The sequence below is a fragment of the Astatotilapia calliptera genome, chromosome 22, assembly GCF_964374335.1.
Source record: "Astatotilapia calliptera chromosome 22, fAstCal68.1, whole genome shotgun sequence".
Lineage (NCBI taxonomy): Eukaryota > Metazoa > Chordata > Actinopteri > Cichliformes > Cichlidae > Astatotilapia > Astatotilapia calliptera.
In genome coordinates this window covers 27,754,553-27,898,731 of record NC_137442.1, presented here as the reverse complement: position 1 = coordinate 27,898,731, position 144,179 = coordinate 27,754,553, and the positions used below count along the sequence as shown (strand labels likewise).

Sequence of the window (144,179 nt, the reverse complement as noted above, 5' to 3'; positions counted from 1 at the left end):
TAGTCAAACAGATATTCTCTTAAATTCATTTCCATTCATTATAATTGTTTACAAACTATAGTATGACAAACTCGCCTTTACGTTTATAGGCTACATGGAAGGTAGGTTTTTGCTAACTTTCCCACCACATCTAAACATGTCTGCCCTGAATATTTAATAGTACAGAAAATTCAGCAGCCCCACACCCCTCCAAAGCTTCAATTGTATGTCTGTGGAGCATTTTTACTATCTGACCCAGGCTGTTCTCCACACGAGGATGTTCCAGTTTACCGACCACCAGAATAACCAGTTCTACATCCTGTGCAGCCAGGTTTCTGGTGCTCTCAACACTGAGCTGAAGCTTGTCAAGTCGAGATAGAGGTCATAGTACAGCAACCGTTCCCTCCAACAGGCAGGCAGCTCATTAGCACCGACTGAAAATGACAAAAATAGCACTGAAAACGACACGTTTCACTGTCACACTTTGGCGGAATATATTTGGAGGACAACGTAAAAAATGATTACACTTCCCTTCTTCATTTTCCCACTTTTAAAAACAGTTTTTTGGAACAGATTAAAATCAAAATCCAGCCCGTGTTTTCCCGGAAGCCGGAGCCTCAATTTACTGTGTGTGCTTTCAGCGCCGCAGCACTCACTGGCAACCTTAACGATTCCTCCGCGGCTCACTTGTGTGTGCGTGTATGTGACTCTTGTTTTACAACACAAAACGACAGCGTTTTTACCCGGTACGTCACATAAAACAAAGTGCAATAGTTTCTCTGAATCGTCCGTTCACGGGATAGACAATATAATGCGTTTCAACGCCCGCAGAACAGGTTTAGGAAACTTGGCGCACTATTTCGCCCCACTGTCCTGTCTTTCTAACGCATACAATACATTCCTGTGTTGTTCCGCCGTGTGACAAGGCCCTGCCTGCTTGCCTGCTGTTCCTGTAAACTCCCGCCTTGACTCAATGAGCGAGAGAGGCAGAGAGACACAGAGAGAGAGCGGCGAGAGGGAGCGAGTAGAAAAGCCCTATAAAACAAGCAGGCCCGCAGCACTCACGCTGGAGTTCATATTCTATTATAGAGCACGCATCAAGTTTGCTGGGTGCAATGAACACAGTAATCACATAAGAAAATAATGACTCACACATAACTGTCGAGAAATATAAATTTATTCGCCATATCTGCCCGAGTAACAGCTTATTCAGCTCGCATTGTCCACCACACAAGCGAGAATAGCTTCAACGTCCAGAAGTGTGTTTGAAGAAAAACTTCATCAACGGTGTGAGCAAGTGGACAAACTCCTGTAATTACTGCACTTGTTGTATTATAGTTTTAAATGTAAGAAAGTATTCCAGTTATCATACAGTCAACATGTCCTTCAGCTGACATTAAACCTTAAACTGGAGCTATTTGGTATTTAAAGCATTTCATTTTGGATCATTGTTGTTATCTCAGCCGTGAATATCATAGGCAGGCTGTCTAGAATAAAAAAAACCCCAAAACTTTAGCCTGCTATGTTCCTGTGGGGACTATAAAAGTACATCTGTGCCATTCAAATATGGTGCCTTTTGTGCTGTCCCTTAACACTCCCCATAACACCAGGTTTCACAGCTAGTTTTGCTGAGGTGAGACCCTGAATTTGAGTTTTTACCCCTCCTCTCCACAGCTAGCCAAAAGGAGCAGCTCCCTTTATCGGCTTTGCATCTCAACTATCAATTAATTTCTGACCAGGTTCTGCAAGTAGCCCGATGTGGTCGAATGATGACTGATGCTTTCGCAGTCAGACCGCGTGCAGGACCAGACTCCACTTGCCCCTAAGTGACAGTTTATGGTCTTTGATTTGGTTTGGCTCGAGATTGCCAGGCAACAAAACTACCCCGAGTCCTGAATGAAACAGCCATCTGTTCCATAGCCCGGTAAAACTGAATTAATTTGACGCACAGGTCCTAATCCTGGAATTCAACTGCAGATTGATTTTTAAAAATGCATTTATTTATTTATTTTTAGATCAGAGCAACTAAAAAAAAACAAAAGTAGGTTAAATTAAAGAGCACGGTGACCACAGCGGGTTGTGGGGTGGATACAGACTGGGAGCACTGCTGCTGTCTTGTTGGGCATATAATGTGGGATCATACACGAAACTGTGAAAGGTGCAAAAAAAAAAAAAGAAAATGAAAAAAGAAAGAGATGAATATAAAACAAAGGAAAGGTTATTTTTTGTGTTGATTGCAAAGCAGGTCATAGCATGCTAATCCCCTCGCCTGGGCTGCTGCACACTGAATGCAGCCGTTCATTGCTACTGACTGCATAAAAGTGAAATGGAATCGAATATGAAAGGCAACAAATTCAAAAGGATGAGATAATAGCACGAGTCAGGTGAGCATGTCGGTGACCTTTAACCCTGCAAGACTCCCCTGCTGCCCTTGACCCGCAGCATGCCGAGGGCAGGGCCCTTTGGCTTCTGCGACGGCCTCTCTTTCCAGTGTCTACAAGGCTTTATCCTTTCTGCTTCATGCCTGTTAAACCTATATGGATTGTTTTACCCTCCGAACCACGGGCCCACACAATACCCATTGAGAAAGGAGAGGTCAGAGGCTCACCGCTGCGACCCCCTCGATGAGGGAGCTTCATGAATGGAGTTGAGCTTGTATCCCATTCTCCACCCTGGTTCAAATCATGTTGCCCGGCACAAGGCCACACTTCTGGGTCTGGGTAAATCAAAAGGGAGCGAAGACAATGCGGGAGAAGCTGAACATCATGGCTGCTGCTGCTGCTGCTGTTTTCCTTCCCACACAGCGGAGGGGTTAACTCAGATGGATCTCTATGATATTAAACCGATGCTAAGAGACCAGGGTCTGACACTGACAAATCTACTAATACTGCCACGGTGTCAGACGCACTTCCAGGCTATCGCTCTGTCACAGCTGGTCAAAGTGTCTGATAACCTACATGCTCTCTCCTAGTCTTCGATGTTGTCTCATGCTCATGTAGGTCATAAGGTGTAGCTGTGGCAGCGGCCGACTCCGCATGTTGATCGTGGCACCTTTTGGTTTCATGGCAAAATTAACAACAGTGCCGGCAGGAGATGTGTTTGATTCCCTTGTGCTCTTTCATTCTTCATAATCATCTCTCTTTGAAGGAGATTAAATGACACAGAGGGTCAGAGAAGGTAGGGTCAGCTGCTATTTTTAGTGTTGATTGTTCCTCTTTTTTTAATTATTCAGCCAGGCTACTCTTAATTTTGGAAACTGCTTTGACAGCAAAACAAGAAGAGCGTCTCTCTTAGTCTGAGCAATGCTGATAGTCCACGAGGAGCCAACAGGACAAACAGCTCCCTCTTTTATGCCAGTAATTAAAGCAGCAGTGGGTGGGAGAGTGTGGGAAAGAAGCAGGGAGGACATGCAAGAGAGAGCTGGTTCAGGACTGCCACCTGCTGGTAGTCTGTGTGCAGTGCAGGCAATGACATGGAAAGGGCTGCGTTTAAAGGGCTTTCTGTAGTGAGCGTCATTGTGCAGTGATATTGTGCACAGTGGAGATTTAGTTACCTTTCCTGAACCCTCGTGCTCGCTTCACCAGCATGTAAATGCTAGCATGGAAGTCCAGTATCTATCATCTCACATGCCATGAATGGCAAAAAATAATTGAATAGGGTGACCCACACTTGGCAGCTGAAGTGGGGGATGAATTCTGATCCCTGTAATAAGAAGGGCTCAGTGAGCGCTGCAGGAAGCCCCAGCTCGGCTCCAGCAGGAGAATGACTGGGTCAGATTAAGGTTGAGGAGTTTAATTATGAACAAGGAAATGAAGTTCTCAAAATCTCTGCGGCTCGCGGGATAATTTTAGCTGAGAGACAGCGGGCGGGTGTCTAGGCCCGTCTTTTTCTTCTCCGTCTGCGCGCTTCCAACTGAAGCATCTTCTGCCACTTCACAATCAGAAGCCTCCTGAGGGATGAGGAGGAGGAAGTGGTGGCGGTGGTGGAGGGGTGGGTAATAGAGGGAGGAGGGTGTAGAAGAAGGAGACAGGGATGAAGTGCCACTTAGGATATTGCTTCAAGGACTGCTCTCCTTGTTAAACTCATTGCTGTGGGCATAAATATAGCCAGGCGTCAGATGATTTATTGACACGCGTTCCCTCTCCTCCTTCTTCCTGCCTAACAAGCCTGTGGACAAATGAATTGTCGAACTGGAGGAATTTTGCCTTGATTTACACTCGGTCCCCGCTGCCTGTGGGAAATCGTAGAGGAAAGAGCTGAGCGTGTCTGAACGTCTGAGTGTGTGTGAGAGACACACACATAGACAAAGAGTTGGAGGGTGTAGATATTTTGTTAACCGAACCCAAAGCCCAAACGCTTCTTAGATTTACTAAATTTTTTTGTTTTGTCAAACTTTGTTCTGAACAAAAGGAGAAAAAAAACACTTCCTAAAGGGGGACTGCACTGACTTCACAGTTAGGGCAGATGATGCTAACACATAACATTTCAAATAGTTTTCTAATGTCTGTTGGGTCCCGAGGCTCGAGAGCATAACCGCCTTTGTGGTTATGTGAACCTGGGCCATAACAAAAAAGCTTAGGCAACAGTTTGAAAGAAGCGGATATTTAATCTGCCTCTTCTGAGAGCTTCGATTTAATAAAAGTGCTAAAACAAAAGTCTTTTCCTTTGCAGAAATGCTCTTCAGTAAATCCCAAATCTGATTCCTTAAGTGGCACCCATCAGCATTATACACTTTCAGTGGATTAGCTGACTGCCTGTAATGTGTAAGGTGTCACTCTCACACACATACACACAGAAACACGCACGATAATCTAATGCATGTTTGGGGTCAACTAGAAATGTCCTTGTTTTTGAAAGGAAAGGAGATGGAAATGTATTTAAAATGAAGTTGCTATAAATAATGATAAATGGAATGGATTTTAATCAGACTTCTTAGTAGAAACCCATTTTCAGCAACCATCACTCCTGGGTTCCTATGGCCTGTTGCAGCTAATGCAAATGTGTTCGTTTAAAGGCTGCGTTTAATGTTACACTGCTGAAGCGATAAAGTTGACTGGTTGTGTTTGGAGCCATTGCATTGTTGTTGTAAGAAATGTTCCACTGTGTGGTGCAGTGTGAACTATTCCCTTAACTGAAGAGTGCAAACTGGCTCTAACCAGAACAGTGGGAAACAGAAAAGTGGGAGTCCAAAGTGAGCGAAGGCGCGAGTACATCAGAGTCTGCAGTCTGAGGAACGGCTGCTTTATTAAATGGTAACAACAAAGCAACCAACTCACTGTCAGCGCTGAAAACTGCAACTCCAGGATGCTGATCTTCAAAGTAGCATTACATTTGAAAAGAAGGCATATCTGAGACTGGCTGTTAAGAGAGAAATATTAAGATGGGACAAAGGAATGAACTGAATTAAAGAACTGTTCCTAGTTACAAAATGCTGGACGTGTGCTTGATTTTATATTTAAACCATCACTCTAATAAGTGATGTTTTGAGGAACGAGGAAGGGTCCCTCTGTTCTGCAACATGTGAAGTAGCGTGTGGATACTGCTACATCAGGATAATGCCCAATGCTAAAGTGTGCAACCGACCAACTAGTCTAAGCCTGCCCATTATCTGCTGAATGCATCTTTAAAGCCTATTTAAAACATACACGAACACCTTCCAAGTTAGTGTGAACACTTCTGACTTTTACCTTCCGCTTTCGCCTTGTCTCAAAAACGGAAGTGAGAAAATAAGACGTAGAATCTGTACTTGAGGTGACTCATCTAAGTACATTTTAAATAAGTCCTTGTTCCAGGCCTTAATAAAAGCTACATATGGGCTGAGGAAAGCCCTTCTTTTATTTATGTTTACAATGTGATTGAAACGTAAGACGTAAGTGTTTGAGAAACCCTCTGTGAGAAAAAACAAGGGAAGCAAATGTTGAGGAAGTGCACTTAAAAGCCTGACTCAGAACTTCCTTAAATTTCTTCCTCTTGTGTCATGATTATCCAGCCTATAAGGCCGGAGTTTCATCTGCAGGTGGCTGCACACGCGGCCCTAAATAGATGGACATGAGAGCAGATGAAGAGGAATCATTGCCGACTGCTCTTTGCCACAACAATGTGCTTCACCAGTTGAAGATAATAATTGTACATCTCATAAGCTGTCAGCACCATGTGCTCACATGTAATTTCTTTGTCTGTCTTACCCCTCCCTCCCTGCCGGCTCTGTTTTTTCATCCTCCTCATCCTCCCTTCCTCACAGTGTCAGTCCCCACTGTGGGTCGAAGGGTGGCACATCAGGCCTGATTTGCTCTGACAATGAGCCACTTGCACTAATTTACTCATTTATGCTAATATGATTGACATTTCATTTCAGCACACTCCCCTCCCCTGCCACTGATAGGGCTGGTTGAGGCAGCCAGTAATCACTGACAGCCCCATTAAAGGGAGATTGCATGCAATTATCTCGCTAATTCAGAGGGTTCTTTTAATTTGACAGCATAAAATTGTCAATCTTGAACGAGGCCGATTGCACTTCCACGACTAGCTAGAAATAAATAAGAGAGGTGTGTGTTTCCCGTTTCAGTGCTCCAGTCACAAAAGAGATGCAGAGAGAGCAAATGGAGAGGAGAAGGATACTCTGCTGTTGTCTGTCCTGCTGACAGGAGTCAGGGTGATGCACAGAGGGCAGGAAATTAATATTATCCTAAGTGTCACATCACTTTCACTATTCTGAAGCCATCTTGATAATAGACTTCATTTATTTGATTTGGTGTTGTCTATTCATCATCATAGACACATCTATATGCCAACGCTAAGAGCTAACGGGGAAGCATGTTGTCAGAAGTAACTGGACGTGTGTGTATGTGTTTGAATCTGTCGTTGTTGAAGCCTGTCCTGTTCGGGGAAGGCTTCCCACAATGCTTTGGAATCTGGCATTCCAGATCACCCCCAAAGCCTTACGGTACGGGCTTGTATTTTTATGAAATACTTGTTTTGTGATAATTATGGGTACATTTTGATAGCAATACAAAGGCAGCGGACAAAGTCATGATGAGTATTAATAAACTTGGCAATTATGTAGTTCTAAATCCCTTTTATTTCCACCATACCATCATTCACATACTTTACCAGAGGAGTTCAGTTACTTACAATGTCTTTTTCTGTAGACATTGTAAGTTATTGGGAGTTATTATCGAGGCTGTATGGAACGATGGTGAAGCACTATTCTCAACTGTACTGAAAGGTGTTCGGTGAGTACATATTCCACGTTACCCATAACACAGATATTTAAAGTCATGTCATCTTCAAAGTTGACTGATACTTGGGTTATTAAGGTTTCCACCACAGTAGCAATAGCACAATACACAATAACATGCACGATAGTATAAAAATGGTATTGGACTCCTAATTGGTCACGGCAACGGCTGCCAATGTCTGAGACTGGTTTTGCTGGAGGGGTCTTCCTGTTTAAAGGGAGTTTCATCTTCCCACTGTCGCCAAGTACTTGGTGGTCTTATTGTTAAGGATTTTCGTTGTATTATTGTAGGGCCTTTACCTTATAATATAAAGCATCCTGAAGCAACTGTTATTGTGATTTGATGCTATATAAATACAATTGAACTCAGTTGAAGTGAATTGAACTGTATATTGAATATGGCTGCTATAGGCTTGCAACCATATTTTTACAGCGTTCTGTATTTTCAGATAAGAATATATACCATGGACTTTACCCAAATGGTGCCTGGATGTTGTAAAACACTATTGGCTGTACTGCTGTTTCATTTTATGCTGTATTGTAATAAGACGATTTTGATGTCTTCCAGTCAATATGCTGAAAAGTGGCCCCGGTCAAAGATATGAACATGTGTGTGTACTCGACCTTCACCTGCATTTTAACTCTTTGCTAACCTGCCAGTGAGGGTTTCTCTGTCGCTGACATTCAGTATCAGAAATGTAAAACATTAAAAAGCTCAAGTTATACTTTTTGACTTGAAATAATCAGTTAATTAAACTGTTGGTTGATCAACAGAAAATTAAATTACCTGAAATTATTTTTATATTTGCCTTTTTATTCCTTTTTAAATAACGCAATAACAATAGCGGATGCTTTCTTGTTGCTGCGAAGTGAATGGCATAGAAATTCTGACCTGCTGCTTGTAGAAAACATGAAGTTTGAAAACGTCACAGTGAGCTGACGGGAATTAAGCAGTACACTTTTGGATATTAAGGGAGGGCTTTCTTGGGCTCGATTAGGCCAGCTCTGTATGACTTTAAAATAGTCCTTATTTATATAACACTGGGGCTTAGTGCAGCCACATCGTTCTCTGTCTAGCTCCAAATTTGAGTCTCGAAGCCCCCTCCTTCCAAAAGCACACATTTCCCAAATTGACCAGATTGACAGAAAAACATAATGTGAAGCTGATGAGGCAGCACAAGAGTAGAAAAAAGTCATTGGAAAGCTTGACTTTTTAATCTACAGGCATTAAACATACACACAATATTTTAATTGAAACCTTTCTCATGTTTAAAATGAGACTGAATCAGCTGATGATAGGTGCCCTTTAATGACATCTCATCAACAAGACGAGTCTCTCATTAACGGGGAGAATAATCCCTTATGATGATAGCCGGCAATTATTTTTCTTTGTATGTTTTATTTGGGCAAAGATGTTGAATTTAGCTTCACAGTCTTATGTGTGTATAAAAAACAGGAAGTCCAGGCACTCAGCTAAAATTAATATTCAGATAGCAGGACTTCATGACTCCAGCTCCCATAAAACAAAAGGTCCTCTTTTATAAGTATCTGCTTGATCGTATTGTTAGGAAAGTGAACGGGTCAGGAAAAGTCTATAATCAGGTTTTAAATACATTCATTGGATTGTTTATACGTGCGGCAGAGTAATGTAGCTGCCACATTAACGGCGGAAGAAACTGTTGGTGTAATTGGTGATTATAATTTGGCTGTAGGTGTGCAGATGAGTGTAAAATTGGTCCGAGGTGCACACTGCCACCTGCTCTGCAAGAGGAAGTTAATCATTTTTTGGTAACCCAATTTGCCGTTTTTCTTTCTTTTTTTCTTTAAAAAAAAAAGTGTTATGATATGTTTTTCATATGTTGCCTGCTGTGGGACAAGACCGTGGCATCAGTATGAAAATACAAATGATCATAGTGGTAGGATGAGACAAAGGGGTGCCAAACATGCAAATAAGCAGCAAAATATCAACTGCTGCAGCAAGAAATAAGAAGAATCAAAATGTCAATAAAAAAGATAGGACTTTGGTGGGATGCTGGCGTGTGATTGTCACATTAACGGGGGAAATACAAATGTGTCTGAGTCTGAAGATGAATCCTCGCCTCATTCAATTTGCACATGTAGATAATGTATGACATGTACATCTCACGGCTGTCCCAGGGCATTTTTCAGAGACAATTGTAAAGCTACAGTTAATTCCAAATTCCACATCCACCTTATTCTCTCTTCCTCAGCGAAGGCTCTCAGGGTTTCCACACAAAGTAGGGATTGGTCATTTCCCCATAAATACAAGGGCCCCTGAGCCCCCCCCTCCACTACCTTTTCAACAGCCATCAGCCGGGCCTGGAGAAACTGGAGCTGGAGTGGATGGGAAAGGCTGCGAGAAGTGGACTCTACATGAATGAGAGAGCAAACCCTTGGCATTCAGCGCTTGAAAATAGCTTTTCACGCCACACACTCAGAGAAGCCAATTGGGCTGTAATGCGTAGCACGTCCTCTCTTTTCTCTCGCTGCAGGCGATTCAATTACCTCCCATGCAAATTGGCCAGGGCTTTCATTTCTAGGAGGCAACCCTGGTAACTCATAAGGCATCTCATTGGTAATACTCAGCAATTAGGGAGCTAATGCATCTGTTTGTCATGGTTTGGAGGCAGTGAAAGACACTGGCGCAAATGAAAGTGTCCAATTCAGAGATCGGGGGAAAGAGGGAAAGAGGTCCAACATGAATGCAAACTCACTTATCTAAATTCCATAAAGCCTGATGAGATGTGCTCAAAAAATGCTTCTCTCTGAAGTCGAAATCTTCAAAGCGGAGAGGGATATTCTGCTCTCTGCTGCTGACACCAGAATTCAAATTACATTCAAACTAGGGAAATTTATACATTTTCAAGTGATAAGGCTAAGAAAGAAAAGAACGATTATACAACAATCTAATGTGTTTGCTAGTCTCATGAATCTATTTGCCGTGTGGGTGTTCATGTTTCTGCCAGGATTTTATTGTTTATCTAACCCCTCATGAATAAAACATCCACTAGTCATTTTTACTGCATGCTGTTGCATTATATCAATCATTCACAAAGCCTGTACCCATAATTTGATTCTCAATGTAATATTCATGGCAACAAAAGCAGGTCCACAAAAGTGAAACTGTGGAGACACATGCATTTTTGTCACCTCTTTATAAGAGTGTGGTTTATTCATCATCAATCTTGCGCATGCTGTTGGAAAAATAACACATTGCACATTGTTTGTGGTTCACATTGGGCTCAGATTAAATTACTCTACCCGACGTAATGCACAGCAATAATAAAAGGCTGGTGTGTGAGAGCGCACCAAACTCGACACAGGGCACAGCGATATCTGCTGTGGCCACCAGAGGGTGGCCAAGCATTATTTAAGGACTGGCCATGAATGCAGGACCTCCTGACAGCTGTGCCTGAGCTGAGATCGAGCCAGCCCAAACCATTCATTTGTACAGATGTTTTGCTCCACTGTAATAAACACCAGGGGGCAATTTAACCAGAGCTCAACACAAGGATCAATGAAAATGTCACCAAACCTTGAAAGAGTATCAGCAGCTGTGTCTCTTTAAGGGGGCAGATTAGTGACATGAGAGTTGTAGGAGATACATGTGCACATTTCTGAGGTCCTGATGGTTATTATAAATCAGCCAGTTCATTTCTGGGGCATTACTTATGCCACGCCGATGCAATTAGTCATCACCACTGTCGTACTTCAGCCAGCATTGTGTCTTTTTCCAATTTGATTGTAATTATTTGAGCTCCCGACAAAGTCAACATCTGAATTAAATCAATCTGTGATGTTTTGGCAATGATGGATGAACGTTTTTTTTAATTATTCCCCGAAAGCATCATGAAGCTGCTATTAAGATGCAGAGGTGGTGCGATGCTGAGAAAACAGGGGTCACTCCATCAAACTGGTCATCTCCCTCAGCTCGTGCACGCTGGTGAATACAGTCTGAATACAAGTCATCTGTTGGGTTGTTGCTTTCTCAAGGGTGACAAACTGATGAAGATGATGATGCCCTAATGATGTCATCAGGTTTATGCCAGTTAGCATTCAAAGCTTAATATGTTTCTATCAGAAAGCATGGATTATATGGCTTATTACAGCTATAAAAACCAACAATTTCACAGTCAACAAGTCCAGGTCAGTAACTCAAATAAGATAAGATAAGATCGCAGCCAATCACAGAGTCAGCCGTTCTGATCAGTTTATTCAGTCTGATACTGCTCACCCAGCAGACCATACCAAAGTACACTGATCTTGTCATAACAGACTGATACAAAACCTCCCCTCATTTTCCTGCACAGTGTGCACTTATCTACTTATCTCCTTCTTTCATACAGCCTCTCTGTTCATCTCTGTTCACCTTCCACTTCGGCCTGTTGTTGATGTGGACGCCCAGGTACCAGTACTCCTACATCAAGTCGAAAGTTTGCCCCAGGATCTGACATTACAAATCCAGGGATGACAAATGACAAATAGTTTTTGTGTTGAGCTGTAAAATCTTATATCTTTGCTGTAAAGGTGGGCATTTTTAACATGTAGGTGAATAGAGATAGGCTCGCTTTAGATGGCTGCCTCAAGTGGTTGTTTGAGGAACTGCAATTTTTGCTATTTAGGGGAAGTTGTCTCTTGCTAACGTTGCCTCTGCTTTAGAGACTTTGACCACGTCTTTAAATGAAGGCATGCTCATTGCAGTAAGTCCAGTCAAGGATGGAAGAATCTAAGTTGCACAAGAATCACTTTAAGGTAACAGTGACAACAAAGATACCTCGTTTCACAAGCCTTTAACAGCTTGGCTGTAGTCTGGATTTGTACAGGAGTTTAAGCTGGTGATACTGTGATTGCAGACCCTAAGTATGAGCTTTTTAGGGGGATCAAGCTATCATCCTCTGCCGTAAAGACCCAAGAAACATCCTGTCCTTGTCACTTGTTGGGAGACATCCAAGGAAAGCCATCCTATAACCCCACATGACTGTCTTTCATTTAAAATACCTTTCAACACTTTCTCTTAGTACCTATAAAAACACAAGTATAAAACTATAAATAGTGAATATATAAAAGAAAGTTCCCAGATTTTTGAAGCTGGGACTGAAAAATATCCAAGCATTTTTACGTAACAAGTAACTACCTCTGAAGGTCATATAGCCCGTCACAGTTTATATCAGGTTATGTCATAATATATAGGTTTTTTTTTTAACACTGTCTGCTCAAATGTTGTATTTTATTTAAACATATAAATACATTTATGCAGTACATCTGCTACAGAAATATTAGTGCATCATAGAAGGAAATTATTTGTGCGTCCCTTCCATGAAAACAGCTGACAGCCGTTCTTCGTGGTTTGGTTAAAAAAACACAAAAAACTTACAGCACAGTAAATCACAGTGGGAATCTGTTACCTTTACTGTCACCTGGGATAAAACAGTTTCCAAAACAAATAAACAGGAGGCCTGCTGTGGTGACGGGCACAGCGGCTGAGCCTGCAGCCCTCTCCCAGCCTCCGTGGCTCTCCGTGAAACAAAAGAGCAGACGGTGATTCTGACCGGGCTCTTTTGTCAGGGCCTCCATGGGGGCTCTGATTAAAACAGTTCAACTCACAGAGGGGGTCTGGAGGCCCTCCCCCTTTCTTGAAGTCAGCTATACCTGCAGCCTTTCCATGGAAGACGTTCCCAAGGTGAACTTCTGCCTGGATTTAATTCTTATTAATGATACACAAGAGCTTCAAACAGATCAGTTTATATATAAAAAATGTAGAAGTGTGGAGATGATCCAGGTATCCCACTCCCTAAACGAGTGTGCAAAACAACATTTTTGACTTGTCACTGAAACACAGAAGTTATTGCTGCATTTACGTTTTATCACCTCAGAAGTTCAAAGTGAGCCATGGCTGACCCGTGATGGGGCACGGTGGGAGAAAATGTGTGAGGGAGTGTGTATATCCCCTCCCTTGTTTATGAAGTGTTGATGCCAGGCACACTTAAATGATTTCTATTTTACATGGTGTGTATTTACTCGCTCTGTAACAGCTGCGATAGACAGATTCCTCAAAACCCTCAGCAAAGTAAATGGTTGAGAAAAGTGATGGTGTGCATTACTTATGTGAATAGTCTAATGTGATAATATGTTTCTAATTCCTTTCAGTCCTTATTGGTGCTTTCATGACCTCTTCAAGTGTGTCTTTATCAAAACACCACGTTCATTTTCCCATTTTTATCCTTTACATGTGTAACCTTGAATAAAGTTAGCTGTGTTAGTCATGGAGTCTCAAAATACAAATTCATTGACATAAAAGTACTCGAGCGAAATAACCAGATACACAGAGCCTTTCTAACATGCAAAAATTATTATCCTTGCGGGGATTTAACCACTGCAGGGCCCACAGACATGCAGTGTTCCAAGACTTCAGCATCACTTAGGTCACAAACTGATTGGTAGAAAAGTTTGGGCAGTAAAGGTAAAGGCAGCAGAGTTCATCTGGTAAAAAAACATCAGAGGTAATAAAAACCTTTCACGAGAAGTTCAGACAGTGGCTGAGGTGGATGCTGTAGACTGTGTATAAAAGACAGACATAGCTACCATGATGTCACCCGCTGACTTAGGACCCCACATTGTATGGATAATAAGAGGTATGCGCTTGGCGTTTTCTTAGATCTAAAGAAGGCGTTTGATACTGTTAATCATGAAATTCTATTAAAAAAACTGGAAAAGTACAGGTTTAGGGGAGTGGTTTTGGACTGGTTAAAAAGCTATGTAGGGAATAGGCAACAATATGTACAAATAAACAAATATAAATCTAATTTGATGGATATAGCTTGTGGAGTACCTCAAGGTTCAGTACTGGGTCCAAAAATGTTTATTATGTACTTAAATGATATCTGCAGAGTATCGGAGATTTTAAAGTTTGTAATATTTGCAGATGACACAAATATACTGTGTTCGGGTGTGGAATTGCCACAGGTTTTGGAGATGATCACACAGGAATTAACGATATTAAAGAAGTGGTTTGATATAAAACAGAAAAACATAAAACAGTTTAAAGTAAAATATAAAAACCTCATTTTAAATAAGTATAAGAATGAAGAAAACGGGGTTAACCCAGGACGGTAATGTTGCTGGTAATGGTGTTGTGGTTCTTTTTTGGGGTTTTTTGTTTTGGTTTGTTTGTTTTTCCATAACTTGTGTATCTGCAAATATACACATTCTGTATTTTTCATATGAAAGAAACTATACTGTGGTGGGGCTTGCTAATTTCTTGTTTTTGATTTATGTATGTTTTGTTTTGTTTTGCTTTACTTTTATATGTTGTTTGTTTAATTTAAGACTAAAAAAAAAAAAAAGAAAAAAAAATTAAATGAATGAGAGGTAAAAACCTGTGGGGGTAGGGACAAATAAGTCCCTACCCCCTGCCTACTCCTTTTCAAACAAGTAATGGAATGATATTTTGTAATGATTGTGAAGGCACATGTTTGAAATGTTTGAAATAAAAATGAACTGAACTGAACATTTTTGTCACTATTTGTTTGTTTTTTGTCTTGTTCACATTTGGATCAGAGTGCTAAGTTATCAGCTAAGCCTAACAGGCTTGGTTAGCAAGCTGTACAGGTGCAAAGGACAGATATATACAGATATATATAGTTTTTGACCCAGCTTTGGTTTCAGAGGTTGTAATTGTATGTTTTGTTATTCCAGAAAGTTTTTACACTTCACTCAAAGCACTGAAATCTGTTTAAAATGAATTTAAGGCCGTGGCTCATCATGAAATTTCAGTAATTTTGGTCACTTAAGTCGATTTCCAGTCATAGCATGTCAGGTTTCCTCTGCACTTTTCAGTTGGGCCCCCATGTAGACGTGTCAGAGCTCAGTTCAAAGGTCAGGAAAATCTCAGGAACTCCACTTCAACTGCTGTGATGCTTACTTCTAAATGTTTGCAGTAGTTTGGGAAGCTGATGCTGCAAATATATTATTTAAGTGCACTCAGCCACATTAAATCAGTTCCTAAATTTGAAAATCATACTTGTAATGATGGAGAAAAGAAAAGGGTTTGTAAAGAAAATATTGGTTTTTACACCCTAAAAAGAATGAACATAGAAAAAAGCTTTTTTCCTGTGGGTTTCTCTGGACTTTACAGGGACAGAGAGCAGACTGATGGAGAGGGACTGAGTGAGAGAAGGAGGAGGGGGGCTAAAAAAAGTATAAGAAAAGAAAAGACACTCCAAGATGAAGGGCCAGCAGAAGAAAAGGGGCAATTACTGTTCCTTTCTTATGGAAATCGTAATGAAGTGGGACATGGGGCTCAGGACAATAGAGGCCACAGGCAGGTTGAGCGTCACCGTGTAAACTGCTTCCTGTTAGGGAGCCATTTAGCCCTCACTTTTACTGACTAACAAGCCATCTCCAGGCCAACTACAAAGAGGCTTCCCCATCAAAGCTGGAGGCTGTCTGTGGAGTCCAGATAGGCTTTTCCCAGGACAGCTCACATCTAACAGCACAGCGCCGGCCTTTAGGCTGCTGCTTTAAAACGTCTGTGTGTTTATTTATTTTGTTACAGGAATGACGTCTTCCCGCTGTGCACATCTCCTAGCTAGTGGTTGTGCAGCTTGATCCAAAAGGTTTTCCACCTTTGACTTTAGGGACTCAATTTAAAATTCAAGGTTCACGTCAGAGATGAAGAAGCTAATACCAGGAGGAGAAAAAGCATGATGGCGAAATCCTTTTTGCCCCCAGCGAGAAGCTGTTTTTGCTTATAACAAACATGGCTGCACAGAGAGATGTCCTGTTGATTAAAAAAATCTGTTTTAAAAATTTCATTGACTTCATGTAGCACTACTACCAACTGCACATTTGGCAGCACATTCTTCTGCTGTTCCAGGCAACCATTGATTTTCATTTATTTATTTATTTTCATTTATTTTATTCATTTATTTACACACACACATGCACAATTTGTGTTTTGTCCCATTTCTCATCCATCGTCTCTCCTGCTCCTTTTTCCTCATTTCTCCATCCAGCTGCTTGGGGCTCAGGACAGCCCCTCTCTGAGTCTTTTTCCCTATTAAATTGGAGTTCTTCTTCCCCACTGTCACCAGTAGGGCTCTTTCTCTAATATTCTTTACTATTTTTTCCCAACATAAATGCTTCTGTCACTATATCAGTAAGATAAAAACAACAGTTCATTGAAGATTTACTTGAGTAAAGCATGTCTTTAATTGATCACAGCAAGCTGTGATTCAAAGTATTTGCAATTTTTTTTACAAATAGGCCCAAAAAGTCACCGCTTCAATAACGATACCATTCTTCCTAATTCAAATGTAATCTGAATTTGATTAATCAACAGTGTCTGCTATAGTGAGAGGGGTTTTTTTGCACCAGGAAGAGCGTCTGATGTAAAAATCTACCACATCAAGTATTCGGATCAATCTGCTGTGTGAATAAGTGAGCAGCTAAAAGAAAGCTCAGTCAAAGTACTTTGTGTAGCTGTGTGTATGTGTGTGTGTACTTGAGCACACGTGTGTGTGTGTTTGGGGAGGTGAAGGAAGATATCAGTCCAGTGTTTTTAAAGTTTCTTTTTCAAAGCTGGATTTATATGGGACATAAATGTTGACTGATGCATGGAGTGAACTTGAAAGTGGTGCTTGAAACATGAGAGCTCACACAAAACAGATTTGCATCTATTAAGTGATAAAAAAAATGCAAATGACAAAATATTTGCAGAGATATTTTCTATACGTTGCACTGAGCGGCTCTGCAGCAGTTCACCACAGGACTCACTGAGGAGGGCGGTGTGCTCAGCGGGGATAGGGTGGATCTGGAAGGCCCGTGCTCTGTGGTAAAAAGCACTGGCAGGGCTTGAAGGGGGAGATCTGCTTCTATTGTCTTTTAATGAGAGCCTTTGATGTGGCCCTACTGTTTGCTGTTTGTACACCTGGGTCACTAGGCCTGCATTCAGATGAGCTGTCTGCTGGTGAAGGGGAGGCGGGGGGGGGGGGGGGGGGGGGGGGCGATTAGGCATATTCCAGGTAACACTTTCCAGTCAGCTGCTGCTGCTCTGCCTGGCGTGGGAAGGCAATAAAAGCAGCTCAACCCCCTTTGTTTACCCCCCTACTTCTGTTTACGGTGCAGGGAAGCTTCCCTAACACCACCTCTCACCTATGACGCTGCCTGTCCTGCAGACTCCATGGACACTCAGAGAGGTTGAGGCAGCCTGCCGCGGCTCACAGGCTGTCATGCTTCCTTGCAGCCGAGAACGCAACGCCTGTTGGAAACAGGATGTATAAGACTGAGGAGCAAGGCATCAGTAAAGCTACGATACAGAATCAAAGAAGAGCTTTGTGACAGCAGCAGACGACAACAACAGTGGGGAAACCATAGACAGGTCATCCCAGTGTTAGGAACACATTACAGTTACATCTGAACCTATAAGATTATAATAAAATATATTCTTCATCTCAGGAGCGTCACTTGGTGGTAACATTAAAAAAAGATTAGTAAGACTTTTTCAGGGAGTTATAGAAAACATTCCAGAAACTGGCCCAGATGGAGTAACTCTGGTGGCTGGTTAACTTATAAAATAGCATAACTGATAACTGAACTGAATATTTACTGATCAGCTAGTTACTTGAGTCATTATTAAAGTTTAATTACCAACAAAAGTAGCTACACAACTAGTTCATCTGTCCCCAACACCAGATGACACATCTTATAAAGGTGAAGGTCTCTCTTTCTCCAACTATGGAGTTTTTAAAAGAATGAAGTAAAAAAAAATATTTCTCAGCAATGTGAGACACAACATTGTGTTTTGGAAACAATATGTCAGTTACTGTGGACGGTCCACAGACCTATCTCTAACCCATTTTTGTAAGCACAACTGTTGAGAAACATGTTAGCTTGTGAAATTCTGCGCGTGCTTTCGACTTGCGCTAATGTCAGTAATGCAAGTGATCAGTTTTGTTTTATCCTCTCTTCTTTTGAAGGGCATTTATTTTTCATATTTGTCACATAACTGTTTAAAATGAAGACAGATTCTGAGATCTGAAAGTTGCAATTCATTGAAAAATCCCTAAAAAAAGTCGCCCGCTAACCCAGAGAGGAAACACTAGAATATTAATATATGTAAAGTTTAGATCGTGGCCTTTCAAAACAGTGTGATTTATCAAAGTTATGTCACTGAAACCAATGTAAGGAAACACAAACATTGCACAAATAAGTTTAAATATTTTTTTCTTTCTTACTTCAGTCAGGAGATTAGGAGAAGGAGCAAGGGAGGGGTAGTATATGAACATGATGCTACGTGCTTTCAAATTATAGCTGAAGTTCAAAGGGAATTTAACAGAAAATCACAACAACGATGAAACTCATCTTTCTGTTTGTATTTCACCTTTTACCTTGTTTTGTTAGACACACACACACACACACACACACACACACACACACACACACACACACACACACACAAGGAAAATCCATATCGTGTAGCGCTTGACTAGAACTCATAGGTTAAAGAAACTGTATGCATTACAGGATCCGAGTCATTTGACTTTACTTATTTTCTCTTTCATGTCTTTTTCATTTCATTTCACTGGCATTTCCAGGTTGGCTGCATATATAATGTCCTGTTACCAATCCTCTGTATAAGATGCTGACAGCTCATTGGTCATGCGCCAGAAGGTGACGCCGTCGTGTGTGAACATCTCATTTTAATTGTGCATTTATAGAGAGAGAGGAAGTGCTGGCAGAGGAAGAGGGTGATGAGCTCTGAAGTCACACGTCCTCTGACTCTGGGTAAATAATGTTCCCGGCTTGCACCTATCATTATTCCTCTCTCTCTTTAACACTTACTGTTTGTCAGTGGAAACTGGCCTCGCTCCTTTTGATCTCTCGCTCCTCTGCCCATTCAGCCTGCTCACTAAAAAACAAAACAAAACAATAAAACTTTCCCTTCCTTCAGGTCTGTACAGAGAGACAGAGAAAGCGCTCTGCATCAGGAACTGAGGTTATAACATACCCAGCAGACAGTGGGGCCCGGTTCAGGTAATCCACCCGGAAATATCTGTTGATATTTACTAATGTCTTTCAAGGCCTCTCAGCACAGCCGAAGTCCATCCCTCTTCATGTCAGACGGAGATAAGCTACAGCGTAACCTCACACAGAGTCTGCTGGTATTATGTGTTTGTGTGCCCGTGGGTGCATGTGCACACAGCTGGGGGCTGCAGCAAGGAGATTTAACTGTGTTTTTTCACACATTGGTGTCTGCTGAACTCAGCTGCCCATATTTGCATCAAGCAACCCCGATCACGCTGGAGAAAAGAAACCTTCGAGAACCTTCAAGAAAATCTGCTTGCTTGTCAGCTGGAGCTGAAAAATACACTTGATAACTCGACAGAGTAGAGCTGGAAACAAGCCAAATCACTGAGCGCATTTAAATGTTAACAAGATTTATTTCTAGAAAGTTAATGAAAGGGCAAAAAACTCTGTGTGATTGCTAAATTTTACTCTGTTGTTTGTTAATCCTGGATGAGGGGCCCCAAATTTCTGATTTTGAATGAATGAATGAAGTTTCTCCTTTGGATGGCAGATTCATGACAGCGTAAACAGCTGTGTCAATGCTCCAGTAAAGATTCAAATCAAACTAGCCATTGAGACTTTACAAATAGTCTGTTTGCTAAATCATTAAATAGAAAAATGTATGTGTGCTCTTTTTCCTTGCTGCTGTAAGTTGAAGGACTCGTCCTGCAGATATTTTTTATGTAATGTGTCCTAAAGAAACGTAATCCCAAATGAAATCACGTCTAGTTGTTTGTGTTTTCATTATATAAAAGAAGGATTAATCTGGGAAAAGGCAAGAAAGTATTTTATTAAGAAATACTTCAGGCTTTATCAGTTATTAGTTTATCAGATATGTAAAAGCTCAGTATGTAGCCATAAGAAACTGTGATTCCTGTGGTCAGCACTTCTCCTTCAAATTCGGTTGGGTCAGTTCCTGTAGTGTCAAAGCTCAGTCGCTTATCATTAGCATGCCAAAGGTCTCAAGATCTACTTTGGGGCACCTAGATGAAGGCTGGCTAGGCTGGGGGTGGAGGGTAGTGGGGTAGGGGGACATTTACTGTCCCCACTAATTCTTTTTATCCCCTTCAAAGGGACGGGTGATTAGGAGAGGAAAGTTTAGATTTCCTGAACTTGAAGTGGAAACGCAAAAGTGACAGACGGAGCTCAGGGCTCAATCCACATCTAGATAGCAGGGGACTAGTGTGTGTGTGTGTGTGTGTGTGTGGGGGGGGGGTTGTGTGCTGGGGGGTTGCTCACTCTTTGCTGGTTTGAGGTTTAAGGAAACAGCAGTTGGAAGTTGTCTTACTTGCAGCTTTTTCTTCTGTCTTTGTAACGCTACAGTGGAAATCAAAGAGAGACGTGAATATAATAAAGTTCACAGAGTTTCAGTCTACTCCACCAATGTAGGATGTTCAGTTGTACTGTACTGTATCAGTGGATTGTATTGTATCGTAGGTATTGTATTATGCCATATCGTATAGTTGCATTCATCACATTGAATGTATCGTTTTGTAAATATAGTATCATGCTGCATTGAATTGTGTTGTAAACCTCTAGATAAAAAAAACAAAACGGATAATTCATCCCAAGTTAATAAACTCTCACTGAGGACTGAAACACATTTCATTCTGTGTCTCTGTTCAGTTAGATCTACTAAAGGCCCAGTTTTTATGATTTGTAGCTTTAATTACTTCCTTTTAATCTTATTATTGATCATTTTAGTTGCTGCCATTAAATTATTGTCTGTGCACGCTGTGCTGTGTTGGTTATCAGAGTAAGAATTTATTTTGCTGTGCACCAAAAAAAATGCATCACACTTAGGTTTTGTAGTATAGATGCACTGCACTTTACTTAGGTACAGTATCGACAGTCTGTACTACTTTATACTATTAAAATTTTCCAAAAAGAAAATCAAATATATTTGTTTTCACTTTATTTATTTATATATTGAGCAGCATTGTGCTTTCAGTTTTACACAGAAAGGACACGTTACTCAAACAGTTACTCAAACAAATTGATTAAACTAGTTTGTTCCAGCTTTTTACAGCTTTATGCATCTGGACCAGCTTTAAGTATGTGACTATATTTTCCACATGTGGAAAAACTTTATCAGTTAAGTTAATATAATAAGACGTTTTGCTGCCTCAACCTCATGGCTGGTTTAGACTTGATGAATCTTTCTAAAGGCTGTGACATGACTACATAAGTAGCTGATGCTGTTGCCATAGTGCCAGTCACAATAGAAACAGGTAAAATCTTGGAAGATTTTTCCCAGAACATGGCACATAACCCACCATCATGTCAAATACTCACACTAATCCAGAAGCAAAAGGACAATTTAACAGTGTTCACAATTAAGAACAATTCTGCTTGTTTTAAGCAATCTATCTATGGTAGATATACATGTATACTGCTCACTGCCCCCTGGGAGTGGTATATGTGTTTTTATCAAGTTCAGGTCGTCTGCCAGAGGCCTGAGAGTTTGAGGGTTCTGTGCAGTATCTCAGCTGTTCCTGGGATTGCGCTCTTCTGGACAGAGACCTTTGAGGTTGTGCCTGAGTCCTACAGACCACGTTGGTTCTTACCTTCCACATCTGGCTCAGTTGTGCCTTCAGCCTGTGGTACATCTTAATTATCTTGTGCTCATTCTTTCTAATGTTGCTGTTTGTTGGGATTACAACATCTATCACAGCTGCACTCTTTTGCCCTCTGACCAGTCACAGAACACCCCACCCCCATAACAAACAAACAAAAAACATTTTATGTATTTGTATATGAGAGAGACAAAGAGAGATAAAGAAGGACACTGTATGTTTTCTCTTCCCAGAGCTGACTCATATGCCTGCCTGTGTTTACTTCTTTAGGCCAGTGCAGTCCTCTGGAAAATATGCATCCATATAACTGTCTCTTTGTGAAGCACCAGACCTCTGTAATATTTCTCACCTAGGTGAGTGTGTGCTGATGCCAGAGCAAGGCCTGAATCAGTTAACCCTCAGCTGTCTGCGCTGCACAGTGTGTGTGTGTGTGTGTGTGTGTGTGTGTGTGTGTGTGTGTGTGTGTGTGTGTGTGTGTGTGTGTGTGTGTGTGTGTGTGTTTAGAGAGAGAAAAGCGGTGAGAAACCTCAGGTAACTTTTCAAGCAAACTTCATATCTTGGAGCAGACGTTTGCTCACCTGCTCCTCATCCACACTCTGCCCGTCACCCGGGGAGGATGTTTTCGTCTTGTTTTATGTATCCACCTTCTCACTGGGCAACACATGACAACTGCATGTTCTGGTGCTGCTACAGAACGCTCACACACGACGCTTGTCAAATGAAATCTTAATTAGGCGGCTCCCTGTGACGTGTGTGTGTCTGAAGGGGGTTAGCGGAGCCCGAAGGCCCGGTCGGTGGGGGATCTGTTCTGTATGCAGCCTCTTTTTAACGCTCTCTGTGTCTTTCTATCAGCCTTCTGAAATAAAAAGAAAGCGACTGTTGAATGATACGGGATGGAAAGGTGTGAGAGAACCCCTTTACATTTATGGCCTCTGTAGAACTGGAGGAAGTGGTGTAGTAAAGTGGAGTCACACTCCAAAGCCCTCACTCAATTCCAAGTACATCACAGACTGAGGACTCAGAGGCAATGAAGAAACAAACGAAAAGAAAAACCCCAAAAGGCTGAGCTCTACAGCAATCAACTGTGTTTTATTATTTTATATGTTAGAAACTGTTACCATAGGTTTTTCCTCACACCTCAAATACTAAAGATAAAACACTTTTTTTTGTTTCGCTTCAGTTGCTTTTGGATCTTTATGCAAATTATTGTTTTTTTTAAATTAGCTAATATATCATTTGTATGCTTAGCTGCAAATGCAATTGAAAAAATAATGTCAGTGTAAGTTTATGGGAATATCGATCCAAGCTGACAGTACAGTAAAAAACATTTTCTTAAAATGTGTTTTTAAAAACAAAACATCAAACGTTCCAGTTTTGTTCTTGCCTCTTCACTGAGGTCATTTATTTGATTCACCTGTGATCCTTACAGCACTGAGACAGTCAGCTTTATCTGTCTGTTGATGTTATTTTCTAAATGTAAAGCTGTCCTAAACACACCTGTAAAACCCTTTGAGACTAGTGTGTCAACAAAATGAAACAAACATTTTGAACCTGACCTTAACGACATTGTTCACTGTTTAATTTCAAGCTTCTGTTCTGTAAACGTGAATTGTTGCATTTTTACAGAGAAAATACCTCATTTAGTACTAAAGTACCTCAGATCATGCATTGAGTAATCTGTTTCACTTTCCCACCATTGAAAGCCACAGACACAGACACAGAAAAGTGGCAAAAATAAACCAGTATAAGTACGGCTTTTTCGTATTATATTATTACACAGCAGAGATTATAATACTTTACCTCTTAATGCCCAGTTCATCATATTTGGTTTGTACAGTTTTTGTGAGTTTTTTTTTAGATTTCTCTATTCTCTCTAATTCCCCCCCCCCCCAAATACTAAACAAATTGCATGAATAAATAAATAATAAAACGTGAATAAAAAATAAATAAAATATGATACAAATCAAAACGCATGCAAATTAATATTAATTTTTAAAAACATGTGTCAGAAGTTTAATAAATCATTTTCCAGCTGTAATGTTTATTATTTCATGGTTCAGGCATTAGAGGGTTAACAATGTGCATGTAGTACAACTGCGTGGTGCATCTTTTTATGTCGTATAACTAAAATATTATTTTGATTCTCATTAAAACGATTGTTAATTTTTTTCTGATTTAACTGTATTTAGTGTAAAAAAAAATCAGAACGATGTCTTGTTGTTTAACAATTTTATGGCACCCATTGCATCATAGCAGCACACGTATAATTTTGCTATAATGCTATAATATTAATACTGAGTTTAAAAAAACTTTCTAATTAACAGAAATACAATTAGAATGAAAATAGTGGCGACCATCTATAATTATTTCCTGTTTTTTTGTTTGTTTGTTGTTATCTCGCGCTCACTCTCTCTCTCTTCCATGCACAGTTTGACTCCATGTATGTCAGAACAGAAAAACAAAAGTAAAGGAGCAATTCTAAAACTGCACTAACTTAATTACCTTTTCCCCATTTTTGTGCTCAAATTTTGCGTTGGGTGTAAATCTCGTGGTTTAAAATACATTACACAGTGTTTATTAAATAAGTATTTAACATCTAGGCCTTCTGAAATATTTAATATCACTGCCATGAAAAGAGTTTCCACGGCCCATTATGCAAATTCAGGCATCACTTGTTGGGACATCCACACTTTTGCACGACAGCAGCGCAGAGTCTCCCCTAATGGTCCTCACTCAGTAAACACCGGTCCCCATGTGGATTTGAGACAACAAAAGATTAGCACTATTTGCAAATATGCAACTGAGTTCAAAGGCACGGCTCCCTCTCCTCGCTTCCCTTCTTTTGTTTTGCATGCACAGCTTTGAATGTGTAAGGCTTCAGCTGCAACAAGCTGCAAGATATTTTTGGGGGTTAAAGTAAAAATACCAAACTTTACCCATTAAGTTTTTCTTTTCTGACAGCGGAGTTATTTCGTTGAATTCGATGATCCAATAAATTTAATAAATAGATTTTTTACGTGGACTTTGGTTGAAAGAAACATGTGTTTCACGTGTTTCTCTTTCACAAGAAAGAAAAGAAACTGATAAATTATAAAGAAGTTCGGTGTGAAGTGGGGCGGCGTTTAGAGACGGAGAAGTCCGCTAATAAACCACGCCCCACATCCCCATGAGGTCCCTGAGGGCCCTTAAATGAGGAGGCCTGGAGGTATAGAAACCAATATCTACTCGGGCCTGTCTCGCAGTCTTTGAGACCCTTCCCTTCGGATTTAGGTCTGTTGACACACCTTGGAAATATGACTTCTTCCAACCCTGACCAGCGTCTGGAACATCTCCTCAGCGCCGTGGAGAGCGAGTTCCAGAAGGGCAGCGAGAAGGGAGACGCGTCCGAGAGGGATATTAAACTGACGCTGGAGGACGCAGACTTATGGAACAAGTTTAAAGAATTGACCAACGAGATGATTGTCACCAAGACGGGAAGGTAGGCCCAGCGTGTGGGGAGACCTGGTGGTGTTCTGTGGGAACGGGGCCGGGCGCATTTTACGCGCGGCGTTTTAAATGTGTTTGCAAATTTGAAATTAAATTGAAAATGTATAAAAACACGATTTTAAATCTGACACGTCAGCACGGGAGCGCTGTTTGTGTTGTTTCGGAGGCCTTTGCAGGTTTAAAATATGTTAATTAAACTTGTGTTTCTGTAAACTGTAAATTCACAAACCACATAAATTCTTATTTTTCTTTTTTCAGGAGAATGTTTCCGGTTCTGAGGGCCAGCGTAACAGGTCTGGACCCAAACGCCATGTACTCGGTACTGCTGGATTTCGTCGCCGCAGACAATAACCGCTGGAAGTACGTGAACGGGGAGTGGGTTCCCGGAGGCAAACCGGAACCCCAGAGCCCGAGCTGCGTCTACATCCATCCGGATTCCCCAAACTTCGGAGCGCACTGGATGAAAGCGCCGGTGTCCTTCAGCAAAGTCAAACTCTCCAATAAACTTAACGGCGGCGGTCAGGTGAGAGAGAAACGCACAGTTAAAATTATTAGTTACAATAACAGTAACTTAAAAAAAAACAACTTTTCTTTTAAGAAACAATCATAGGATATGTTTAAAGATTTAATGATGTTCTGGTTTAGACACACCAAAATGGAGTTTAGTGCTTTTGTCAGAATGTTGGATTACTCTGGAGTTATTTCATGGCATCATAATGTAGATGATTTGTTTTAATATACGTAATTCAGTGAATGTTATTACTTTCACTTGACATCATTTGTTGTCTTCTCTTGAGTGCAAAAAAGATGAAATAGTGACATCAGTTCCTTTACAGATCATGCTGAATTCTCTGCACAAATATGAGCCGAGGATACACATCGTGAAGGTGGGAGGCATCCAGAAGATGATCAGCAGCCAGTCCTTCCCAGAAACACAGTTCATTGCAGTCACTGCTTATCAAAATGAGGAGGTCAGTGGTGTTAGAGTAGCCTGAGGATAAATCTCCATCTGAAACTGTTATCAGTGCTTACGTGTTTTACATATTGACTGAAATGCTAACAGCCGTTTGCTTCTTTCAGATCACAGCTCTGAAGATAAAGCACAATCCCTTTGCTAAAGCCTTCCTGGATGCCAAGGAGAGGTTAAGGCCGAGAACTCAGCTTACTCCTCAATGAGTCAAGTTAGCATGCTCTCATGTAGCATCTAATCCTGTCTTTTTGATTGCAGGAGTGACCATAAAGAAGTGTCCGATCATAGCACGGACAGTCAACAGTCTGGATATTCTCAACGTGAGTACTGGATGGCATCTTTGCATCAAGGCTGATGCTGGTTGTTACATGTATATATTTTAATTCTGACAGCTTCCATGCGTGACTCAGTTGTACACGTTTTTCCTCCACAGTTGGAGGTTGGTTCATTCCAGGCCAGAGTCCCATCTGCCCCAGCAGTAGCCCCCCTCAGTTCAGCAGCACAACAGGCCACTCTTCTGGATCCTACTGCGAGCGCTACTCCAGCCTGAGGAGCCACAGAGCGGCCCCGTACCCCAGCCACTACCCCCACCGCACCACCAGTACAAGTAAGACTCCTAGTCAACGTACTATATTGATGAAATAAATAAATGGAAGAACTGGAATTTGATTTGTGGTGCATTAATTTTAATTTCAGATAACTACATGGACAACACTTCAGGGACTCTGCCAACTCATGACAGCTGGTCTGCTCTTCAGATCCCCAACTCCACAGGCATGGGCACTCTGTCCCACACCACCAACTCCACATCCAATTCTAGGTGAGCTTATTTGGTTTTATGCTGCACTTTAGGCTGGGAAATTAGCACTGAAGCAATAAGTCACTCCAACCCTCTTCTTTCTCTGGTCCACAGTCAGTACCCTAGCCTCTGGTCAGTAGCTGGCACCACGCTCACCCCTTCAGGCTCGGCTTCGGGCTCCATACCTGGAGGTCTGACCTCCCAGTTCCTTAGGGGCTCTTCATACACAGGCCTGACCTCCTCGCTGCCTGTCTCCTCACCTTCCCCAATGTACGACCCCAGCCTGGGTGAGGTTGGGGTCGGGGAAGCCCAGTTTGAGAGTTCCATTGCCAGGCTGACTGCTAGCTGGACGCCTGTAGCTCAGACCTACTGAGCAGCTGAAGCTACCTGGCCATCGTCTACAGGGGTCGGAGGGATTTGGAGTAGGACCACAGACATGAACGCAGCTCCTGGAGAATATGTGGAAATTTCACCACGTCTAAAAGGATTTTGTGAAACAGCTTAGAGCAGAGGAGGGCATATAATTTCCCCAAGGAGCCACATGAGAAACTGGGACTGTTGTGGAGAGCCACACCGATTTGCGTATAGAGTGCGGCTCTCCACAACAGTCCCAGTTTCTAATCCAGCTCATTGGGAAATAATAATTGCCCACCCCTAGAGATATTTGAACAAGATGACTTGAATAAAGCTGAGAGAACTTTGAAATTGAAGACAATCAGTTTCCCTCTAAGAGATAAGCTTTAGAATAGCTGCACAGACAGAAATTATTGCTCTTAGTAAATCCTCTATGCTTATTTCATATTTGTTACATGGTTGTGCTGCATCACCACCTTGCTGACATCACACAGCTAAAGTGAACTGAAGAGTATCTTGATGCACGCTAATCATCCAGGTAAGGAAATCTCCCAAACTTGTATCCCTTCATCTGGATGGAGCGTTGCAAAGGTTTCGTCACTCATCCCAGTGACTTCTTCAGTCGTTTCACTTTTATTATTAACTGTATAAGAGGAAAGGTTCTGCTAATATTAATGTGTATATGAGTGTATATAGAATAAATTAATGTCCTGTGTTTTTTCATATAAATGTGCCTTTTGTGAGTCCAATATAAATGTTCTGTGTTCAGACTGAGCGACATGTGCCTTCTCTTCTACATCTTGTAAGGGAATAAAAAGATGCCCCCTACACAAGAGTCTGTATATATAAATCTATCTTATTTGTATCTGGTGAACTCTCTTGAGTTTTATTTATGTCATTTAATAATAAATTATAAATGTTTGTTTTCTCAAATATTTCTTCCTTTTGTATTCTTGGCACCTCATGTTAATGTAAAACAATATAATATATATATTCAGATTCACATTTCAGCACAGAGAGAAGACTATGAACAAATCCTAAGATGCAAACTCTTTCAATGGCTGCATTTTTAATTTCTCTTGGCTATTTGGGCTGATTGGGACCTAATGAATGTAAAAACAAAGAATTACATGAATTTTTTCATGTATTTATTTATTTTTTTACCTGATTTTTGTTTCTGAGAAAAATGAGATCCACATATGAGGACATTCGCTTTAAATTTCAATAGACCAGTGGCAATATAATGTCCTTGTAAGTGGATATCAGGCCCTTGTAGAGCAAAATTTAGTATTTTGGTCTAGACAACCCAAAATGTGATGTCCACATATGTGGACGTCAGGTCCTAGGAGGCTTATGTAAACCATAAACCAAACATAAACCAGGCTTATGTTTGGTTTATGTAAACTACATAAACCAAACAAGTGCCATTGGCTGAATTGCTTTTTTATTGTTCATTACAGTGATTGATTAAAACACTGGTTTAATTAACAGAAACACTTTCCTAATGTACCAAACACCTGTTCTTATTTTAGACCCTACAGGTTTTGTTCTTAAGGTGTAACTTTGTGTCGCTTTGCCCTCAACTTTAAACCTTTGGCCCTGCAACACAACCTCTCTTTAAATATCACCGACCACATGCTTGTACTAAAAGTGAATGTGGCTTCTCTGGCGTGACTGAAATGATGACTTGATGGTCCAATTTCAGAAATTTATAAGGGGTATTTACCATCACTGGCACCCTTTTGTCATAATCTGCATCAATGTGCGACGTACAGTTAGCACGTTCAGAACTGCATGCGAGGAAAGTCAAAGAACATGGACCCAATATGCTAACACCTGAATGAAATACACTGGGATATGCTAATTAATGGAACCATTCATTCAAAGTTAGCTATGTAATACTAGCAGGGACACGGTGGAACAAAACCAGAATCTATTCACTGTACCAAGCTTTTCATTTGGCAGCATAATCTGAACCATCATGTTATAATAATGTGCATTGTGCACTATCGTCAGTTGATCCCACAAAGGTGGGTAACTGTAAATGAAAAAACGGCTTTCATAGTTTATAAATTATTCACATAGTGAATGAATTTGTGTTTATAAACAATAAGCAGTTTGTTAAATTTCCATAATTGAGTAAATACTCAAAAGTATTTTATGTATAAAATTATATACAGAGAGTCTCAAAATTAACAATAACTGGAAAACTGGATCTGAATAACAGCTGGGACCACAGCTTACATCAGAGTGTAAATTAAAAAAGAAGAAGAAGAACAGAAAGAAGAAAAACAATTACAGCTTCAGTGAACTCACACAAGAAAGCCAATTATGATTCAGGTTTCTGGTTGAATCAACCCAATTCCAGGTTCGAGGGGCTTGCACACTCATGTCAGTGGTGTGTGTGTGTGCGTGTGTGTGTGTGTGTGTGCGTGCGTGTGTGTGTCAGGCCCATGGAGGTTTTGGCCACAGTACAGTGATGGAGTGGTCCTCACCGAGGTGCAAATGAAGGCTGGCGGGTCACGGGGCCACAGGCAAACAGCAATGAAGCAGCAATGTGACCCACAGCTGGTGGGGCAGATCGCAGCAGCAAAGGTCCTGTCATAAAATGTTGATGTCTCCCAACCCTCCACTTTACTGCTGTTCCAAATCCAGGGCCATACGGGCTTACTGCATGCAACAAATGGACACAGATGGACTTTTTCCAATTTTATTATTTATACTTGAATTCAATTCAATTCAATTTTATTTATATAGCGCCAAATCACAACAAAAGTCGCCTCAAGGCGCTTCATAGAGACAGAGAAAAACCCAACAATCATATGACCCCCTATGAGCAAGCACTTTGGCGACGGTGGGAAGGAAAAACTCCCTTTTAACAGGAAGAAACCTCCGGCAGAACCAGGCTCAGGGAGGGGCGGGGCCATCTGCTGCGACCGGTTGGGGTGAGAGAAGGAAAACAGGATAAAAGACATGCTGTGGAAGAGAGACAGAGGTTAATAACAGATATGATTCAGTGCAGAGAGGTCTATTAACACATAGTGAGTGAGAAAGGTGACTGGAAAGGAAAAACTCAATGCATCATGGGAATCCCCCGGCAGCCTATGTCTATTGCAGCATAACTAAGGGAGGATTCAGGGTCACCTGGTCCAGCCCTAACTATATGCTTTAGCAAAAAGGAAAGTTTTAAGCTTAATCTTGAAAGTAGAGATAGTGTCTGTCTCCCGAATCCAAACTGGAAGCTGGTTCCCCAGAAGAGGGGCCTGAAAACTGAAGGTTCTCCCTCCCATTCTACTTTTAAATACTCTAGGAACAACAAGTAGGCCTGCAGAGCGAGAGCGAAGTGCTCTAATAGGGTGATATGGTACTACAAGGTCATTAAGATAAGATGGGCCCTGATTATTTAAGACCTTGTATGTGAGGAGCAGGATTTTGAATTCAATTCTGGATTCAGCAGGAAGCCAATGAAGGGAATCCAAAACAGGAGAAATCTGCTCTCTCTTTCTAGTCCCTGTCAGCACTCTTGCTGCAGCATTTTGGATTAGCTGAAGGCTTTTCAGTGAGTTTTTTGGACATCCTGATAATAATGAATTACAGTAGTCCAGCCTGGAAGTAATAAATGCATGAACTAGTTTTTCAGCGTCACTCTGAGACAGGATATTTCTAACTTTAGAGATGTTGCGCAAATGGAAGAAAGCAGTCTTACATATTTGTTTAATATGTGCATTGAAGGACATGTCCTGGTCAAAAATGACTCCAAGGTTCCTCACAGCGTTAGTGGGGGCCAAGGTAACGCCACCCAGAGTAAGAATCTGGTTAGATAACATATTTCTAAGATTTTCAGGGCCGAGTACAATAACCTCAGTTTTATCTGAATTAAGAAGCAGAAAGTTAGCGGCCATCCAGGTCTTTATGTCTTTAAGACATTCCTGCAGTTTAACTAATTGGTGTGTGTTATCTGGCTTCATGGACAGATAGAGCTGGGTGTCATCAGCATAGCAGTGAAAATGTATACTTTGTCTTCTAATGATACTGCCCAAGGGAAGCATGTATAATGTAAACAGAATTGGTCCTAGCGTTGAACCCTGTGGAACTCCATAATTAACCTCAGTGTGTGAAGAGGACTCTCCATTTACATAAACAAATTGGAGTCTATTAGATAGATATGATACAAACCACTGCAGTGCAGTACCTGTAATACCTACAGCATGTTCTAATCGCTCTAATAGGATATTATGGTCGACAGTATCGAATGCTGCACTGAGGTCTAGCAGGACAAGCACAGAGATGAGTCCACTGTCAGAGGCCATAAGAAGATCATTTGTAACCTTCACTAAAGCTGTTTCTGTGCTGTGATGAACTCTGAAACCTGACTGAAACTCTTCAAATAAACCATTCCTCTGCAGATGATCTGTTAGCTGTTTGACAACTACTCTTTCAAGGATTTTTGATATGAAAGGAAGGTTGGAGATTGGCCTATAATTAGCTAAGACTGCTGGGTCTAGAGATGGCTTTTTAAGTAAAGGTTTAACTACAGCTAGGCCTTCAAGCCTGTGGTACATAGCTGATCATTAGAGATAGGTTGATCATATTTAAGATCGAAGAATTAATTAATGGCAGGACTTCTTTGAGCAGTTTTGTAGGAATGGGGTCTAAAAGACACGTTGATGGTTTGGAGGAAGTAATTATTGAAGTTAACTCAGGAAGATCAATTAGAGAAAAAGAGTCTAACTTAACATCAATGGTACTAAGAGTAGCTGTAGATAATATTACATCTGTGGGATGATTACTGGTAATTTTTTCTCTAATGATTAAAATTGTATTGGTTGGCTCAATAGAGCTCTGACTTTTTGTCAGCCTGGCTACAGTGCTGAAGAGAAATCTGGGGTTGTTCTTATTTTCTTCAATCAGTGACGAATAGTAAGATGTTCTGGCTTTGTGGAGGGCTTTCTTATAAAGCAATACATAAATAATACCCAATAATGTATAGACGGTTTTTGGTACATACCATAAATGTCACCTTTGCTTTTTTAAAGACAAGATAGATAATTTTTTTGTTTGTAGAAGTCAATATCATTTAGATGTAACGGCATGAATGCTATTTAGAAATGATCCAGCTTTCCGTCCATATTCAAATGCTTCAAGGTCACAGAACTTAAGTTGTGTATCTGAAATACCTGATGCCAGACTCAGAATCAGAGAGACTTTATTCATCGCAGAGGGAAATTGAGTTGTCATAGCAGCAGCTCTCATATAATATGAAGTGTGGAAATAAATCCAGATCAAATTTGACTTCTGTATACGTACGCATAAAACTGTTACAAAGTTTACTGTCTGCAGTAGATTATTTACGTTCATGCATCTTCATCTCTTGGCTATATTTCATAAATGCCCACTTAATCCTGCTCTCTTATTTTATTTAAACACACACTCTCACATTAGCTGCACTTCTCATTTACACTGAACTTAGAGGAACTGAGTTCAGTGATTCTGCTGCCTACAAATTTAACAAGCTACAAACATATAAAGCTGTTTTCTCTTATTTCATTATAGTATTTAAAGGGTTATGTTTATGATCACAAATACTTCTTGAACATTTCCTTAATACTGAAAATCTATTGTGTATTTATTGTATTATCTATTTTAAAGCTGTATTTGTTGTACACAGAGCTCTCTTGAAAGAAAATACAGATTTCATTTCATTGACTGATTTTTAAATGAAGGATTTAATACTACGACTAATACTAATTTTACTACCACTACAACTATTACTAATAAAATTAATAATAATAACAGTCCTCCAAGCCTTTGCACATCCTCCTACGCTGTGTCCATGAATACACAATATCTGTGTTTCTGTGTGTTTGTTTGTTTCTTTGACCGTGAACTTTCAGGAACGATCAGGAACTGAGCAACCAAACTTAGCACATCTTAGGTCTCTGAAGGTTCTCATCTGTATCAAATCTCATTATGTTGCCTTGCAATTACCGAGCAACGTGCTAAAATTAGATGTTTCATACCTTTATGCACCTATAACATCTAAGAAAGGCATTGTATAATTTTTATTTGACAGTTTATAGTTATGCACAATATATTATGACATCATCAAGTTGCCTATCAGCCACATTGGAATGGGCTAAAAGTGTAAAGTAAGCTCCTAGAGGAGACAAGAACTTTACTGGTCTTATAAATATGTTATATTCCAGCAGCAGGTGATCAGACATCTGGAGAAGCTGAGCTGGTGGAGTCGGAAAACCAAAGAAAGAAGGTAAAAAACATTAAAAGACTGTAGCGCTACAGGATCAGGTGATAATTCTCTTCAGGTGAGACACAACGAGCCACTTCCTGGACAGAATGCATACATGTTTAAGCCGACTTTAGTATATGCAACAGATCATATTGATTTATAAAGCTGTAAATTAGCTTTGTCAAAATGTCATTTGACACTTTGACATGTTTTTAGACATTTTTCTCACTGGAGCAGTAAAAAACAGACATTTTGTGAGGATTTATGGTTATATTTGGCAACACTAGCATGAAACACACTCTGACTCTTATCTGTGTACAGTATTTATATATTTTCAAACAAAACAAATTAAACAAACAAATAAAAAAATAGCAAAAATTCACTGGACCCTTATTTTCATCTTCAGTGTGTGTGTGTCTGTGTGTTTATGAGCAGTTGGAGGATGTTTGCTGTTGGTCTTTGCTCAGTCTGAGTGGTAAACAGGTCCTGCTGGGCTCAGTGGCCCTCTCTGCCATCTCAGTTAAGGTGTGTGTGTTTGTGTGTGTGTGTTGGCCAGAGGACCCTCTGCTGACTGAAGCCTTTGTCCTCCACGATGGCTGATCTGCTCTGTACACCCGAGCCTGCAGCCTGTGTTGGCCTTTGCTAATTGACAATTGGAGTTTGACTTTGCACATCAGCCTCCTCGCCGTCCCTGGAAGTGTGTGCTCCAAATACGCTTTACAGAGTGTGCTCAGCACCCAGGTGTGGAGGATGGAGAACTCTAAGTAACACATCCACATGCTGGATTGGCTCGGAGAGGTCTAATTATAAAGTTTTATCCGTGTAGAGTCTGATCCAACTAAGATTTATCAGAAAGAAGCTGGATGCAGACAAGAGGCAAAGTCAAACTTGTTTTTATCATCTATGAATGCACCATGAGCATCAAAATCTGACAGCCTCTCCTAATCCCATCCCATCTTTGTCCTGGTGTACCCTCACGTATCCATCCTCCACTTCCAGGAATAATTCCACCAATTAGCCTTACGGAAGAAGGTGAAACAGTGCTCACAAACACCATGACTACAACGGTGAGTCACATTGTGCTACGGGCCTTGTGGGTGATTTACGAGAGGCTGCTGCCAAAAAAACAAGTCGCCAAGTCTGGAACAGCGAGTCAGTGCAGCGGTGAGGAGGTGTGTTTGCAGAACGCCCGCCTCGCCCACCCCAGAACCCCAACCCCGTCCCTCTGATGTCTGTGTGTCTTTGTTAATGAAGAAATTCTGGTACCTTGGTGAGACATTGCTGTCAGCTGAGCAGATTCTGGCTCCTCCGTGCCCTCAGCCCCTGCACAGTCATACCGCCGCCCCACCCAACCACAATCCCATCAGGCTTCAGGGTGACTTTCTTTGACCAGGATGGAGCTACTTAAAAAACTAAAATGCTAATATTTAATATATATTTATATAAATATTGAATATACAAAGACAAGCAGAGGCAAAAATATGTAAATGAATCAGGATAATAATAATTTTCATACAATTATGAGCTCTGGCAGCTGATTAATAGACCGCACTGTATTATATAGGCTCCATTTTTAAAAATTTGATTGGTGAATGCAGTGCAAATAGGTGTAATACAAATTTTCAATAATAAAAACTGGGACCTGGCCAGCGACCAAAGTGACCTGAAGCTTTGTGAATCCCACACTTCACTGGTCACAGTGAGCTTTCCAGATTAATTATGTTTCTTCTTCTTCGTCTATAGTTTGACTGAGCTCAGACGTCACTTGGCTTAGATAGAAAGAAGAAGAGAGACATTTCTCACTAAAATATATGGCATCAATCGAATTCAACCTGCTACTATGTCAGGGTGTAAACTAACAATGGAGAGAGTGGAGACATAAAGCTGGGAACAGAATAAAAATGGCATTTAAAGCACAAATGAATATTTGACTGTTATTAATAATGAGGAGGGTCTAGTTACCAAAAACTATTTAACTTGTCTAAAGTTCTCTTCAATCAGCCTCAAAGCTGAAAAGGTTATCACAGTTGGTGTAAGTGTTAAACAAGCCTGGTGCTTTGTAATTCAAGCTGGCCACTTTGTGATTTTGTGATTGCTACTTTAACACCATCCAGTCAACCATTGGACAGCCGTGACAGAATAAATGAAAGCCCAGCGCCCTGTAATTTTCCTACAGGGCACCGAGCTTGCAGGAAAAATACTGACAAAAATGTAAGCTCCGACATAGTTACCTGTGGTCCGCAGACAGCAGGCCTGATGAGGCTGCTGACTGCACAGTGTTTTTGAACTACATGAGCTATTTCACACATTAGGAGGAGCTGCTAACCAGCATAAGCTAATGTATGTTCCCTCTGGTAGCTGTAGTGATATTGACAGCCTCTCACCATCCTGACAGCCCAGTCCAGTTAGCTGTGGACAGTCACACAAGCTGAAGAGTCTTGTAAGCAAACTGGTCCTGAGGGAAGGAACATTTAGCAGAGGCGCATGATATCCAGCGTGGTCTCAGTAAGACAGCCTGCCTTTGACTTGTTGGTTATAGCCTGGCTAATAGTCCTCAGAGAGCAATGTGGTTTAATGAATGCATTTAATATGTTTAATTATTGCTCACTGCTATCAGCAGCACCGTTTGCATCCCAACAACTTCAGAAGTGCAACTTGGCAGATTGGTTAGATGATGGATTGCTGCAGTTCAGAGACACAAGAGTGGAAACTTTTTTTTAGCTGCTCTGTAACATCTGTAACTGATCAGAACTTGCAAACACAATCACTCAGAATATAATTAGGGTGGCTGTAGCTCAGCAGAGAGCAGGTCATCTAATACTCAGGGAGTTTAGTTAGAATAATTATATGTATATATGGCTGCTCCAGTCTGCATGCCGAATACCCGTGGGTAAGATACTGACCCCAAGTTGCTCTCTGATGCATCCATCCGAGTGTGAACGTGAGAATGTTAGACAGCACGTCAGCACAGAAAAAAAGTTGCTTGTGTGAGTGAGGCATCGTGAATAAAATGCAATATAAGAGCCAGTCCAATTATTTTATCTTACAAGATGAAAGAGTTGATTTTTAAACATTTTTTAGCTCAAGCACACAGACGCTTATTTTTGCACCGGCTGCAAACAACAAACAAATATGAGCATTGACTGAATCATTTATTTAAAGAATTCTCTACCTTTTCATCACAGTGTGAATTCCCGGTTCATTAATCAGTATGTGGTCACAGATATAGTCGATATTTATGTGTCATTTACTACAAGTATAATGGGGTAGAATAAAGCTAACTTTAAAACATTTTATTATTAAAAAACCTTGCATGTAATTGGCTACACCTGCCCTTATTCACCGTTACCTCAGAATTAAGATTTTAACTATTTAGTGACTCTGTTGTAACAGTTAAAGCTAAAATCTAACGTGCCATCTTCTTCTGTTTCCTATCAGATTGATAGGATTTGTCCTCTATTCAAAAACTACCTAACACTCTTAACGCCTTTGATAGCGCTCCTGATGTTTCAGGAAGACACTGCCCTCTTGTGGCTGAAAATGAAACATCTTATTCAACCTTTGCATGATGTCGCTGCATTTCACTAGCTGGGACCACATCCTCATTTTAGGTTCATTTTAGAGAAGTGAATGAATTGAAAGAGGGGGTGAGGGTGGGGTACGAAGCAAAACGAACGGCTTGTAGCGCTTGGGGTTCCGAGATGTGGTCCCGCCCCTTAAATTCAGATAAATTAGCTCCAATAATTCATGCACTGGAACTGCAGCGTTACGTTTGGCTTTTCCAAGCTCACGAGCTTCTGCAAGCTCGTGAGCGTCCAAAATCTACACAGCAGGAGGAGGAAAAGGCTTCCTGGCTTTATGATTGCACTTCTTCAGACTGATGGTTCAGAACTCAATTACATTTTAAATCCATTTATTAAAAAAAAAAAATCCAGACACATCTTTAAATATGGAAACAACATGCAAAGGAAGAACACTGCTGTTACATTTATCAAACTCTTGGATTTAAACATGAATCTATGCACTTCAGACATGCACGTCAGCACAAGCATGTCCAGCAGAGAGATGAAGGGGGAGTTGGTTGGTGCCTGATGTCAGCTCTGGTGTCATTTACATGAACCGTGAATCTAAAACCTCTGACAACAGAAAGCCTCAGCTGAATTTGGCTTTAGAGAAATCCATCTCTGGGTGCTGAGCCATGAACCTGCAGAGACAGAAGGTGTCAGAGTCAGAAACAAAGGGAAGGTGAGAAGGCGAGGTGCAGTCAGCCTGTGAAGTCAGTGAATGGGAGATTCGTTCATTTATGGATCATGACGGTTGGTTAAACTTTCTGGGAAGGAACAGAGCAGGTTACATCTGTTTTCTCACATTTCTATGAAGTGAAATTATTCTAAAAACCTTCTGTATTCCAGGCTGGTCAGAGGAAAAGCCTTTGTTTTCTGCTGCAAAGCGAATGTTTATTTTAATTCTGCTAAGAATGAAAAGCTGTACGCTTCGTCTGAGATGACACCTTCACACAACATGTTTGATTGGACAGACACAATTTGACCTTTGTGTCACTAAAGAAACTCTGAGACCAATTACCTCCACAGCGCTCCCTATGGTAGTATTGTTTAACCTTTATAAAATTAAACAAGATCCTCAGAGGCAGCTTTAACAAGCTAGAAGAGGAAGTGGGCTCCAGCAGACAGCAGAGGAGCGAAAGGGGTCATTCCCAACAAACAGTAATAAGCTGCACATGAACCACTGACTCATACAGTCATTGAAACATCAGTCTGAAGTTTGTTTGTTTCCCCCCCACTCAGGAAAATTCCTACATATAATTTTTATAAGAGGAAAATTAGCAGTACACAATCTATTTCTTTTAAGTTAATTTTAAACAGAGTAACAGGAAATTGTGTCATGTTAATTGTTACCATCCACTGTTTGCCTAAAACAAAGTTTCCATTTATTAAACCGATTGCTGTGAAATTTAAAGCTTCATATATCATTATTATTTGTGTACAAAAACAAAACTGGGTTCATGCACTCATAAATCAATGAGCTCTTTGTGGTTAATCATCATGACACAATGACAAAAATCAACACAACTGAATTCATTTTATATTCAAAATGAGCCGAAATGTGTGACAGAGCACATAAAGATCAAGCCTGGGGGCCATATTTCCATAGACAAGTATCGCCCTCTGGTGGCCATTAGAAAGATTGCAGGTTTAAGGCTTAATTTTTAAGATCCAGAAGCTAAGTCTATCTTTTATAGTGTCTGCGGCTTAAGTTTTGTTTTTCCTCTAAATACAGCAAGTGCAACTTCATGGATTGTCTCTCTCACCAGCAGAAGTAAGGCTGTGCCATTTTTTTGTGTTGGAGAGTGGAGGTGGATAAAGCTCCAAGTGCATGTTAACTTCCCTAATGTACGGATTCAAACGTGATAGACTCTTCATCTTTACCATACCACACATGGACCTGCAGCCTACTGGGATACATACTGTTTAAATATTACTGCCTCAAGAAAGACACCGTGTTACTTCAGCTCTCCATTTGTAACATTGTTTCTAGGCAATTTCACTGACTATACTTACTTATATTTTATTGCTAATTTCCAAAGTATACTACAAACTTTTTTACTCAGTGGTATCAGTTCATTTCACTACATTATCAAAACATGCCTGCAGGAGAAACATCTTTGCAATTTCACATGAAGGCAACCGATTCTTTTCCCATCTTTTTTCCAATTTTTTCGCCATCTTTAAAATGTGATTAACTTAGTTTCATGATATTTCATTTTTTATCATCTCTCCTGCAGCTTTGTTTGGATTCTTCTTTAATTTTAAAAACTGGTGCCCATTTTACCCACAGTGTGGTCAAAGTAGACGGCTCCATTATTCAGGTGTTTATTAGCGTCTACTGTAGCCTTCAGACACAAAATCTGCACCAACACTGAAACCTACTTTTTAAGAATATCTTGTTTCTTCTGCTCTTCAGATGTAGGTAGGCCCATTGATTTTTGCCTTTGGTCGTACATCATCTTCTCCACCATACCACGCGTCTCTCCATCCAGATCTGACAGCTGTTCAACAGGAAGCGCGCACAGTGAGGAAGGAGCAGAAAGATCCACACGTGTCAGTAATCTTTTAGTTCCTTCTACAATAAACAGTTCGTGTGAATGTTTACCTTTGAGTTCTCAGGACAGACTTTCTTGGTGTTAATTTCAGGATCTGTAGTGACGATCTTGCTCCACCACTCCATTTTGTTAATCTGAAATCAAAATACGATTTGACGCACTCTCTCTCTCTCTCTCCAGTTGACTGAGTAATTCCACAGTGTGCCACACATCTACATGTCTTCTTACCTTCTCCAAGTGGACAGTAACCACCTTGCCATCATCGATGAGCCAGGAGCTCTCCTCTACCTTCACCTCGTTGTAGAGCTGGCCATCAATAACTGGAGGATGTCCTTTCAGGCCCACTTTGATGGAGCGCCGCTGGATGTCCACCACCACATCTTTGCCCTTAATGCGGAAGTTCACGCTAAAGGGCACTGCCACCTGTGGGAGGAGTTTAATTATTAATATTTTAATTATACACGCGCACATGTGTTCTTATAAGCTTATAAAACTCTCGTCTGCACAGAAAAAAAAGAAAAGAAATTCCACTGCTCTCCAATAAAACCTTTTTCCACTCAAAACTGTCAGGCTCAACTTGAATTTTAGGCTTTTCCAATAAGTGGTAGTACCTGGTAACAAGCACTTTTTTTAGTACCTAATGAGCTGGAGTGATCTCGGTAGATCTGATAATGTGATTTCAACAGATTGCATGCCACTGATTGGCTAGTCAGTGGTACCGCACGATCACTTATGACAGTGTCGCCTTATGAAAATTAAAACTGCCCTTGAAACCCAGCAACGAGGAATATGGCCACACAAGAAACAACACCGTGCTGTCTGAGTCACGCACCGAGCAGGAAGTATAAGATTACGTCGACGCCCTCCATTTCTGCGCTTGTGTCGCGTACAAATAATGCCCCAGAACTTTCTCGCATGTTGCTATAACAACCCCAAACACATTAGGTGGTACTCAAATGTAATGGCAATGTTAAAAGATATTTAAGACAACTTCCAGCACTTTTATTTATCCAGTGTTCTGTATGCATTCTGACTCTTTCCACAACACTCTTGGCATATCTGAATAAAGCTGGAAGGAATAATAATGTAGAATTCACATAAGTGTCATGATCTTCCCCTTCTGCAAAGGCCGATGAAAAACAAATACAAATGTGTTCTGGCGCATGCTGTTTAAGGAAACACATCGCCTGAAAGAAAGAGGCGCAGGGCAATGCACAGGAAACATTAAGAGGGTTTTAATATGCATCGTATTGTGCTATCCAACTGGCAAACTCAGGCAAAGGTGACATTATGACGGAGCTGTACGTATGGTGAGAATACAACTGAAAGCTGAGAGATGCTCAAAGAACCATTCAGATGTTCAGTAAACACAAGCTGAGAAGAGGTGAAGTCCAGCATGATGCTGAAACCAGAAAGAACTCACATCGACTTCAGACAGGGACTGCGTCCACTTGTAGTTGGGCAGGTCAGCTCCATTTCCCGAATTAGGCTTCAGTTTATCTTTGTCCTTCTCATCCTCCTCTCCTTCAGAGTCAGACTGAAGGAAAAGAAAATGAACATGAATAAGAGTTAATTAAACAAAACATTAAGCGCACCCCATTTTACTGCTCAGTCAACACTAAGTAATGAAGTACATGTCAAACTCCTCACTCACGCCTTTCTCTTTCTCGGCTTTGTCAGATGACATCTCTGCTGCTGCTGCTGTATTCTCTTCTTCCTTCTTTTTCTAGCATAAAAAATCCGGACATAAATTAACAGACATAACAGTTCAGAGTGTAATTGACCGTTTCAGAGACACACTGATGACAGAAAATTTTGAAATCAGCATTTCACCTTGTCAAGCTCAGTCTGAAGCTTCTCTGCTTCCTCGTCTGTCAGCTCCTGGATTCTTGGACCGTCGTCATTCTTCTTTTTCTTCTCCTCCTCTGCAAGCTTGGCCGCTCTTTCAGCTTTCTCTCTCTTTTCTTTCTCTTGTTTCATCTGCTTCTCTTTCTGGGCCTTCAGCGCTAGCTTGCTGTGGTGAGCAAAGGCATCCTTGACGAGCTGAAGAACATAAGGGATTTCATTTAAAACTGAGGGACGGGTGGAGTTGTGTGTTTATCACTGAACTCTTGAATGTGACACGAGGTATAGATCACAGCAATGCTCACCTTCTCTGCTGCACCTGAATCTCCACCAGTGAAGAAATCAGTTTTGCGGCGGAGGAAGCTGAAAAATGTGTTTACTAACTGTTGATAGAAAATAGGTCAAGAATAAGTTACAAAATCCATATAACAGATTACAGCTTTATTATGGACTTTGTGTCTGAAATAAATTACTGCTTGGATGGGAGAGCCTTCCTTTTCTGTGCTGGGTGTCTGCCTGTTCACGACTCTTAAAATACACCATTGTTACCAAACATTCGTTGCGCTTTAGCTTATGCATCTGTTTCCAGATCACATCCTTCACCTTTTCCTCATAACAGCAGATCTCTTTTAGCAAATACATTTTCTTCCAGAACCTTCATTCATCCGGGACACAACGTCACATTACTACAGTAAGAACATTACTTGTAACGAACATTACTTTTAACAGCTTCTATCAGGACCATGGAGCATCTAATAGACATGCTCAAACAGAACTAAGTTCATTTTTTGCTAAGTTGTGCTGTCTCCTTAGTCACATGTATGCCAAATTCACCAGAACACTCCGCAGGCAGTAGCTAAGATAGTCCACGAAAGCCATGATTATTAATAACAAAATCATTTTCTAAACTTTGCAAAACAGTTTAAAACATTATTCTTTGTTCGTGTTTGTGACTGCTCATAGGCATGGTGTACATACTAGCTTACAGGCTAACCACGTTAGCGTTAGTACAATAGCTTTAGCATGTTAGCACGGCGATGCACTGCTTTACCTCTTGCACCCCTCCTTCGTGTTGCTGCGCCATAACAAGCAACATGCCGTCATATTTTTCTTCATCTTCACCCATGCTGACTGACTGAGAAACGGAATCAGGACCGACGCAAAAATCAAGCAAAGCAAGTTCTGTTAGAAAGAAAGCAAAGCTGTTCTGTGAGAGTCACGCTGAACACTTCCTGGAAACAACCCCCTTCTTGCTCTTGTTTCGACCAATTGGAGCAATACACTGTTACTGATAGCTAAAACAGCCAATAAATGGAAGGCGCTGTTTTAGGGCGGGACTCGGGCTTATTTGAAGAATAAGAATATTCTAGAGAAGAGAACGGAGCCATGATTGAAACTTTAAATTTATGCAGTTGAATGCTAATCGTCATGTTCATTCAACATATTGGATTAAAATAATAATAAAATCTAGCCTGCTGCCGTGTTATAGCGGATAGATAGAAATAATAGGTGCAATTTGCTGGAAAATGGAGGTTTAAGCAGGTACTTGTTCTTCTTTTTTTAAAAACAATCACAGACATAAACAAGTATGAAATATCCCATAAAAAGCAAGATGAAAATATAAAAAGTCAAATTTCCAACCTTAGTTGTTAAGACAAAGTTACACTGTGATTTTGGTTATACAACCTGCTCTATGATAAAGAACCACCTCATCACTAACATTCCATAAACGCTATTATTTTTCTGGACAGTGTAGTTAATAATCCAGCCATCCATACACCCATTTACTTTCTTCCACTTATTCTTGGCTGGGTCATGAGGGCAAAAGCCTGAGCAGAGAAGCCCAGATTTCCCTCTCCGGGGCCACCCCCTCCACCTTATCCAGGGGCATTCCCAGGCGAGCTGAAAAAATAATCTCTCTAGGGTGTCTTGGGTCTACTGGGGCCTGCTCCTGGTAGGATATGCTTGCCTGTAACACTACCCAGGCACCCTCGGCACACTGGAGTATCAGCTCTACTGTGAAGCCTGCTTGAATAACCAAACTCCTTATCCTATCTCTAAGGAAGAAGTCAGACAACTTTTTAAGAAAGCTTACTTGTGTCACTTGTATCTGCGATCTCATTCTTTCTGTCACTACCCAAAGCTTGTAATCTTAGGTAAGAGTAAATGGTAAATGGCCTGTATTTATATAGCGCTTTTACTAGTCCCTAAGGACCCCAAAGCACTTTACATATCCAGTCATCCACCCATTCACACACACATTCACACACTGGTGATGGCAAGCTACATTGTAGCCACAGCCACCCTGGGGCGCACTGACAGAGGCGAGGCTGCCGGACACTGGCGCCACCGGGCCCTCTGACCACCACCAGTAGGCAACGGGTGAAGTGTCTTGCCCAAGGACACAACGACCGAGACTGTCCGAGCCGGGGCTCGAACCGGCAACCTTCCGATTACAAGGCGAACTCCTAACTCTTGAGCCACGATCGCCACGATGTAGATCCCCTGTTAATCAACAGCTTTGCCTGTTGCCTTATCACAACAGACCAGTTTACATCACTGCACCTGCACTACTCATCTTACTCATGAAAAAGATCCTGATATACTTAAACCCCTCCACTTGGGGCAGAATCTTGTCCCTCACCTGGAGTGGGCACTCCACCCTTTTCCAGCTGAGGAGAATGGCAAACTTGCCCCAGTGATGGATCAATCATCCCGCTCGACTTTACTTCCTCTACAGAAAATGTGTAAATGGTATTAAGGAGGTCCTTAATACCTATATCAGTTGAAGTCGGCACCACTCCACTTGCATTATTCACATGTGAGCAGAGTAATGATTTCCCCTCCTGAATGTTTGTCAGAATCACTTTACCGCAGACTGAAAGTCTTTTTCCATGGCCTCACTGAACTCCTTCCACACGGCGTCAAGGTGTGGTTAGCTCACTAATGTGTTGACGCCGTGCAGCCCCACGCATGGGCCGATCTGCGTTAATCGCTAACGGAGATTTGCCACGTTAATGCGGTTATGATGTTAACGTCATTTTAACGAGATTAATGCTGACAGCACTAGTGTAGACACAGCAGTGGTTTCCAATAGTGGTTCATCTCTTAAATGCCTTTTTCTATGCTAGAATGATTCATAGGTTAGCCTTAAGTAACTTAACAAAAACAAAACAAACAAACAAAGAAACAAAAAAAACCCACTGAATGAAACAATGAAAAACTAGAACTATAGCTCAGGACCACTTTAAAAGTTTGCAGCAAAGGCTGGCATAGCAAAAACAGCATCAGTAGTGCTAAGATAGGTCAATATAATATAATATAATATAATATAATATAATATAATATATTTATAGGCTCATGTGATTATTGGTTGAATAATTTTATGAATTCCCCTCTTGTATATTCAGTAGCTTTTCAATACATATAGAAGAACATAGCACATAGCCGACAGTGCATACTGTCATTTTGTCTTGTTTCAGTGTTTTCCATAGGTTTTCTTTTTTCTGTAGGTAAGCACCATACAGCACACCTCATCTTCAAAGTATAGTAGGTAGCTAAAAAGTGGTGCATAGACTACATAACGGTGTCTTGGCAGCGATAATTTCGCCTTAATGGAGACATAAGTCCAGACATACTTGACAGCTAATGAGGTTGATCCCCGGTTGTTTGCTTCATATTGCTAGGTGACTGTGATCTCAAGAGCAATCCATTATTTGAAGACAACAGAGGAGGAAATGTTACAGATGGGGGAGTAGGACCACAGCACATTAGATTCAAAATATAGAGTGTGCCTATTCCCGTTAATCATAGCTTTTAGCATAGTCAGATGTCACATTTAATGTTAAATGCACATATCCTATTAGAGACTATTTGTTTTGTTTTCTGTCTTTTCACTACCTAAGCAATTACCTGGTTGCCAAGAAGGGGGCTCTTGGCAACCATGTGTACTCACCTTCCCCTAGCTGTGCTTACATCACTCCTTCCTTTCGTAAGTTAGCTGTGTTTTCCTGTCAATTTCTTGTATGAAATTGTTATTATTTTTAGTTTCTCTCTACTTTGATTTTCTTGTGTCTGATATCTGTTAGATCTGTTTTATGTTGCTCCCTTTTGGATTTATTTGATATGATTAGTGAACATCTGTGCATGATCTTAGGGCTTAAAGATACAGTGTGTAAAATACCACTGCTAGATGTCAGTAGGTTGCAGATTGCAGTCAAGTGAATTTTAACTTCTTACCCTTCGCAATGTAAGTGCATAATCCTTGCTACAGTGTAGGGGAAACAACTGCTGTTCATCTGTGGTCAGCGTAGGCTGTCTGTCTGCTGTTTACCTCAGCTGTCAGTATGCTGACTGTCCACACCTATTTATTGTGGTGGAGGCTGTAAAACATTCTGAAAGGAATCTAAAAGGAGTTGATGAGTCAGTGAAGCTCATTTCTGTCTGATGACAGCGATACAAGCAATGTTACTTTTGCTGCTATTCACTGGCGTTACTGAGACTTTCTCTGAAGTGGATATAACATTAATGTACACTTAATGAATAAACTCTCATAATATGTGTAAATGTTATCAAACTGTTAACTTGAGGGAAAGTGTGATTTTTAGGACACTCGAGCCTAACATTAGGTGGCATAGTGTTAGCTTATAACCAGCTGTGGTTATTGTTTAGACAACCTTTTTATTAGCTGTCTGGAGATGGGAGTGTCACATGCCTAAATGAGTTGGCAAGAAGTTTTATTACCTGCGCCAATATCAGGATAATGCATGTTTTCATGTGCTGGTGCCCTGACTTTAGTTCTGGAGATGAGGCTTGAGGTAAGGATTAAGAGGATGAGGTTGAAATGAGGAAGGAAAGAGAGCAGTGGTGGAGAAGGAAAAAAGACCTAAAGAGAAAGAGATGATGAAAATATACACGCACAAATGTTAAAGGGTCATACGGAGTTTTAAAGCGTTATTTGTGATCTTTAGATTACAAGTAACTTATGGCATAGTACTTATGTGGCTGGTGTCTAGTTACATAAAACGCGATTAGATGGAAATGCTAAGTCTCATCCACTGTTTTTATGAGGGTGGTGAACAATTTGTTGGAAGACATAATTATACACTAATCATTGTATATTTATGAGTACAACATTTTTTTTTCTACGAAATAAGCAAATCTTGTAAGCAATACAAAAATGTTACATTTATTAAGAGAGCTGCTTTTTGTCCACAAAGACTGTTCCTGAATGTAGTGTTCATCCAAGTGTCACGAAAATCACAAAAAATAAACCCATTATTACTGTCAATGGCTGCTTATGTCAATATTATACTTAAACAAATAAACAACAAATGTGAAAACACATGATCTTATTCTTAGCTAGGATTATGCAGGAACTCCAGCAGAAAAAGAAAGAGAGGAAATACTGTCAAAAATAATGCATGCTCTGACGCCCTCATGTGGCCATACTCTCAGTGACAAACAAAACGTCTGTTTTTGTTCCACTTCATAATCTTTATTGGTTTAAAAAAAGCCACATCTGATATCAGAGATTAGTTCCTGATACAACATATTTCTGCTGAAAAAAAAGAAAAACAAAGAGAAACACCTAAACATTCGATCTGCTACAGCTATAATGTGTCATTAGCAACAAAATGCAAAAGACTTCACCAAACAATTCAACCCTTTCAGTAAAGTAAGAAGTATAGTTTGATAGATATAGTCAGCAATTCATTACTTCTTTTAAATTTTGGTCTTCGTGGTCCAAACCAGAACAAGTTTCCCATCATTCCATTCTAACCATGCTGGGGTTGGGCACTACAAAAACCTCAAGTATTCTGGAAGATTTTACAGAAAGATTACAAAAAAACTTTATTCTTTACACATGTAAGTAAAACAGATCGTGGGTGACGCATTGCAGAATACGTGAACTAGTTTACCATTTGTATTAAGTTACTACAGTTATGTTCCTTAACAACTGTAACCATAAACTGATAATGCTAAAGGGCAAAAAAAAAAAAATGGATTGAGTGACTCAGCTGGGAAAATCCCCGTCAGGACCCGAGGGTAAATACAGCAAGTACATTTGTTGTCATGAAAACACACCTTCACTTCATGAGTCAGCTTGAGATAAACATCGCTAATAAGTTACAGCGCACGATACAACCTACAGTGTCGCTGCAGATCACGCTGGCTCACATAATATTTGAGAATTGAAAGCAAACGGTAAAACAGTCACAATCAAAATGTATCCAGCACACAGTTAAGATACGAGCTTAAGAGTTATCAGCTTTGTATGAACTTCATGTTTTGAAACAAATAATAAACTGATTTGAAAAAACACATTCCATGTTGTCTGAATATTAACTAATGATATGAAATATTTAAAAAAACAACACCTGAAGGCTTTTTTTGCAGCCTTCAACTTGTATTTCCAATTGGACGTAACGAAACACAATACAATTACAATGAAAACTCTACTTTTCCTCTACATAGAAAGTATGCAGTGACACCAACCAGGTGCTTCACTTAGAAAATTATTCAAATTCCGGAAACTATCAGAACTTTATGTAGACTCATTAACTAAATATTTGCGACATAGCCACAAAACTGAAAGCAAACACATACTCATCAAATCAACAATAATGAAGGCATTTGAAATGTGCAAAACAACAGAAACAACACCAACGACAAACTTTAAATCTAAGAGTAAAATCAGAGCAAGCTCTTAGGATCCTAACTCCTTCAAGGACGAGGGGACGGTTATACAACATGTATGATACAACACCTAAGAGCTGCTGATGACGTCTGCCTGCAGGACAAGCTCCCCATTAAGCAATCCTTCAAACACAAACATAACATTTATGAACCAGAAATATCTACACACAGAGCCCTGAGTTCACTGAAGTCCTTCAGACAATGTGAAATTTCACATTTTCCTTTTGCCACAGCAAAGCCACGGTCTCTGCAAACAGCTTGGCTCAGCAAGGCACTCGTGTGCAAGTAGGGTCTCCTTTCGACGTCCCGTATGTCACCGTTTGGACACAGTTTGACAAATAAAGAAAAATGTGGTGAGTGAATCATGTTCTCACATAGGTGCGGATCAGCGGGACACCTGAAGAATTTGTCTCTGTGTGTGAAGTGGAGTATGATGTCGGGGAACTAGAAGTGTGACCTGCAAGAACACAGAAAGAAAAGCTATCATGAGCATGAACATGCAAACGTGGCAGACTCATTTTGCTTCCTTGCATATCATACAGACAATACACATAATGTTTGTGTGGCAGTAAGAGTAAAGTCACCAAAGCTGATACTTTCAATACCGATCCAAGCAAACAACAGTACTTGTTTTTTGACACACAAGAGTAAAGTTCGCTGTGTGGTTTCCTGTTGTTTGTTTTGCTTCACATACAAATGGAAGAGGATGCACTTAAACCAGTGTACGGGTTATGCAAAACACAAACCTGACTATGTTTCATACTGTTCCACTCATCTACAGGCAGCACTCACACTGCAGGGAAGGACACAATCAAATAACAACACTGGCAACCACCAGTGCTACCCTTCAGCTTCCTAGTAGACATACCAATTTCAAAATGCTACGTCACCTTGTTTGTTAGTTATTGCATTCGCAAGGTTTTCAGAAAATTGGACCTCCGACCTTGAGCTCAAGGTTGCTGAGATTCAAACTCATCCAAGATTTTTAATAGATGCACCTATTGTATCAATTTGAAGGTCCTACATCGCTTGTTTTCAGGTTATTGCATTCACGAACGTAGGTGTCCACGCCACCTGCTCACCCAGAGCGGTGCCTTTCACAGGTTAAAGACCACTTGCTGTTAAAGGTCTTAATAACTGCTTAGTTTTGTAGATTGTTGTTAGTTCCTTTTCTCATTTCTCAGATCAGGTGTGAATCACCATCTACTTAGAAACATGAGTTCTTGGTGTCAAAAGGCCTGTGTTCACTTTATGGCTATAGAAATCTCTAAAATTTCACAGAAGTCATATTTTCAATAAACTACTCTGCTACTGTTGGTGTAGTGGTGTAAGCTTTCTACACAGGAGTGGAAATATATGTATGTGAATGTTTCAATATCTCAGCAAGTGCTACTACTGCTTAGTTCCACATGTGACGGTGTCGGACCCTTCCATGGTTCTGTCATCTGTACATTGTAACGCACTTTTGTTAAAATTTTGTTGAAATTTTTAGATGGATGGTCCTTTAAAAATTTCGACCGTGGTTCAGGGGGTTGGGAAGCTCATCTTGTAACCGGAAGGTTGCCGGTTCGATCCCCAGCTCTGTCTGTCCTGGTCGTTGTGTTCTTGGGCAGGACACTTCACCTACTGCCTACTGGTGATGGCCAGAGGGGCCGATGGCGCGATATGGCAGGCGCGCTTCTGTCAGTCTGCCCCAGGGCAGCTGTGGCTACAACCACCAGTGTGTGAATGTGAGAGTGAATGAAAAGCGCTATATAAATGCAATCCATTATTATTATTAAATGTGAACCTCTTCCAAATGTTCTTGAACTGTGTTTCTTACCTACTTAATACTTGTATGTATATTTTTTTATATAAAAGATGAAAATTGCTTGCTATTGTTATACAGATAAGCATAACTTCATGATATGTTTTGTAGTTTTGCTTCCGGCTCAAACAACCAAGATATGATTGAAGTGCAAACTTTCAGTTTTAATTCAAAAGGTTTAACAGAAGTGCTGAATTAACAGTTCAGAATTTACAGCTATTTTTATAGGACCTCATTTTTAGAAGCATGAAAATAACTGCAATTGACTAACAGTCAGTTTCATCGTCATGTGAAGCCTGTTTTCTTGTTGTTTCATGATCAATCACACAGATAAAAGACTGGATCTTTTTCACTGGATCTGTCAATATGACATCCAAAGAGCTTCGGAAGACCACAGAATATATGTGATTTCAGAACAAGTAACCAAGTCAAAAACACTCAAGGTCTTACAAACGAGAGATGTCTTCATGAATGGAAATGCAGATAATTTACAATAAGGTGCAAACCACTGGTTACATTCAAGAACAGAAGTGCTAATTAGACATTAAAAACCTAATAAAAATTTAAAAAAGGACAGACGAAACCAAGATTAACTTGCACCAGAATGATGAGGAAAGTATTAAAAAGGAGAGAATCGACTCATGATCTAGTGATCCAAGGTATACCACATTATCTAACATTGTGGAGGCAACATTTTGCCATTGCCATGAATGGCTGCCAGTGGAACCAGAGTTTATTGATGATGTGAGTACTGATAGAAGTAGCAGGACGAATTCTTAATTGTACAGGGCTATGCTCTCTGCGCAGATTCAAATTCTGCAAAACATACACACACTCTGTGTTGCTTAATAAACTTTATTTAAATGTTTCAGATGAAGCCAGCTAAAAGATCTAAAAAATCAAAAACAAAACAACACATCATGCCACGATCTGAAGTTACTTTAAGAACAGATAAGAAACACAGTCATGGACATTTATCATCTATCAGTCTGGAAAGGGTGACAAAGGCCTTTTTAAGACTTTGATACTCCAAGTTCCACAAAAGGAGAAAAATTGCAAAAGTGGTGATCCTTCCCAGGAGTGGCCAGCCAATCAAAATTACTCCAAGATTGCACCGATGACTCACAAAAGAAAAAAGTTTAAAAAACTGAAAGTCAGTGTTCATGATTCCACAATATAAAAAAGAGAAAGGACATCAAGTTTTGGTCTGCAGACTGAAAAGAACACAAAGGCTTGTTTCACATTTACTAAAAAAAATATCCCAATGATCCCTAAGACCACCACCAGGCCCTGGCTAGGTGGTGGAATCGAGCTCAGGCCCTTCTTGCTGTGAGGCAACAGTGCTAATAACCGTGCTACACCTTTTAAACCAAAATCTGTTAAAACCAGCGCCGCTCAACAAAAAGTAGACCATGACTACAGAAGAGCCGTACAACATTTCATGATCATACCCATATTTAAAGTCAAAATATATTTTTGTGCAATTTTTCCAACATTACTATTATTAAGAATTAATTTGTAAAACACAATGGAGGCTCTGTCATGGTATGGGACTGCATTTAAACCTGTGGTGCTAAGAATTTTATCAAAATTGTAGGAATTATGAACACTTAAAAGTATCTAAGATACCGCCATGTAAAACCATCTGAAAATCATCAAACAGGTCATGACTTTATTTTTTTTTAGCACACCAACAATCACAAACCCACTGCTAATGCAGTAAAAGCATTAATGGAGTCACTGTCAGTCATGGATTGGCCTCCTCAGAATTCAACATTATTAAAGCAGCGTGAGATCAAGTTGATAAGAAAAAATTGAATAACCAATAATAATCCAAATATGAGCTTTGGAATGTTTTTCAAGAATCCTGTAGATTAAAAATGACAAGAACAGAGTTTAGGCTGTTTTAAAGAATAAAGACAGTCATTCCAAACTTGTTAGAAGTGTACACTCTGCTTTTGCTTTCCATATGGTATTTGCATTTACCCATGTTTCAATAAATCGCTGCACCTATTTTCCTCAAAAATATAAAGAAATATGTGAAAAGCTAAAGCAGTGCTACACAGTACTGCAGTTCAGATTTTAATTATTTTTAACTGTGTTTTAATTGTTTTTAAATATTCTTTTGTAAGTATAAGTGACATGATGCATCATAAACCGCTTTTCGGGGCATTCATACGGTAATTTAAATCCCATACATCAAACAGGAACTTTTGGCTGTAACGAACCAAGTTGGTTGAAATGTTTGTTGTGAGTATACCATGATTATAAGTTAGTTATTTGTTATCAGTTATTAGCTAGTTATTTGAATTAAAGGAAATTAAGGGAATCACAATCACAATCTGCTGCAAATCTCATTCCACCTAATCAATGTACAGCACAAAGCTACTGTATTATGTGCAATTTTATCTTCTTTGTAAGAAAAAAACAAGACTATTAAAATACTGAAATAAGTTCAGTCCAGAACCACTTTTGCCATTTATCTCCATTCACTCCAATCAGTTCATAGTGGATAGTCTGAGCCAATAGCGTGAACCCCTTGTTGGTAAACTGTGGTCATTTTGGGCAAAAGATTATTAGAACTCTTTAGGATCCATATTATTTTATGTTCTCATCACACTCATTGCTGATGCCAGCAAATTTGCCACTCTGGCTAGAGCTACAAAAAACAAACAAGCATAGGTGGAGTAATGTTTATCAATGGCAGCCATCTGGAAATGTTTCCAACAGCCCAGCACCAAACACAAACAGTTCCACAATATGTAGTACAGCGGCTATATTTTCAAGGATACAAATATGCAATAAGCTCACTCTCAAAGATGGAAAGAATGGTAAGAAAGAGAAGACAGGAGAGGAATATAAGGGAACATTTTCAAAGTGCTCAGTGACATCTAATAAATCTGAAATGTAATGTTTAGGTATGGTTCTGAAGTATGCTGGAGTTTTAAAATTAGATATTGGATCAAACATGATGTATAGCTGTAGCATACATTTTTATTATAAGGCTGGATGAAAATATAGACCGTTCAGTGCAGTTCAGTGCAGGCTAAAGTAGCTAGTTTGCAGTGTTGTGGTAAAGTTTACAGTAATGCATGTTGTACTGGTGCAGGGCAAGCTATGGTTTTGATGGTCAATGTTACACCAAGCCAAGTGAAACTGTGCTTATCTCTTTAAGCTTATCTGTGCGATTATGTTACTGAATTCAGTTAACACTACAGAGAGCAATAAAGCTTAGAGCTTACAGCACAGCTCAGGTGATCACAGCCTGTATGCAAAAAGAACAAATCTACTGTAGCTTACAAAACAAATTTTTTTACACGTCTTCTTTCTAGTGAATTCCCCCCATGCTTCATTTTTACACTGTACCCCGCACGTAGAATCTCACATTAACCCATGAATAAAGCAATTAGTACAACTTTGATACAATTTAGGATGTTTTATTTAGCTATTGACTATGTGCACGTTAGCATATGCTACTTCCGGTGCAGAAACTCCTGTGGGGAGCTTTGTTTCCGGTGTCCTATTCGCGCCTGGTTTACGGTCCAAAACAAGTTAAGCAAATGAATGAATCAAGCGGCGATTTACATTTCTATAGATGTCTTGGGCATTTACCCAATATATCTGTAAATGATGTTCATCGACTTGTCGACATTTTTCCCCCGCGCCTCAGAGCAAAAGAGAAAAGGGATTCAAATGTTATATTTCTCAGCTGTCCCTCGTTTATCGCGGGTGTTATGTTCTAAAAATAACCAGCGATAGGTGAAATCAAGTAGCCAATTTTATTTTTTGACGGTGCAAAACGTTTCGTGGACATCCAGTACTGCACTTCAGAGTCACACTGCTAGCGATCGATGCAGTGATTCTGTACTGTACAGGAGAGACGTCACGGAGGAGATCGTCTGCAGCGATCAGGACGCAGGACACAATGCGACGTAAAAAAAATAAGCATGCAAACTTGCACTAAAAAATCTGCGAAACAGCAAGGTGAAAGGTGAACGTTATAGCGAGGGACCACTGTAATTTTTAAGGTAAGTCACAACATACCCTTCGTACATACTAATGTATAGAAACCCTTACCAGCAATCATTCATTTTTTGTGTGGCTTTTTTCACGGTTTGTTAACATGCTGTGTAGGTGTGTACTTGACTAGCTGATCTCGACATAATGGGGGAAACATCTGGTTTGACTATTGTTCACCTGCAGTTTGAATGCTGAACATTTGCCTGTTTAAATCATAAGACCAGTCACTATACAGAGATGTGCTTCTGAAAGTGGACGATGTGTCTTCTGCTGCAGTGATGCAGTTCTGCTTGTGTTGAGTGATGTAAACAACTGATCGATCAAAACTCATTAAACGTCAAAATTGATCATTAGATTTTTTATGACACAACAGTGGTGAGTGTTCCCACCTTCTCCTCTTTGTAACTTAACGCGATCTTTCCGTTTTTGAGTTTTGGACATGATTTTGGAGTATATCTTCGCAGTAGCGATTGACCTCAAAGTAAAGCTACCGGAAATGTACAACCCCACATCCGGTCTCAAACCAGGAAGTTAGCATTTTCTCGTGCACAGGGTCAATTGTAATTCCCACTGATTCCCTTTTATTTGATTTGTGATAACAAACTTAATTACATATGAATTAGGTCGTGAAAAAAAGAGAATGAAAGGAAACAAAGGTGTGAGAAAATGTCAATCTTAGTTTTGCCAATTGCTAAATGCTTTTAGAAAAAAAAACCCAAAAAACAACGTATTCCTTAGTCTTCGTAAATATTTAACTTAGTGCTAACCTATTTCTAAACAAATCTTTTCTATTGCCTGAACTCAGTTATCAGTTAATGACAAAAACACATAATTGTGAAAGACAGATCATGAAAAACATTGATTAGTCAAAAATCACAAATGTTAGCTTTCTTTTTTTTGGTTATCTAAATAATCCAACCACACTGCCAGTGTAATTTATGTTTGGTAGCTTGTAGTTTGATATGATTTGTTTTTAAATTTACTTCAGTCATAAAGTGCACAGATGAACTGTTAGTGTGAAGCAGTGGTTCTCAAACCTGTTCTGGCATGTCCTGCTTCAAAACATTCATGCCCCAATAATATTTTTTATGAATCATTAACAATAAAAACGGTTCAAAATGAATTGTAAAATCACTTAAATACTGACCTAATTTCACTTCATACTGTTTACCTAGCTGTCAGTGCCCCACCTGCAGGGGCTCCACGCTCACTGAAATTGAGTGAAGCAACTCAATAGAAATGACGCAACTGCTCCAAAAGCTACTTTTTGACTGGTGCAAAACAGCAGATGTCTGTTCCTGACTTACTGAGAGATGAAACTGCACAGCTGCTCACACATATGTGACAAAGTGTGACTGTAACATTCACTGATGCACATTATTTTTTTAATCCATAAAGGCTCTAAAACAGAAAAGTTACAGAAAGTATAAATGTAAAGAAAACTTGAATGGTTGAATTGAATCCTGTGCCCCTCCCACATCCCACTTCTAGTATATAGTAAGTAGTACATAGAAGAGCCTTAGCAGGCCTCATCTATGTAACCTCATGGTGACTGAAGCATCTATAATCAGTCTTGAAAATGAATAAACCACTCTGAATGTTATGTAACACCATGACTGCAATGTCTGTCAGCAGAGTGGCGGATTTTACTTGCAGTTTCTATTTACTGGCACTGAATGGCTTATATCGTCTATTGTACAGTGGAGCTAGTCTAATAAATTGACTTTATCAGAATAGCTCGTTTAGGACAGACTTTCAACAAAGCAGAATAGTGCAGATTTCTTACCTCCATTGTTCCTCCAAATCTCCCTGGCACACTGATCAGAGGAGGTCAAATCTGATATTTGGATATTGGGATTTGATTTGTAGTCATCTTAGATAAACAGAGAAAAATGAGATTGTTACTTGATGGCACTGAAGCATTTCCTAGATGCCGGCAGGAACACAGATATTTCTGTAGTAAAGGAGTCGGTCAGGACTTACTGTTGTTGCTCAATGAAAAGGACTCGCTCTCCCTCATCGTCTCGTTTCCGCTGTCCGACAGTGTCCTCTCATTCCTGGAGATGTGCGGCCTCTTCTTCGTACTCTTCCGAGTGCTAATGCGGATGATTCCACGCACTAGCCGACACTCGGCCTCCTGCTCATCCATTTTATGTTCCTCAGCCAGTGAGTTGATGAGCTGGTTGATGGCCTTGCTCTTTTTCAGGAACACCGAGTCTGAGGTGCACCGGGCCAGTTCTTCAATCTGATATTCAGAGTAGAGCTCCAGCAGCTTCTTAGTAATCAGGGAGTCCACATTCTCCTCCCCATCCTCCCAGTCATCAATCCTTATAGACTCATGCAGCGACTGGTGGCTCGGCAGTGTCTGAACACCAGGAGGTGGCACGTATGGCAAAGTGGGAGGATTGGTTTTAGCACCTAAATACTCTATTGTGCTGTCCACTTTGACTCCAGCAATGTGGAGATCCTCCAACCAGGGTTCTTCTGCAGTGTACTCTTCTTTGTTGTCTCTTGAGTTCATAGCTTGGAGACTCAACCTCTCTGGTTCATCTGGTGAACTCTCCTTTGGTGCCAGGCATGGAGCAAGGATGGAGTTCTGGCAGACCCTGTACAGGCCGCAAGTAAGTATGCTACATATAAAAGTCCTACAGCTTCTCGGAGAAGCGCATGGATTGCAGGTTTGGGTTGCAGTGGATGGTTCAGCTGAGCCAGGAATGAAGCCAATGGTCTCATACTGTCTGCCATTAGCATCCTTCAGGTCAGCTTTGTGGACTCCTTTCGGCTCTGGGTTTTGTGCTCTGTCTTCAACTGGGTCCACACAACGTTCTTCATAGGACGACCCCTGGCTGTTGCTCCGGCTGGACCGAAGCCTGTGGCCTGCGCCACGTCCTGAACCATGCGTAAGGCTGCTGGAGGTGCCAGCAGACATGATTGACTGCATCAGAAAATCCAAGAACAAAAATGAGAAAAACATTGAGGTCATCTGAGGTTCAATTAAATGATGAGACAGGGTTGAAATAGTACAGCTAAACAAAACGCTTCTTATAAATCCACATTGTCAAGCAGGAAATAAGTGTGCTCCTAAGCACCTGAGGGCATTTCTCGTCAAAACAATCGTGAAACTAATATCCGCAGGTGGCAGGTAATGCAGCCCAACAGGTTTTACGGAGTATGTGTACACACAGTCAAACACAATTACCCGTTCTTATATCAAATATACTGCATGACATCATGGAGATCACAAAATACTCATTGAAACTCCAATGAGTACACTTTCTGGTGATTCACACCTATGTTCATTTCAGAATTATATAGTTTTATTTCCTTTTACTCATTAAGAACACATAACAATGATGAAGGCTACTCTGTGGATATGGATATGGATCATTAAAATTAATTTAACGACAAGTGTGGCTAACCTGAGTAAAGACGAATGAATGCCGAATTTAAAAAAAAAAAGTGTAATTATAAATTATAATTATTTTACATTTGTATTTATTTATTTATTACATGAATCTTATTAGAAAACGACAATGTTGCAATTATTCAGTAGTGTTTGGCAACCTGTGTTGTGACGATATACGCCTGGACATTTATCAACAGTATGACTTAGCTTTTAAAAAAACAAGTCAAACGGGACTATAGTATTGCGGTTTTGTCTTTATCTAATCACAAACTCGATTTGACGGTAACTTTAGGAACATATGAGCTCGAATTTCGTCTCAAATACAAATATTATTTTCACTTTCATGGCGACTTGTCATTGCGGCAGTTTCCTCCATTTGAGGACTTTCTCACCTAACATTACTCACAGTTTACACGGTGCGTCCACCGGCCGTCTCCCGAATTAATGCTAGATTCTCCACTTTATGGTACGCATTTATTTATTGTAATCCATTTCGAACGTTTCGTGTATGAATTTCGCCCCAAAACGCCAGTTTCAACAAAGTTTTCGACCAAATCTGTGTACCTGAGCGTCAAGGTAGAAGAGGCGCACCAGGTAGCTACAGCCAGAGGTTGGCCTTCCGGTTGTAAGTGACTCACAAAATAAAATGTACATCAAATTGCCAATGTAATTTTGCATATTGCACGATAATAGCGCATCACGGGCGTCTTAACTTTTCTCAGGAAGGCAATGATAAAAAAAACAAACAACAACCGTTAAAACACAGTTATGCCCAGCCTACCATTATAAAAGGTAATTTTTACAGTTTTATTTTTTTAACAGATTTCCGGTGGTTATTGTCGTTATCTGTGAACCAGCGTCAAGTCAACTACACTGGTCATTGAATTACCGGATATTCCACATGAAAGTATACTGATATTTTTTTTTTTTACATATATTTGAGAGAACAATTTAGTAACAACAGTGCGAGTAAATAAAGTACATCTTTAACCAATATTTTCGTATGACTTTTATTATTATGGTACATAAAATATAATATTGAATGTTGTAGTTTATTTAGAAAGAAAACCAACCGGAAATACTACATTTCTTTGCGTTTACTTTGACAACACGGCTCGTTTTATGGCAACGTAGCTAAACAGCAGGTAGTCACGAATGTGTCAGGACTCCTCCTAGTAGAGCGATATGCATTAAAAATAACAAAGTTTTTGTGTTACATGTCATTTACTCATAAAGGACCGCCGGAGCTTAGCATAAAGGCCGGCAATAATCTATAAGTCGAGGAAGCTAACAAGCTAGCAGTGGTAATAGCACTTTGGATTTACTGTTGTTAAATAACTCCGCAGCTGGATGAGCTTGCTAGGATGAATGGGAAAGCTAAGAAGCTAACGATGGTCATTGTGTTATAGGTTGGATTTGTGCTGTCTTTTTGGAGATAAACTTTTATAAATAATAAATTAGGAGTTATGAGAATAAACAGATATGTAATTTCGAGCACGGGGTCTCGTGGTTATTTACAGCTGGATATCCTCGGTGTGGGATTAGCTTATTTTCTCCTTGGAAAGACGACATTCGCTCCTTTCAGCTACCTCAAAATACACGGGAGTCGGTGATGCTGTCGGTCGCTGGACAAATGCACCGGGTGTCCGAACTAGGACAGAGCGGCCAGACTCCGTTATAAACAATGAAAAACTGCGAGTATCAACAAATAGACCCGCAAGCACTTCCGACGCCCACCCCGACCCCTCAGCCTCATCATGGGAATGACACGGAGAAGAAGAAGGAGCCGAGAAGACCCAGGAGAAAGTGGGAAGTTTTCCCCGGAAAGAATCGCTTCTACTGCGATGGACGGATCATAGTGGCCCGACAGAGTGGGGTCCTTCCCCTTACCCTGGGTCTCATCCTCGTCACAAGTGGTTTATTTTTTATATTTGAGTGAGTTCGTCTTATATTATATGGTTCTGTAATACTGATTGCGAGTTCCGTTCAAAAGTTGTCCACAGATGATACAAAGCTGCTTTTTAAGCGATATTTTAATGAACTGATCCCTGTCTGGCGCATCAAATCTGTTTTATTCATTTATATTGTTTGTCTGTTTGTTTGTTTTTTCCAAAAGCAAGAGACTCGCTAACATACAGTTGGACTTAACAGGGTGATATTTAATGATGCAGATTGCTCAAAAAAACAAAGCAAAACAAAAAAAAAAATACTGACCAAAGCGCATTTTTGACCCTGCACTGTATCGATATTTGTTTTAACCTGTGTGTTGCAATTATGTTTATTTTTAATGTTTTTTTTCTTAATATTTGAAGCTAAGTGCACATTTTTAAGAAGTAGTGCTTAATAATAGAAACAGGATTCTTTCTGCCACAGTAGAGTGAAAATGTGTTCAGTCTTCTGGGAGTTTTATGGCAATTAAAGAGTTGAATGTTAATTAAAATTAGATCCATCAGTGAGTTAAAGAAAAGAAGAAGGTAGGCTCAGTTATATGTGACAGAACATTGTCTGCATCTTTTCCCAGTGTGCCTTGGTAATTACCCCTGCCTGTGTTTGTTTCTCAGTTGTCCATTCCTGGTCAAACACCTGACCAGCTGCATACCTGTTATTGGAGGAGTCCTCTTTGTGTTTGTGCTCATCACCTTGCTCCAGACCAGCTTCACCGACCCCGGCATCCTGCCCAGAGCAACACCAGATGAGGCTGCAGACATTGAGAAACAGATTGGTAATGTCTAACAGCTGCACTAGTAACTATGAGGTTGTCTGCAAGGCCTTTGAATTTGACGTCCCGAATTGTTTCCTACAGACTGACATTCTGTTGGAAACACTGCTGGATAATAGGAGGAGTGGGGCTATATGCACTTGAGTGTACTGTGCGCTAAGCATCAGTCTCTGGGGCTGAAAAGGCTTAAATGCCCAATATCTGCAGTTCCTCAAATAGCCACTGGAGGCAAACTCCAAAAACAAGCCAACCCAATGGTGGCACTGAGAGGTCAAATGGACTGCAACTCAAGAAAAAGCCTGCATATAGAAAAATGCAGTAAAAGCACTCAAAATAAAACACAAGTGTTTCTGAGAAGGTGATAACGTGACAGACTAGCTGTGGCTGTAACGAAAACCAAAACATGCGATTTATACACATGAATCATGTGATTAGATAGCAAGATACATTTAAAATTGCCTCTATAGTTCCCCCCCCTCATAATAACTCCATGGTGGATGGTTTTTTGTATACAGTGCTTAACAAATGTATTAGACCAGCTGTCATAAAAACAGAAAACACAAATATTTTAGAAATTTGTCAAAAACTTGTTAAAAAAAGTAAAAACATAATATTATTTATTATCCATATTTTTATATCCAAATCAGAGAAGAAGTCAGAAGTGAATCAAACATTAGATTCAACCATTAAAACAATTTTTTTTTCTGTTCAGGAATTCAACTAAATAGCTAATTTGGCATCTCAATAAAAAAGAATAAAGGTGGATTAACATTGCAGAAATACAAAAAGGGATTTTGGTAAGCAGCTGTGAGGCATCTGTAGCATAAACCTTACACTGGGTGGTGTAAGGCTTTCTAATTATCAGCATACTGGTGGTAGGGACATGACCCTCTTGATTGATATGTCTTCTGATACAGAGTCGATACATCTCGCCTTCACTACCTTTTGGTGTGTTTTCTGGTTGTTTCATATGATTGTTTGATAAATAATGTGCCTTCTTGTAAAGTACAGCCCGTCTAAGAAGTTTGTGCTTCGGATTTGGTGAGTAATATTTTAGTCTGTGCTGTGCTAGCAGATATAAGTGTGTTTGTTGTACGCGTGCAGTTTATGTAAGTAGCCTGCTAATCAAGCATGCTAGCATTAGTTGGTAACCTAGCACCCTGTTATACAGATTCTGTCAAACAAGAATGATAAGAATTGTTCTTAATAAATCAGCCATGTTGGTAATGATGGTGCTCACTGAGACACATATGGAAAAGGAAAAATTAGTCACCAAATATACTTGGTTGGCCTAAAATCTGTGTGCAGGAAATGCTGTCCAGTGTTGTCACATTTTTTCTCTTTTGGGATATTTCTGCACTGTGTTTTGGCTCTAAAGTTTCGTATAGGACGGGGAATCTTACCCATAAACCAGTACTGCTTAAACACAGCTTATTTTATTCCAAGTTATTGAAGAGTCAGTGGCCTTGACTTTGTTTTGATTAAAACACCATTCATAGTTTCAAGAGAATGAAAGCGCTGTTCTCGTGTGGCTAATTATTTATTCTGGAATCACACATGCGCGTACATTTTAATGGCTCAGTCACAATTTAAAATTCTTCAGGTCATTTTAATGATGCGGAAGTCATCAAGACATAAAAGAACACAAGTGGAATTTGCTGTGTAATAAACGTCATGTTGGCACGTTGAAAAGTGTCTGCTGCCTTCTAATTTTGGTCTGAAGTTTTCACTAGATTTTATACAGATTATTTTCCCCAATCTTTCACACCTCAGACCTGTTCAAAGCTCATCAGTTATGTTCACTGTCAGTTTTATGCCATGCCAATATTATTTTTACTTTCCATATGACTTGCATCGTTATAATGACCTGCATGTCTAAAGCTGGCTTTCTGTGCACTTTGGAAACTCCTACTCATGACCAGAGTTTAGGCAGTGGTGATGTAAGATCCACATGTTATCCAACTGAACTGTACTACAGCTATTTTTGAAATGAAGATTCTGGCGTGACTGTTGAACATTTATTTGGGCCCCAATGTTTCAGGAAAGATTCTGGAAATCTCTCTTGTGTAGCTTCTTAGTTTGAATTAGCGCACGGTTTAGTATGGTATGGAATGGATGACACCGACTATTGTAAAAAAAATAAATAAAGAAAGAAAAACCCCCCATAAGGAACCATCTGTAAGTTGCGCAAAAAGAATAGCGGGTATTTCTTTTCTTTTTTTTTCTATTATTTTTCTCATGTTGGTCAACCTCTCAGGCACAGTGTCCAAGTTACTGGGAGAGAGTTTTTGCAGGTTAGTCATTTTGTGAAAGATGACACATCATTTTCCATCTGCTGTTACGAGCTGCACACCTGACACCAGATGTCTTTCTGCTCAGGCTATTATTGGGCTATAATCCACCCCTCGCCCTGAGTAAGAGTGGATAAAGGCGCAAGTTGTTACAACCCAGTGAAGTGGTCAGACCTGATTTTACAAGGATGTGAAGTGTGACAGAAAATGATTATAGGTTGAAATTGTGTACATTAAAACAGGATTCATATGTACATTATGCTTCATTGATTGACAGTGGGAGTACCTGACATCTGGGGTGTCTTTGCTAGTGGGATAGTCAAAGCAGTAACAGCCAGCCATTAACAAGGCAAGCTAATTGAGCTTTAATGATCACTTAGCATGAGTCACACTAACTGCCTGTTGCTAATGTTCTCCATTTTGATGCTGAATTACACAAACTTCCTTTATATTTTAATAACACGATGTGATGGATGGATTTGATTGGCTGTCATGGTGCTGGCATTGGAGAACTTTCTCAACTTTTAAGTGCAAGCACTGAAAGCAAAACAAAGGTCCAGATTCACAGTTTAGTTGTGCACTGCATTTAAAGTCAATGAGAGGTGTGGGGATTGAAGTTTGAAATGCAAATGTGTAAATCCCTGTTTTGTGTGCATGGAGACTCTCCAGGCACTCCAGGTTCTTCAAACTGCCCATAGACACAAGCAGTGTTCAGGTTCATTTGTGTTTCAAAATTGGCTGTAGGTTTGAATATGAGTATGAATGTTTGGCTCCATGTTCTAGCCCTGCGACACACTGGCCACCTGTCCAGGGTGCACTCCCCCCTTCCCCTGTGGGTTCAAGTCTGTAGCACTGATTGAGGGAAAACTTTCTGAAATGATCTTTTAGAGCAATCTTCAAAAGGTTTTTAATGAGAAGCTCAAAGTACTGACCAGAGATGCGTGCAGCCCTAATGATGTGCACACATTGCTGATAATGTGATGGTATCCATTCACACTTTTATCGTGCTTTAAAGTGGTTTGTGAATGTGACACTTGTAAGTTTGCTGCCATGACTTTGATGGAAGTGGAACCTCGATGCTTACTGCAGCAATAACTGCACACCTACCTTAGATTTAAAGCACAACACTGTGTCCCTATTTTCACTGTTCTTCTCTGTAGACAACACTGGAAACACCAGCTATCGACCTCCGCCTCGCACCAAGGAAGTGCTAATCAATCAGCAGGTGGTGAAGCTCAAGTACTGCTTCACCTGCAAGATGTTCCGCCCTCCGCGCACCTCCCACTGCAGCCTGTGTGACAACTGTGTGGGTGAGCTGTGAACACACAGCGACACTGACATTTACAACCCATAAATAATAAAAAGAGGCTTCACAGAGCTGCAGAGAGCGCACTTTTATAGAGCTCAGTGCTCTAGAGTTTTTTTTAACATTCCTAAAATGTGAGTTGATCACTGTCTTTCAGAGAGATTCGACCATCACTGCCCCTGGGTTGGGAACTGTGTAGGGAAACGTAACTACCGGTTTTTCTACACCTTCATCGTGTCGCTCTCCTTCCTGACGGCGTTCATCTTCGGCTGTGTGACCACACACCTAGCACTGAGTATGTGGTTTTGCTCTGATCTGCAGGTGTTTCATGCTTGGGAAGTAGCCGGCTTCAAATAGCGCCTGCTTGTTTGTTTTGTTTCATTCGGACTGCCAGGCGTGGTTCACAACAGCAGAGCAGTTTAATGTCTGACAAAAGCCATATACGTGGATCAGCTCGGTCATTTCCCACACAAATTAAATTTTATCATCCTGAAATCCTGCTCACTTTCCTCTTTTTCAGGAGCTCAGGGCGGGAAGGGCCTAGTGTTTGCGCTTCAGGAGAGTCCGGGGAGATATCCTGTACCGAATAAGATTTTTTTACTCAAAAAACACAGTCAGTGACAGAAGTCGGATGAAAATCAGTCAGCTTGCATATGTATATATAACATATACATAGACACCATTGCCATCTGTGATCATTTTTCTTATTTGTACTGTTTTTAACCGTGTTTTTCTTCACTTTATATTAGGAAACAAAAATTACTGTAATCCGTAGGGAAGTGCAGACTAAGGCTTTCTGGGCTGATATCAGGTTCTAAATAACAATTTGGCAAATATCCAGTGCTCGAATGGGGATATGTTTTAGTTGATTAGCTGTTGTTATGTCTTATATATTTCTGGGATTGTGCCAGTGAAACAAATTTGGCACAATTTTCAAGCCTTTTGTTTTTTCTTATGTAGCCAGTGTTTTGATAACTTTCCTTTCCTTGACTCAGTCTTTCACTGCAGTGGAGCTGGTGATATGTTTCTTTTCAGTTTGGTCCATTTTGGGCCTCTCAGGCTTCCATACATACCTGGTTGCTTCCAATCTTACCACTAACGAAGACGTGAGTACCCAAAGCTGCTTTTATGACTCAGTTTGTTAGACGACATCATGTTATTTTGTTCATTTTGTGATGCTTGTTAAATCAAAGAAAATATACTCTGTATGTAATTTGTAAATATATTTAATATTAATTTTCTGTTAGTGTGGAAGTATATTTAACATTAGAATACTTTTAATTAACAATAACAATAGTAACAACAACACAAATATTAATACTAATATTTTGTTAGTAGTAAGGGAAATCTTGCAGATACTTTTGTATTCACAAAGTGAACAAACTCTACTTCCAAAATAATGTGTTTGGGGAAAAACATGTCATATGTTTTATATCAGAATCAGATCAGAATCAGAAAGACTTTATTTATCCCCAAGGGGCAATTATATGTGATTTGTTTTTATTTTTTATATTTATATTTTTTTAGATTAAAGGCTCCTGGTCAGGGAAGAGTGGAGAAGATGTTACAAACCCATACAGTCATAAAAACATCTTTATCAACTGTTGTTCGGTGCTTTGTGCGCCCATGCCGCCAAGGTTGGTCCTCTTTATGAATTACTCCTTCCATCATTAAATCTTTAATATCGAGTCCAAGTAACAAAGAGAGATGCTTGTGAGGATCCTTGTATATTAGTTTTAGCTATTTTATTACTAATGGGCTGTTTAAGATGGTGCATATTTCATTTGCAAGCATGCATACTTTATGAAAGAAGCAATCACTGATAATTTTAAATAAGTTTGTATGAGTTGATAAAGAGAGCGCAGTACTAATAAACCTGTAGCAATAGCAATCAGCTGGATTGTGGCTATTTTTGAATTACAGAGCTTCAGTTCATTGTTTAATTGCAATTTAGTTTTATGTGTGTAAGTAGCAGCAGTTTAGTTGTCTCAACCACTTACTATTACAAGATAAAGAGTCTCAGATGGAAAACCACCGCCAAGAGAGTAAGTAGTTGGAGATGGCGGGGAGGAAGAATTCCTAATTCTTAATCTGTGATGTGCGTTCTGCATTCATGACAAAGATGACAAGATATTGGTATTAATGGAGGAACATCCTCGCCTCATAACCTGAACATTCGTATCTTTCTGTGCCATTTCAGCTTGATTGACAGACGGGGTTTCCTGCCGGCAGATGAGTCTGCCCAGACTGGCAGTGCTGACATCGAGCTGCCCACCCTGGCCGCTAAAAGCGAGATAAATGTGGTAGGAGCCGCTTTTGCATTGCAGAAATCCCCCTCTCCCGTGCCTGCACCCTGTGACTGCCACCAAAACTCTTTCTGTGCCTGAGAGAAACCTCGTTGCCTGCTGTAGCCCCAACCCAGCATCTGTCTGCTGCCTGTTGTTGACTGTCATGTAAAGGTTTGGTGTATTAGTATTTTAGTATTATTTAGTATTTATTTATTTATTGTCATTGTCAAGAACAATGAAATTGCGTTTGGGGCTTCCATACAACCCAAAAAAAAGAAGAAAATAATAAATACCCCTTAAAACCCAAGTGTACATATTTAACCCAGTGTGACTCCAATGCAATAAGACAATCCTTAGCAATAATCCTTAGTCAGAGGTTTATCGCACAGTATTATGCCTCTTATTGGAAGTTAAAGGGATAGTTGAACGTTATGGCGCATTTGTTTGGTTTGGTTGGTGGAGTTTTAAAAAAATGTTTTTTCTATTATTCTATTTCTTATTCTAGTAAAGAGCTGCAATGTTTTTAGCTCAGTTTTACTTATTAATTTATTATGATTATGAAAAACAGATAGGGTACTAGTTAGGAGTACTTACTTGCCACTCAACACCTGTTTTGGTTTTAAACCGAAAGCTGAAGGACCTAGAAGAACATCAAATGAAGAGAATGTATTTGGGGGCTTTTGAAGCAGTACAATCAAAGTTTGAAGACTGCTTAAACTGGGTTACTTTATACATTTTTAATATTTTATGACATTATTACATATCAACATTATTTTGAAACTGAGTTGTCCTATCTTTAAGAACTCCTTATTAACTAAATATAAAAAAAATTAGAGAAGTCTGTTTATGGTCTGTGTGTTTGAAAGATGAGAGCAGTAGTGGTAGACAAGTATTTTGGATTTTTAAATTGCTAACTGTCATTATTGGTGTTCCTATACTGGTTAGACTCTACAAAGGACAAACTATTCTATTTGTTATATTCTACTAATTCTAATGGTTGCCAAACCATGCTTGTATTGATATATACTGAGGTGTCAAAACTCATCATTAAGGGTAGAGGGGGATGTCATCAAATGCAAGAGTTAAAGGAAGAGTCGGGGGAGGGATATAATATTTTTATAAATGATCGAGGGGGCACAACCACACATGGACAACCATTCACACCTATGGGAAATTTAGAGTTTCCAGTTAACCTATCCCTGCTAAGTGCATGTCTTTGGACTGCGGGAGGAAGCCGGAGTACCCGGAGAACACCCACGGAAACACAGGGAGAACATGCAAACTCCACACAGAAAGACCCTGGGCCCGACCTTCTTGCTGTGAGGCAACAGTGCTAACCACTGTGCCACCGTGCTGCTCATACATGATTTATGACTTCGTAGAGTAACCACTAGAGGTATGTTAATTGTCACGAAGTCCCTGCCCTGAGGTCTGCTGCTAGCAGGACTCTTTGAATCGCGCATTACTGAATAATTATTAAGTTGAATTGTCAAAGACGCAGACAATTAAATTAAAAAAAAGAAAAAAACTCATAAAGACCAACAGTGACCAGTCACCCAGTAACACCTCTTAATCTTGTTTGTTTCTTAAAAAAACAAAATGTTAACGTATTGATTTATAATTTTTGTTGAAGGCATATCTTAGAAATATAGATGACAAACATGAAAAAGTAGCTCTAATGTCCAGGTTTAAATAAGAGAACTAATGATGCTTTGGCAGGTGCGTATTTTAATTCAGGAAATAGTCAACTGGGGTCCTGCTGCTGTTTTTTTTTTTTTTTTTTTTTTTAAACTTGAACTACTTTGTTAAAGTGTAATTTAATATGGTGTCTTTAGCTGTTGTTCAGCCATGTCTACCTCATGGAAATGCACACATAAAATTCTTCTTGTGCTATTTTTAATAGAGAGTACTACTCTCTGTATGCACATTTTTCCTCAGTGTTTACTTCTATGCAGTATCGTGTGCCAGCTCCGGGTGTTTAGAGAGCAGGAGATGTAAGAAGTGTTTCCAGCTCCTCCTCACAGAGCATCTCTCTTGCTGTTCTCTCTGACAGCAAGGGATATAAAAAGATACTTGAAGTGTTTTTAAGCCAGTTTTGTTTACAAGACTTGCCCAGAGTTCAGATAGAGTTGCAATCTGAGCCTCAATATATTCACATATCGCGTAGTACAGTGAGAGTCAGTTGAAGCTGGAGTCTTGTGTCTTTGAGTGTGTATAAGCCAGCCTTTTGAAGTCAGTTGAAAAGCTGGTGACGCTGTAAAGAAAGCTATTTCTGTAACAGCGGTTTGTAAATTTGAGTGTGTGCTGTTTGTTTTCTCCTGTCATGTCTGTCTGCATATAAAAGGTTAAAATGCCAAAAGATTTGTGACGAGGGAAGCTCCTCATGTCCTTCATCTCTTGCTTCCCGTCATGCCTTTGTTTCATTTTTACGTGTTTTTTTTAAATTTTTTTTTACGACGTTTCAGTTTTTAGTATCTGTAATGTATAACATAAAATTTTTGTCCATGCAGTTCATCATGTGTTGTCATTTTTCATTTTGTTTCCATCCATCATCACCGTTTTCCTATCACAGTACAAGGAGACATACTTTTCTATATTTTTCCTACGAGACAAACCCAGAATCAGTCCCTCCCTGTGTGTCTGCTCACCCAGTGCTGACTCACTGTTCTCTGTGTGGTGTGTCTCTGTGCCTGCGTCCCTCCACCAACACTAGGAGGAGAAGTGTCTGGACTTTGCTCTGTCCTGCACTGGCTGATTAGCCGCTGTTAGAGCAAAGAAAAGCGAGCCTTGAGCTTGGTAAGCCTGTATAGAGAAAGGGAGAGTGAGTGCAGACAGCCTGTGGCCGCCGTTGTCTTTGCATGCCCCTTTGCTTGGCTGCTTTACTCCCGCATGGCTTTAACCATGGCCAATGTTAAATGCATTGAAGTGTATAATTGATCACAGTAAAGGGTGCATAGTTACGGATCAAACAACTCTCTTGTGCTAACCATCAGACCGTTCAAAGACTGACAAAAACAACTGTAGGAAGATGTTCATTCAGAGGTCAGTGAAACATAATGACAGCCATTAAACCAGCTTCTTAAGGAATGAACTGCAGGGCTTTAACAGTGCTTAGAGACTTCCCATGTGTGTATAATTTTTAGGTTTAGGGATGGAAACATATACCCATATGGTGACAGCACATTTTCTCGACCCTGAATTATACGTAGCGTATAAACTTTGAATACAAACTAGCATATGGAGAAAAAAAATGGTTTAGCATTTAAATGAAAAAATTTCCAGAGCTTATGCTGTTAAAATTCATTCATTTGTCAGACTAATTTACATTCAAGGCTAAAGACATTTTGAAGCGAATTCGGGTGAATAGTTGCATTTAAAAAGTGCCCAAAGCAACATTTTATACTAAGAAATGATCAGTTCATGTAAAACGGGTTGCTCATAGTATCAAATATTATCACCAAACTGAACTTCCAGTCAGTTCTGTGCAGTTTACCAGCTCCTTTCAGCTCACTCTTTTGGTTTTACTGGTCTTAGTTTGGCCGAGCTAACTGCTACTTTCTATTTTCATTGTGTGTTAAATTGCTTTAGTAATAAAATGTACTTTTTAAAAGTACATTTTATGCTTATAAAGATCCCAGCCAATCTCTGTTTAATTCAGTGTTTTTTTTTATTTGGCGTCAGTTTAAAGAAAAGCATCTCAAGGCAGGTATGTTTATAAGGTAAAGGCTGTGTAACGTTACAGAGTGGGATAAAAACATCTGCCAACAAGCAGAAAGAAGTCAGGTTCAGGGTCTGCTGCTGTACTTGTAAACATTTACTGTTTTGAGCTACTGAACCTTTAATCTCAGTTCAGATTGACTTGGATGTGTCAGCTTGAAAATGTAAACTGTTAAATTGCAAAGAACCCACCACACAAATGCACGCTTGATAATGGATGCATTAACAGAGCCAATGCATCCAATCACTTCCTTTTAGCCAGCTTGTCCCAGTGGTCACTCATTGTATTACAGACAAGAGTTTTTCACATAAACCACAATTATAAAAGTTTATAAAGCATTTACTGAAGACCACTGACTGTAAACAATGCTAGGTTTTATCGTTTTGGTCGGGACGTCTTCGTCTGAAGATGGTTTAAAAAGCATAGAAGATGTTTGTTAAACTTCAACATCTCCCAGAAGAATCTTACAGTTTGTGATCTCAGTGTAAAGCCTGACCTGAGTCTGATCCTTTGGGCAAGCCTGCAGGGATAGTGATATGGAGTTCTCTTTAATGGATCCAGCATGACGCGTAAGAAGCATCCACACTGGAAGAGCTAGCAGTGATGATACCGTAAAAGATGGACTTATCTTCCTGTTCTGAGAAATGAAGCCTTTAAGAGGACGTGAAACACTACACGTAAAAAGGCTAATTTACATCACGGAGCCCTGCTCTCAAAAACTGATATAGATTTAACACTGTCTGTGAGTCTAGTCACGTTTGTTAAATTCTTTACAGCTAACAGCTGGATTTTCCCATTTCAGTGCAGGAAGCCAAATAATGAAAAGCCAATTACTGCGAAAGAGACAGACAGTGAAAGTGGACAGTATATCCTCGGTTTCTTAACGTAAAACTCATTGTTGCAGCCAGGGACAGCACAAAAGTGATCCCCTTAAACCACAGCTGTCAAACTCCAGTCCTCAAGGGCCGGTGTCCTGAAACCTTTCTGAGTACCTGCTGCAACACACCTGAATAACATTAGGTCATTAGCAAGACTGTAGAACTTGACTGCACGCTGAGGTGGCAATTCAGCCTTTTGATTCATGTTACAGCAGCTTATGAGTGAATGAAAATGGTGCAATAACAGTACAAGCTTTCAAACACTTACACTTATTTAAAATTGCTTGAGTAGGGTTAGGGGTTGCCACCTCAACATGCACTCAAGTTCTATAGAGTCTTGCTAATGACCTAATGTTATTCAGTTGTGTTGCAGCAGGGACATATTTAAACGTTTTGGGACACCGGCCCTCGAGGACTGGAGTTTGACACACCTGCCTTAAACTCATTTTTAGTTTTGGTGTTGTTATTTTTTGGTGGCACGGTGGTTAGCACTGTTGCTGCACAGCAAGAAGGTCCTGAGTTCAATTCCACCATCAGGCCGGGGTCTTTCTGTGTGGAGTTTGCATGTTCTCCCCGTGTTTGCGTGGGTTTCTTCCGGGTACTCCGGCTTCCTCCCACCGCCCAAAGACATGCAGTTTGTGGGGATAGGTTAATTGATTAATCCAAATTGCCCATACGTGTGAATGTGGGAGTGAATATGAGCGCAAATGGTTGTCTGTCCCTGTGTGTTGGCCCTGTGACAGACTGGCGACCTGTCCAGGGTGTACCCTGCCTCTCGCCCTATGAGAGCTGTGATAGGCTCCAGCGCCCCCGTGACCCTGAAAAGGATAAGCGGAAGCAAATGGATGGATAATGTTGTTATTTTTCTCTGAGTTATCGATTCTATGGGCTCAGTCACTCATTTTGGGAACTTGTAAATTTTGGTCATATAAGGGTCAAAAAGCAGGATTATCCAGAGTGCGCTCATTGGCTAAGGACATGTGCTGTTTGAACATGTTCTCCTCAAGGCTTCATAAAAGAATCTCACAAAACAGTCAGTGATGTCATAGTCACTATGTTCATCTTTTATGATATTTATGACAATAATGTGGGAACCAGAAGTAACAGAATATCAATGACATTCAGCAACTTTAACAGCGACAGGCAAAATAACTGCTGATGACATAAAGTGGGCAGGTTCTGAGTTAGACTTCTCACATTCTACTTGAATGGTGGAAACGACTACCAGCGAGAGTGAAGGATACGGTTGACTGACATATGATGGAATGCTTTTAATGTTCACTAGTGACCAGTCGTCAGTGATGAAGCCACAGGCACCAAGCAAACTGCTTCTTGTGTGGACGCCCTGTTAAAGTCTGAATATTCTGGCAGCTGCTACTTAAACTTCATCAATCCTTTTTTAGAACCAGCTCTTGCAAACTATCACGCTTTGTTTTAGTGCCATTCTAAAAGTTTGGTGTAATAAATAAACAGGCTTCTTGGGCTAAATCAAATATGAAATGTGACTGGCCAGGTTCAATGTGCATGCCTATGCATGTCTGTGGCATGAAATATTTTGGATATCCTGCTTGAGATCACGTGTGGATCCTGCTTGCACTCCTAGTTGGCCTTTGACTCATGTTATATTTGCTGAAGTAATTTCAGAGACTGATGTGTTCCCTGTTAATATCACTAGCTTGTTTTGTCACTTGTTTTATTACTTTTTTTTACTTCCTCTTTCTTGCACTGCCCTTGCAGTGCACACAGGGAACTAAAGGTCTGCTAGAATCGGCTGCGCTTTCTCCGCTCCTGTCCACCTCGTGTCCTCAGGGGAAACCTCAGAATGCTCATTCCTGCCCAGAAACCAGCCCAGCGTTGAACTCTGACCCCACATCGGAGTTCTCTAAAGGCTGCAGGGGTAACCATACGTCCAGCTCCCATGGCGATACTTCTCGTCCACGTCACACCAAAGCTCGCTCAAAGAAATGCAGACGAGAGGCTCTGCATATTCCCAACCCTGCATTTGATGTCCCAGTTTCCCCTACCTCTCCGGACGCTGCCCCTGACTCCAAAGCCAGGAGCCACAAAGGAGGCAGCCTCACCCCGTTGCACTGACTGTCTTGAATGATGTTTTTCACAAGTCAAACACTGTTTGAGGCTTGCATGCTGTAACACAGTCAGATCCAAGTTATATGATTTTTTTTGTTTGGTTATTCCTGTTGGTTCTCTGAAACTCCAGGAGCATTGAAGATGTTTGGTCACTGAGTAAGACAATCACAGTGGAAATAGGACAGATTTGATGAAGAGGATTCTAGATGCAACATAGCGTTGGTGTAGAGAAAAGTTCTAAGAAGGTTTGTGAGCCGTAGATTCTTGTGTAAAAAAACAAATTTACCAGCATGTCAGATTTCACCAAATTTGTGAAACAGCGGCTTTAATGTATCAGGTGGATGGAAGCTCTGAATTGTGTATATCTATAAAGAGAGGATCCTTGAAGGGAAAATCCACCCAAAAATGTTCACATCTCAAGCTGTACAGGCAGTGATTAATGGAACAAGTCGCAGGACTCGTTGACTAAAGCACTGTCCTCAAAACACTTTCATGTGGAATCACCCGTTTAGCTCACTGGGTTAAGCAGGCAACCCATTTGCCTCAAGACATGTCTTCCCCCTGGTTTTCTCCCAGGCTTCCTGTCTTCTCTTTGCTCTCCTATTGCAATATAATCCATATAATCTGGTACAGAATTTATATGGAGTAAATATTTAGTCACCACAGCCACCACAGGTGGGTAAGGTTTGGCCACCCCTTCTGCCCAGTAAGTGTGAAACGGCAATGTCTGCAAATAAGCCTTTACTGTGCAGTGGTTGAAATATCTAATTTATTCATTTGGATTGTTGTAGGGCTTTAGGGGTATGCCTGCTCTGTTCCACCACCTGTCATTGTCTGTTCTGCTAATTTAAATCTCTGAACTGGATCTCTGGGCTGTGTTTGAGGAGGTGATTCTTTTTGGAACATTTTTAATTAATTATTAATACTCTTAATAAGCTTTTGTTTCAGTTTTACTATAGGGAAGTTATTCTTCTGTTACTTGACACTTTTAAAAACTTTTTTTTTTTTAAGTTTTACATAAAAATGCTTGTTATGCATGAGTCCTCATGGCATACCTTTCTATGGCAGTCATGCCTAAATGATTAGGAATGATTTGGTACATCTGGTAAGCAATCATTTGGTACTACAACAATCTGTAAAATGGGGAAACAAGAACTAGAAATAGGTTCTGAGCTCAACCTGCCCACCTCTTTAAAAACTATCTGGCTCTGTGGCTGCTTCCACTGGGTTTCAGTCTAACAGAACCTGAGGGTACCAAATGCAGAGATGGGGATATAACTGAACTATGCACTTGTTTTTTCCCCCCACATCTATAATAATGCAGGCAAAGATTTGGTCCACTGACCTTAGTGACATTGAATATTGGATTAATCATTCAAATCTATATGTAAAACACCTAATTTTTCACTGAAGGTGATGACTTTGTGTTCTAAAATAAGCAAAATGTGAATGTTGTTGTGTGGATTTTTCCGATGACCTTGCACAAACAGCACAGTGGATAAGATGTAAATCAGTTTAGTGGTGTGTACTGTTGTTCAGATCTTCGTGCTGTAAAAAGGAATTGAGTGCAACTGCATGGTCATGACTAAAAGGTGTATTTTATGATGTTTCTTTAAATGCATTCAAACATTGCACCATCTCAACACACCTTTTTGTAGGAAACCAGTGTTGTGTTTCAAAACTGAAACAGCATTACTGATTCCCGCTTGTATTCTTGTCACCATCACACAATGATTTAAAGCTCCTTTTCACATGTCCACCTCCTGCTCACACACCTTGTGTCAGTAATAGCAATACCTTCTGTCTTCTCCTTTCCCTAAAATTGTTTTTCTTTGTGCACTTTGACAAATCTGAGACTTGTGTGAATGGAGGATGTACTGGTTTGTTCTCAGGTGAAAGCTTTAGGTTAGGTATTCAATATGCAAGTTCAATGTGACATGTGTTCACACACATTGTGACCCGATGGCAATAGCTGCACAAGAGTGCAAAGACCCCAACTATCATGTACACACTGTCCGTCTATAGTTCACCTAAAGAGTGTCTGTGCAGCATCTGCTGTGTCAAAAGTCACCCCAACACCCTCAGTGACATCACTAAGTGAATGCGAGTGATGCATTTATTAGGAGAAACATACTGTACTGTATTTGTACCAACTGTAAGGTAAATTAAGCCAATGCTCCTGTCAAAATAAAGGAAAGAAAAATACAACTCACTGAACAATCTGTGTATTTTTTAAGCTGACCACAAGGTGGCACTGGTGGTCCGTGAGCGTGAACTGGAGTCAGTAAATCAGTCAGTGAGCCACTGTTTGGACAATTTGGTGTTTTGTTTCCTCTTAGATGTTTAATAAAACGGAAAATAATCAAAAGATTTTTCTTTTTTCCTCTTTGCAATGGAAAAAAAAGATCACAGTACCACATCTGTGCAATTAGTAAAAAAATAAATATACTGTAGAGAATTTGGTGTAGAAAACATTAAGTCTGATTTTCAGGTTCATGTGGAGCCATGTGCTACATAAAAGTTTATTCAATACAAAGTATGAAACTTTTTTGTATTGAATGAGTAAGTTCTGTTTTTCAGAATCGTGAAACAAGCATCAGAAGCAAACAAGCTTCTTTTATTTAAGTCACAATTCTACAGAAGGAACACTACGAATATTTTAAAATATGCTTAAAGGGCCAAAAGTAAAATACTCATTTTCAGTTTATTTATTTTATTGGATTATAACTGATTCCTTGATTTAAGTATTACTTTAATGTGTCAGTTGGAGAGGACTGTAATGATATATCCTATATAATCTTCCTGTTAAAAGGGAGTTTTTCCTTCCTACTGTTGCCAAAGTGCTTGCTCATAGGGGGTCATATGATTGTTGAGTTTTTCTCTGTATGTCTTATTGTAGAGTCTACCTTACAACATAAAGCACCTTGAAGCAACTGTTGTTGTAATTTGGCACTATATAAATAAAACTGAAATGAATTGAATATGCTAATGGGTAATTTTCTATACTTATAAATGTCCTAATATCCTGTGATGTGATGCTGTATATTTTAAAATCTGCAAAAAAAGTAAAGAAAAAACTATGCTGTGGAGTACCAAGTAGAATATTTTTCATTTAGTATAGTAGAAGTGGAAAGTAGAATAAGACAAAAAAAATGCATAAGTTATTCTGTTTCACTGCCATTCAATGTCTGGTTTAGTCATATAGCAATAAATCACAAAACAATCACCTCAAAGTGCTTTCTACTGCATGGTAACCCTACAGTATTCTGAAGAAAATCCCAACGATTAAATCAGCACTTTGCAATGTAGTAAGAAAAAACTCCCTTTTAGCAGGAAGAAACCTTCGGCAGTCCTAAGCTTGGGGAGGGGAAGTCATCTGCCACTACCATTTGGTGGGTGAGGAGAAAAGGAGAAACAAAAAGTGAGGATAGGGATCCAGAAAAAAACACAGACTACAGTAAGAGAGAGTGAAGACAAAAGTTCAATGATGCACTTAACAGCAGAAAGCTCTGCCTCCCATTCTACTTTTAGAACTACGAGTCAGCCGGTAAGTCAGCCGAAGTGGTCTGTTGGGATAATATAGTACAATGAGAAGGATTTTAAATTCCAATTCTGGATTTAACGGGAAGCCAGCAAAGATAAAGTAATTACAGGGGAAATATGATCTCTCTTTCTAGTCCCCGTTAGTACTCTTGCTGCAGCTTTTTGGATTGACCAAAGATTGACTGAGAAAGCGGCATGAACTAGTTTTTCAGCATCACTCTGTGGCAGGATTAAAGAGATTGAACAGATGCAAGAAAGCAACCCTATATATATTTAATGTGTGTGTTGAAGAACATGTTGATTAAAAATGACACCAAGACTCCTCCAGTGTTACTGGAGGCCAAGGTAAGAATCTGGAGAGATACCATGTTTCCAAGATCTTTAAGACATGTCTGTTTATCTAACTGATTTGTGTCATTTGGCTTCATAGATAAAGCTGGGGATCATCTGCATAGTGATGACAATGTATGTTGCATTTTCTAAGTTTAGTGAAGTAGAACTGGTCCCAGCATAGAACCCAGTGAAACTCCTTGACTAACTGTCATGTGTCTAGAAGACTCTCCGTCTTCATGCGCAAATTGGAATTTATGAGCTGGATGCAATTTCAACTATTGCAGTGCATTTCCTTTAATACCTGCAATGTGTTTTGTTTAATGTGTTTGAATTATGCCTGGGATTTAAAGCTCGCTGATTTATTGCTTTCTTTTTATCCAGAGTCGTACACAGTAAGGATGTAAAACTATTAACAAGATCATCTATCTCTGTTGGAGTAAAGTTGGATTGTTGCTCTGGTTCACGTTGTTAATAGACCTCTCTGCACTGAATCTTACTTGTTATTAACCCCTGTCTCTCTTCCACAGCATGTTTTTATCCTGTCTTCCTTCTCTCTCCCCCGCCCCGCCCCTCCCTGAGCCTGGTTCTGCTGGAGGTTTCTTCCTGTCAAAAGGGAGTTTTTCCTTCCCACTGTCGCCAAAGTGTTTGCTCATAGGGGATCATATGATTGGTGGGTTTTTCTCTGTATGTTTTATAGGGTCCACCTTACAATATAAAGTGCCTTGAGGCGACTGTTGTTGTGATATTCTTTGTGAATATCTGTAACAAATAATTTTTTTTTATAGTAGTTAATCTTTTAGGTGGTCTGGGAGCAGATAGTCTCTAGAAGGGTAGGGTTTTGTGTCTAATGGCCATTATTCTGTTTAAATGAATTAGTCTCTATTAAAATTAATTGTTCAGTTTGTGAGTCCATGCTTATTGTAAGTGGTAACTGACTAAGGAAACAAACCTGAGATTAACTAACTAATTAAGAAATCAAGTGAAGACGTAAAGGCATATTAAATTTATATTGCAGTTCTCTAATTTGCTCTCATGTTATGGTGTTATGCAGTGTAAGATTAACACTGTGAGACATTAGTGTTGGGACACCAGGGAAGGCTGGACACACCTCTGAGCAAAACACAATGAAACAATGCTTAAAAGCCAGATTATCCAGTTGTGTCAGAAAAGGACTGGAGTTGAGTCTAGAGACAGAGAGAGAGATGAATGCAATTGTTGCTGTGTCTTCCTCTTTGTCACCAGCTTCCTCTGATCAGCCCTGGCTAACCTGTAGTTATATTTTTCTATTATCTTCAGCAGTTAATTGAATAAGCACATTGTAAGGTAAGGTTATATAGGAGATTTTAATCGCTGATCACTAAGACAATGATTAATTATAAAGGAATGCCACACTAATTATAAATGACAGAAAATATTTAATAGAAGAACAGCAGGTTGAAGCTGTGCTATGAAAGGAACCCAATCCAGATTAGTCAAGTGTGACATGCTTGGAGCAGATACCAATTGACCACTTTAGCCAGGGCCATGCTTGCAGGTACCTGATTGTCAGCACCTGGAGTACCAGAAGGTTAATAGGAGGATAAGCTGTTCATGGGCAAAACCCACAAACTCAACTTTGCTGTTCAACCCAAAAATCTATTTTCCTTTCAAATGTGGCACCATTTATGGTGAAATAAACAGCCTTTCTAACTGAATAAGATTTATTGTAAAGAAGCATTAAGTTTATATTATATTCCAGTCACCTTCAGGTCTTTCTCCCTTTGCATCTGGCCATTTAGTATTGCTAGAAATCGCTCACACTGTTGTGCTGATTCATGGTCAAATTAATTTAGATATTATGTCTGAATGAACATACAAAATCTGTAAGCATGGAGAGTTTTTGAAACAGATTATTTCTATTTACCATTTATAGCCCATTTGTATTCCAAGTTATGTTAACACAGAGAGTATAAAAGATGTGACGTCACCTAATGGAGCTGTCAAGTCCTGTTTTGAAGCCTTAAGATAAGATTTGCGGCGATCACCACCTTGGTTGCTAAAAGCCACATTTGATGAGAAGGAGTGATTCTAACTATGTAACTGCAGGTTATTAGCTAATGACTTTTGACTGACAAGTCAAACAGTGTGTAATTACATACCTCCAAAACCAGTGACTGAGCCCATAACCTTAGCAGGCAAGTATTTATAGAGGTCAAAATTAAAAGCTGTTTTTGCAGACTTTTTGGAAACTTGACATGTTTTTGTCAAAAATTTCCAAAGTGCTTTTTAAAACAAAAACAAAAACAAAGGAAAGATGGATATACAAAGTTCTCACAAACATTTCCAAATGTCAAGAACTGGAGTGAGAAGTATCATCAAGAAATTCAAAGAGAGCCAAACAATACACAACAAGCCTGGCAGAGGTAGGAAGCAAACTATTAGAAAGAATGTGGAAAGAAACTTAGTTATAGATGTGAACAACTGCTGAGACACAAGATAACGACTGAGCCAAGTTCGTCTCAAAGATGACAATCAAAAGAACCCTGCACAAAATTGGACTATAAGGTTGCAGAACAAGAAAAACCTCTGCAGATGAACCACCTTCAAGCCCACCTGAAGAATGCTAAAGACAACCTGGAGAAAGATTATGCATACTGGAAGCACACCTTTGGGTCAGGTGAGACAGAACTATAGCTCTTTTGTCACAGAGATGCTGCTTATGTTTGAAAGCAGCATCTCTTTCAAACTATAAGCAGTCAGCTGACAGAAAAGTACAAATGGACATGACAGGACTTTCAGAACGATCTAAAAATAAATGAATGAATAACAGCCACATTGAAAAAGGTCATTGGTGCTTTATGAGATGAACAGTACTGAACTGTAAAATCATTGTCCCTGATCTTTGTAAGAGCTCCCAATCACTGTGATTTCAGCTTGAACGAAAATGCTAACAGAAGACTGATTACTGTTTCTGAATTTTGCAGACATGACCAGACAAACACTATCATCTCTTTAAGCCCTAGGCCAGTTTTAAAAATAGACTTTAACCTGAAAAAAAAATCCCCTAAATTCATTCAGTAACAGATGCAAAACTGTGAGGGCCACAATGAGCAATCGTGCCAGGCCAGAGTTCATCTAAGGATATTGTTGATGAAAACTATAAATCGGAAATTCAAGAATTTGATGTACGTTGATTTAATGGAAAAGGTAACTCCTAAATTTAGGAAAGGTAAAAAATCTTTTAAAAAATTCTGGGATCCAAAAGTTCCAGACTCGAATGTTAATGGTAAATAGGCTGGTACTGGTACCACAGGCTGAACAGAGGGGACTGTATTTCACTCTCCAAGGCACGAAACAGTGGAGGTTGGTAGCCTTGAGATACTTCCAAAGGAGAAAAGCTTGTTGTAGAGAATATCCATGTTATGCCCAAACTCCAGCCAAAACAACTGGGTGCTCCAGGTGGAAGGGTTGGATGAGACAACACGCTGAAGGGCAGCTTCCACGTCCTGATTCAGGTGTTCTGTCTGGCCATTGGTCTGAAGTTGGAAACCAGAAGATACACTTATTTGTGCCCCCAAAGCTGTACAGAGCACCTTGCAAGTGAACTGATGGCCCCGATCAAAGACATTGTCACAGGGTATACCATGAAGTTAGAATACATGTTTAACTAGGATTGCTGCAGTCTGGAATGCTGTTGGAAGTTTGGGGACTGACAATAAGTTAGCTGCACTTTAGAAGGCTAGTCAAAATCCAACAGTGATCAAGGCAGTGTGAGCACAGGAAAAAGTGTGAATGAACTAGAGGCTGAGCTAACGATTCAGGGATGCATTTCTCCATAGCCTCTCTTTCAGGATGTCACATCCTGTTAAGGCAACTAGTGGAGAATGATACGAGATAGGAGGTCTATGGCACAGTCGCATGCCTGCCAGGAGGGAAAGCATGGTATTAAAGGAAAACTTCTGTTAAGTCATGATCTTCAGGGACAGTGGTGAAAGCTATAGTAGAGCCCTGTGCGGGCCTATTTTTAAATTCTACTTCTGTCAATCCCAATTCAAGTCCAGCTACCACAGGGTGGTATGACAGGTAAGTGTTCACTGTTCTCAATGCATGCAAGGCAGTAAATGTCTTAAAACCAAAGTAATGAGGCTGTTCTTAAAAAGAAAGTATCTGTGTACAAATGTAAGGAGTAAAAGTAAAAAGTTGGTGAAAACATAAATACTGATGTAAAAGATGAAAATAGTGGACATCAGCTGTTTAATATCTACATGATAATGTCTCTGCACTCCAACTCATAGGTAACCTGTTCGTCCTACATGTGTTCAACTTATGAGGGAAGCAGGGCTCCCCTCTCACGCTGTCCTCTGAAGAATGTCAAGACAAATTAGGTTACCCTCGGATAAAAGAAGCTGCCTTGTTTAATGAGTTCCTCGGAAGAACAAATAAATGTTTATGGAGAATCTCCCCCTCCTGTGTCGTGTATGGCAACATCATGAAAACACTTAACTGTTGCCAAGGAGATCCCATCACTTTTCCTAATGAGTGTGGCCTTTGTGTGTTGCAGGTTAAAACATTTCATCACCCTTTACTATGAATTCACTTCTTGGCTCTGATAACATCTAATCACCCTCTTTGGCTGACTTAATTAACTGTATGCTGTGTGGTCAAATATTTATGCTTGTTTGAGGTATGTCCTTTCTATGTTGTGATCAGTGTTGGGATTGTTATAAAAAAAACAACAACACCCACGCACTTTTCTTTACGACATTACTTAATTATTTCCAGAAAAATGTAATACATACATTACCTTCTCGTTTCTCCGTAAAATGATCTGAAACACACAACAACAATATAAACATATAGGTTGTAGTTACACACAACAACACAAATCCTAATGAGGAAACACATATGATATTTCTCTATTAATATTTAGGTATGAGTATAAATGTGACAGCAAAAAGTAAAGAAGAAAACCAGAACAAAGAGACATCACAGCGATCGGCACGGCGATTCTACCTAAGAAACATGAACAGGAGAACAGGAGAAATCGAGGGTGCAGCCTGACTGCTCATCCGTTTGTAAGCAGTTCAGGGTCTGACTGCTGGGCTGGCGTCAGCATTCGCTCGCTCTTAACACCACTCTGGGTTCTTGGCTAGCTTAACGTTAGCATGTGAAGTTGCGTTAGCAGCATAATGAAGCTTGCACTTTACCATTGCACTCTTGTTCTTTTGTGCAATAAAAATAAAGTAATGTTTAATACACACTGTAGACTGCACCACTATCTGGTACATGAACTGAAAACAGCTGACTATAATGGAAGTTCAAGTGGAACAGATGAACCGAATCAACAAACAATTCCAAGGAACTGAGCTACTGGGAACTGGTTATCTGCAAGAACCAGTTCTTGATTCCCATCCGTAGCCTCAGAAGAGTAAAATAACTGGTAACTCATATTCACCAAGTTCTCAGAAACACGAGTTTGAGATTTCAGGTTAAGGTTCATCTGTAGGCCTGTATTGAGTCCCATATAGCTACAACCTGTGTCAGGGAAGTCTTGTTTGCATTCATACTGTTGCACTGATGTGTCTACGTTGCAGTGCCATTACGAGTAAAGTTACCCATATGGAAAAGAAATAGAACAAACTTATAAAAGACTTGCATAAGATGTGGCCTACTTCATATAGTGTAGCGGTCCCCAACCTTTTTTCGCGCCATGGACCGGTTTATGCCCGACATTATTTTCACGGACCGGCCTTTAAGGTGTCGCGGATAAATACAACAAAATAAAACTAGTACCGGTACCGAAAAAAAGAAGATTTATTCATAACACACGTGAAAAGACCCAGGAAAACTGAGTTAATGATAAAAACGATAACAAAATAATGCTGAAAACCGATAAAAACCCTGAAAACCATACATTTCACACCTGGGCCCTGTTTCAGGAAGCCGGTTTAGAAAACTCAGAGTGAAAAACGATACGCAGGGTTGAGTAACCCCGAACTGTCCAACTCGGAATATTCGGTTTCAGAAAGGCTGATAACAAGTAGTTCAGTCAACGCGGAGTTGCTTTAACCCCAAGTGAAGCGTGCGGACGAGGATACATAAAGCCCTGATCAGTGGAGCACAGATTAAGCGAGTCACCATGGAGACGGAGGGAAAGAAGGCGCGGTCAATGTATTTTACAGCGCTTGAGGCCGAAATTCTGATGGCAGCATATGCCGATAACATGCAAATTCCGCGGAAAAAAGTAACACAGCGACAGCTGCAAAAGAAAGTGAGCATGCATGGCAAAACATAGCCGACAGAGTCAATGCGTGAGTGTTAATTTAAACATTGATCTAGGGATTTCCACCCATTTAACACATTATTTTATCATATGTTATTTTATTTGTTATTTTATACATTTTATTTTGTGACGTGATGTGAGCGCAGGTGCAACCCAACAGGCCCCAAACGTTCCTGGCAGCAAGTAAAAATGAAATATAAAAATATAGTCCAAACAGGTAAGGTGTAATTGTATTATGAGCCATAGTGCTTGGTCTGTTTGTCCGATGTAAATCAATTGCAGTTAGAGGCTACATTAATTTTCTGTCTGTAAGCACTTATTGAAATTATCTGAGCACATTACAAGTACATATTTGCTTACTCTGTATGCTCAAATGTGACCCGTTATAGCCAACAGAAAAAAAGCGGAGGCCCGAAAAACAGGTGGGGGTCCTCCACCACCACCACTCACAGAGGCTGAGCAGTTGGCCCTCAGCCAAAACAGTGGGCGCCCTGTGGCCGAAGGCATCTCTGCGGGGACATCCTCTGAGTCAATAACCCCGCAAGACACAAGTGCCTACATAGGGGGTAAATTCAAAATAATACATGATGTGCATACATCCTTTCTTCACAGTCACCTTTGCAATGCTACTCATTCATTTGATAAACTCTTTACCATAATGGATTATTTTGTAGTGAAGTTATTTTCCTACTGATTTTGCCTTCCCTCAGCCTTGGTTGTCTTTGAGAGCATAATGACAATGAAGTGTAAGGTGATTGGTATGTTTGTTAATTGCCATTTGGTCCCTTGTAAGTTATAAGTGACCTGTATGAACCTCATATTCTATCAGTTGATGGTGGTGGTGTACTGCATCTGGTGCAGCCTCCTGTTGAGCCAGACCAACATGCAGTTGTGAGTAATACTCCACAGATTATATGAGTTTACAGTAGAACAGCAATGTTGTTTATTTCTTTACTACAGGAAAATAATGAAGAAACATTGACAGCTGTTACAGAGGAGGAAGCAACAGAGACACTTTATGAGGTTTACATCTTTTAATACTTTGTGTACAGGAAATACAGGTGACCAATAAAGCCAGTTGAACAAAAAATCTGTTTATTCTTCTTTCAACATGTTGAGGTGATGGGTCAAAAGAAATGATTGTGACATATGGTGTCTCTGACTGCTCTTCCATCTTGTATGTCCGTGGGAGGGTCAGGATGTTCATGGTTTGGATCACTGCTGTTTGGTTCAGAAGGACAGTGTTCTCCTCTAATTGTGGCAATGTTGTGAAGAATCACACATGCCACAATAATGTCACATGCCCTTTCTGGGGTGACCCTGAGTCTTTGCAGGCACTGGAACCGGGCCTTAAGCATTCCGATAGTCATTTCAACTCTGGCTCTTGTCCTGCAATTAGCCAGATTATATCGCTGCTGTGGGCCCGGTTCAGGGTCAGAGTAAGGGGTAAGCAAATAGGGTAAACATGGATACCCCCTATCACCAAGCAAGTAGCCAGTGAACTCTCCTAAGACAGAAGGATACACTTCAGTTCAAATGTCCCTGAAGCAATTGGTCTTTATATATTTTAAAGTATTTTCAACTCACCATGTCCAAATTTTGTGCTCAGTGTACATTCACGGAATATTTGTGAGTCATGGACAGAGCCTGGCCACTTGGCTTCCACATTTGTGATAATGTTGGCAGCATCACATATGATCTTCACAGTGCAGAGAACACAAATTAGCATCCATTACTATGATGAAATAATTTGTTAGTTTGAAATGCTACAGGGAACTATGTACCTGTACATTAATGCTGTGGAAAGACTTCCTGTTCACATAGTCTCCTTCATTTACTGAAGGAGCAATGATTGGAATGTGAGTGCCATCTATACAGCCAATCACGCCTGGGAACCGTGAAAATAAATGTAAAATTTAAGTAGTAGTTCAAGTATCACCACATCATACATTAAGTTTTGGTCATCCTGATACCTGCAATTTTGTGGCATCCCTCTTTGATAAATCTTGTGGGTCTATGACCGGGGAACACCACAAACGTGTACAGGAGACGTTTCAGTGCAACTGTAACATTCCTGACTGCCCGACAGACGGTAGCCTTGGAAACGTGCTCAGCGTCACCAATATTATACAGAAAGCTCCCGTTTGCAAAAAACCGAAGTGCAATACAAATAATATGTACAGAACTGAGAGCATGTCCGCGATGTGTCACATGCGTAATATATGGCCTGAGGATGTTATCCAAATAACTTATAGATTGTGCTGAGAAACGGTAACGTTCGCACAGACAATCATCAGGAAATGATAAAATGTCCAAACGCGCTCTGATCACTCTCTCCCGGCGGAGAGCTCTGCGGAGAATTTGGGCTTCACGATCTACTGGCTCTTCAAGGAAGGGACACGCCATGTCTGACACTTCCTACTGTCAGGTTTCCGACAAAGGGGCGGAGACAGTCAGGGTTAGTTGTAGTAAACCTGCTAGGGGGCAGGTTAGCTTCACGGCGTGTGTCGTCATAGTGACTCACTCAGGCTTCAGCTGAACTCGCTTTGTGAAACCGAAAACCCAGAGTTTTCGTTAACTCAGGGTATACTTACTCAGTTTTTCCACTAAACCGGCTTCCTGAAACAGGGCCCTGAGCATCAACTCTCGCGGCCCGGTACCGGTCCGAGGCCCGGGGGTTGAGGACCGCTGATATAGTGAATCATATAAGGCTTATATGATTTACTCATGAAAGTGGCCACTTTCTCATTACTTTCATATATTGTTTTAGTAAGTATCCAAAACATACAAGTCTCATTTATATAAATTTTAAATAAAATAAGTAAGGGATGTTATATCTGTTTTTACTCTTGTATGCTTTTCATACAAGTTTCACACAAAACAGATACAAACTTTATGAGATTTATATATATCTTTTCCATATGGGTAGGCTCATCATTTTGGATTTGGAGGTGATAAATATTGACTTTCCTATAATAAATACAGCACAGAAAGATAACTTTAGAAAACATTAAGTTTGGAACTTCATCTGAGAAATCCACTGTTCATTTAATCCCACTGTAGACTGACTGACTGAATCTCTTATTTAGTGTTTCTTCATTGATTGGCAGACTGACAGCAGGCAAATGGAAACTGTGAACCTTGAGAATACGTGCTAAATAAAAACTCAAAAAAACTTGAAGCATTTGTGACCATGTAGAAGAGAACAAGAGCCATGTGTTTTATTTCTTAATTCGAACTCATGGTTTACTTCCCTCTGAATAACCCCCACCCCCAAACATTTCTCTCTCTCTCAAGTTTCCCCCTCACTGAAACAGAATTACTGTGTCAGGTTTTTTCGTGATGCAATTAGTATAAAGTGTGGGCATTTTTACAGCATGGGTTGGCATTGCCTCACCCACCTCACCACCAACCTTTCAGCTTCTAACACTGTGTGGGGTCCACCAGCGTGAAATCCTGGTGAAAGGGTTGGACTGTGTGTGTGTGTATTTTTTCAGGGGAAGGTTCCTTCTTCTCTGCTGTAAGGTTTCTGCTTATACATACATAGATGCAAAAAAATATATGTATATATACAAATTAAATCTGTAGAGAGAAATGTTTAAAGTTAAATTAACATTTTATATAAAAGTGATGCTAGTAATGCAGCAATTATGACAGTGGAGTACCCCTCTATATGATCATCATCATATCATATCAGCTGAGAAAAAAAATTAAAGGTATGTTTTTTGCGTGCACAATAATGAAAGAAATCATTCTGCTGAGCTTTTTTTTGAACTCGGAAGGTTGTTGGGATGGTTTCTGCAATGGAAGCTCTAAATGGACCTGAGCTTGGGTCAGGCCTTTCGTGCAAGCTCAGCCAAGAAGCAGAAAATAAGAGCCTTAAAATAGAGAAAGCACTGCAATTCTGTCAATGGGCCGTGTTGTGTAAGTAAAAATAAATCAGTGGGAAAATATAATCAAAGGGCTCACCGCTCTTTATTCATTTTTGACTCCATGCAAGTCAAAATAAAGCAACATTGAGAGTGAATTGTTGGATTTCTCACAGTGTTCACGGTGCTAAACTCACAGCTGACTTGCTGAAAGAAGAGCTTGTTAAAGCCAAGCTAAAAACTGAGAAAAGGTAGGAGGACATAATAATGACCAGTTATTGAAGTGACCAAATTAACACTTACTCTTTATTTAACTTCATTAAAATGGCCAAAGTTGCTAACAAACGTACAATCTAATAGAAATCTAATCTTTCTGTTAGACTGACTCCAGTCTAAAAATGTTACCTTACTTTTAATAAAGTGAGAAAAATCTAAATTAAGGACAACGTCTATGAGTCACTGTTGGCCATCTGCCATGGAAATAGCAGGTTGGAAAGTACACCATGTGTTGTGGTGAAGGTGGCAAATGGACAAAGGCATTGGGCTTTAAATGATTCATTACACGCTGTGAGTCACATTTTAATTTGAGTAAAAGGTTTTGTTGTTTCACCATAACCAAAGCCTCTCCCTAACCCTACCCAACATTGTTTTAGTTGTCTAAGCATAACCCTAACCTCGCCCAAGCTGCAAATTCTGTTGCTTTAGTTGCTCAACTTAACCCCAAGACTGACATGTTTTACTCAAACTAGCATTGTACTTGCTTGCAGTCATCAAACAGCAAATGTCATGGAGATAAATCTGTTCACATGAATTAGACCTAAGCTTTGAGGAAGATTACAGACTACTCTCATGGTACACATTGGCAAGCACTATCTAACCAGTAAAATGTTACAACTAAATGCAATAGTGTTGGCAAGGTTAAAAATCACTCCACTTTTAAATTAAATTTTGATCTACTATGGAGCAGTGCATTGTTCTCAGCTGTAACAAAGACATGTACTGAACTCTCTTGCACTGTGATCTCTTACTCTTATGGGAATTTTAGCTATTGCAATATTCTTACCATTAAGCCACACCAGGATCTAAGGATCAAGTTTGTGTACACCTGGAAGTCCTTTTGCAACCAAAGGAATCACGCTTTGTTTGTCTTGACAAAGAATAGAGGTTTAAGACAATACACACATAGGCTTCACTTTTCAGGCTAGTCTTTCTTTAACACACAACCTAAAGTTTATGCAATATTCACTTTATTCAAGAACATTAATTTACCCTTCACATATGACATAATATAAAAGAAAGAATTTGCACTCAGAGAACTTTTTTCTAAGCTCCATAAGACGGTCCTCTGAGTTACTGCTACTTGGGGAGGTCTTTATGACATTATTCTCCACGTTACTGTTCACACAGTTGGGTGCCATGTGTTCTGCCCACAAGAGTGTACCTATGGAGCATAACTATGGAGCCCTAATGATAGAGGACCACCCCTGAAAGATGCTGCTGTGCCATTAAGTCATGTTCCATATGCAAAACAGCATAAAGGTATATTGTTGTAAGGAACATTTAATAAATTCTCTTTCAAATTAAACACTCTTATTACATTTACAGTGTTTCCTTGGCTTATAAAATCTCCAAGGTTGGTTACATTAATTGCTCGTTAAAGTGCACACAGGGGTACATTTTAGTGTCGTTGAAGGAAATAACTGTAGTATGCAATTGTAAAGTTTCATCATTTCCTATTTGGAAAGATAATTCAAAAAAGTTTGTTAAGAATGAGAAACTTCTGATTTTAACTGACCGTCACAATCTAAGTTTTGTAGCTCTGATTTCATCCAGTAACCCTTCAAAATATCTGGATTACCAGTGCAAGACTTCAAAGATCCACAGTTTGTCAATCCTGTGACGTATATGGCTCGCCTGCAAGCCAAGTCCAACATCAAACGAACGGACTCCAATGAATTTATGTGCCTGTAAAAGAGGTTTTTGGGTTGAACGTAAACGGCCTGACATCTGTGTTCAATCTTCACTGTGGCATGTAATGAGGATCACGGTGCCTTTGTTCTCTTCTAGAGGAGAAAGGAAGCCAGGTTGGGGGGCTGAAGCTCAGGTAAGCCTGCATATGTGCCTCAAAGCTAATGGAAAACATTAGTTAAGGGGTGTGGAGAATCGAGGCTTTGCGCCTGAACCGGGGACCTTACCAGAGGCCTTTAAAGCCGTGTGGCTAAATCATCAGGACTTGGTTCTGAAGGAAGGTTTGGGCACAGACCACATATAAAAACAACATGTGACTTTCACATATATACTGAAAGTCTGACCTGCTAGCAGCTAAAACTGTAATGTGCTACAAGTTTAAGGTCAGTAGGTCAATCTCAATTAGTACACCTTGTGAACAGGACTGAGCCAAAGTAGGAGCTAACGAAATGTCAAGAGTGTTTATTTTTCCTCACAAAGCTTTTATGAAAAGCCTTCCTTTATGCTCTCACATACATGAGCCCGGTCTAAAAGCCAAATATGAAATGGTCACAGAAAACGCTCTGTACCTTTTCATGGACCGTAGATATTTTACATCTACAGATTTTCTCGAAACAAAGTGGGGATGCCAATAGTTACCATGGTAACTAAGAAAACAGCTCTTAAAAAATTTAAGCATTATATTTTAACTCAAACTTTTATCTTTTTCTAAACTTAATGCAGTAGTTTTAATGCTTAAGTAACATTTTCAGTGTCTTTTAAAAAAAATAATACATATGAGCTGTGAAGTAATTTGCTCCATCATTAACCTCTCCAATCTCTAAATTCAGGTTTGTCACCCTTTAAAAATGGAAAATATTATTATTTTTTTTAATAAATAGCTATGAATCAGAATGTATGAGATACAACAGATACCCAAATACCAATACGCTGTTTCAGATTTCTCCCACCTGCTGATGAGAACTTTTGTTTGCAAGCCACTGATCCCAGCTGGCATTGAGGTGCAAGTCTATCACAGACAGGAAAGAAACCATTCACACTCACATTTACATCTACTGCACGTGTGATTCTGTCAGTTTGAACTGTGCGAGGAAATCAAAACGCACAGTGGGACTATATAAAATCGATGCCACTCAGCATGTTCAATTCAAAAAGCGTCTTGCTGTGAGCTGACAATACTAACCTCTGCACCTCTAAGCCTCAGTTACAGAAAGCTTGCACATGAAAGCTGAGAGAGCGACTTTCATGTGCAAATCAAAATCAATTCCAAAACGAGTAAAATCTAGTGGGAGAAACCTTTTGACAGATACAACAACTTTTTCGGGGATATATGAGACACACTAAATGTGGAAATTATTGAGTTTTAGGGGGATGGTTTGGGGATTTGGTTACTGGCTGCTGAAAATACCAGCAAAAATGAGAATTTGACATTTGTCAAAGTGTGTTAAGATTCACTGAGGTGTACCCTCAGTTTTTACCACTAACATCCACTGGATCTTAATTTGTCAGATTGCTCTTTTTATTGTGACTTTAGTAGTTTTAGAATCCTTTTCATGTGGTAGCTCTGCTATTTTGTCCAGACCACATATAATTTCATATGCAAGTGCAGTCTTCAATTGCAGCTGCATAAATAAAACTGAGATGCTCTGGATCACCTTTTCACTAAAGGGAAATCGGCACTTGGGTGGCTGTCGGTCAGCGGTTCTATATGCTGACCAACAGCCAGGACTCTGAATTTGCACTGTGTCCTTATAAAAAGAACCACTTATGGCCTATGGCTCCGAGAAACATTGAAAGGCTGTCTTTTTTCAATTGCGGACAGAAGGGACTTAACATAGCAAGACCTTCATATTCATTTAGAAAAGTGCATATATTAAAAATAAAGTAAGAGGATATCTAAAAGGATGCTTGGCGTTTTCTTACAAAGAGTTGCTTTTAACTAATACACTGTGAAAGTTGTGGGATTATAATATTATTTTATGCCATGTTAGACCCCTAATTAAAGATTGTGAATTATTATGTAGTTTTAGTTTGCATTATTCTCCTGAATTAGAAGAAGCTGATAACTATTGCATTTGTTAAACTGATTTGCATTACATTAGACTGCTGATTTATTGTGAATGAATGATATTGTTTTATGATGCATTATACTGCTGAGTTGTAAGAAATACTGTTCGCAGAAAGTCATCGCCTTATTTGTCTGATTAGAAGAGAACAGAACATACTGGAATTTTCTGCCCCATCTCAGCAGGAGCAGATAAACAGGGAGCCAAGGTCGTAGCTTAGGCGCTGTGTGAGAGAAAGAATGTGAATGTGTCCATCTCCCACGCGTGTGATCATTAAAATCATCGTTTGACTTGACCCGGCCGGACCAGTGTTGTTATTTTGGTTTTTCCTCTTGTATCCATCCCAATATTTGAATCCGTAACAAAGTGTATGCATAGTTTTATCTAGAGGCTGACCGATATTTGACTTAAAAAAGATACCAAAATTCAATGATTTCAAAGTCACATCATCTGATACATCAGCAATTATGCTTCATATATTTATTTCTTTATTTGTTTACACTCTGCCGAATTCTGCTCAAATCATTAAACATATTTGAAGGTTTCTTCTTCTTTCCGTTTTAGGTTTTGATTTATCGGTCACCATAATTACCAGTACTCTTACGGTAGTTGTTATTAATCTCTGTCTCTCTTCCACAGCATGTCTTTTATCCTGTCTTCCTTCTCTCTCCCCGACCGGTCGCAGCAGATGGCCCCGCCCCTCCCTGAGCCTGGTTCTGTCGGAGGTTTCTTCCTGTTAAAAGGGAGTTTTTCCTTCCCACTGTTGCCAACGTGCTTGCTCACAGGGGGTCATTTGATTGTTGTATTTTTCTCTGTATGTACTGAGCAAATTTGTATGTGAAATATGAACTGGTTCAGCTAACTCTTAACAAACAAAAAATTACTTACTTTTTAAAAGCAATCTGTTTAATATAAGGTCAGGTCAAGTCACACACAGAAGACAGTGAATGACAAGCTTGTAGTTTTGTGATTTGTTGAATTATCTTCTCTTGTAAGCCAACTGTCTAATAAAGCTTGCTGTCAAGCTCCACGTAATTTTTGTTTTCAAGCTCTTTGGGTTAAATCTATTCAGTTCAATTCAGTTTTATTTATGCAGCGCCAAATCACAACAACAGTCACCTCAAGGTCTTTATATTGTAAGGTAGACCCTTTAATAATAGATACAGAGAAAAACCCAACAATCGTATGACCCCCTATGAGCAAGCACTTTGGCAACAGTGGGAAGGAAAAACTCCCTTTTAACAGGAAGAAACCTCTGGCAGAACCAGGCTCAGGGAGGGGCGGGGCCATCTGCTGCGACCGGTTGGGGTGAGAGAAGGAAGACAGGATAAAAGATCAAATCTACCTGTTATAAATATCTACCAATATTTGAATGAAGCACTTTTGACACTATTGTCAAAGCTTCCCCTTATTGGATGAATGACAGCCAGTCTTATACACCTTTGGGAAATTTTCTTCCTCCTACTGTATAAACACTTTCAATAAGAAACTACGCAAAGCTATTTGTGATAGGCTGTATTTAAACAGAATTAGGACAATAAGAAAAACAGGAATTCTGAAATGCAATGCATTATGTGAGTGCTATCATGCACATTATTATGTACCAAATAAAGCAGCTGCCCTTTCAAGACAGCTCTTGAATTACAATCAGTTATGGTACATGTTAAATGGCCTGTATTTGTATAGCGCTTTACTAGTCCCTAAGGACCCCAAAGTGTTTTACACATCCAGTCATCATCATAATGATCACGTTGCTCCATCTGCCACTATAAAGTTAATCCCATCTGAATAGGGCTTTAATGTGATAGAAAGCCCTAAAAACCAGGATGTAACCACCCCACAGGTGGTTATAATATCAAACTCTAGGTGTTTTGAGTAATTGGGTGGGAATACTGGTGCAAGCCACAAATACTATACTCCTGGAGATGGGACCTGAAGCAGCAGTCTTCCTTCTTCAAAGGCTTTGGCAGGTGTGCCCAGATCAGCCTCCAGCATCAGCTACTGAGCACTGGGGTGAAACTGTAGCTGCAAGAGGCCAAAGTAGACCTCCTGGTTGTTTGATGCTATAGGGAAAATTGGTTTACCTCTAATGGAGCATTCATTAGTGTTTTGATCTCTACTCATCATGTGGTGTGAAGGGAATTCTCTGCGTTTTGCCCGTTTTCAATTATTCTGGATTTACCTTGGACATTTATACATATTTTAATTGAATAAAATTAAGAGATATTTTAATTAACTTCATACATTTGTGTATGTTTGTGAATCTACAGAATGCTTTAAACCTGCCTGGTGAACAAATAGAACTGGGTCCACTCTCAGACATAGACGTGTGGTACTTTTTTGACCCATCACTTGATAATTTATTTTATTAGATTTTAAGGTGGGATTAGTTAAATTAAAAGAAAAATAATTGTTACATAACGACAGGTTTTTATTCCTTATCTGCCTGTGCCTTGGTAAAGAAGTTAGCTCAGTCATCTCACAGTAATAAGGTTAAAGTTTTCATTGGGCCTTTATTCTCTCTGGTCTTGTCTGAGTGGTAATTCTCTAGATGCTGGTGATGGCGACAAGATTAAAGAAAGCATGTATGTTTAAATTGGGAAGCAAATAAAAACTGATAGCTCAAGGCTCAAGTTTCTACTTTAATGTCATATTTCACATCATAATAAAACTCTAAGTTTATCTGTATAATATAAACTCCATTAGAGCCATAAAAGGATTGGCTAGATTACAAGATAAAAATAACCTTTTCATATGTTTTCAATTATGTTTCAAAAAAACTTTACTTTCTCCTGGAAACCTAGCAGCGCAACTTTATCCCAAACCTGTGCCACTATTTCAAGAATTTAGCAACATTACATATGATTCAAGTAAATATATAGATCATTTACATGCTGTATGGAAACATCAGAAAAACATCAACCTACAGTTCTGATATGCAACCAAAGCACAACAAAAGAGTTGTGGTGTAAAAACAAACTGAAAGGCACTACACCCTTATTTGTTTAATGGTTAACTCATGACTATTAACATTAGCCACTGTAAGAGCATTAGCAGGTAACCTGCCTTAAGTTGTGAGTGATAAGAGTCTCTTTCCTGAGTGACCTTTTTCAGCCACTCCTTGAAAGGATAACAACAGCATTAAAATTCCTCTGTTTGTATACAGTCTGTCTGAATATAGATTTATTATGTCACAACTTGTTAGAGATGTTTTTTTTTTCTAATCCAGCTTAAGCATGAGCAACTCTTTAGCTGAGATCCCTGGAAATCTGCTTTGTTTGTGACATAATACACTTCCAAAAACCAGATACGTGTTTTATTATCAAAGGTTAACCCTGTGAGGTCTGAGTCATCATTGATGACTATTCTAACCCTTGTTCTGAATCTTTACCCTAACATTTACTTTATTGAAAAAAAGAATACGATTATAGTTTTCAATATGTGTCAGGAATTATTGAATTTAATTCATATTTTTGGGCCCTGATTGTGAAGATATGGGAGAATGATTAAAGTTACAAAACTACCAAAACTTAGTAGTTTTGTCTTAGAACTACCAATTAACCTAATCCCACTAAAACCTGATATTTAAATCTATATAGATATATATAGATATATATATTACAAAATTTAAAAAAATGAAACGAAAGGTATGATCACATCAGACTTACAACAAATGATTTCTAAAAGGACTCATGATGTTGCTTTTCTCATGACAAAGATGAGAAAACAACATCAGTACACCTCCAAAAGTTGATTCTGTTCATCTGGACGTAGCGTTTTGTGGGAGAAACGTTTCGTCACTCATCCAAGTGACTTCTTCAGTCTCAGCTGACTGCAGGTTTCCCCAATCTTATAAACAGTACATTTGCATAATGACTGAAACCAGCCCACTGAAGGAACAATGGGCTGGGAGGTCAGTTCCTTAATCGTAATTATGCAAATTCTCATGACCATTGATCAACAACCACTGACCAAAGCCCACTGATCAATGAGTACCATTCACAGAGAGTTGGGGAATGGCTGCAATCACAGCATTGTAAGATGGTGAAAGATGTACCCTTAGGCCCCTCCTCGATTCAGAGATGGTCTTTCCCTTTTCACGTAAATGGCCTCCTTGACTCCGTGCTCAAACCAGCGTTCCTCCCTGTCCAGGATGTGTACATCCTCATCCTTGAAAGAGTGTCCACTGGCCTGTAGGTGTAAATAGACTGCAGAGTCCTGGCCTGATGAGGAACATCAGTACACCTTAAACAAGACAGGAAGTGGCTTTAATATTCAGGTAAATCGCTACGCATGTTAAATTTTTAACTAAGAATTCCAAACTGCTTTCTCTTACTTTACAGTTCCTTCCACCTACATACAGGACATGGAACAACTTTACACTACACTGTAGTCATTTGTTACATTTTTAAATAATACATTTTTAGCATTGAACAGTTTTTAAAGCAGTAGGTCCAAGAAGCTGTGATTCACAGTGTTTTTAGGACAATTAAAGGCAAAACATGGGGCTGATCTGTGATACTGTGTGATACTGTGAACCACAACAGTGGTAACTGCTTTTGTCACTACATATACTTCACAATGTTTCATGTAATAAAAATAAAACAAGAAAGGAAATTCAACCTTTTATCAATAATGAATAATCATTCTGCTGCTCTTAGGAACCATGAGCAGCATTAGCACACATTTTTTAGCACGCTCAACTGAAACAGAAAACATCATGAGTTCAAGGAAACATGTGAAGCAAAATTGATAAGAATACACAGAAATCTGACTGCACTAAGTCTAAGCTTCTTAGTAATATGGTGTTAGAACTAGGCCTTATTCTGGCTGCCATGGTAATGCTTGCCAAGTCCCTTTACTCCATTGGGGACCTTTCTAAGCAAAACTGACTGTTTGACTGGTGCCTAACATTGAGGCATGCAGGCTAACACTAAATGAGATAACAGGGTAAGATAGCAGGGGTAAGTAGATACATAAAAACAAAGGTACCAGTAACAGAAGATATACTTTCTAGTAATCCAAGACCATGACAGACTGCTTTCCAAATTTGTGGCAATACAGAGCAAAAGAAACCCCCAATAATCCCCTGTAATAGCTATATTTAACATGAGGGGAAAACAAGCTAAGGTGCTCTATATTGCATTTACAATATGCTTCGTCTTCTGCACCAGTCAACCTTTTAGGTCTAAGTCATCATTTGTGATGAACATAACCTTATGGGTTGCTAATGGACGCTGAGAGGTTAAACAAAATTATGACCTTTTGGTGTTTAAACACGAGGCTTTCTGAGTTTACTATGTGCTGCAAGCCCATGAATTGTGAAAATTATGATCAGATTTAACAGCAAACAGATGAAGGGAAGTGTTTCAATAACTTCAATTCAATTCAGTTTTATTTATATAGTGCCAAATCACAACAACAGTCACCTCAAGGCGAAAGTTTGTTATTGTAAGGTAGACCCTACAGTAACACAGTAACAGAGAAAAACCCAACAATCATATCACCCTCTATGAGCAAGCACTTTAGTGAAAGTGGGAAGGAAAAACTCCCTTTTAACAGGAAGAAACCTCCAGCAGGGCCAGGCTCAGGGAGGGGCGGGGCCATCTGCTGTGACCGGTTGGGGTGTGAAAAGCAAAACAGGATAAAAGACATGCTGTGGAAGAGAGACAGAGATTAATAACAAGTATCAATGTAGAGATTCAATGCAGAGAGGTCTATTAACATATACTGAGTGAGAAAAGGTGACTGGAAAAGAAATACTCAATGCATCATGGGAATCCCCCAGCGTTATGGAGCTAGCACCCAGTGATTCTTTTGTATCGGCTTGTTTTTTCAGTCTCAGAGTTTGCTACTCAGTGTGTACCCACCCTTTTTCCATGAAAAATAGATATGGTTATCATTAAGAGAATCAGTTAAGAATTAAGCCTGTAACCTGAATCATTGATGTCAATGGTGTCAATAAATCCTTATTGGTAAGTCAATAAGGAATTTGTCCTTATTGACTTACCAATGAACATCATTTTTGTTACAGATCATCAAGGTTACACTGTTACAAAGTTTTCTCTAACTATAGTTAGACTAATGTGAGCGTTTCATAGAGTGTAGTTTGTCTTATTTGGCAGCAGCAGTAATAATGGGTGTATTTTTTCATTCCCAGTGAAGTTTTTTTCTCTACCCCAGCAAAAATGTTGATGATGATGACTTTGAACAGACACCAGGGTTGATTGACATTGGTGTAGAAACAACAAGGTATTGTTTTCAAAGGTCAGCCAGTTATGGACTGGTGGTAGGTGTTGTTGAGTAACACCGATGAAATGATGACCCTTTTGGATTTTAGGTACAAAGCCTTCTTGAGTTTACTATGTGGCTCAGGTCTGGGAATAATGAACATACTGATTAAAGTTGACAGCAATGTGAAACAAGGGAAGTGCTTAAGAAACGGTGTCCTTTTGGTTCACTTGTGTCGACACTGCCTGGCAAGTCTTCTTTTGGCTTTACGAAAATGTCTCGGAGCTTAAAGGATAATGTAAAATGACAGGGAACTAACAGGGGTGCTCATTGTTCATAACAGAGATGAACAATGTACTTTTTTATATAAGAAATGGCCAGGAAACGTCACTTGGTGTTCAAAACAGTTGGTCAAAGAAAAGCTGCTGAGATACTGGTTTGTTGGTATTAAATGTAGCTTATGTAACTGGGAAATCCACAGCATGTCTTACATAACAGTGTTCATGTCACTAATTCATAGACCACACTGGATTGGTTGTATTATTCACGATGTAGAAATGTACCCAGTTTACATTCAGTATCTCTTTGTTTGCGTCTGACTGACGAAAGCAGTTTCTTTTTTGCTTTGCCACAAGCAAGAATCGACTCATTTTGAAACAATGCAAGAGTGGACAATACACTGTCTGGATGCAGTAATACTTCTGGCATGTTTAAATGCTTATAAAATAATATGATTTAACATGGTAACGAGGATGAGTTTTATTTGGTTTGCTAAATTTTCCCCACATTCACTGAGGAATAAAATGATTTCTTTAATGCCATTTGTAAGCTAAAGGAACTGTTTAGTTTCGCAGTCCTTTTCTGATGTAGGAACAAACCTAAAATCCTTCTTAGATTGTGTAACAAGACAGATTTTGTGTAAGAAATCTCCTATGATGAACAGCAGATGTGTCTATTTTAATGAGATAAGTGCTATTTTTGTCTGCTGCACCAAACACAAAACCATTAAACCAATGTGAGTATCAACCAAAATGCTTAAGTTGTAGGCCAGAAAAGCAAAACAGTGATCTGGGACAAACTATAAAGCTTTGTCCAGTGAAACTCCAGAGTTGGGTGTGAGTTCAGCAGCTGCTTGTCCTATTTGTACCTTTCACTGATCATAATTCCAAATGATGGTCCTGGAAATTCAAATAAGTTAACCGAATTTTTAAAAACGGCAGCTGGCTGCCTTCATTATTTTAAGCTGATAAACAGTCAAATGTCGTCACAGTCAAACATGTAGATAAATAAAAATGTGTATAAAGTGACATTTCAGTTCATTTTCCAAAGGTTGATTCTGTTCAACGTTTCGTCACTTATCCTTCTTCAGTGAAGAAGAAGTCACTTGGATGAGTGACGAAACGTTTCTCCCACTGAAAATGCTACGTCCAGATGAACAGAATCCACCTTTGGAGATTTACTTACCTGGATGATTGAGAATGCATCAAGACATTTCAGTTCATTCATCTTTCCCATATAAATAAGCTAGAACTGAAGTCAGAACTTTTATATGTTGAGTAAACAAACACCAGTGATTTTTGCCTGGCCAAACACAAAGGCAGAACTTAACATGGCATTCAGAAAGGGATGACGCATGTTAAGGCAGGTAAGACGATGATAAAGACTGGAAAAATGATTGGTCCAGATGACACGATGACAGATGAGAAGAAGTGTACTGATACAGAATTTCAAGAACAAGGTTGATGTGCAGAACTGTTGTAGTGAAGATATGGGAAAGAGGTGATGAAGCTTAATTCCTTAATGCAGAGAAAGCACACTATAGATGTGATGTTGGGTTTGAGAGTGTTGATGGAGAAGTATGGAGAGGGTCAGAGGGAGTTGCACGGTGACTAGAAGTTGAAGCATATGACTGGATGCCAAGACAGTGGTAAGGTGGCTGGTAGGAGATACAGATGGATCCAAAATCAGGGTGGATTTATATCAGGGATCAGCTCAGAAAGAAGGTAGATTACTTTAAATAGGTGGGGTCAGTCATCCAATGAACAGTGGACAAGAGAGGTGAAGAAGAGAGTGTAGGAAGGTTAAAGTGGCTGGAGACGTGACAACCCCTGAATCTTTAATAGATTAATCTATTTATTAAAATATTAAATCAAATCAAATCAATTTATTTATATAGCACTTTTCACAGGATAAAAACCACAAAGTGCTTCACAGTAATATAAAACAGAAATACATAAAATACATAAAATTAAATTATCAACATTAAATTACTTTGAGATTTAATCTGTTAAATAACTTCAATCTCTACCAAATGTTCTATAAATGTCCTGAATTTCCTAAAAATTAGTAGGAAAAATTAGTTAAGATGTTGATCTAAGTCCTTTATTAAGTGGAGTTGGAAGTGTATGTCAAAATCCAGTAAATAGCAGTTAAAAGCTTATTGTTTGAGACAATATGGTGTCAAACAAGATGTGTACAGGTATATTAAGGTTATTAAGTCACCAAAATATATTCAGGGGTAAGAGGCCAGAAATCCAGTCCACACAGTCCTAAATCAAATCCTGTAGTCAGTGGTATTTTCACCATCAATGGGACTGCCCTATAGTTTCCATGCTGACATTACACAAACACACAGGCTGTTAGGTAACCAAGGTACCAAATGCAAATACCAGAAGGCTAGTTGAGCAACATATCTCATCACAGATAAATGCCTGAGAAATGGCTGTGATGTAACCCAGAAGCCCCTGCAGCTGAGCTGAAAGTAGAACACATTATTATAAAATTTTCATACCACAAATATGTTTACCCCCGATAAAACATTTGAATTTGTTATAAATCCTAGCCTAAATGTTTCTGTAATATTATTATAATGAACTTTACGTAAGGATAACTGATTTTTGAAGGATACATTATGATTGACAGGGCAGTGATAATGATATTTGCTACTATAAATGTTAATCAGAGTTGATATCAGGCTAACGAGATAAGCAAATCTGCATTTGTCACATTTTACAAAAGGCTAGTTTGAAATGCCATCATCTAATCAGTCAACACAGTGTTCTGCTGTATTTCTTTGTGGCTTTTTCAAACACACATTCCTTCCTTTCAGGGACGAAAAGTCAGTGCAATTGAAAAACATGGACTACAGACCCTCTATGGTGACCTTTTGTGGAAAAATAACAAGTGTGCCAATTTGGGAAGTCAGAGGCCTTCTCACTAGCAAATTCCATGGAATGGAGGAATAGTTGCAAATGAATTGCAAGATGACGCTTAAGATGCATGTGTTCTCACAGCACTGAGCTATGGCTTCATATTCTATAGAAACTCACACATATCTTACCCTGTAGTCAAAAGTGACACTCCAGTTAAATTTAATAGCACTACCAATATAATATAAGTTTAGGTTTGTAATACTGAATGGCAAAATATATATTGTTCATCAATAAAATAGCATACGATCAACAATAGTGTCCAAAAATAATGAACTTAGTAAAAACAGCAGCAATCTCGGGTGGTGCCTCTGCATTGGCAAAATGGGGTTCATCCCTTTCTTTGAACCTCAGATTCAGGAGGTTTTTACCTGGTCGTGGATTGCTGGAGCCGCTCATTAGCCTCTCGAAGATTTTTGAGCGTGCGTGGGAGTTTGACCAACCAGTCTACATGTGTTTTGTGGACTTGGAGAAGGGATTTGACAGTGTCCCCCCCTTCCTGTTGGAGATGCGCCAGTATCTGGCTCACTGTCACAAATCATTCTGTCCCTGTATGACCGCAGCCAGACCTTGGTCCACAAAGGCAGCAATACGTTGGACTCCTTCTCCGTTTTTGACTCTGCTGGGCTGCCCTCTGTTAATAATTCTATTCATGAGTTTTTCGACAGAGCCAGTGTCTTGCAGGTTTTAGATCTCACCCTGGGTCAACATACATGAATCAAATGATCAGTTCATTACCAGGCCTCTGAAGAACTTCAAGACATGTTGAGGGGGTAATTTAGCCATTTAAATCAGCTGTGTTGGATCAAGGACGCATCTAAAACCTGCAGGACACTGGCTCTCGAGGCCTAGAGTTTGACACCCCTGGTCTTGGGATTTCATCTATGGCTTTTGTAGATGATGTGGTTTTGTTGCCTTTATCATTTGGTGACCTCCAGCTTCATAATGCTTCATATCTGTATGTGAAGAATTAGGAATGATATTTAGCACCTCCAAGCTTCAGTCTATGGTTTTTTACCAAGAAAATAATGGAGTGTCCACTCTAGGTCAGGGACACTTTATTGCCCCAAGGTAAGGAGTTCAAGTATCTTTGGGTCTTGTTTACGAGGGGGGGGGAGAGGGGAGCTGGAGATTGACAGACTGGGCCTGTATTGGCTTTGATTCAGTACTCTAATGTACTGGTCTGTTGTGGTAAAGAGAGCTGAGTGTAAAAGCAAATGTGTTGATTTAGCGGTCTATCTACCTTCCTAACCTCTCCTATGGTCACGGGTGAAAGAATGAGACTGCAGGTACAATTGGCAGAAATTATTTTTCTCCAAGGTGTGGCTGGCATCTTCCTTAGAGATAGAGCAAGGAGATTAATGATTTTAAAGGTCCTCAGAGTTGAGCTGCTACTCTTTCAAATAGAAAAAATGTGGTTGAGGTGTTCAAGGAATATAAGTAGAATGCCTCTGGGGCATTTGTGGTTGAGGTATTACAGTCATGTCCTACTGGAGTAGACCCATGACACCATGGAGAGATTACATCCCTTGGCTGGTCTGGGAACATATTAATGTTCCTCCAGATGAGCTAAAGGAAGGCGCTAGGGACAGTGAGGTCTGGGCTTCTCTGCTTAGGTTGCTGCTTCAAAAAACAAATGTGTCACTTACGGTATTTTCAGTCCAGTCCCTGTACCTACCCATTTTGATGTTCTTTTTAGGTCACTTAACACAGGCCTATTAATCATTCAAGCATAAAAAAAGGCACTTAACTCAAGGGATGACCCAGTGATGAGTACAGTAAGAGATGAGTTACAGGCTCCCCGCTCAAACACACCTGTGCTTCATCAGCTCGCAATCAAGACCCACTATTTATTTTCTTCGTATTATTGTATAGTCTTTATCTTACAATATAAAGTTTTGTGAGGCAACTGTAGTGATTTCGTGCTATGTAAATTGAATTAAATATTTAAGGACCTGCTCTAGCCTTCGCTATTTGCCAGATTGTCTGCTACCTACTACTGATAAATTGGCTGTTTCTTTCTTTATGTTTTGCTTCCATGCATTAACCTCGTTGTCTCCCTGTCGTCAGTCCATCCTGACCTTGGCCAATATTCCACTATTAACCTATTAAAGCCAGTGATGTATGTGCCCTTTGATTACTTGCTGCTCAGAACCTTTGTGTTCATTATCAGAATCAGAATACTTTAATAGTCCCTAAGGTAATTAAGTGGATTACAGTTGCTCCCAGACAGTAACAGTAACAGACTAAACCAATTAATTAATACAATATATTACAAACGTTACAAACTTAAGAAATAGAACTAATACATACAAATCACTCAATTATAAATATCAAGAACATTACAGAGGTGATATATATATGATTGACATTTAACTCTAACCTGTGAACTTCATTATTCCGTCATTTGTTATTTTACTGTAGAGCGTGTGCAAGAGGGTGTAACTATAGCAGTGTTTACAGTTTACAGGGCTTTCTCCATTGCCACTCCGAGACTCTGGAACAGTCTTCCCTCTTTTATAAAATTCTCTTTGTCTTTGGAAATCTTCAAATCAAAGCTGAAGACCTACCTATTTTCAAAGGCTTTCGGATCTCTCTGACACCACTTTTATTTTGTTTTAGCTATTCTGGTCTTTTATCTCATTTGGATGATGTTTGCATGTGTATACACGTATACACGTATTTTATGTTCACGTATGCTTGTGCTTGTGTGTGCGTGTGCACACTTTTGTATATGTATGTGCATATTTGCATGTACACATATATTTTTACAAACATATATGGATGTCTCACAATGTTTTCTATAATTTTTTCATCTTATCTATTTTAATTATTTCTATTTGATTATATTATCCCTCTGTTCAGCACTTTGGCCGACACTTGATGTGCTATATGAATAAAGATGATTTGACTTGACACTTGTGTTGCAAAACTGTAATAACTGGCAGCTGGCAGCTCAACTCTGCAAGAGTCAAAGATCTACAATATCAGTATGTGCAAGTAAGTGTAACCTACACACACTTTCAGCAAAAATTCGATACTCATATTCCTCCTGTTAGTTTAGGGTAGTAGCCGCAGTTGCTGCTTTTACAGTACTGTAAACTATATTGTAATGTAAATACATACGTAACTTGGAGTGCATATACTGAAAATACTCTGTCTTTCTGTATCACTTGCACTAAATTACTTTATATCTATTTTAGTATTTGAACTGGATTCCCTGGCGCTCTATCTTAAATTGTTTGATGCAGTGTCTAATCAATGGTCTGTGGTAAATATATTTTTACTTGCAGTGTGTATGATCTGAACACATTGTTTGATTTTGACCACACAATAACTGAATTTGAGGTGATGGTTTGATTTTGAAAGAAAAATCTGGCCTTTTGTGAATGTAGTTTTAATTTTGAGATTTGTGTTTAAGATTTTAAGTGAACTGTCATCATAAGCCATTGTTCAAGAAGGGAAAAAAAGAGAAAAGGCTGAGGTGACCCAAATTACACAAGAGTTGGACTGAAAATCAGTAGTAACAGGTCTTATACAGTAATGAATCCAAATTTGAAATATTTGTTTCAACTCTTCAAACCTACGTTCAGAGCAATTTAGGAGAGAAATACAACAGTGTGTACATGATGGAGGCTCTTTCATGGTTCGGGGCTACATTTCAGGCAGTGATATTAAGGATATTGTCAAAATAGATAGAATTATGAACACAGAAAAGTGCTGTCATATTTTGATCAAGCATGCAATACCACAAGCAAGCACATGCAAGTGTCAGATTGGTAGGTGTTTCATTTCACAACATGAAAATGATTCCTAGCTACTGCCAATGCAGTAAAAGCATGCCCAGATATAAAAATACACAATCGAAGACTTCAGTCATGGATTGTCATCCCCAGAGCCCGAACCTCAAAACTTATTGAAGACGAGTATGACTATCTTGATATAAAGTGGAACAAAAGGCGGCAAACATCCAAAAAAGTAGTCAAACCAAATATTGACTTGAAAATAAAGCATGTATGTTTGTGCATTTCAATAAATCTTTGCACCCACTTCCCATTAGAAGGAATAGGGAGTGACTCAAGACGTTTGCACAGCACTATACATCTTTTTCATGAATATCCTGTCAAGTCAACTGGCTTCCACTAGCTTCTGTAACTTAAAGGACATTCTCAGTGAAGACTTCCTTTGTGGTTTCACATCAATACAATACAATACAACTAATACTGGGAAATAACCAACTAAATTTTGAGTTGTTTACATGTACTGCATTTAAAACACAGATTTAGCTATTGTGACGTCACCATTAATGTCACACACAATTGGCTGTTCATTTGAGGCCACTTGAAATAAGCAAAGAAAAAATAAAGAAATACTATTCAAATTAATTATATTATTTCAAACTGCAAATAGTCCATACATTATGTGAATAATGTATGGACCCATAAAAGGCTAGAAAATGAGTTGTACTTTAGGTATCAGCAGCTAGTGTTTAAATATAAATAAATAAATAGGAACTATATTCATGTGTAATGTCAACAATAAAAAACAACACTTTTTGTAGAGCTGGTGATAACAGTGCAGTGTGTGGTATTTGCTATTGCCGGTTGAGTCAATGCAGACTGACGTACAGTATTTACATTATGCACATGATATGCAAATCATGGCAATATTTTTCCATGTTGTCATTCTGCTCTAAAATGACACTGGGGCTTCCCTGTGTTTTTTCTGTCATGGTAGGAGACACACAAATTGCTCTTAAGAAAATGAAACAACGACAAAGCAAATTAAGGTCACAAATCCCTTTGTGTCATCCCACAGGGGTCAAAAATGAATAATCTCTCTAACACGGGTATGTTGGTCAACCTAAACATCCAGAAATGTGTGACTCTTCATCATGACCTTATGTTGTACATAATGGTATCACCAAAACGAATTAGGTCATTTTCCTTTGAGCGTGGAGTGAAAAATGGTCATGTCCTCCACTGAGCAAAACTCTTTTCACATTTCCTCTAAATCTGAATTCTAATGTAGTGGTTCTAGTTAAAAGCAACACCTTCTTGCAACACCAATTACAGAAAATAAAAACAAAACAGATGACAAGTTTCTGTCCGGGAACAAAGGAGGGCTAGCGAAGGGGCTCTGATCTCTTCTTTGACAAGGATGACTTGGGGGAGCAGTTTAAGATGAAATGCTATTAGCTTAACTTTCAGACAGATTGCCATGAAAATGTGTGCATATACCTGGAATCAATATAGAATACATGTATTAGAAGTTCTGAATGTCAATTTTTCTTTGTTTTCTAGATGTCTGAAAGAAAAGAAAATAGTTTGGGGTAGATGCATGGACCTCCAAAACTTTTGGCTATCATTTAAGAGATCATTGCCGTTGCTATTTAAGGCATAACAATGGCTTTATAACTGTGTAACAATGTTTCTCTAACTTTAACAAAGTAGTTATTTTAACAAAAAATTAATTATCTTTCCTGAGATGCAATTCTGCCATTCTGTCGTTGTATCTAAACCCAACCAAACTTTAATCCCACTGTTTACCATACAGTCGCATGAGGGATAAATGATGCTAGTCTGCTAACAGCGGGATATTCAGAAAATAGTCCTAGAGGAAAAGGCCAGACAAATGTTGTGATGTGAAGCATTTGTTCATCTTTTAACACGGGGTCAAGAAGTTTCGTTTTCTTTTCTTTTGAAAATAACTCAGGACTTTGGCTTTAAAGAAGTGTTATGATTGCTAATGTTACTGTTTTTAATTGTTTAAGCTTCACAGCAGAGGTGGGACCAAGTCATTGTTTTGCAAGTCTCAAGTAAGTCTCAAGTCTTTATCCTCAAGTCTCAAGTCAAGTCTCAAGTAATGTCAGGCAAGTCAGAGTCGAGTCTCAAGTCACTGGTGTAAAAGTCCGAGTCAAGTCACAAGTCTGAAACTTTGAATTTCAAGTCCTTTCGAGTCTTTAAAAAAAAAAAACGAAAAAATAATGTTGCAGTTATGCTAAATGTAAATATTAGACCATGTAATTTTTTAATCTGTGTTTTTCTCAACACATGACAAAATAGTGAACTTAGAAAATATACACAAATTGTGAAATTGCACCTCTTTAAAATGCAGCTCAATTAAAACTAGCTCCAAGAATAATTTTCACCGACAGTTCTGAGATAAGCTGCATGTTATTCTTGGATGCGGTTGTAGGACCGGCCTTAAAATCGCATGACAAAAATATCATACACATTAAAAAAAACTGCATCACCAACGTAGCCTGGAAAACATTTGCTAGTTAGATGAAGGCAGCTATCTCATCGTAGCATATTTATATGCATATTTATAATCATACGGTTCTTGGAGTGAGTGCACACACTCATGAAGTTTAGTAACTTCCGGTCACTGCAACAAGCCCAGGTACAGTTTACCGACGGATGGGTGCAGGACCTTGAAATGCACCGTGTAGAACGAAAGACCATCGTACGTATCATAAGTTTACCAGTCTCACAAATTGTCATCATAAATACACATTCATTAACCGTTTATTAATAGGACCTTTGAGCTCAACGGTAATTAATTAGTAGTGGAAATAATTTCTGGTACCCATCACAGAAATGTAGCAGTGACAATAATACTGTATGCTGTAATCGTACTGGGCAATTAGTGATACAAAAAACCTGTTTTATCCTGTGAATAAAAGTATATGTTTTTGTCAATGTACCATAATAACAGAAGCGAAACGCAATATTGTGTCAGGACAATTCACTATTTATGCACAATAAACACAGGAGCATAGCGCGACCATTTCTGTTCAGTGCCAGACTTGCTTGTAACCTATATCACCAATTATGTTATGAAAATGACGTATTAAGTACTAAAAGACACTGACCTTCGTGTAAATGCTTGGAGCAGACTAACCTGTGAGCTGGAGTGTTCTGGGACGTTATATTTGATCTTTGAATGGCTGCAATCCAGACCATCCGTCGCGTCTTTGTTACTTTGGAAACACGGCTCGAACAATTTCTCTTCAACGACGTAATCCGATAACAACCGATCTCTTTACCCGTCGGCTTCCCGTGGCTGTCATGCGACCGGCTATTGCAGTTAATAATACAACGGCTTCTTGACATTTTTGTGTTTCTTTTTATCGCTGTGTGACTGATTTCAATTGAAAGCCTGCGTGCGCTAGTACCGCTTGCCACGAGTTCCCAGAATCCTTTGCGGTTCTACCCGTGAATGACGTCACATTTTCAATCTCTATATAATATGCATGTTAAATTTTATATTTGGGGTAAAATATCAAGTCTTTTCAAGTAAACCGGTTCAAGTCCAATTCAAGTCCCAAGTCATTGGTGTAAAAGTCCAAGTCAAGTCACAAGTCTTAGAACATTTTTTCAAGTCAAGTCTAAAGTCATAAAATTAATGACTCGAGTCTGACTCGAGTCCAAGTCATGTGACTCGAGTCCACACCTCTGCTTCACAGTATCAAATCAAAAAGGAAGTCTGTTATTTTTTTTTACAATGAACTTTCAGCTTACTCCATTAAAAACACTGAATTTGAATATGATGATATTATGATTTGTTTCCATACATTTTAGTTGTTATATATTTATTTATTGTTGCAAAATGCATTTGAAGTAAACTTCCTTTGTCTTTTCTCCTTCCTATTAAACAGACCAGTGTGAGATGAGGTACTGTATGCAGTTTGGGTAAAGTCTTGAAGCCTGACGTGAGCAGTTCAAGGTTGTGTTTTTTTTACTTGCACATAGTAATTACTATACTTCCTACAGTCATTGAACATGCCATGTGACGCAAGGGAAGTAGGTGTTCACGGGTCTGTGTGCAAACGGAGTGCAGTCTGTATGCTGAAGCGTTATTAAGGCTCTGGCCAGCCAATGGGGTGGCGCCCGTTAATCCCTGCTCGGTTAAAACCCCGGGCGAGTCCAGAGGAGGCTCTAATGTGCACAGACAGTCAGTGGAGACAGAGAGCGACGCAGGCGCAGGAAGTTTTGTTCTGGGAATGTGCGATGTTCTAAAAGAGTTAACACATTTTGGAGCTTTCTGAAAGTTTTTCCACAAGAACAGACAGAGAGTGAGAGAGGGAGACGCACTGGGAGCTTTTCACACCCACTGTCGCCCTAACATCACCGGCTCTTCCTCGTTTGAGGAGAATTGCTTCAAGTTGTTCTAACAGTGCAACGACACTTTCTCTGGACGTCCCGTTGCCTCCGGTCGTCATGTCCTCCGGTGATGTCTCGGAGCAGAGTCGGCGGGTGAGCGTGCTGTCATGGGATCAGGTTCGGCGTTTGGACTCCATCCTTGGAGAGAGCGTACCGATCCACGGCCGAGGAAACTTCCCCACGCTGTCCGTGCAGCCCCGGCAGATCGTTCAGGTGAGACCCCTCTCACTAGCTCTCTCACTAGCTCTCTCATAGTCGTTTTGCTATCTAATAAAACGCACTGAAGCAGAAGTGACAGAGAAGAGGGAAAAGTACATCTTCTCTTAGTTTCATGTATCCCCATATCGCCCTATTCTCAACAAACAGAGAAAAAAAAAGAAAGAAATTAATGAAAAACTGTTATTTTGATTAATTTGACACAAGGTGTGTTACCTTTTTGGGTGAAAGGCAATTTTAATGCTCTGCATATATAAAGATATTCCGCCACTGTTGCTCACAACTGTGTCATATGCCATCTTGGTAATAAAGTTTTTAGTAATTAGAAAATAGCAGTTTACAGTAGTCTGCTGACAGTGGGTGAGTGCAGTATATTTATTTTGCAGTGACTGTGGAGTCAATGAGATTTCACTTGCTCCAAAGGAACACAGTAACATAACTTCTAAACAAGCCCGGCTAATCAAAATCAGGCCTACATATTGAAATATTCTGTTTGCTCCACATTCTGCTGTTTTTCTGCAGTAATTAGGATTTGTGGCAGAACTGATAAAACTTTAAAAGATACTCAATCACTTACAGTCAGACACATTAGTGGAGATGATCTGACACTGTGACTGCAGTTTTCCACTAACTCACTAGTGCTTCTCCTCCGCAAGTCCCTTTTTCACAGTTTCTGTGAGATAATGACCACACCACAGTATATTTACTAGAACTGGAACATGTGGGGATTTGCGTGGGCTGCAGTTTTTCCGGACATTAATAGCCTGTAATCCTGGTTCATGTGTTGCTTGAATGATTAATATTTTCTACAGTGTTCATATGGGGGAGGGAAGACCTTGCGCGTGCACACACACACACACACACACACACACACACACACACACACACACACACACACACACACACACACACACACATTTCAAAGACCCCTATAATCAAAGAGGCCTACCAATGTAATCTCTCCCCTGTGATGCCTTTCTTCCATTACATAGTCCTCTAGTCATAAGGGACCTTAACCATTTTTTCTTTTTGTGGAACTTTCGGATTAAATTCTTAAGAAAATTTCTTATCCAGAATATTCTTTATCTATTGTGTTTGAGTGCTAAGACGTTGGCATACTCAATACTGCTTAACCCAAAACACCAGTAAAGTTTTTTTTAACTTACTAAAACTATAGACTCTATGTAAAAGATGGATGTAGCAATTGTGACATCACTCATTGATGTCACAATTCTGAAAACATGAAGCTCATCTACAAACAACGTGCCTCCGTCCAGCTAAACTCTGCACTATTCCACTGTCAGTTTTGCAAATCTCTGAATGCAGTTTGCATGAATTTGCGCACATTGTTGACATAGGAACACTGGCTTACAAAATGCAACACGCTAAGTCCCAGTTAATTCAGTTCGATTCAGTTCAATTTTATGTATGTATTTTATGTATTTGCAAGCGCTTTGGTGACAGTGGCAAGGTTAAACTCCCTACTAACAGGAAGAAACCTCTGGCAGAACCAGGCTCAGAGAGAGGCAACCATCTTTTGAAACTGGTTGGGGCGAGTGGATGAAGACAGTGATCAATAATAACTAATAGTAGCTTGCCTCCACCAGTGTGTGAATGTGAGAGTGAATGAATAGTGGAATTGTAAAGCGCTTTGGGTGCCTTGAAAAGCGCTATATAAATCCAATCCATTATTATTATTATTATTAATAAATAATACAAAGAGGTGTATAAACACATAGTGAGTGGAAAAGGTGACTAAAGAAGAAACTGTGCAGTTGTGCTTGTTCAGCCTCAATTTGAAGAACAATTCGATCATGTGTCATTGTGTGAAAGAGGCTTCAAGTGACGTATACAGGTGTTTTATAGAGGAAGAGGCAGAGCGAGAGGCGGAGGAGGCAGCGGAAAGCAATTCTAAAAATTCTCTTGTTAGTTCAGTTGACATAAATATGCTTGTGTGTATTGTTTTGTTCCGTGGAAGAAATAAGTTTTGATAAGATGGTTTTGAGTGGTGTGTTTCATTTTACACTAGATGTGTAGTTTGTGTTCTGAGTTTTGAGAAGTGGAGCCACGGTTTCTGGAAATGTGTTTAAGAAAATCTGGGAAAGTACTTAATGTAGCTGTGGGAGGTGGCGTCATAACATCTTTGAACCAACACATAGCTGCTATTGCTGCTGTTAATAAAATAAAAACTAATTGAGCAGATTAGGATTTCAAGTAAGAACAAAATTGTTTAAATGTGTAGTTAAGAAGTCACACACATCCAGCTCAAATCTTTACGAAGCAGTTCAAAAAGTATGGAAGAACCTGGCAAATGCTATGGCAGCTTAGCTGATCTTATCCACTGTGAGTGTGAGGTCTATTGTTTTTTTGGCCAAATGTGAAATGTTAAGATGTCTGCTGGTAGAAGCTATAAAGTGGGCTAACAACTGTTTGATCTGTTACTCGCAGATGAAACAGCTCATTTACAGAAATATATCAATTGAGTGCAACAGTAAATCCCTGAAACCACCTTCTCTGTGGCAGCTGAACCTGTCAGGATTAACCTTTCTGGTGGAAACCATGAAGGCACTGCATCTATAAGTGTAGACTGATTTGAAATTGTGTTCTGTATGACCATGCAGATATCGTGACAAAAAAAAAAATGAAGCGACACAATGCTCCCTGTTGAAAGACTTAATGTCTGCAAGTTGATTTTTATACCATGTGGCCATGAATGGAAACCAGTGGCAGTGTGGTTGGAGGGGGAAAAAGTTTTGTGATTTAAGCCACTATCAAATGGTTGACAGTAATGCGGGGTGTTTCACAGTAAATAGGCTGCAACATTCAAAACCACTAGTTTGCCACTTTTTCAACCTTCCCATCAGACAAAGTCATCCCCCTAAGTGATTTTGTAGCCACACTAGTATTTTGTTCTGTCATACTGGGCGAAGTAACTGATGGATCACAGTCCCAAAGGGTCACAAGACAATCTCTTAACAGTGTATTTGTCTAATATCCACATTAAAATAACATCTGTTTGTGGTCTGGTTGTGAGTGAACCCTGGGAGCAGTGAAGGAAAACTTTTGCCATTACTCACACTTCTGTGAACGTTGACAGCTCAAAGCCAGATCCTGTGATATCCCTCTCAGCGGACTAAACCTACACACACCCAGTGTACTACATACCGAGGAGCATCATATCACATGATGAAAAACGCAGATTACGTGACGCATGCATCATAGTTACGTAAATTGTTGAATGGGTTCATATGTGGAGGCAGAGGTATGGGTTCTTATTTTTCATGAAACCTTGAAACATTACTCCACTCTCCAGACAGTAGCGAATGGCCTGGGTTTGAAGCAGAATATGAGGATGGGATTAGTGCCTGTAATAACAGTGGGCTTGAGGGTTGGGCATGACAAAGTGTTACTGTGGTAAATGGAGAGCAGTCGCCTGAGCCGCTGTTGCCCTTGCCAGACTGTAAACCAACTCCTCAGTAGGCTATTGTTGGGACCGAGCAACATGAAGACACCACATGCTCCCAGTTCCCGTAGAGGAGGTAACCTGGGAACATTCATTTCTAGGCTGAATGTTTTTTTTTTAGTGTTGATGGTATCTCTTTGGCTGGGCTTTCCATTCATGAGTTGGAGTTTCTGTCTGCTCATTTTAATTTCAAATTGAAAGTTTGCAAACTAAAACTTCCCATCATTTCTTTTGTGGACAGGGCAATAGCTATATCTGGAACACACAAGGTGTAGATTTTATTTTTACATTTTAAAACCCATACATTAAAAAATGTTTAAGGGTACTCTCTGTCATTACTCAAACTTTATAATAAATTGTTCATCACCCAATGCCTTTTTCTAGGTTGTATTTGTAAATATGATGCATTCTCAATGAATTACCTGGTACAGTAAAGGTTACATCAAACCATCTTGTGGTACAAATTAAAATTTTATAAAGTGAATCTATCTTTTGAAACCTATAGTTCATATACTCTGGTCTGAATCAGCTGTGTTTGTAAACTTGTAGCTTTTTCCTGTAGTTTGGCTTCTTTTGACACGAGAAAACTGCAAGTTAACCAAAATGTGTGAATGCAAACCACAGGAAGAAGTCAGTGAGTTCTGGATTAGCTGATAACATGGTTATGGTTCCATTCATGGCCAACAGGGTTAATTGCTACAGCTAGTGTACTCTACTGCATCCCAGAAAGAGAACTCAGGTGTATGCTGCTCAGACTTGGTAGCTAGGTTGGATCGAGGTTGGATCAAGTTATCACGTTATCTAAAAAAAAATCAACACTCAGGAGTTCAACGACCAAAGTTTCTTGGTATTATTGTTTTGGTTTGCTTGATTTTAGAGTTAAAATGCAAATACACAGACTACTTTTAAGTATAACTATATTTAAAGTAGCTAAAAATAATTACAATGCCATAGGCAAGGATAGCTTGTTATAAAATACGGTTGGCAAAAAACAAACAAACTAAGTGTTAAACATAATGAAATTTAAAAAATACAGAGTTGCGGGTGTATAAGTTTCAATTACTAGTTTTTCCACCTCAAGTTTTCATACTGAACAGTTTACTTGCTTACACCTAAACTATTACGATTCTGTTCCAGTGCTGTATCCGAGTCTTTTAATTTGTGATTTTATATGAGATAAGTCAGATGGTTGTGAGGTTAGTAAGACTGGTTTTTACTAATAAATCCACATACACTAGAGTGGTTCTCACCAGTTTAATCTTACATGGCTGGCACAGACATCTAATACAGCAAAAGTCCCCCCAAATTGGTCCCTTGGATATATTCCTATCAAATAAAGTTTGAGTGGACTGAGACATTAAAACTTAAGTGAATCCTTGAAACTGAATCCTTCTTTGAAAACTTTTATCACAAGAGCATCATGTTTCAGCACACAACCCATTCTTGTCTAAGAGCACAGGTGAAATGAGCACCCGTGCATAAGAAATTTGAGGAAGCATTTCAAGTCAGAAGTAAAACCATCATCAGCATCCCCCGCTGTCTGCCAAGCTACTGTACTACTGACTGGCTGGGTTAGTCTTGGAGTGGATTTGAAGGTCAGGGACTCATAACTCCTCATTTGATGTCGCCATTTACTTGGCACAGGGATAATCTGTCTCACTGCCCAGAGCTCTCATTGGCGTCCAGGGGACTATGTGCTGGCAACTGGCTGGGTCATTTCAAACAGCTATAATAAAAACACACTTTGTCCACAGCTTAAATGAAATAGTCAAGGAAACTATTAAGATGCCAGAAGGAAAGTGGAAAGACTGTCGCCAAGGCGTTGTCAACACCAGACAGTCTGGTGTGTTTGCAATTCTTTTTGTAATGTGTTTTTACATCACTGTAAGTGTTAGGCTCTCATCAGGTGCTGGTGAGTCATTTGGGAAATGTACCATCCTGTTTTATGAGTGGTAAAGGATGCATTCTGTGGGGCTAGCACAGCTGTACTTCCCCATACACTACTTTTGGGACTCCCAAACAAACACATTATAGTGTGCTGTTAACTCAAACCAACTGTTTAAGTGTGAGGTCAGTGAAAATACTTTCTGTGGGTTTCCCTTGGATAGGTTAAAAAAATCTCTGCAGTCTTGTCCACTGGACTGAAATCCTAAGCAAAATATCCCTGGTTTGATTCTGGGAGGAGACACAAATCCTCCAGTGTTGGGTTAGAAAGGACCTCTGGTGTAAAAATCAAGTATCCAAAACTACTGGCTGTGGTAATTGCTTGTGAATGAGGCAGTAACTGAAATTAGCTTTCTTTTTAAATAATTTTATTTAGTTTGTTTAATATAAATAAACAAGTTTATGAAAACACCAATTTGGGGTTTTAGGTGGAGTAGTAACAAGTTTACTCATCCAGTTCTTCTTATGTGATCTATCTCTAGCTAATGTGCTGATTACCAGATGTGGTCATTAAAACAATGGCTTCAGGACACAACTTGACCTAATTCACTTGGAATTAGGTGGAATAAACAACAAAATGCATGTGGAAATATGAGTTTTAGGAATCTTTGAGGATTATTAAATTCACTCTGGGTTGGATTAGACTGTGTGCGTAGCTAGTTAAGGGTTTTAAAGTGTTTTGTCTCTCTGATCGACTAATTTATGGTTCTAGTGAAAACAGTAGCTAGGAATAAAAAACAAAACCAACGACTTTTTGATGTGTCAGAATCATTTTTTTTTAAATTTGTTCCCTGAATGACAAAATATGGGAGAAAAGTTTAATAAAACCAAAAATGACATATTCTGATACATTCTAATATTCTTGTCCAGGGTTAGAGTTCAGCTTAAGGCTTAGAGTAAAATTTTAGCATTCAGTATGTGTGCCCTGTATTTTTTGCAGGTTAAACGTAGCATTATGGTTATACTCTCTTTCAGTATATAGGATTACCTGACTGGATAGGCATTGCTTGTCTCTACGCATTCAGTGAAGAGACATCACACCATTGAACAGTAACATCAGATTCCCATAACATAGTGAGAGCGTTTTAATGAATTGTGAACAGCTGTGCTTTGGATTTCTTCAGACTTGGCCTTGTTAGTTGCCCCCCCCACCCCCTGAGTGTGATTTGAGTGATGTAACAGACAGGAAGCACAAAGATCTTAACTGCCTGTAGTTCTGTAATTTTCCCAAGAACCACAGCAGTACATCTGTACAGTGTGTTCCAATAACATTATAAACACCTTTTTCAATTTGGTCCACATTCATGAGTTTAAAAGTTCAAAGCTCAACAGTTCCTTTTATGAGTCACTTACACCTGTCAAGCACAGACATGCCGCATCTTTTCCACATCTAATCTCTGTGGAGCAGCTTTTTGAGATAAAAAAAAAGCTACAGTCAGCTGCTCCCTGAAGCGTAATTTATGGTGCCACAAATATCTGTCCGCGTACACGGTTCTAGTTGCACAGTGAGCGGAGAAGGGTTTTTAGATGTGCTCCTATTTTGTTCTCCAAAATCCTAACAGTGCGTCGCTGGATGTGCATGACCTATGTGCCTGTTGAAGATACATTAGTTGACAGGTGGGTTGGAATAGGGTTAGGGGTCACAGCGGAGTTCACCAGGAATGGGAAAACCATGAAAAAAAACGTTGGTTTTCCTCGGTTTCAATTCTTGTTACTTGTATATTGTAACTTTGCTTGTGTCTGCAGCTGGCTGATAGACTAACTACACCCCAAGCAAGAGTAGCCCACACACCGGTTGTGGTATATATTTTGTACACTGCCTCCATCACCAAAAAAGCTCTCTATGGGTAGACGGACCGTCCTCAGACTGCCTGAGGACTGTAAATGTGTTACCCCTGCTGAACCATAAATCCCGCTTTATTCACTAGAGGTCACCACGGTGAGTAACTCCACGTATTTGATTTGGCAGATTTTTACACCAGATAAACTTTCTAACACAGCCCCTCAGGGGACTGGTATCTCATCCTGGGACTGAATCTGGGATCTTTCACTTGTTAAGTGGAATTTATGGTGCAGTGGGGGAAACGCATTCGCAGTCACCTGGCAATCTGGCTTTGGCCCGTCTACTTATAGAGAGCTCTGTTGCCAGAGGGAGGTTTGTGGGTGCTCTTGCTTATGCTGTCGCTGGTCTGTCACTTTATAATGTAAATGGAGGTCATCTCTTTGAGTGAGAGACTACACCAATAAGTAGTCACTTAAGTGCCAGTTGCTCTTTAAAAAAGCTGCAGCGTTTCGTTCACTCCAGAGATGTGTTCTTCATGTAAGCCCTAAACAATAATAAAACATAGCAACTACTTTATTATGCAAGGAAAGATTAAAAAAATATATAATTAAACTTAATCAAACTCAATTACAAATTTATGCTTTATTGTGCGTTCTACTTTCACAATAAACCTAATAAAGTGTTTAGTCTCTCATTTTGTGTCTTTTCTCTGTGTCTTTACTTTCAGGTGGTCAGGGCTCGACTGGAGGAGCATGGCGTGATGGTACGTGATGTTAAGCTGAATGGTTCAGCAGCCAGCCACGTACTTCATGAGGACAACGGCCTTGGCTACAAAGACCTGGACCTGATCTTTGGCTTGAGTTTGACTGATGACAAAACCTTCCGGCTGGTGAAGGACGTGGTGCTGGACTGCCTGGTGGACTTCTTGCCCGAAGGGGTATGCAGAGATCGAATCACAGCCCTTGCCCTAAAGGAGGCATATGTTCAGAAGCTGGTGAAAGTTTGCAACGAGACAGATCGCTGGAGCCTCATCTCACTTTCCAACAACACTGGCAAAAACGTGGAACTGAAGTTTGTGGACACGCTGAGAAGGCAGTTCGAGTTCAGCGTCGACTCCTTCCAGATTACTCTGGACTCATTGCTGCTGTTCGACCGCTGCTCGGAAACAGCCATGTCCGAGACCTTCCACCCTACAGTCCAGGGAGAGAGTATGTATGGAGACTTTGAGGAAGCTCTGGATCACCTCCGCTCCAAGACCATCGCCACCCGCAGTCCAGAAGAGATCCGGGGCGGCGGCCTGCTCAAGTACTGCCACCTGCTGGTGCGCGGTTTCCATCCATCTTCCGCAACTCAGATGAAACAGATGCAGCGCTACATGTGCTCGCGCTTCTTCATCGACTTCCCCGACATAAGCGAGCAGCAGAGAAAGCTGGAGGGATATCTGCAGAACCACTTTGCGGGCATGGAGGACAAGCGCTATGAGTATCTGGTGACTCTGAGACAAGTGGTGGATGAAAGCACTGTGTGTCTGATGGGACACGAGCGCCGGCAAACGCTGGCTCTTATTTCTGCCCTGGCGTTGCGTGTAATGGCCGAACAGAATGCCATCCCCGCTCTGTCCAACATCACCTGCTACTACCAGCCTGCTCCCTATGTCAGAGACGTCAACTTCAGCAATTACTACGTGGCGCAAGTTCAGTCACCCATGGCTACGTGCAGTAACTCTTATCAAACATGGCTGCCTTGCAGCTGAGCAGTGTCTTTTATCACTGCGTGGAAAGTTTATGTTTCTTTTTTGAACCTTTACTTTGATGTAAGCAGAACATTCATTAACCGAAATGTTCACTGTAAGGGGTCAGTGTTGTGTCGAACAGCCTTGGCTGTAGAAGACAATCCATTCTTCTCAGTGTGAAGCTATTTACTGGGTCTGTGAGCTGTACATCTTAAGTTTCTAGCTCTGCTGCCTTCACGGAATAGGTCTTTGTTTTGTTAGATGAACTTGCGTTTCAAAACAGGAAATTATATTTTCAACGTGTGCCTGTGATTTGTTTTGAATTTTTAAAGGATAATTTGGTAGGGAAAGTGAAGATCGGAAGGAAAGGAGGGAGGCAAATGACATGTACTAAGGTTTGGCCAGACAGGAAGGAATCTAACTGCCAACTTATTGCTCAGGGCATTTTCATCTAAAAAACTTTTGTGCCCTAAACATTCAATTTATAGGTCACACAGCTATTAGCAACTACACAAAGTTTAACTTGTTATTGACCCAGCGTATAAAAGAATCTTCTGTCTTGCTGTCTGATCATCTGCATATTTACAGTACAGCCCAATTCACTACCTTATTGTTCTGTTTACATATTTTTCCTGTTGTGTTGAATGATTCTCACTAATGTCATTTTATTAAACGATTTTTTTAAACAAGTGATGATAAGAAAGCCAGTTGCACAAATTTACATATGCTCAAGCATCTAAACCTGCTGCAAGTGGGAAATGTTAGCAAATCGACTGAATTGTGTTAGAAATGCGACAGCTGAAGACATAAAACAAGTTTCAGTAATGTATAGTTATAACAGCGATGGAGCTCTTGAAGCTAGAACATGATGGATGCTGATGCATTGGGATTTTAGGGTGTCATGTGCTTGGTATCCCTGTAACAATGTAGCTTTGTTATTTTGACCCCCAACTTTGTTGTTTTGCCAACTCTTGTATCAAAAATATTCCACTAAGTTATATCAATTAACACTGCTGTAAAAAAAAAAAAAAGAAATCTAATATGAGCCATTATAATTATACCTTTTTGTTCTGGTATTTCATAACCAATGTGGATGTATATGGAAAAATATGAAGGCTTTATATATGAACGTTTTCAGTTTGTGTCTGATGTAGGCTCGGGTCTTAATGAAATGTAAATACTGGTTACGAAACCAAACTTTTTTTTTTTTTGTCATTTTTTTGTTCTGACTGTGGTTTCAGCTGACCTGACTGGGAGGGAAAAGGACCAAAGACATTCTTTGTGTAGCATGACAAACAAGGACTGTATATGGTTTCAAGTGCCTGAATATGACCTTTGTAGTAGTTGTTATGTATGAACTGTTTTTGAATCTTTTTCATTCAGGTTACTGTAAATTTCTATATCTAGGGTCAGGGTACTTGTTTCATTAAAAAAAATATCAAAAGTTTAACGATGGTGATACTTTGGTCTTTCTTTTCACATTCTTGGAAGAGAAGTAAGATGTGGATGATAAGATGTTGACTCAAATTTGTCTAGAGACGTGCAGAATAAATGCATACTTTATCTCCGGTCGGTGTATCGCACTTTCTCAGTTTCAGTTGCTGCAGATCTCCCTCTGTGTATGTTTTGCGATCTTTCTCAATCACACACAAAACAGCTTGTGTGTTGTCTGTGTTCCATCAGCTACACAAAAACACTTATTTGTTCAAGCTCTGTGCCTCCCTTTTTTTGCCTCCCTGAGCAGAGTTTTCCCATGAGCCTGCACCTGTGCATTAGTCACGTCCCGCCAGCTGTGAATCTGACAAAGGTTTCCCTTTGCCCTATAGTCTCAAAAATGGAGATCTCTGTTACCTTGGATGAGTTGAGCTCTAATAGGTGCTGCTGAGAGCCAGGTGGTAAAATGGAAGTGCCGCCTTTTCAATAATGTCATGATATACTCGATATGCTCCTCACCAATAATTCTCTCCTATGATATTTTGTAATTACTTTTGCATAACTGGGGACGACTTCTTGGTATATACTTGAGCATGAAATGGCAAATAGCTTGACACACCTGCTAAATATTTGTGGGTAAACAAGACATAGTACTTGGTCATTAAGGAAGTGCTGGAACAAATTAGTGAAGTCCTTGGTTATAAGTTCAATTGGAAGAAATGCATCTGTCAGAGTGATTAAAGAGGCGAGGTATAAATGCAGCTAGGGAAACAGCCAGTGAGGACAGCTAATCCTCAGTGGATTAGCTGTCAGAATTTTCTCCAAACTGCTACACAAACAGTCAAGGAAACATGTAGTAGGACTCCAACAGGGAGCTCCATGGGATAAGCATGCGTGAACACGGCAACTGAGACGGAGCTTGCCTTACCTTTAACAGCCCAACGATTTCTGCGTCTGGTGGCCAGACCTCAAGAGACTTTTAGAGAGCTGGGAGGAAGTGTGTAAATGATAATAAACAAACTACAGCAAGTTGTCAAAGTTTAATTTGCTCAAGATTAAGGCTGAACTTGTAGCCCTGTGAGCATGACTCTGTTTATGAAAATGGAGGCCAGTCAGTCTACTGCAGATGGATTGCTTTTAAATTTCATACATAAATTCATATATAAGCACATGCATCAGCGCTATAGAGTTTGATGATCTAAATTTGGCTGCAGGCTGTTGACCTCAAACATAGTTTTTACCTGATTATACCAAAACTTTGGCCCAGATGTGAAATTTTGTAAATTTAGGTAAGGGGTATAATAATAATGTATATTTTATTGATCCCCATGGGGAAATTACTCTCTCTGCATTTGACCGATTCACTCAGTGAAGCAGTGGGCAGCTACTAAGCAGGTGTACTGGGGTGCAGGGTGTAGGGACAGTACCTTGCTCAGGGGTACCACTCAGTGGATTTGAACCCCCGCCCTTCCGCTCATGGGGGGACCACTCTACCTACTGAACTATCCCTGCCCCCAAATCTGTATCTGTATTGGTGAAGGTGCAGGCACCAGTCACAAGCTTTCTGTAATAACAACTAGTCCTAACGATTCTTAAACTTTGCCAATAGGTTGCAAACTATTAGTTGGTGTCCTGATGAAAACCATCATTGTAGCATTGTATTAATCAGAAAATATTTAAAGGTATAAAGAAGTTCTAGACAGGTTTACCTACAATGTGAACATGAATATGCTAGCAGTATTGCATATAATTTAGCATGCTAATGTTAGCAATGGAGTCCGGTGCTTTTTAGCCTTGTACGTATTTGCGGATAGCATGATGTTGTCTGAACAAAACACTGTCAGAGATTGTTACGTAGTGACCAAAGCAGCACGAGGTTTTTAGTACGTACCTCTCTGCAGCTAACTTGATGACTGCCAGCAACCTCTGTTAACCACTCGGGTTGCCAACTGTCCCGTTTTAGCTGGGACATCCCAAATAATGAGCAAAATTATTTGTGTCCTTTATTCTGCCTTAAATATCCAGTAATATTGACCGTTACCTGCAACGCCACTGACCAAAAAAACAGCACGCTTAAAAATACCAAAGCTGATTTTGGCCGCAGTCGTATCAGACAAGTGCTTCGTGTCCAGTCACGGCCAGTTTCGCACACGTGATATGTGATTGTGATTTGCCGTTTGGTCTCCATAGCATAATAAACTAATAATAATAAACTGGATAACTGATATAACTGTATTTACAGTAATTTATTTGAATATTTTTTATTTTTTGCTAATTTCTTAGAGGAAACGCCCATGTGATTTCTGTCATCATTTACTGTATTTTTCTTTATTGTTTTAGATGATGTATTGATTAAACTGAATAAGAACATTTTACTGCACTTTTATTATAAGAACATGAATATACAGCACATATTTACACTATGCCCAGCTGGTTGTGCATTGTGCTTCTGGCATGCCAGAGTGTGTCTTATTTGATAATTAAAAACCCTAGTAACCCTAGTAACCACTCATCAATCAGTTGGGGGATACACACTTTTCCCTAGTGATAGGTGGTTACTAGGGGGTCACTGACATTTTAACAAACGGTTTCACAACGACCGCCAGCAACCACTTGCAACCAGTCAGGAATTAGACATTTTTTCCTCATGGAATTTGGTTCCCAGATGATCACAGACAGCTCACTAGCACTGCATGACTGCGTTAATGCTGTAAGTAAGTTCAAACATGAGTTATGGGACTTAAATGTTGTTAGGATTTTCACTGAGAATAAATGTTACATAAATATCAATCTTGTCAAATATGCAGCCTCTGACTGGAGAGCCTAAGTGGCAGGGAAACAAAGCTGAACCGGCAACCTTCCGGTTACAAGACAAACTGCCAACTCTTTGAGCCACGATCGCCCCATCAAGAACATCAAGCAAATTAGCAAGACCCACTGCTTGGTATTTGTTGGTACAAACAGTTAAAATATGCTCCTTTTATTTTCAAATAAAATTCTACAAATGATTAATTTCGTGTGGAATTTTTTTTAGATAGCTTTAAAACTCGTAGTTATAAAACATTAAAACAAACCATGGTGGAGTCTTTAAATTAATTTATTCAGAATCAACGGCCAGCAACTTTCTTCAAGAGGAGCAGAAAAATCATGCACCTGAGATTTAAGGCAGTGTAAGCACAGCTGTGTTTTTCCTGGACAAAGACCACAGATAAATATGACACTGTGGAAAGCACTGTGGTTCATAGTGTTCCACAGCGCCCACCAGCTCTAAGCAGCTTGGCCTTCTCAGCTCTGTTTTCTCCGGTCTACGTGGGTGGGCCTCCTGGGATGAACTCTCACCACAGACATTGGAACTTAAAAGGTCTTGTTATCATTTTCTCCTCCCCTCATCTGTCAGTCTTCTGCAGACAGTAATCTCTATCTGACAACTGCAATGTGAATGTTGCTCAGAATGTTTGCCGAATAGATTGCGGAAATGTCTTTTTTAGCGGTGATAGACACCACCTGTGGGTGGATGGGAAGGGTCAAGACAAGCATAATACCAAGAGTGGTCTCCACTGTACAAGACGTCACTGTTATCAAATCTCAGCTCCCTATCTCGACATACTGGCTGTCAGAGGGGATTGTAGAAGAAAAACAAATTTGTCCTCAGTTGAGACGATACATGGGTGGCTGAAACCTCTAAAAGAATGAATGCAGTGAACTTGAAGGAGGAAGTTAAAGGAATATTTATCTTGGGAGGTGGGGTTTAGGGAAAACTAGAGAGGAAGTCGACGAATCCAAAGTGCTTTCCCCGTTTCAATGGTTGCATTGCAAATTAAATTCCAAAAAAGTACAATCACCCACAACTGCAGCATAATAAAACAAATTAAATTCTTTAACTCTGGAATGATTGAACTGGACTCATACTAATTTCAGTCTTTTACAGCTGAAGAATGAAGGAAGTGGTGCTGAAATTTTTCCCATAAAGTGGTTTACTGGACTGGGTGGCATTGCTCCATCCATCATCATGTCGTTAGCAAGCAATTCCCAGGAGCTCACAAGATTTCTATTTGTAGCATCTGTGGATATTCAGAGCGGCTTCACCATGGTGATGTTTGTTTGCTGTCCTGAAATCCAAACAAGTTGCCAATTTCATATAGTGGGCTGTAAAAACTATGCATCTAACTTGGGTTCTTGGTGCACTTTTCGTACCACTGATTGAGTTAAAAACACATTTATTGGGAAATTTCTGTCCAAGAGAGCGTAACTGTTTGACATTTAAGTGACAATATAAAAATCCAGCAATTAAAAAATAATCAAGTCTAGGTGACCCATAAAGGCAAAAAGTACACTTTTAAAAGTTTCACTAGATTTATTAATAGTTAAATCCCCTGTACAGCACTCTTCATTTATCTTCTTAACATGGACAATGTTGCCAGAGACCTATTTAAGACAAGGGTTAGAAAAGCTTTTCATCTGTTTTTGGAATTTCCCCATATGTGAAATGCCCAGTGAACATGATGGTGAGCCTAGTATCTAAAACTTAGCTTGTTTAGCATGTAGCCAAAATTCAAGCCCCTCTGACAGCAGGTAACAGCTTTTAGTGCTGGCAAACTTTCTACAGACTTTGGAAACCTGGATTTGGGTCGTTTATCCCATTCATTCGGGCTGTTTGGTCCCTACACAGATCATATGTTGGGTTTAAGTCTGGCCTTTGCTTGAGCGACTTAACACGATACCTTTTATGAAACCACTCCTTTGTTATGTAACTAGGCTTCTTTTATGTAGACAAAGGTTTATGTATAAAAGGTGCATTCTATACCATGGGACCAAAAATGTGCTCTGGCCTTCTGCAGTAGTAATTATCCTTACAATGTTTGTAATCTGTGGTTCTAGAAGTTAAGAAAAAATGCTAAGTGCACCTCAGTTAATCAATACAAGTATTTATTTCCTTTATGGCAAAATTTAAATTTTCAGCCTACACCCTCTAACTTCCAGAAAAGAGTATACTCCTTTTCAGTTATCTTCAGGCCTTCCAAATTAAACATTTTTAAGTCTGATTTTATTCATATTTCCTATTTAAAATGTCCTTTTCTGATATTAACGATCGATCTATACTCCCATATGATGTCATTAAAACAGAAGCAGATGCCCTAAATCCATGCAACCACAAGCCATCCAGGTAACTTGAAACTTTACAACGCATTTCCTGAGGGCCCCCAGTAAGACATCTGCCAAAGCTGAAGCAGATCAGATGAACCAGTGTTGAGATAAGAGCTGAGCAGATGCAGTTATACGCATAATACAGAGCTTCCTTTTATTTATTAGTAGGAGCATCTTAAATCATTCTGTTTTGTAGAAGCATTTCCATGTTGTCTTCTTCTTACACTATAAACCAGTCCTGTAAAGGAAAAGGACACCCCCACACATCTTCCTCCAAACCAAATGAAAATGAAGTAAAGGTGACTTTACCATTACTTTTACTCCTATGAAACCACACAGTAGTAAAGATAAAATAATATAATAATAGTGCCAAACTCCCCATAAAGACCAGTTTAGTGATGAATCAATCACCAGAGTCAAAGCAAGTCATAATTTTCCTGTAGTCACACACTCTGTAATTCCTTCAGTAGCCAGATTTATTCTTCCAAAATAAGCAGAACACAATTCTCCCCGTGTGAGTGCTCTCCTTTCACCACTTTATTTGTACAAATTAGTGAGTAAGCTATAATTTACAACAACATCACAGACGGTGAGCAGACGCCGCTTTCTGTGTTTTCATGACAAAAAAAGAGCTGGAACACAGAAGGGGCTGAATGCTGAATTCTGTTGAGTCACTCCCAGACTGCAAATAATGAACTGTATTTTTAAGAGAGTCCCAGACCATCCAGGGTGTAGACTATAAACAAAATGAGCCTCTGTGTGAGTGAACGGCACAATTTTGGGAAAGATGTGCCGAATGGAAATGACACGTCTCGGAATGGCGCAGTGTTTTCTTTTAATACGACATGGTTGCTTTCAGCTCACAGGCATTCACAAGAGCGCTCATGTGAAAGTAACAGTGTGATACCAGCATCTGCTCGGACCAAACACCAGCCTGCTTTCATTTGGTTCGGAGAAAGATGGGCGGGGGTGTTCTCTTCCCTTATCCGACCGGTTTCCTGATGGCCACTGTAAACACTGGCTCTCTCAAAGGTCACAGTGTTTGTCACTCTTGGGCCCCCGTGAGGAGCTCTGCTCTCATAAATATTAATGGACACTGTACCGAATGGGGCCTCTGACTGTTAATATGGGGTGTAGAGGATGGGAGGTAGGGCTGTTCCTTTTTAACGCTGCAAGAGTCTCCTCCACTGTGGGGCCACGAGAAAACAGAGGGGAGGGACCTGGGAAAGTCTGGCCCTGATCCTGCATTTGGATCTTCCAAGTTGAAAGTGGCCTGTTTCGATTGCCAGGTGCTCACTTTGGCTCTGAAGATGAAGCCAGTGGTAATACACAGTTTCACTTCAGACTATATCAGCAGTCTGTTTGAATAAACAGTGTCTGTAAATTCTCCCCCAAGTGATTGATTAGCCTCCAGCCGCTGCAACTATTCAGCACACCAAGCTGGGCTAGTACTGTATAATAAGCCTTATTTATCAGTTGGCCTCAGACAGCTTATGTAACTGTTATGTAACAGCATGAGTCCACACAGACAAGGTATACCATGCTTTCCCATTAGGCCTGAGCTATATAGCACACCCAACCTTCAAATAAAGAAAACCTCAGCACATCTGGTTGTCTTTGAATTCAACCGCAACCAAATGATACGCAGACAACTGCCAGGATGGGCAAAAAATAAGCTTTTTTTGGATGAAAAACAACTTGAGTCTGTGAAGTGTGGATAAAAATTAGGTAAACTTTAAAGGAATGATGGTTTGATTCATGATCAAACAAAATAATAATGAAAAAAAATATTTTTGCAGCTTTCTGAATATAAAATATGCTCTCTCTGAAATTCAAAAAGAAACCACCCAAACCGGATGGAATTTGTGAGGTATAAGACGTGTGAATCAATTCGCATAAAATATCAAACATGAGAATATATATTTTTCAGGGATATTGCACATGCCTCCTGCTTGCTAGCACTGGGGGCTCATTTTTCTCTCGACTGGATATCCACACACTCTGTATCCACAGTCATAAAAAGAAGCAATATTTCACCAGCAGTGTTTTTGTTTCCTTATGAAATATGGCTCAGTGAGCAATGGCACCAGGCCTCTGTTCTGACAAGAAGCCAGTGAGGGTTGATGGATGGACTTCAGTTTGACTCATTGCAAGTGAGAGGGAATGACATCTGATCTGATGAGGTGGAAAATGACAGGATTGCTTCTGTTTCCATCAACCTCCAACCTCTGCTGGGTTTGGATCAGGAGAGGTAAATCACATCCTAACCCTTGTGTTTTTGTATTATGTAAACCTCAGATTGACCTCTGTTTAGCTGTACCTGATAGAAAATGATGATTGTCCTCACATAAAGGTTATTTCATTTCATTTGTGCAAGTAGCAAAAAGGATGCAAATACGGAGCCATACAATCTGTATAGTGAAGATATTGGGGTGGATATTGGGCTCAGCAAAGCACTGAATGTTATCATGAAAGACAGCTACACAATTACCATCAGAATGTGATATAACATACAGTTACTGTTCAATAACTAACAAGCTATCACACCTTCACGAGTATCAAATATTGAAGAGTAACTACTTTATTATGACACCAATACAAAATTAACTACTGGATTGTTGCAAGTAATAATTTAAAGGGAGGAAACTGTAAAAGCCAGCAAGCGATCATAAGGTAAACATCCTTTTTTGCAATCAGTTGAACTACAGTTGAAGTAGTAACCATGATATTTCCATATATATAATAATCTGTTTCTTCACTCTCTAAGAATAGATGAACTATGACAACACAAAATTTATACTGACAGTCCATGAAAGTGTTTCCTCTGCTCTGCACATGTGCGTGAGACATTTAGGGCTGAACAGATGAACAGTGCAGACTTTCACTCTATGTAAATGGGAAACAGAATCTTAGTGTTCGTCATACTTTGACAAATGAACTCTGGGAACAGTAACGTCCACCGCTCAAATATTTAAAGTTCTTCCTGTTTTTCACGTTATTCATTTATATGTTCATATTTAAACACAGCCAAAGTTGTAAATAATGAGATCAGCATATGTGCGGGTCATCCATCCGAGGAAAAAGCTTGCTCATGTGACCTGCTCATACTTCCCATTTATTTGGGAACATTTTGCTCTCTTCACACTGCTCTCAAAGCTCGACTTGAAACAGTTTCTTTTAAAAAGATTCTTGACACTGTGCTGTGTGACTGGGAACATCTGTCCCTAATATGGTCCTCTAAAGTTCCACAACTCTGGCTGTGTGCACAGCAAAGAAGCTCAACCAAACAAGACACCACCTATCCAGTCAGCTATAGCAGGACAACCAGGAAGTACTGTGTGCTGTCCAAGCATTAGCTGCAAAGTGAATTGGGTTGCTGTGCATAGGAATGGATTTGTGAGTCCTGTTTGCAATTGAAAACAGGTTGTTTAAGACTGAGATGCTGCACCGATACCCAAACCAAAGCAAAATCTAACGGATAACAAATCTAACGGATAAACAAAAAAAGCCCAATATATATATGTGTATATATATATATATATATATATATATATATATATATATATATATATATATATATATATATATATATATATATATATATATATATATATATATATATATGTACAATAGCAGCTCCTTTCATCTTCAGCCATCCTCTTCCTTCTCCAATCCCCCTCCTCTCCCTTTGCACATTAATCCTCTCTCTCTTTTTCCTTTCTTGCCTTTCTCAGATTGATCAAATATTTGGTCTTCATGGGGCCTGAGTCTGTTTATTTTTTGGAGTGCATTTTCAGCAGCGGTCTGGCATGTGTGGTGGCTCAACAGTGCCGTCTCAGACATCCCAGTGTTTGGCTTAGCGGCTGGGGACGGAGGGAGAGCTGGTGTCCGAGACTCCGAATGTGTGCCGGCAACACAGGCTGTTCTCCTTTTGCAGGGCAAACTGGGACCTGCGAGCCTCACACACACTGTGGCCATTCACTCTCCCAGCACACAGGATAGAGTATGGATTGTTGAAGGCCAGTGGCAATGCCAGGAATGCTGAACCCTAGTTCCTCCCTGAGAAAAAAAATGCCATTTGGTTCTCTGTCACTCTCCCTCCCTTTCTCACTCCCTCTGTCTTTGAAAAGTTGCAGCAGTCTGATGAGAGGGATCACTAGTGCATAAGCTGACCTGTTTCCTCTTTCCTACAGATTCCAGCCTGGCCAGTCAGAAAGGGCCTCCCAGCCAAAGGAATTCTAAGGAGAGTCACTGCTTTCCACACTGGTATTTCCTGACCCAGTCTCACATCCCAAGTGGCTCATTCATAGTTATAGCAATGAAAAAACTGAGTACTATATAGAGATGGACACAAAATACTAAATACATCCTTAATCCGAGCTAAACCACGACTTTCCTGCTTGAGGTGAATTCCCATCATTTCTATTTTTAACAACTTTTCATGTAAACTTTTTTGGCATTTTGTATTAGTGAAATATCCAGATGTTTATTGGCTCGCACTTTTGCTCTTAATCATGTCTGTGATGATCCTTCGTAAGTGTGTATTATCATTTTGATTAGCCGCAGTGAATGTAGGATGGGGATGACCTTTTGCGGCTTAAATACTTTCTCCATATGCGGAACCACGATCATCGACACGTGTGGACACCTCCATCCCTGCAGCTCTAATTTATCCAGTTTCAAACCCCCGGAGGTGTGCGTGACTGTGTGTCCGCTCAACAACTCAAGCCACTGTGAGTGTAATAACAGCTGATGGGTCATAGAGGATATGAAGTGTACTCCAAAAGTCATCAGTGGAGGGACAATAAATCGTAACATGTTGAAAAGCTGAAATGGATGAGTACTTATTTATGAAACACAATGGAGACGTTCTGAGGTACAACCGCTATTAGGTATCAGGGATTTTCCTTCACTTGTGGGACTTGGAGAATTTTGCTATCCCTTCCAGAGTGGTGAAAGTTAGCCATGGAAGGAAGCCACAGAAGGTTAAAAGAAGATTTCCTTACTATTCAAGAAACGGAGGCATCAAGGGCCCAAGTGGAGAAGTCGGGAGTATCCAGCCCATCGTTAATCAGAATCATTTTACGCCGATAAAAGATTATACCATCCCAGATAGCTTTGGTGAACTCTCAAGGAGCCAAGTATATCTCAGAAGAAAGAGCTTAACCATCCCTTTTTCCAGCCTGTTGTGAAAATCAGTTCTCTGTGTGTCTACACATGCCAGAGGACATCCCCAGGGTGAAATCCCATCCCTTCCTCCCCATGGAGCTCTTGCAATGACTTCTCGGAATATTCTCAGTGAGTTTTAATGAACAGATAATAGCTGTGTCTCTGTGATCTCAGTAAAAGAAGCCTCCATCATCTTCTTCTTCTTTCTTGGTATTTTAGTCAAACCATAATGTGAGAAAAAGTTTTCTTTAACTGGAGTCAGAAGGGCAAACTTTTCCCCCAAAGCAAGACAGAATTGGTTAGAATTGTCCAAATGTTTTTCTTGGGAAACAAACAGCAGTGAACATACTAAAGGGGGAAAAATATATCAAAAAATCTCTTTAGGATGTGAAAAAGGTCACCTGGATGACTTACATACTTACTTACTTAAACATTTACATATGCTATGAGAGACAAGAGCCCACTTCTTTCTCTAGTGGTAGAGAAGGAAGATTAGCTTCAGTTCTTTGTGAGTTTCTGCTGTTTAGGTGAAGCTTCTTTTTTACTTATTTCAATATTCTTATCAACTTTGTTTCCAGTTTCCAGTTGATGGTCACAGACAGGGGACTACAGCATCTGTTCTATCCCAGCAACAGTGAATTTCACAGTATGGAGTCTTGCCACTGTGATATAATATGCATGCAGTTTGTTCAGAAACACTGTCATTATATTCAGAAGTGGTAGTTTGCAAAGTTAGATGAGATGTTCCCATAACCAGCAGCGGCAAAGAGGAGAACATTTCTCCTTTGTTTGGTTTTAAGAAGGAACAGATTATCTTTAAAGTCATTGTAGGTAATGTTTTGATAGTGTTGCACAGTTTTTAAAGACATTGTAAGATATACAAATATATGTCAGTAAGTGAGATGGGAGCCTTTTCTTGCCTCACATGGATGTTTAGAAAATATTTCAGAATTAGTGTGATTATGGCCAACTTTGTATTATTCTAGCTAGATTGGTCTATACCTATTCTTTAGTTATGGCTAACCAATAGCCCAAATGAAAGGAAAGGGAGCATAAACACTCTTGACTCAAACCTTTGGTTCACTGCTTCGTTAAACGACCTCCACGCCCTCTGCCACCACCACGCAATTCATCTTCCTAGCTGTTTAAAGCTTGACCTTCTAGCAGGCTTCCCACATCACAGACCGAGTCCTTTCCCCCCACAGTGACATGAAAGTAACAATTATTTTCTCTTAGCACACTTTAATTACTTGCCGTCTTTTAACCTAAACCTCACCGCACATCCCACCTAAAGGGAAAATCGGGCAGCTACAGAGCAGAAACATCCTCACTTTTTTCAAGTCCAAGAAGACTGGCCAACAACAGATCTCCTCCTGCCTTCAAGAATATTAAAGAAAGTGCCAACTCTTGCACTGTTTCTTATATCGCTGCCGAATTCCAGGAGTTATTTGGTGATGAAGTCTGTTTTACTTTTCTGGTTTCCCCACCGTGCCTCGTTATGTCTTTTTTCTCCTCTGGCGCTTAATATCCTACATTTGTTTTCAAAGATTTGCTCTAAAGCACAGACACTTGTGTTATGTCTGCAATACAGTCGGCTTAGTTGAAGCAGCTGTACATTAGAAATGTAGGTATACAGTTCTTCCTTGAAATCCATGAGAAGACTAAGAGAAAAAGTGGACTTGATCAAATGCATTTAGCACTGTGTGTTGTGTTTTGCGAGGGTCAGTAACAAAATGCTGCTAATGTAGTAACAGAAGTATGAAACATTTGAGGTACGTTCCACTTTCTTGATCTCACATGAATGGTAAATGGCCTGTATTTATATAGCTCTTTACTAGTCCCTAAGGACCCCAAAGCGCTTTACATATCCAGTCATCCACCCATTCACACATACATTCACACACTGGTGATGGCAAGCTACATTGTAGCCACAGCCACCCTGGGGCGCACTGACAGTAGCGAGGCTGCCGGACACTGGCACCACCGGGCCCTCTGACCACCACCAGTAGGCAACGGGTGAAGTGTCTTGCCCAAGGACACAACAACCGAGACTGTCCAAGCCGGGGCTCGAACCGGCAACCTTCCGATTACAAGGCGAACGCCCAACTCTGGAGCCACGATCGCCCGATGAAAAAACAAACAAATACTCAAAACAACTGGTTGACTCTCATTGATTCTGATTGGTAACTTAATAACACATCACCGCTGAATCTTATTAATTAACGTCTCTACTGCAAGGTGACATTTGCTCATCAGAGCCAAGCTAATGTCGTTAAGCAGTGATTATAGTCTGTTGTGGACAGTAACACAGACAGGTTGGTCATTCCAATTATACACCTGAAATGGTGCATGTGTAATGCAAAGTCTCTGCAGATTAGTCCATGTGGTCACAAAGAAGCTCCTCAGAGCCTGTCGCTCACCGTCTGATAATGAAATCTACGTCACTTGGACCCAAGCAGACTTGCAGCCATGGTAACAAATAACACGTTCATTGGTTAAACATTTTACTGCATATTACTGCAACAACATATTGTGAGTTCATTTCCAAAGTTGCCAAACTAGATAATTAAAGCACCTCTTATAATAGTCATTTTAAAAGTCATTTTGTTTATGTCCTGTTAGGGACCTATCTTCACTGATCCCTGACAGGGGCAAATAAAGTTGATACTGCAGCACTGAGGATTCTTCTTTTGTAAATAAACACTTTTATAGAAATATTAGAGAAAACAAAACAGGTCTGTTTCTACTTTATTTTATATATCTACTTTCAGGGTAAAATCAAAGTCCTACATACAAAAGACAAGTAGCAAAAGATGAGCAGTGTTGAAGGAAAAGTGCGGCTTGAGTTTTTGTGAAAATAAAATAAACCAATTCCATAACTGCACAACCTCAGCTAATAAAAATTCAAACAGAATCCAAATAAACCTGAATGAAATGATATGCAAAGTTTCACAACTCTTTACAGTCCTCAGACCTCACAGAATGCTACATATTTTAGATCCTTGGAAGGAAGTACACTAGAGGGTTAAGTAAGGGAGGTGGTTGGCGCTGCCACTGATTTCCATTGGTTTGGAGGAAAACTGACTTTCTTTTTATAGCACGGTGTCCAGGCGGGGTCACAGAGTATGTGTGGCTCAGAGCATTCACTGTGTGGGAGTGTGGCACTTGTTCAGACAGAACTGAAAGAGACACAGCGAGAGAGAAAAATAGACAGAGCGGTGGTGGTGAGATCCAACAAAGAATAGAAATGCTAATGCATAAGGCATTTTAGTTCAATCTCCCCAGACACCCTCTGTCATTTTGTAAAGGTGTCAGCCACAGAGAGGAGAAGCGCTAATGGGAGTTAAACAAATGGAATGAAACAAATGGACAGAAGGCTGCCAAGCAGTGACAAGCCAAGCCACTCCTCCATCAGAGCCTCAGGAAATATCCCCGTCTCAGTCCCAAATCTTAATTCAGCCAGCTTCTCTGAGAGCTTTTCATGCACAGATGTGCACGTCTACATGCGCATGTGTGCATGTTTGTTATCTTCAGACAAGTCAAACAGAGTGATTTACACTGGAGGAAAGTCTGGTTTGCAGCACTCTGTTTTTTCCCATGCCAATATCAGCAGCATCACAGATGACAGAGCGCTCTGAGGGATAGACGGCTGCTCGGCAAAACGCAAGTTAACACACGAGCTCTTCTGTGTCATACCAGGGATTCCTCTGCTCGGCAGCTGGGTGTTGAAGACCTGAGCACCAGGGAAGCCCTGTCATCCAAGGCAATATAAATATAAATAGAAAAAAAAGGCTCAGTTGGCAACTTTTATACATTAAAAGAGAATAAATGAGAACTTTAATAATAGAGGCCAAGTAATATTTCTACTAAAAAGAAAGACTGGACTTGTAATTTTTTGCTATATATACCAATTCGTGCCCTAAGTCCATAGTTTCATGTCTTGAATCAGAAAATCAACAACACTAGGCACGTCTAGGTACAATAGGTACCTACAACTCAAGCTACATATTGTGCATCAAAGCGCTGGCACTTTTTGTTTTCTCACATCAAACACACCAGTGCTGGCCAAGTCATCTCATTTGGACTGTATGTTTTTTAAAGACGATCTGATCCATATTTATCCAAATCATTCTTTCTTTATGAAAACATCTTGTTGCATGATAAGCTCAGACACTCAGCTGCTTCTCCAGAACATGCTTTGGGTCGACTAGAGGCTATGTCAGTATATTCTGACATATCATCTAGGGGTTTATTTCTTGGAAATGCTGTCAATGAGGTGAGATCCATATAAGTGAATGCATATGGAAACAGGCATTCTTGAGTTGAAATGCCTTTGAACTGGTGACTGACAAAATGCTGTCTGTAAATGCTGCTAAAATACAAGCGTGTTTTATTTTCTTTTTGGCAAAAGAATAAAGATTTTTTCACGTCTAAACTCTGGCTAACTCCTTCGCAAGACTACATGCTGTCAGTCATCAGCCGTGTCCATGCAAAGCACTGACAAAAAAGACATGCCCTGCTTTTTACCCTCCGCCGGCACAGCTGGATCATACAGTACTCTTAGTGGGAAGGCTCGCCTACATTATAGCTTACAGCAATGTCAAAAAGACTTCTTCATTGTCTCTTTCAGTCAGAGTACTACCATGAATCCATCTGCTTTATGGCACTGTGGCTCACAGGACACTGGAAAATATAATGGTGGCCACCAAGAAGATACAGTTGCAAAACAAGGTGTGAGTCCACCTGAGGTTAGCGAGGGAAGAAACAGGATTCCAGCACGCTGCTGCATTAGCACTTAGGGAGGAGAGCTCACATCAGGCCTTTGCAAATTGAGTTTGTTTGTGAATGAGCTATTTAGCTGGAATTTTTAGTGGAATTCGGACATGTTGATACTGGCACATTCCTTGACATTCCATAGAGTACAGGCTACAAATATGGACAAGAGAAATCCAGTTTGAGTGGCATAACCATTCAGTGTTTTACATCTAAATGCCTATGCTCAAAAAGGAAACATCTTATGGTGGCAAGAAAAAAGTTATGTTTCTGTATATGCCACTGAATTTGTCATGCAAGTCCTAAGAGTATATACAAATGACCAAACAAATGAAATAAAAACATACTTTGGCATTTTTTAACGCCAAATCTTATACTGTATATAGTAGTACAGTATATAAGATCTATCTGTACAGTGCCATGAAAAAGTATACCCCCTTCCCATTTTGTTGATTTTTTTGCATATTTGTTACATTTAAAAGCTTTAATTCATTCATTTAATTCATTGAAACAAAATAGTAGGTAATTACAAAAGTGAGTAAATACAAAATGCAGTTTTCAAATAATGATTTCATTAAGGGAAAAAAGCTATCCAACCCAGCTGGCCCTGTGTGAAAACACACAGAATTACCTCCAAGAGCACATGAATGACTCATCCAGGAGGTCACAAAAGATGTAGATCAACTTCAGGCCTTGCTTATCTCAGTTAAGGTCAGTGTTCATGATTCATCAACAGGAAAGAAATTGAGGAAAAATGACATCCAAAGAGTTCCACCGATGAACAAAAAGGACACCGAGTATTTCTCAGAATCATTATTTGACAATTATTTGGCCAAGATTGTGCACACAATGTTTTATATCGGCAATCTATATACAGAAAGAGAGAAGATAAAAAGTAATGAAACTATACACTACACACAAAGAAGCTACAACTAGGCATGAATGTTAGACACAAATAGGCTGAACATGGTGCAACACTGGATGAACCTTAGATATTTATTTCAATAGTGCAAAAAAGTAGTGCATGTGCATATGACCTGGATGATATAACCGTGGTTATTTCACATATATTTTTAGGGTTAGGTGAAATGCCAAGTACACTGACTGAAAAAGTAGGATCTTCTAATATCTGAAACTGGGCACTGTAGCATGCGGCTGAAAACCAAACAAACATAACTCTACCTCTATAGCCACTTTAGGGTTAGGGGTAGAGTTAAGAATAGGTTAACACTCTGAATACCCAGTCATCATTGGTGACAACCCCAACCCTAACCCTAAGCAATCAAAACATGAATTTTCCCAAGCCTTGGCAAAGAAAATTACTATTATAACTGTCATACATCAATGACTATTTAGGTTTTTCCCCCCCAAAAAGCATCAATTTAGTCTTTCTCTATATTTTCTAATATACAGTTAAGGTTAGGATTGTTCATAGTTATCACTTACACCTCAAAGAATTAATATTTACTAGAATTTTTATTAGTAAGCATACTCTAATTGAAATTTCATAACACAAGAACTGCAAGGCCAAAGTGTCTTACAGAAGACTTGACCTGAGAGTTGTTGTTGAACTGCTGAAGCTGGTTTACTACAGGGAGTGCAGAATTATTAGGCAAATGAGTATTTTGTCCACATCATCCTCTTCATGCATGTTGTCTTACTCCAAGCTGTATAGGCTCGAAAGCCTACTACCAATTAAGCATATTAGGTGATGTGCATCTCTGTAATGAGAAGGGGTGTGGTCTAATGACATCAACACCCTATATCAGGTGTGCATAATTATTAGGCAATGTCCTTTCCTTTGGCAAAATGGGTCAAAAGAAGGACTTGACAGGCTCAGAAAAGTCAAAAATAGCGAGATATCTTGCAGAGGGATGCAGCAGTCTCAAAATTGCAAAGCTTCTGAAGCGTGATCATCGAACAATCAAGCGTTTCATTCAAAATAGTCAACAGGGTCGCAAGAAGCGTGTGGAAAAACCAAGGTGCAAAATAACTGCCCATGAACTGAGAAAAGTCAAGTGTGCAGCTGCCAAGATGCCACTTGGCACCAGTTTGGCCATATTTCAGAGCTGCAACATCACTGGAGTGCCCAAAAGCACAAGGTGTGCAATACTCAGAGACATGGCCAAGGTAAGAAAGGCTGAAAGACGACCACCACTGAACAAGACACACAAGCTGAAACGTCAAGACTGGGCCAAGAAATATCTCAAGACTGGTTTTTCTAAGGTTTTATGGACTGATGAAATGAGAGTGAGTCTTGATGGGCCAGATGGATGGGCCCGTGGCTGGATTGGTAAAGGGCAGAGAGCTCCAGTCCGACTCAGACGCCAGCAAGGTGGAGGTGGAGTACTGGTTTGGGCTGGTATCATCAAAGATGAGCTTGTGGGGCCTTTTCAGGTTGAGGATGGAGTCAAGCTCAACTCCCAGTCCTACTGCTAGTTTGTGGAAGACACCTTCTTCAAGCAGTGGTACAGGAAGAAGTCTGCATCCTTCAAGAAAAACATGATTTTCATGCAGGACAATGCTCCATCACACGCGTCCAAGTACTCCACAGCGTGGCTGGCAAGAAAGGGTATAAAAGAAGAAAAACTAATGACATGGCCTCCTTGTTCACCTGATCTGAACCCCATTGAGAACCTGTGGTCCATCATCAAATGTGAGATTTACAAGGAGGGAAAACAGTACACCTCTCTGAACAGTGTCTGGGAGGCTGTGGTTGCTGCTGCACGCAATGTTGATGGTGAACAGATCAAAACACTGACAGAATCCATGGATGGCAGACTTTTGAGTGTCCTTGCAAAGAAAGGCGGCTATATTGGTCACTGATTTGTTTTTGTTTTGTTTTTGAATGTCAGAAATGCATATTTGTGAATGTGGAGATGTTATATTGGTTTCACTGGTAAAAATAAATAATTGAAATGGGTATATATTTGTTTTTTGTTAAGTTGCCTAATAATTATGCACAGTAATAGTCACCTGCACACACAGATATCCCCCTAAAATAGCTCAAACTAAAAACAAACTAAAACTACTTCCAAAAACATTCAGCTTTGATATTAATGAGTTTTTTGGGTTCATTGAGAACATGGTTGTTGTTCAATAATAAAATTATTCCTCAAAAATACAACTTGCCTAATAATTCTGCACTCCCTGTATGTGTCAAAAATGTAACTCACCCCATAAGAGATATGCTAAAAGTAGAATCCCTCAGTAGAACTGAAAGATTCCATCAAATAGTTGCAGAAATATGGCAGTTCCTTTATCCCAGCTGAATGAAAGACTGAAGTTCCTACCTGCATCCTTGTTGCTAAGCTTCTTGCAATGCTAAAAAATGTTTGTGGTCACTGTGAACAGGACATTATTTGTTTATTCCAGACTACGGAAGTACTTTTAAACAGTATCAGTATATCAGGATTCGTATACTAAATGTCTTTAATGTCAATAAATAAAATAAAATTCTGTGACTACTTCACAAATTGCTGCGGGACTTTGTTGGAAGACAACATTCAAATCTTTTAAATGGAGCATTGTGGAAGAGTCTGCAAACTAAGTGACCCTCCTGTATTTTCTGTTTCCATGCCCTCCTCCCACTGAAAGGAGCTGCTGTGGATGTGGTCTGTTGGAGAAGATCCAAAAAGACAACTCCAATGGAAAGAACAGGTAAGTCATCCATCTGTGAGATTCACCATAGAAATACTTGAAAAGACAATTAGACTGCTTGAACAATGAGATCTTTGTGACTCTGCCGCAGTTTCTTCCTGGCTCTGTTTTGGTCTCCATGTGAAATAACAGCAGACGTCAGAGTGAAGAAGGTGTTTCCGTATAGCATCAGAAGGCAGGCTGGCGTAAAAGGAAGGCAGACAGGTGCTGACAGAAAGGCTAAGAATAACATGTCTCAGTGCACTGAAAGACGTATCACAATGAGGGTATTCATCACTTTAATTGACTGAACACACTTCTAAACTGCCTGTGTGAATTATACACATTTTTAAGACTAAAGTTGGATTCAAACTATTCAAAATAGTGAGATAGATGCAAAAACAGGTACACAATCTGCAGAAATTTAGAGAGGAAGTGATGTTAAAAATCCATCTCTTTGCAGGGAATTTGCTTCAGTGTAAAGGAGAAGAAGCTTTGATAACTTTAGACCCTCTTTTAGCTGTTACGTTTCAAAGGATTTCATTTGATCATGGAAGAAAGTACCAGGTATTTATGTAGGTGGATAGCTTAATATTTAAGCATCACCCTTCCCCTTGTATTGCACAAGCTAAAGCTGTATTGCATACCCCCTTGCCCACCCCCTCTGTTGTTAATATAAGCCTAGCTTCCAGTGTGAGGAATCATTAGGAGCTATTGTGGAGGAGAGAATTTTGTCAACATGCACTTTTTTGAGGCCTCCCTGCCAGGCTGACAGCTCTCCTGATTTCCCAGCACTCGCCAGGGGGGAGTTCTTATTACGGCCATGTGGGACATTTTTATTTGAAACACCTCTTTGCCTTCCATGTCCATGGCTGTTAAATCCAGAATCCTACCAGCAGTACTCTAGCTCCCCACTGGGATCAGGGGCTGGAGGGTCAGAGGATTTGTAGCGAAATTGAGGTCTGTAGCCTGGCTATAGAAAACCAGTGAGGATATACAGCTGAAGATCCAGCACTATATCTGTTTTCTTGCCTCTTCAAAGTGTTCACAGAGCAAGGGGACACAAATAGAACAATATGTAGGAGCAAAGAGGGAGCGAGTGAAAGCAGTAATTGCCCAGTGCCTTTAGGTAATGATGTTTAATAGTCACTTTATCTGAGGTTTAATTTTAAAATGTTGAGTGAGCATGCTCTGCATGCTGTGATGGGCTTTTAAAGTATGCATTAGAAGTATATTTACCCTCATTTTGTACCCCGAAGCTGCGACTGGCTGAATATGAAACAATAAGCATTTGTTCAAACTTTTATTAACTCTACGAGAGCCTTTGGTGATTGTTTTTTTTTCTTTGAGCTTAATAAGCTGCCTTTAGAGTGATAATATCAGATTAATACACCAATCTATATATCGTGGCTGAGACTGCCAAAGGAGCTGAATAGCCTTTTTTTCTAATTAAAAACAAGCCTTCTGCAAATTCCACCCGGTGACCTGGGCACTTGGATTCCCAGCAAGAGCAAAGAGTGTTAGACCATTTTAGCATTACTGCTGGTTATCATTTTGCCTTGCACCCAGGCTTTTGGGAGGCAGTGTTTACGTTGGAAAATAGTTTCTGCCCTGAGTGCTTAACCTAACAAGGAGATCTAAGTTGACTGTTATCAGTCCTTAAAAGAAACATAGATACAGTGAAAAGAAACTATTTTTTTTTAATTTTTTTACAGAGCTGCTAATCAAACCACAACTGATGTTTAAAATCAAGGAAAATGTGCCAGCGTGTCATTAGTGTTAATGGAGCACACAATTTCAAAAATAGAAATAAGGAACTGAAAGGCCTACTATGGCTGACAAGGTGTGCTTTGTTAATTTAGGATTTAGGATCTCAACTGAAGTAACTGAAGCAGACTGATGCCACTTTTAAATTGTGATAAAAATTCAGCTTTCTATGAAAATATGACTATTTTCACACCACCCAGTTGTTATTCAAGTTATGATCTCTTGAGCTGAATCATCTTGGTGTCTAGGAACAGGGTAGTAAAAAAGAATAAATAATATAAAAAAATGACACTTGAATATACGGAATAGAATAGAATAGAAATATGCTTTTTTATCGCTCCCTGCAAATCAGTTTATAAGTTTTATGTAATGTGATTTTTCTGGATTTTTACTTGATATGCTGACTGTTGGCCCTTTTGCCTTCACTCTGGGGTCCATCTCATCCCAAACCATCTCAACTGGTTTCGGTCAGGTGAGTGTGAAGGCCATCTGGTGCAGCGCTTCATCACATTCTTGGTCAAATACTCCTTACATAGCCTGGAGGTGTGTTTAGGGTCATTTTCCTGTTAAAAAAATAAATAATGATCAGACTAAATGCAAACCGGATGGGATGACATGTCACTGCAGGATGCCGTGTGTATAGCAGTGAGACCAGTTTTCCCGTGCTTCACTCGTGTACGTTAGTTTGAAGAGGAAAAAGAAAAACTTCCTCGGGACTCCGATGTGAAAAGATACAACAAAAGTTTATCCCACAGCTTGCAAATCTTCTTACAGGAGTAATTAGGTTTAACATCTCAACAAAAAAAGCTCTGTTCTCTCCGGTCCAGCGTCTTGCCTACGCCATACTAACCCTTTTTCTCTCTCTCCCCCCTCCTGCACTGCATGCACTCATTTGCATAAATCCGTGATGCCGGGATTTTAACGATAAACCTTCAAGGCAAACATATTCACTGTTTTACTTAACCAAGCCAACACAGCAATAAGATAATCTTAGTTCAATTATAACCATGCATTTACTTGTTAAATGATTAATTACACAAACATGTTGACAACAAATATAAATACTAAAATATATGAACTATATTAACTTGGCTCCCACACCATCACACCTCCTCCTCTGTGCTTTATGGTGGGAACCGTGCATGTAGAGACCATCCATTCATCTTTTCTGCATTACCATTTATGCATCTGTATTATATTATACTCACACATTAAAAGTGAATCTCTGTCCAAAAAATGCACTCAGTTTACTTTTTACTCACTATGAGCATCATTCTTTATTCTCCCCCAGTAATTAAGGTTAGGATATGTATTTTTTTTATTTATTCCAATCCATTCTTCTTTTGCAGCATTTAAATAACCTTTATCAGATTTGATGATTTTGTTACAGAAATTTCAAAAAAGTGTTTTGCTTTTCTTTCACAAATGATTAAATTGTGTTAAAATGTACAAAACAGTGATGATCCTAGAATCACCCCTGCATGAAACTGACATGAAAAAAGAATCCGAACAGAAGCTCTTGCTCTATTTCCTGTGTAAATCTGTTGACACTTCATCACCTCCACGCAGCTGTCTGTTCTATGGCTTGCTGCTGATTCCTAATTCATACTGTAATACTTTAAAAGGACTGCTGTTACCCAGCAACAGCTCGCTCTGGCTCTCAAACTGGTGATTAGTATGACAGGAAGATGGTGCTGGCTAATGGGAGTAGATGCATGAGCGAGCATCACCTGAGGCCAGCCAAGTTAATAATTTCCATTGAGGGCAGTAAGATCTTGTACACAGGTGATGGTTAATATGCCCTCACTTGGGGGCATTTTCACTTTATCAGTGATTTTCCAAACACGTCTTAACTTAGAGGGACTGTTTCTTGGTACAACACACACTTTATTAAATGTCTTTTGCCTTTCGTTGGGGACAAAACGGCTCACAGCAGCAGTTATATCTTGGGTGAACTGACCATCTGTGGTCATCTTCTTCTTTTTTCTTCTTTTTTTTGCCTGTCCCGTTTGGTTCTTTTGCCATCAGAATTGTTGTCTAAAGGCAAAGAAAGATTCCCAATGGATTTACTTTACCAAATGGACCATCCCAGCCTTGGTCTATTTGATTCACCTTTTATTGTTTATTTTATTTTCATTTGCTGGACACCGGACAGACTTGACTGGGTGAAAGAAGGGGAGAAAGAAAGAGGGAAAGAAAAAGAGCAGGCAAGAGGGACTGTGATAAAGGGCAAAAACCAACAAAACAAACAGACAAAAAATACAAATATCAATCACCTGGATCACCTGTTGAGAAAGAAAACAGAGAAAACAAGGAAAGAAAAAGAGAGCAATATAATAAACAACATCATCGTGATGATCTATGTGAATATAACAGTAAATACTAAATATTAAACATTATTGTGCAGCACGTAGGATCGACAGCACACAGTGTGCTTTGAGGTAGGAGCCAAAAAGGGAGTAGTTTGTGTGTGTGAGCACCCGTGTGTACACCTGTGAGCATGAGCGCGCTTGTATTTAAAAGGTTCCTTCATGTAATGATCTGCTAGAGCAGGGGTGTCAAACTCAAATACACAGTGGGCCAAAATTCAAAACTGGAACAAAGTCGCGGGCTAACATTAATATTTATTGAAAAATCTTCCTCCAGATATAAGAATGAATCTTTTGTTATGGACTCAAACAAGTTTTGCTGAAAAACTGAATATGGAACAAGCAAAGCCTAATACTAAACAATATATATATTAGCTGTATAATACCAGTAGGCCAGCTCTAATAGTAATTTGGTATGGCTTCGCGGGCCAAATGTAATTAGGCTGCGGGCCAAATTTGGCCCGCGGGCCAGAGTTTGACACCTATGTGCTAGAGGGTGTGGGGAGCCACAGCCCCGTCCTCCAGGGCATGAAGCAGGCATGGAGGAGATCAAGGCTTCAGACATCCAGAGGCCCCAAGAGCAGAGGAGACCAAGGAAGACCAACGGAGGGGCAGCCGCGCCACTATCCTGGGAAGAGCTGAGGAGAGCCCCAGATGAGGGGTTGCTCAGCAGCCGCGGAGCAGAAGCCAGGGGGGGTTGCAGTGACGTGCCTGTGAGCTCCGCCGGCAGCCAGCTGTGCCAGAGTGACCGAGGCCCAGGCCGAGAGGCCGGGGGCACTCCACCCCCGAAGGAGCCCGAGCGAGCCCCAGGCTCCAGGCCCCGACAAGCAGCCACCAGGAGTGAGTCGGTGTGTACCTGGACGCCCATCCCCGGACACAAAGAACCACCAATGCACCGATGTCTGAGGGCGTCTGCCACTGGTGGGGGGAGATAGGTCTCCATACCATGAAGGGCCTGAGATGTCCCCAGAGAGGTGGCGTCTGATACCCAACCTGACACATAGACACAGACATACAGGCACACACAGATACAAACATTCATTCCCACTCTCATGCTCTCTATGCAATTACTCAGCACTCACCCAACGTGGAGACAGACATAAAGAGACGCTGTACACACAATCACACTCCCCAAGCGTACTCTAAGCCCCGGGTCTAGGTACCCTTGCCCCTGGAAGGGGAAACTGCACCCAGACCCAGGTAGTGTTACCCTTTTCCCTTTGGTGGGGAGAAGCAGACCGCCCCGACTCCGCAGCAGCAGGGAGGCCCCAGATTCCAGACCCCAATCGGACGGCCAGCTCCTCCTCCCAGCCCCCCGCCCCAACAGGCAACAGAGAACGGAGGTGTGTGAAGACTGCAAACCTCCCTCTGCGCGCTCATATGCAGTGTTGATGCATGTGTGTTCTAAGGTGCATTTAAAACCCAGGAGGGCATGGAGCTACCTGCCAGAGAGCAGCAGTATATTTTAGTATTGTAGACACATCCCTTGTGAAGATTCTGTTTGATGTTTGGTAAGCTTCCTGCCCTTTGTATGGCTTCACTGTGTTGTGCATGGTGAACCAATACAGGAATTGAACCATATATTGGGTGTGGGGGAGATTACCATTTTATGACTAAGGATGTTGTTAGAAACAGTTAGAAGTCACGCACACAGAGAGACACACATTCTCACACACACACACACACACACACACACACACACACACACACACACACACACACACACACTTGGTTCTTGACCAAGGACTTCCCTTGTTCATCTTGTTTTTGTCGTTAACGAGAAATTTCCCTTATATTGAACTGGCATGTTGCCCCTTAAGAAAACAAGACAGAGCTGTGCCACAGTTACTCATTCAGGTTTACACAGCCATATTATGGATCAACGATTTGAAAGAAAATGTTAGGTTTTTATTTTGTTTTCCTCCTGCGGTGCACTGTCTGCTCTGGATATGTGGATGGGCCTGCGCTTTCCCACAGACTTTTCCCCATTGCACCCAAATTAGGCAGAAACTTTCCATCCCCTTAAACGCCAATGCAACCATCAAAAAGAGGAATGCTCGGAAACAGAGGCGAAAGCTCCAGGAATCACAATCTTCAGGCTAAAGATTCAGGCCTCACCAATTGCCATTTACAGTGTTACAGGCCTGGGAAGCTGGGCAAGAGTGGAAAAATGAA

General features: G+C 39.9%; 5 protein-coding genes and 1 long non-coding RNA gene across 8 annotated transcripts; 3 read left to right on the top strand and 3 right to left on the bottom strand.

Annotated features, from left to right (window-relative positions):
• Positions 1 to 25,081: 25,081 nt before the first annotated feature.
• On the top strand, positions 25,082 to 27,645 carry tbxta (T-box transcription factor Ta). The gene is made up of 8 exons (XM_026157450.2): positions 25,082 to 25,357; positions 25,624 to 25,888; positions 26,202 to 26,336; positions 26,446 to 26,507; positions 26,594 to 26,655; positions 26,769 to 26,942; positions 27,032 to 27,155; positions 27,249 to 27,645. Exons 1-8 carry the CDS (start codon positions 25,173 to 25,175, stop codon positions 27,505 to 27,507), a joined length of 1,266 nt encoding a protein of 421 aa, XP_026013235.2. The 5' UTR covers positions 25,082 to 25,172; the 3' UTR covers positions 27,508 to 27,645.
• Positions 27,646 to 37,631: 9,986 nt separating this feature from the next.
• Positions 37,632 to 42,973, bottom strand: nudc (nudC nuclear distribution protein). Its single transcript, XM_026157459.2, has 9 exons — positions 42,753 to 42,973; positions 42,007 to 42,084; positions 41,690 to 41,899; positions 41,511 to 41,582; positions 41,280 to 41,393; positions 40,085 to 40,279; positions 39,907 to 39,990; positions 39,684 to 39,802; positions 37,632 to 37,939 (listed from the first exon to the last, which is right to left on the bottom strand). The coding sequence occupies exons 1-9, from the start codon at positions 42,825 to 42,827 to the stop codon at positions 37,888 to 37,890; spliced, it is 999 nt and encodes a 332-aa protein (XP_026013244.1). The 5' UTR covers positions 42,828 to 42,973; the 3' UTR covers positions 37,632 to 37,887.
• A 4,203-nt stretch (positions 42,974 to 47,176) lies between these two features.
• Positions 47,177 to 58,373, bottom strand: kdf1b (keratinocyte differentiation factor 1b). 3 transcript variants are annotated; one of them, XM_026157454.2, is made up of 4 exons: positions 58,198 to 58,373; positions 56,211 to 57,162; positions 56,014 to 56,100; positions 47,177 to 48,857 (listed from the first exon to the last, which is right to left on the bottom strand). In XM_026157454.2, the coding sequence occupies exons 1-4, from the start codon at positions 58,309 to 58,311 to the stop codon at positions 48,763 to 48,765; spliced, it is 1,248 nt and encodes a 415-aa protein (XP_026013239.2). In that variant the 5' UTR covers positions 58,312 to 58,373; the 3' UTR covers positions 47,177 to 48,762. The 3 variants fall into 3 exon arrangements, with proteins under 3 accessions (XP_026013239.2, XP_026013238.2, XP_080152340.1); XM_026157453.2 differs by having other exon boundaries at positions 58,040 to 58,231; XM_080296214.1 differs by having other exon boundaries at positions 58,026 to 58,218.
• Positions 58,374 to 58,417: 44 nt separating this feature from the next.
• Positions 58,418 to 75,129, top strand: zdhhc18b (zDHHC palmitoyltransferase 18b). The gene is made up of 9 exons (XM_026157449.2): positions 58,418 to 59,568; positions 60,195 to 60,355; positions 63,804 to 63,953; positions 64,107 to 64,244; positions 64,470 to 64,521; positions 64,953 to 65,055; positions 65,477 to 65,586; positions 66,150 to 66,252; positions 72,571 to 75,129. The coding sequence occupies exons 1-9, from the start codon at positions 59,318 to 59,320 to the stop codon at positions 72,925 to 72,927; spliced, it is 1,425 nt and encodes a 474-aa protein (XP_026013234.1). The 5' UTR covers positions 58,418 to 59,317; the 3' UTR covers positions 72,928 to 75,129.
• Positions 75,130 to 84,132: 9,003 nt separating this feature from the next.
• On the bottom strand, positions 84,133 to 85,688 carry LOC145423558 (uncharacterized). Its single transcript, XR_013904603.1, has 2 exons — positions 84,844 to 85,688; positions 84,133 to 84,758 (listed from the first exon to the last, which is right to left on the bottom strand). It is a non-coding gene; the product is annotated as an uncharacterized LOC145423558 (long non-coding RNA).
• A 22,609-nt stretch (positions 85,689 to 108,297) lies between these two features.
• On the top strand, positions 108,298 to 119,158 carry tent5bb (terminal nucleotidyltransferase 5Bb). The gene is made up of 2 exons (XM_026156659.2): positions 108,298 to 108,783; positions 116,704 to 119,158. Exons 1-2 carry the CDS (start codon positions 108,628 to 108,630, stop codon positions 117,727 to 117,729), a joined length of 1,182 nt encoding a protein of 393 aa, XP_026012444.1. The 5' UTR covers positions 108,298 to 108,627; the 3' UTR covers positions 117,730 to 119,158.
• Positions 119,159 to 144,179: the final 25,021 nt, after the last annotated feature.

What these genes read in the sequence shown, in the direction of transcription:
- tbxta (XM_026157450.2), top strand. Translation starts at nt 25,173, where the DNA reads ATGACTTCTTCCAACCCTGACCAGCGTCTGGAACATCTCCTCAGCGCC. An exon ending in AACTTAACGGCGGCGGTCAG is followed by an intron (nt 25,889 to 26,201) that starts GTGAGAGAGAAA and finishes GTTCCTTTACAG; the next exon opens with ATCATGCTGAATTCTCTGCA. An exon ending in CTGCTTATCAAAATGAGGAG is followed by an intron (nt 26,337 to 26,445) that starts GTCAGTGGTGTT and finishes TGCTTCTTTCAG; the next exon opens with ATCACAGCTCTGAAGATAAA.
- nudc (XM_026157459.2), bottom strand. Translation starts at nt 42,827, where the DNA reads ATGGGTGAAGATGAAGAAAAATATGACGGCATGTTGCTTGTTATGGCG. An exon ending in ATTCAGGTGCAGCAGAGAAG is followed by an intron (nt 41,900 to 42,006) that starts GTGAGCATTGCT and finishes TATGTTCTTCAG; the next exon opens with CTCGTCAAGGATGCCTTTGC. An exon ending in TCTGTCCTGAGAACTCAAAG is followed by an intron (nt 39,803 to 39,906) that starts GTAAACATTCAC and finishes CCTGTTGAACAG; the next exon opens with CTGTCAGATCTGGATGGAGA.
- kdf1b (XM_026157454.2), bottom strand. Translation starts at nt 58,311, where the DNA reads ATGCAAAATTACATTGGCAATTTGATGTACATTTTATTTTGTGAGTCA. An exon ending in TCTTCTACCTTGACGCTCAG is followed by an intron (nt 57,163 to 58,197) that starts GTACACAGATTT and finishes TTTCTGATGCAG; the next exon opens with TCAATCATGTCTGCTGGCAC. An exon ending in CTTTTCATTGAGCAACAACA is followed by an intron (nt 56,101 to 56,210) that starts GTAAGTCCTGAC and finishes TGTTTATCTAAG; the next exon opens with ATGACTACAAATCAAATCCC.
- zdhhc18b (XM_026157449.2), top strand. Translation starts at nt 59,318, where the DNA reads ATGAAAAACTGCGAGTATCAACAAATAGACCCGCAAGCACTTCCGACG. An exon ending in GGTTTATTTTTTATATTTGA is followed by an intron (nt 59,569 to 60,194) that starts GTGAGTTCGTCT and finishes TTTGTTTCTCAG; the next exon opens with TTGTCCATTCCTGGTCAAAC. An exon ending in CCTGTGTGACAACTGTGTGG is followed by an intron (nt 63,954 to 64,106) that starts GTGAGCTGTGAA and finishes ACTGTCTTTCAG; the next exon opens with AGAGATTCGACCATCACTGC.
- tent5bb (XM_026156659.2), top strand. Translation starts at nt 108,628, where the DNA reads ATGTCCTCCGGTGATGTCTCGGAGCAGAGTCGGCGGGTGAGCGTGCTG. An exon ending in AGCCCCGGCAGATCGTTCAG is followed by an intron (nt 108,784 to 116,703) that starts GTGAGACCCCTC and finishes CTTTACTTTCAG; the next exon opens with GTGGTCAGGGCTCGACTGGA.